At 39.1% G+C, this 144,179-nt stretch overlaps 2 protein-coding genes, 1 long non-coding RNA gene and 1 pseudogene across 4 annotated transcripts; 2 read left to right on the top strand and 2 right to left on the bottom strand.

Moving 5' to 3' along the window:
- The first annotated feature begins 37,221 nt into the window (after nucleotides 1-37,221).
- On the top strand, nucleotides 37,222-39,046 carry LOC149255242 (uncharacterized). Its single transcript, XR_016266345.1, has 2 exons — nucleotides 37,222-38,234; nucleotides 38,411-39,046. It is a non-coding gene; the product is annotated as an uncharacterized LOC149255242 (long non-coding RNA).
- A 1,757-nt stretch (nucleotides 39,047-40,803) lies between these two features.
- On the bottom strand, nucleotides 40,804-42,969 carry LOC149255241 (dehydrogenase/reductase SDR family member FEY-like). The gene is made up of 7 exons (XM_089454991.1): nucleotides 42,877-42,969; nucleotides 42,653-42,795; nucleotides 41,986-42,124; nucleotides 41,780-41,881; nucleotides 41,376-41,455; nucleotides 41,204-41,264; nucleotides 40,804-41,112 (listed from the first exon to the last, which is right to left on the bottom strand). Exons 1-7 carry the CDS (start codon nucleotides 42,967-42,969, stop codon nucleotides 40,804-40,806), a joined length of 927 nt encoding a protein of 308 aa, XP_089311117.1.
- A 39,920-nt stretch (nucleotides 42,970-82,889) lies between these two features.
- Nucleotides 82,890-92,026, top strand: LOC149255240 (cell division cycle protein 48 homolog). Its single transcript, XM_089460406.1, has 10 exons — nucleotides 82,890-83,115; nucleotides 87,792-87,865; nucleotides 87,979-88,144; nucleotides 88,276-88,504; nucleotides 89,091-89,857; nucleotides 89,952-90,173; nucleotides 90,326-90,397; nucleotides 90,513-90,794; nucleotides 91,023-91,382; nucleotides 91,563-92,026. Exons 2-10 carry the CDS (start codon nucleotides 87,837-87,839, stop codon nucleotides 91,857-91,859), a joined length of 2,424 nt encoding a protein of 807 aa, XP_089316532.1. The 5' UTR covers nucleotides 82,890-83,115; nucleotides 87,792-87,836; the 3' UTR covers nucleotides 91,860-92,026.
- Nucleotides 92,027-113,222: 21,196 nt separating this feature from the next.
- Nucleotides 113,223-126,812, bottom strand: LOC149255239 (protein CDC73 homolog pseudogene; annotated as a pseudogene). The gene is made up of 3 exons (XR_016265500.1): nucleotides 126,712-126,812; nucleotides 113,489-114,000; nucleotides 113,223-113,301 (listed from the first exon to the last, which is right to left on the bottom strand). The product of XR_016265500.1 is annotated as a protein CDC73 homolog pseudogene (transcript).
- Between the last annotated feature and the right edge of the window lie 17,367 nt (nucleotides 126,813-144,179).

The following is a 144,179-nucleotide window of genomic DNA, read 5'->3' as shown; positions in this document are numbered from 1 at the left end:
ATAAAAAATGTCTTCATCGGAGCTTACTATTCCCCTGAAGAAATTCAAATTTATACCGATCTCTTCAAAGAGTTTCGTGATGTGTTTGCTTGGTCTTATGAGGAAATGCCTAGAATAGATCCATCTATTATCCAACATGAGATCAAGACATACGAAAATGATAAACCTATTCATCAAAAACTTCGATTGGTTAACCCTAGAAAAGCAGAAACTATCAAAGCTGAAGTCGAAAAACTGCTAAAGGCGGGTTTCATATACCCCGTTCCTCTAACTGAGTGGGTCTCTAATCTAGTCCCCATAGACAAAGAGTAAGGAACGATTCGAGTATGTATTGACTTTAGGGACCTAAATAAGGCTTGTTAGAAAGACAATTACCCCACGCCTTTTATTAATCAAATTATTGATGAATGTGTGGGTAATGAATTTTTTTCGTTCATGGATGGATTCTCTGGTTACAGTCAAATTACTATCCGTCTAGAAGATCAGCACAATACAAACTTTATTTTTCCTTGGGGTATGTTTGCGTACAAAAAGATGCCTTTTGGCCTCAAAAATGCTAGAGCCACTTTTTAGCGAGCCATTTCGTATGCTTTTCATGACATAAACCACATTATTGAAGCATATATGGATGATCTAGCTGCTCGTTCTTGAAAGAGAATTGATCATCCTAAGCACCTTCGGTTGATATTTGAGCAGTGTCATTTTTATAAAATTCAGTTCAATCCGAATAAGTGCATTTTCACAGTCACATCTAGTCGGTTGTTAGGATTCATCGTGTCAGCAGAGGGGATTCGTGTTGATCCCTTCAATGTTAAGGCAATACTTCAATTGCCTCCTTCATCTTCCACACGTCAACTTCAAAGCCTCCAAGGAAAAGCAAATTTCTTGAGGATATTTATAACCAATTACACCGAGATCACAAAAGGATTTATGTGTTTGCTTAAGAAAGGGGTCCCGTTTTTATGGGATGATTTCGTGCAACGATCTTTTCATGCTTTGAAAAAAGCATTAACCTTTGCTCCATTGTTGAGTCCACCTGATTATAGCAGAGATTTCCTCTCGTATCTCGCTGCAGCAGAATCAACCATTGGTATGGTAGGAAGATAATACCTTATGTGAGCATGTAATCTACTATCTAAGTCGAGTCTTGGTAGGTCTTGAATTGCGCTATTATCCCATCGAGAAATTAGCTTTAGTAGTTTTTCATGTTGTCCAGCAGCTTCGACATTACATTCTGCTTCGAAAAACGTTCATCTTAGCAACCGTCAATCCATTTCAGTTTGTTCTCAATAGGTGAGTGATTGGGGGCAAATATAATAGATGGATTGTCATTTTGCAAGAATTCAATCTCAAATTCATGTCGGCTAAATCTAAGAAATATTTAGTATTTGCAGAGTTGATATCAAAGCTGCCTTGTGAGGAAGAAATTATTCACAAGGAAAGTTTTCCTGATGAACACTTATTTCTTATTTCTTCACAAGATCCTTGGTATGGGGATATCATTATATATCTCCAGACTTCGAAGTTCCCGCCCACTTTTTCCAAAGATAAGCGTAGAAAGTTGCATCACCTCGCTAAGAATTATGTTATTATAGGTGATACATTGTATCGTCACGGGATTGATTCAATCCTTAGACATTGTTTAACCTTGGAAGAAGTCGAGTCAGTTCTTAATGATTTCCATAGTGGAGCTTGTGGAAATCATCTATTTAGGCTTGCAACGACCCAAAAAAATTTGCGAGCAGGCTACTTTTGGCCTTCGATCTTCAAGGATTGTATTGAAGCGATCAAAAGATGCCATCCTTGTCAATTCTATACTCAGAAAATGTGCGCACATCTAGCTCCACTTTTCCCTGTTATCACCGTCGGTCCTTTCATGAAGTGGGGCATTGATTTTACTACTTGTAATCCGCCTTGGAAGGAAATCACAAGTATATCATAGTGGCCATAGACTACTTTACGAAGTGGGTTGAGGCCATGCCTACTTTTAAGAATGACAGTGAAACAACGGCCTTGTTTCTCTTCAATCAAGTTATTTCCCAGTTTGGTATCCCTAAAGAGATTGTCACTGATCATGGCAGTCATTTCCAAAATCAACTGATGTATGAATTGGCTCTCAAGTTGGGTTTCCGACAGCAATATTCATCTCTGTATTATCCTCACACCAATGGGCAGGTTGAAGTCCTGAACAAATCCCTTAAAATCATCTTGCAAAGGATGATTAACAAAGCTAGATCAAATTGGCACATCATGTTGTATCCGACACTTTGGGCATATTGAACGTCAGTTAAGACTACCACTGGCTTTACTCCTTTTCAACTGGTTTACGGGTTGGAATCTATATTTCCTATTGAATGTGAAATTACTTCCCTTAAACTAGTTGTTGAACTTCTTCCAAAGACTTCTAGTCTCGAGGAACGCTTCGTTCATTTGGAGCATCTTGATGAGTAGCGTCAAGATGCCGCCACAATAAACAAAGCCCATGAAAAGAGGGTAAAAACTCAATATGATAAAGTTGTCCATCCTAGAAATTTTTATGAAGGTGACCTTGTCCTGGTCTGCGATCAAGACAAAGATGCCTTGGGGGCAAGCAATTTTAAGTCTATGTGGTACGATCCCTTTATAGTCAAGCGAGTTTTGAAAAAGGGAGCTTATGAATTAATTGAATTTGAAGGAAACAAGTTGGTGGAGCCTAGAAATGGGCTCTACCTTAAGAAGTAATTTGCTTAGGCTTCGGCCGAGCACTTATTTGTTTGTATATATTGTATGTTTGTACATATATATCTATCGGTTTTAGTGATGTCGATATTTTTGAGCTGCTTTGGCAGGTATTGATGGATGATTCAATATATTTAGGATTCGTCGATGGTGCGAGTAGGCATACTCGAAACCTTGCTTCCACGGCTTGAGTGATTTATTATCCATCTGGCCAGTTGATGATTTCGAGAGGAGTATGTATCGGTCCTGCGTCGAATAATATTGCCGAATATATTGCCATTATTAATTTGCTATCCGAAGCGATATCTCTTGATATTGATTCATTAGTGGTTTATTTAGACTCACAACTAGTGGTATCTTAGTTGAATAACATTTATCGGGTACGAGATCCTTATTTGTATCGCCAATTTCTGAGAGTACAATTGTTGCAACAATAATTTATTTATATCACATATGTTCACATTCCATGATGAGAAAATTCCTTAGCTGATTCTATTGCTAATCAAGCATTGGACTAGCATATAAATCATTCATCAAATTGAAAAACAAAAAAAATGATCGAAGTATCATCTATATATATGATCATCATAAAATTGCATGTATATAGATAGAGTGTTTGTGTCCGAAATAATATACAAAAATTGGGACAAATTGCCCTAAAAAATTTGGGTTTATGCCCATCATTAGGTCTAATCATAAAAAGATCTGATCATCTATCTGGCTGGCTCAGGATGAGCAGCTAGAAAATAAACAATGACATTGGCCACACATCGGAAGAGTCGCACCTAGTCCTGTGGTACTCCTACCATGCGACGCTGCATCTCCTTGGGTAAGTCCTCTATGGCTATCATGGGTACTTGGTGAGTCAGTCTCACCAAGTTCCTTTGAACTACATGGAGAACTCTCTCCGTCTCAGCTGCAACCCCTTCGACATCTCTTCCACGATGCCTATGTCGAGGAAATCCGTCAGGTCTCACTGGCCCCACATCTGAAACATGATCATATATTTTGTAAGTATCTTGTCTCATAAAAAAAAATATTTTTAAGTTCATTTAGATTAAAAATCCAAAAATCTTAAGAAATTCAAAAAATTGTTACTTATGGCGCCCCATGCTGCATCTGGTGGTAATACTAAATCTAGATCTCCTTATAAATCCATTCAATCATAGGGGTAGTCATCAACTGCGATGACCTGTTGATCCCATCTTGCGAAAAACTCGTCGTCAAAAGTCATCCTGGGTACACCACCACCCCGTAGGCATTTCATCAGGTCATCCCATCTGCCCATCCGCGGATCCCTTGAGCTGCTGATGGTCGATAGCACCTTAGGTCGAAGCCCAGGTACTTTCTCAAAGAATAACGAGCATAAGATTGTGTCGTACCCAAAATTATTTTTCAGACACTTCTGAATGGAAGTCAGTTGGTTCTTCATGTTGGTCAGTGGAGGTGTGCACCAATCAAACACAATAGTGAGGCATTCCACTACTAGGCTCATAGATACTCGTGAGGCCTAATGTAAAGCAGCGGGACCGTTTACCCTAGTGATGGTAAACAGTAGGATCTTCAAGGATAAGCTCTCTACGTGCTTGATTGGAATCTGACTTCCAATATTTTTAGGATGACCATGACAATATATGTGGACGTAGGCTTTAACACTGAGACTACCTCTTGTCCTGCCGGTAGAATGCACTATCTCTCCCCTTCGAGAAAGACTGGTAATGAAGTAAATATCTTTGATCTCGATCCTTAGGGGCATCTGATCGATCATGAATGCATCATCCTCTGCACTCCAGTAATGTATCAACAACTCAAGCAATTGTGTGTTTGCTTTCATATTTGGAATTTTAAAGAATTTTAGCAAGCCACAGCCTCTCAAAGCATCCAAAGCATTTTGATCCTCCATTACATGGTTATCAATGGCACTATGCTCCCTTTCTCTCCAGGTGATTGTCATCCTGCCCAAAAAGGATGTTTCAAATCATTAGATTTATGTTTCAATTTTTTTACTCATCCACACGCTAGTTGCCTTTTACACAGTCACGTGTAGCACCCTCGTATATGCGGGTTATCTGTATTCAACCCGCGTGTATGCAGAGTTGAAATTTTTAACATATTTTCCTACAGTCAAAATTTGAAAAAAACATCTAAAAAGTATCACAAATGATTAAAAGCATGATAAAAGGGTTACCTAGAAGTTTTGGAGCGATTTGAACGGTTGAATTGGATGAAGGAAAGTTGTTTGAGTTTGTCTCCACAACTCCTTGCTCAAAACACAAATGATAAAAATGTAAGTCCAAAAGTCCTTATATAGGTTGCAAAATGAAATTTTTTTTTTTCAAAAGTTGATTTTTATCTTATGGACTTTTTGACCTTTTGGCTTGGAGTGTCAGGAATAGGTTGTCTTTACAGGAAATTTTGGAGACTTCTTTGAGAAAGCGTTTTGGTCCCATGACCACAGACCCGTCATGACAGGTATCGTTTTCTTACTGGCATATAGGTTAGGGAATACCACTTTCCGCTGCATTTTGCATACTAGCCTCCATACTGCAATATTTTTGCCATAGGGTCGACCCCATCATGTCTTGATTCCCAAACCATTTTCACCCAGCGACTTTAAAATCATGACACAATGGTAGAGCCAACCTTTACATGGGTATCTTAGTTAGGTCATCGTTGACATTTGTTGCCCATGCTGCTATATTGAGTAGGCTCGAGAGTCCTCTTTAGTCCTACCATGACTTATGCATTGAAGACTCATTCTTGTCCTTTTACGCTATTTCTGGCCTTATACCCTAGAGGCTCCTTTGTGTTGAGTTGTACTGTTACATTGCATATTGACTATTTGCACCTTTTGGCCTTGAGCCGACTTCACTTGGACACGTGTTTAAGCCACTTTTCGACCATGTCTTCTGCAAAATCAACCTTACAATCACTTAGCCTCTATGACTTGACGCACCCTTTTACTTGTGGAAAGAGCATTCCTTTGAGTGTCCTTGACCAGTTTTGCCACCTTGCATTAAGCATAGGAATGTTCCCCTTCCAGGAACTAGAGCATGTGTTTTTCGACACTTGTTCTTTTCACTATACTATAACATTCTTTTATTCTTTTTCAAGCTTCCTATAAAATAAAAAGACAAAAAAAATTATATATTCCAAAAAGAGCAAGAACGAGACATTATTTCCATATTTGATGGAAACTAGAGTCAGTTGTGTCGCCCTTGAATAAAGCACTCAAAAGTAAGTCTTTCCTCCATTGGGATGGGCTTTAGTTTGACTTAGGAGAGCCTTAACCTTGTTATTGAGTCAGTAATCCTCTGATTGGTTACCTCTTCCAATCATATGGAGAGTTTTCTTATGCCTCCTGCATGATGAACTTATACAAAGTTATCATATGCTGCCATGTAGTCACAGTTGAGTCATGATTTTTTTTAAGGGAAGTAAACCTAAGTCGGCCTCTCTGCAGTGTCCCTTGACCTATTTTTCAGTCGGCCATCCCTAGTTGTCAGCGTCATGTTCATTATCACATCAACTATTTTGGTCCTTCCCTCGTGTTGGTTTGAGAAGGTCTCCATTAACTTCTTGCTGGTAGGTCTTGCTCTTATCGACTACGAAAAATTGCTCTGAGGGCAGATCTAGAGCCGAACCCGGGCCCTATTTTCATTATTGATAGGTCACCTTGTGCTCAACATCGATCAGTATCATGGGTCTTTAATTGAGTGGTTTCCCTTGTGTTCAACATCAACTTTCATTATCACAAATTGGGATTCGTGCAGTGCCTTGCTTTCCATTTGACCCTATTGGTGGATTCCTCGCCTCTGTGTTAGCTTTCATTATTGGTTGGTTCAGAGGGTTTCTATCATGCACTAGCCACATCTTGTGTATGCTGAAAACATGCTTTGGTTGGGTTACTACATCTTTGTTCGCCTAATTTCTTCCACATTATAGACCTATGGGTTACAATCGACTAGATTGATGAAGGATGCCTTAATGCCTTCCTTCTAGCAGATCTTTTCCCATCAACTTTAGCTCATTGCTATGGGAAAGACATCTAGAGTCCATTTGGCAATACCTTAGGTTTTGCAGTCATCAGTGGTAGATTCCTTCGCTATCGACAATGGGAAAAAATCATTGTATCATGATTGATAAATTCTTCCAAGTGTTTGACTACAACTCATTTATTCGCACTTGTTAAATTGTACTCGGTACCTTGACTCTCATCATCATTATCAGTGAGTAGCCTCACGTTTGTTAACGATATACATTAATGACCGGTAATCAAATGATTTCTCACATGGTAAAATTTAGATCATTTATTCCTATTATGTAGAAATGTACCACAGTGGTTGATGAAGACCTCGAGTTTGCATCAGCGTGTCTTGGTCCACTTGTCAGTTGCTTCTGTTTCTGCTAGTTGATACCATCCACCTTATATGTTGTAGTTCTTTACAACAACATCTTATATGTTAGCACTCGAGTTGTAGTGTAGTACCATTTATTCTATCATGTTCACTTGGTACTATTTGGATCAGTTTCTTGACTTTAGTGATCAGCTTCATACTTCAGCATCATTGATCAACTCTTTATGTGTGATATTTAGACATGTACTTTCTTGATTATGATTAGATGATCCATTATGTATTTTCAGTTCCTTTATACTTGTATGCATATTGGATCCAATTTTGTACTTGATATGCGGACATGCTTTACTATTTCTGAGCATGGGTATGCCCGCCTCAGACAACAGTTTCTTTCTGATCTCTTTCACTGGCTTGGCAGGCTGAATTCTGCTGAACTCCTCCCCGATCTCGACATGATTCCTTCTATACACTTAATACATTTAGGCCATCATGTACCCCTTCTGACCTCATATATTTCAGCCCAGGTCACTGCCCATAACTCAATGATAGGTTCAAAAATGAAATTTCACAGCGAAACAAAAATACATTTGCAAAAACATCAAGAAGGACTAGACTAGACCCCTACTAGCCATGACAAGGATTTCATCAAACATGTCACAAATATGTAATCTACATGTGTAAACAATATATATGAGCATAGGGGTCTCATACTTATCTAAGAATCACTAAGAATCATTGTTCCCTCATATCATTAGTTGCATTATCATTTATTAGGTCATAGATACATTTTTCATTCATTTACAAATTAAATCATGAGGAGATCCATACAGAATCATTGTCATAATACATGCTTATAACCAACATAATAACAACAGAAATATCAAGGACACATCATCCATAGAATCCACATATAAACCAATACATTTACACATAAGATGCCAAGGAAAGAACCTCTTATTAATAAATGCAAAAGCCAACTCGATATGGGACTACAACATTCCACCCAACCATAGATTGGATGAGCCAAATATTCATCCAATCAAACCCATGCCATATTCCAAGCATGAATGTGGGACTCAAACCAAAATAACCAACCAGGGCATCTCAAGGCTAAACCACCTCACCCTCATTAATAGAAACCAAGCTTTACCGCAATCCACATCCGATCACTAGGCCAAAATAATAAACATGTAATAATATGCTTTACCATGATCTCCACCAGATCACTAGGTCAAAAGAAGCATGTATGCCACCAGATTTCTCCACCTACCTTGTGAGGAATTTACCTATCTCCTAGTCTCTAGCCTTTACTGCAATCCACACCAGATCACTAGGCCATAACCGAGACACCAGACTCTATGCTTTAACTCAATCCACACCGGATCACTAGGCCCTAACTGAGACTCCACTCTCCAAGGTTTACTGTATATCCCATCCTGGGAGTATAAGGCCGGATGGAGAGCACCCACCTCTAGGATTTACCATATATCCCGCCATTAATTGGTCAAGGATTCCTAGGCCCACCGAGGCACACAATACCTAGATTTATCGCAACCCACCGTCTAGTTGAGGTGTCACTAGGCCAGTGTATTTACCACAATCCACATTATGGTTCAGGGATCACTAGGCCATGCGTTCTTTCTTTAATAGATCCACCTCACTCAACTTCCAATCCATCTGGCAATCCAGTTCAACCAAAACATGAGAACCCCATCACACCATGGCTATCTGGAAATGGCAAGGCTAGGCTAAAAACATTGTCAGACCTGGAAAAACCCATGCCATGACAATAAAGAACCACATGCAATACCATGCATGACAAATCCAGCAAGTAAATCACACACAAATGGATTCCTACAAAGAATCCTGTTGTGGTTGCTTGTTCCTTCTCTTCCTTGCCCTATCTTTGCTTCCTCTTTACCTCCTTTGCCTTTCTTGATCCAATGCAAGTCTGAGAAAAAAATTCTTACCAACTGATCCTCATAAGCCTTTTTATCAATGAGGCCTTTATTTTCTTCAATTTCCATTATTTTCTTTCATTTTCCTCCTCACATGCAACATGTGACTTTTCACCTTCCTTTTCTCCTAAATTCCGTTATTTTCATAAATAAAATGCTAATTAATGCCTCTTTGCCTTTCCAAATACTTTGCCATTTCCTTCGTCAAATTCCTTTAGCCATAATAACTTAAATGAACACCCACGAGGATTTTTTTACCAACATTTATCTTGGAATACATGTCCCATGACCATGGTCTTATATATTTTTACATGAATTTTTAACTAGGGATGTTACAGAATCCCCCCCCCCTTGGGGGAACACCGTCTTCAGTGTTTAATGACACCTACAACCAATAAGACCAATGAAAAGCAAAACATACTGCCTATCAAGCTTTATAACACAACTCGTTGCAATATTTACAATGACCACTGCTGAAATAGGAAAAAAATATCATTTACTAGAGCTTTATAACATAGCTCATTACAATATTTACAATAACAACCACATATACACACATACAGATTTGCTTCACCCAAAAAATAAAAGGATACGGTGCCCATATCAATCAAAAAGGGAATCCAAAGGCTCACATCTCCACCCTCAAAAGTAGTAGCAGGATTCACCTCCTTCCTAGGAAGTCCAGAATCCACTATCAAAATGAAAGCTACATCCAATGTCCAACACTACAATCCTATGCCACTTGTCCTCTCAGTGAATAGTTACCGACTCATTATTCTAGGATGCACTCCCAATGTGCATCTAATTCCATCTTGTTAAAATTGGCAACTAGGGCCAAACTCCATGTGGGTCATCTTATTCATGGTTGATAATATTTTTATTAGATTCCTCTCATCGAGAGGTGTGGGATTGATCTAAAGATCATCCGATTACGATAAGTATTTATGGAGATATAAATTTATTTTGATTATGGAATAATTATCAAGCCGACCAACAACTCATGTAGGCTCAGAAGCCCAACAATCACATCTATTCAATCATCAACAGTTGTGTATAAATACAGGAGGGCTTTTCCTCATTTGGACTCACTCATCTAATCACATCTCTCTCTCTCCTGCACAAAAAAGAGGCTCTTCTCCTACTGCGTAGAAATAGACTCTTCTCTCACACATGCGGAAGGAAGGACACAGATTTATAGTTGCAACTGCAGAACCAAAGTTTAACCAATGCTGACCATCAGTCTCCCTCTCTGAACTGCGTTGTAGGTGAATCTGGATCTCCTCTGAAGGCCGCATTTTTTGGTGAAGGAATCAAGCCGATCCAATGGTTGGTTTGCAAGATATCGTCTGCCCTAATTTGGCACTTATCTAGGGTTTGCTGCTGCTGATGTAAATAAGATTTATGTACTATTTCTCTCTGCTGAATTATTGAAGATAAAGGAAGATTTGATCAAAGGGTTTCCCCACATTGGGGTTTGTCCCTGGCTAGCCACCACATCTTGTGTCTCTTGTCTTGGCTTGTTTTCTGTTGATCGTTTAATGTTCTATCTGCACTTTTCTTTATGTACATTTGATTACTAATCCGTGGATATAAATAAGAAAGATAAGTAAACTGCTCTGAGCATAGAACATACCATAAATTAACATGGTATCAGAGCTGAGGTGAAGACAAAGCCCGAGCAAGAGCAAGAGCAATCATCGAAGAGAATATTATCAAGGCTATCCTAAAAGAACTATGGGGTCCTCAACACTCTTCCCTACTGAAGACAAGCTCCGTGAGAAAGTTGACTATCACTAATGGAAGATGTCTCTCAATCTAACCTTAGAAGATCAAGGAGTGTTGGACCATGTGAGAGGCAATATTGTTGAGCCTCCATCAAATGCACCTGCTGCTGCCAGGAACAAATGGAAAACCGGCGAAATCATCGGGACTCTATTGACAAGCACTTGGTGGCCTACATCTCCAACCTGAACACCTCCATGGAAATCTACGATAGACTGGTGAGTTTATTTAAAGTTAATGATGCAAATCAAGTCCTATTTCTTAGAAATAAGCTAAAGGAATTTAAGAAGGGCAAAGATGAGACTATGCAAGCATACTTCTTAAGAATCACCGAGATCAGGAACGATCTCCTATCTATTGGGGAGATTACTACTGATAGGGAAATGGCACTCACAACTCTTGGAGGATTACCATCCAAATGGTACGTGTTCAGGACTACTCTTCTGAACAATAATGTAATTCCTAGTTTCGAGGAATTAATGGCTAGATGCATTCAAGAAGAATCAAGGGTAGAAGAGAAATAAATTCCCATGCCTAAAGGTCCTCCTGCTGCTTTTTCTTCTCATGCTAAGAAAAGAAATAATTTTGGGACTAAATAAAAAGGAAAAAATGGACCTAAGGGTGGAAGAAAAGGACGATGTTACATTTGCGATAAAGCAGGTCACTATGCAAGGGAGTGCCCTGATAGAAGGGACTCACATCGAGACGATGATCAAAATCCCTCCCATGGCAATCAAAGGAATGGCAAATCTAATAGCAGAGGTAAAAGGAGTGTTGGAAATCAAGGAAGAGGACAACCATTCAAGAAGGCTAGAAATTCCAGGTATGAAGCTAACACTGTTGACAATAAGCAGGATGAATATTATCTACCAGCTGCTCTATCTATCTCTGCTCCTTCGAACTCAATGGGAATTTGGCTCATTGATAGTGGTGCCTCAAGGCACTTCACTGGTTACAAATAAGTTCTCCATAATCTGATAGAGAAAGAAAATAACCTGGAAATTGTCCTCAGAGATAATACGAAATATCCCGTGAAAGGTGTAGGCAATGTCTCTTTTGAATTGAATCAAGGTAATATGATCCACTTACAGGATGTATTCTATGCACCTGACCTCAAAAAGAACCTGGTGTCCATTTCGGCAATGGAAGACAAAGGCTACAAGGTGGCTTTCATCAATGGCAAGGTACATGCATGGAAAAACAATACTAAATATGCCTTCACTCTTGGGTTTCGAGTTGATTCATTATATTAGGTTGAACGAAGTCCGCTAGGTGTCATGTCTCGTGACACATCTCAAGCCTTGATCAAGAAAACTGAAAAGAAGATCAAGATCCTAAGGATTGATAATGGGACTGAATATGAATCTAACGAGTTTCATGACTTTTGTAAAGAGGCTGACATTAAGAGGGAGACTACGACACCATATACTCCTGAACAGAATGGTGTGGCGGAAAGGAAGAACCGTACGATTGTGGAAGCTGTCCATGCCATGCTCCATGATCAAAGACTTCCGAAGTTTCTATGGGCTGAAGCTGCAAACACCACCATATATGTGCAAAACCGAAGCCCTCATCAAGCATTAGGTTCCAAGACTCCTGAAGAAATGTTCACCAGTAAGAAACCTGACATATCTCATTTTAGAATTTTTGGAATCCCTGTATATTTTCATGTGCCAAAAGAGAAAAGGAATAAATTGGGTGCATCTGGAAAGAAAGGAATCTTCATGGGCTATGGTGAAAATACTAAGGGCTATAGAATCTATGTAGTCGGTCAAAGGGAAGTCGTGATTAGTCATGGTGTCACCTTTGACGAAGATATGGCTCTCAGCAACGTGGACAATCTTCCAACTTTGAGGAGCTCTCAAGAAGCTGACACCAGGGAACCGAAAGAAAAAGATGATGAAACAATGCCTGATGTGGAAGAACCCATGGATCCTATTGATCCACCTAAGCCTTCCTCTTCTAGGAAGAGGCCCTCTTGGATTAGGGGGTTGCTCGATGATGCTGAAGGACACACTGCACCCCGAGGAACCTTCCATGAAAGTAAGAAACCTAACAGGTATCAGGGATACCTAACCATCATGAGCACAATCATACAAAATGAACCTTCATCGTTCTTAGATGTCGTCAAGCATCAAGTATGGAAGGATGCTATGACCGAAGAATATGAGTCTATTATGAAGAATGATGTCTGGGAAGTAGTTTCCAGACCCCAGGACAAGACAGTTGTCACTTCTAAATGGCTTTACAAGATAAAGCATGCAGTAGATGGAAGTACGGAAAAGTATAAGGCTCGTTTTGTCGCTCGTGGCTTCTCCTAGAAGGAAGGTATAGACTATGATGGGATATTTGCACTTGTTGTCAAAGCCCTTGGAGCTTCACAAGGATGGAACCTACATCAGATGGATGTCAAGACCACGTTCTTGCATGGTTCAATCAAAGAAGAGGTCTACGTGGAGCAACCCGAAGGATTTGAGATTTATGATAAAAAAATCTCATGTATGCAGGTTGAATAAGGCTCTCTATGGGCTAAAGCAAGCACCCCAAGCATGGTATGAGAGGATCGATAGCTACTTGATGAAGCTGGGATTCACTAGGATTGAAGTCAATCCTAACCTTTACTTTAAGGTTGAAGATGACAAAACTCTCATACTGGTGCTGTATGTGGATGACCTCTTTCTAACAGTTGCAAACCCTCTCATTCACAAATGTAAGAGGGAGTTGGCTTCCAAATTTGAAATGAAGGACATAGGATTGATGCACTATTTCCTAGGACTTGAAGTGTGGCAGAAGCCAGGGGAAATTTTCCTATCTCAAGGAAAATATGTGGTGAAGATATTGGAAAGATTCGTTATGGTGGACTACAAGCTTGTTACTACCTCGATGGAGCTTAAGAAGTTAAGCGGTAGCGCTGCTGGACCTGTTTTATGAAATGCCACCAAGTATCGTCAACTCATCGGAGCATTAATGTTCTTAGTGAACTCCCGTCTAGATATATGCTTCGCAGTCAACACATTGAGTCAACATATGGATGAACCTCACCACATACATTGGATTGGTACCAAGAATCTATTGAGATATCTTCGTTGCACAATTACATATGGGCTAAGATACACTGCCGGAGATGTGAGACTACTTGGATACACTGATGCTGATTGGGCAGGCAGTGTCCTAGATTGTAAGAGCACTTTCGGGTGCTATTTCTCCTTAGGATCTACTTCAATATCCTGGATGAGCAGGAAGTAGAAGTCGGTGGCTTTGAGCACCGATGAGGAAGAGTATATTTGATCTGATATTCACCCTATGAGTGACACAGTTAAAGATTTATTAAACTAAGGTATTACAGACTCATGTGTTGGTGTGTGTTATGTGTTATTGAAGCAACAGATCAATCAGATTGCCCATACATAGACAATAAAATGGAAAGATAGCAGAGAAATACAGTAAGCAACACAAAGACACTAGCAATTTTTAATAAGGAGTTCACCCTATTCTCCAGGGCTACATCTCCGGTCCAGCTTTCAGTGGTGGCCTTGTTTTATTGTGCCTTTACGCAGAGAAATTACAATACAGGGACTCAATGTGAGTTCTCCTGAAGTAGGTTTTGCTTGGCAGGGTGGTTCTTTGATTCCCCAAGCCACTTGAGTACACAGACTTCTTCTTCCTACCAGCTCTGTGACCTTTTGGTCTATAGGGGAGAGCCCAATGTGGTGCTCAACCCGGACAGATCCTCTCTGGGACGGCTCAGATCTCTCAAGCCTCTGGTGCTCGATGCTGCCTCTGGTCAGCTTGGCCCTCTATCCTCTTCTACTTTGCTTTACTGTTCTCTGTGTTCAGTCCTCCTCTCTGGGTTCACTGTTCCACTTCTTCGTCTCTCGACTCTTGTTGTCTTACTTCCTTGATTCGACTGTCTCTGTTCATGGCTTTAGCCATTCGAACTTTATACCTGTTCGGTTCCTCTTCCACCTCTATCGATTCACCTTCTGCAGCTGCGCTTAGAGTTCCTTGTTTGGCGTCATCATGAACGCTCAGGGAGTGGCCACTTGTATTCCTCTAAACGGCGCCAGCATGCTTCGTCGGTTCATTTCTTCAGTTACGTCGTGGATGCGTTCATCCTCCACTGTGGCGGTCAAAACGGATTCCAAATCCCTTCTAAAACGTGGCGTATTCCCTTGCCGATTCTGCTTCCTTCGTCGGGCGCGATCTCAGCCGTCCGATCTAAGCCCTCCAGATCCAACACCATACGCACGTTTCGCGCAATTGACTTGCTCGACCGATAGCGCACGATCAATGGCGGTTTTCTCTCACCTCCGCTTGCCACACGTCGATCGATGTATGGAATCGCTCCGCTCTCGTCCAAAACCTCTTACCGTCCATGGGCACCCCGATCAATACCGCCAGTTTTCCAGAGCGCGGGTCTTGCCTTGTACGTTTAGCGTTTTTTTTCCTTTTCCGCCCGCGGTCCTCCGGTTCCCAATGCGACCGAGTGCTTGGGCTTCCTCCATTTCCGCCCTGTTCGCCCAGCGATGCGCGAGCGCTAACCACGCATCAAAATCCACCTCTGTTTCCCGATCTGGGGCTCCTAGTGGCTACTTTGACCTCCTGCGTAGTCTCCATGGGCCTCGGTCAGCGCGCTTTGACCGAGGTCCTCGTCGTTCCATGTTGGCTGCCATTGCCACTGGTTCAGGGTGTTTTTGATCGCTGTTTTGGATTTCTTTAGAGATTTGTTCGACCTGATACAGTCATGGTTCTTTGATAGTCTTCTATGGATCCGATTCGGATCACGACCTTCCCATTGAAAAAGCTTTTGGACCACCAAAAGTTGGTTTTCAAGCATCGACTAAGTGCAGATACTGTTTCTTCACTTGTCCAATCTCAATCCATTTTTCACTGCTTGGCTTTGAACCTTTGAGCCCAATCCTGAGGTACTCAAAATTTCCCTTGCGTGTCATCCTTACCTTCCTGTCCAGCACTGTGTCTTCCTGTAACTCATTGAGATATTCAGGTAGCAGGTCATTGATAGAAGGTAATTGACTCTAATCTTCAGGGTCCTCAATCATTGAAGGTTCAAACAATCTCAAGCAATATGCATTTACGACTGAGTAGATGTGCATGTAAGCTGGTAAATCAAGTCGAAAAACATTGTCCCTAATCTTCTCAAGTATCATAAAAGGTCCATACCTGATAGGCTTTAGCTTTTTACCTTCACCTTGCGTCATGTCCTTGCTGATATACAGCCAGACTTGGTCTCCAACTTGAAAACTATGCTCCATCTGATGCTTTTCATGCCTAGCCTTATACTTGGCCTGGCTCTTTTCCAGCTGTTCCTGTACTGCCTGATGGATCTCCTGGATCTGTTCAATGAACCTAGTTGCCTTGTCCACATCACTGTGTCCATCAACCATGGTATCTTTACCAAAGAAAAAATCCAAAGGAGACCTTGGTGTGAAACCAAAATAGGTCTCAAAATGAGATCTTTGTGTAGAAGAGTGCTTGGCTCTGTTGTAAGCATGTTGCACATAACACAAGTGTTCATCCCAAAGCTTAGGATGTTTGCTGCAATAACCTCTCAATAACTAGATAATTGTATTGTTTACTACTTATGTCTAGCCATTTGTTTGTGGATGAAATGTTGTGCCTTTCTTCAACTTGGTGTCCATCAATTCCCATAGACTCGACCAAAACTTCCCCACAAATCGGGTGTCTCGATCAGATACAATGGAAGTGGGTAATCCAAAATGAACCCATACATGTTCAAAGAACAATTCTGCAGTTTGTTCAGCTGTGATCTGTTTACTACAAGGTATCAAAATACACATTTTGTTGAACCTATCCACAACAACATATAGATAGTTAGACCTTTCCTAGCTTTAGGCAGTCTTCCAACAAAATCCATGGAAACACTTTCCCAAGGGTGCGAAGGAATTGGAAATGGAGTGTACAAGCCTAGTTTTCTATTGTTGGGCTTGCTTTTAGCAAACATGGCACACCCTCTTACATATCTAGAAACGGTCTCATTCATTTTCGGCCAATCGCAGAATCTTTGCAGCTGTGCAATTGTTTTACTTGCCCCAAAGTGACCTAATATCAGAGAAGTGCGTGCTTCCCTAATTATCTTTATCCTCTCAGTTTGTGGAATGCAGAGTTTCCCACAATGATGTAAGAGTCGGTCCTTCACATGATAGTCCAATTCTTCTACTCTTTTGCCTTGACTCAAAGTTGCATATACATCTTTAAAGTCCATATCCTGAGCATATTGTTCTATGTAGCTTTCATGTAGCACAGAATTATGTATGCCCTTTTTATATCTGATGACTAAATGAAACTGTTGGAGAAACCCCATCCATCTGTAATGTCTTGATTGCTGCAACTTAGTTTGGGAGTGTAGATATTGAAGTGGTTGATAATCAGTATGTATTACTGTCTCTTTTCCCATTAGATAATGTTTCCACTTTTTCACACTCTGAACTAATGCATACAATTCTTTATCATATGTAGGATAATTAACTATTGCAGGATTAAAAGTATCAAAATGATAACATATGGGTTTACCGTGCTGTGTCAACACTGCTCCCATGGCATAGTCACTGACATCAGTTTGGATCTCAAATGGTCTTTGTAAATCTGGCAATTCTAGTATAGGTGTTGTACTAATTTTCTCTTTCAAGGTGTCGAAGGCTTTCTGATGTTTGCCTCCCCACTGAAACACCTTATTCAATCCTGTTAACGCATGTAAGGGAGCTGCAATCGAGGAGAAGTTAGAAATGAACTTCCTCCAATATTGTGCTTCTCCTAAGAAGCTTCTCACTTTTGTAGCAGACCTGGGTTTAGGCCAGTTCACAATGACTACCACTTTAGAGGGATCTATTTTTAATTCACCTCCCCCTACTATATGACCCAAGTAGTTTAGAGATGTTTTTCCAAATTCACATTTTGAGAGTTTAAGATAAAGTTTTTCTCTTTTCAAAACATCTAATGTCTGCTTAACATGCTTTAAATGTTCTTCCCATGTTTTACTAAAAATCAAAATGTCATCCAGATACACAATAACAAAATCATCAAGAAAAGGTCTGGGTACATCATTCATTAATCTCATGAAAGTAGCAGGAGCATTAGTTAAGCCAAAAGGCATAACCAGCCATTCATACAATCCCTGCTTTGTCTTGAAAGCAGTCTTCCATGCATCTTGCTCTGCAACTCTGACCCGATGGTATCCACTGTGCAAATCTAGCTTGGTGAAATAAACAGCTTCCTTTAATTGATCTAGAAGATCATTTATGCGAGGAAGGGGATAACGATTTTTTATTGTTATCTTATTCAGTGCTCGGTAATCAATGCACATTCTCCATAGCCATCTTTCTTTCTCACCAAAACGATTAGTGACCCACATGGTGATGTGTTAGGCCTGATGAACCCTTTCTCGAGCAACTCCTACACCTGCTTCTTGATTTCAGCATTCTCTAAAGTAGACAACTTGTACATTCCAATGTTAGGCAATGGAACATCTTGCTGCAAAATAATATCATGTACTATTCCCTTTTTGGGTGGCAAACCTTTAGGTTCTTGAAACAAGACATCATACTCTGAAACAACCTTTTCTATATCAACTTGCTGTTCAACATTACATCCCTCAAATACATTGGTTTTATCAGGTTTCTTTTCCTTTACAACCATTAGTAAGAACTGTTTGCATGAATTTATCATTCTTTTCATCTGTCCTGGATTTATGAGAGTATAATTATTCTTGAGCTTATGAGCTCTTATAAAGTATTCGATTCCATCTTTAACAAGTATATACTTGTTCTCAGCTCTATAGAAAATAGCCTTTCTATCATACAAGTAAGGGCTTCCTAAAACAATTCCACATATATCCAAAGGAATTATGTCTAACTCAACCTCATCTACAAATGCTGACCCAAAAGAAAACTTGAGTTTGCACTATCTAGTCACTTGTAGTTGTGCTTTATCATTCAACCATCCTAATGGGTATGGTTTCTTGTGAGGTGTAGTTGCTAATCCCAATTTCTTTACAATTGCTTCGGAAATCAAATTTACTTGTGAGCCATTATCAAACAAAGTATCAATCTTTTGATTTTTTGAAATAACTCGAATATGGAAAAGCTCATGTCTTTTTCTCTCATTTTCTTCATCAATAATAGATTGAGCAGAATTACTAGTAGATGCTTCAGAATTCTTACCTTTTATACCTGTTGCTGCTATAGTTATTTCATCTCCCGAGTCTGACCCCAAATCTTTTTGAATAGCTACAGCTGTCTTCTTCTTCTTGCCCTCGGACTTCTTAGTTCTCAGCTCTAGATGCAGAATCCAACAAAGCTCATCGTCATGCCCCTCCTTTTTACAGTAAGTGCATGAAGCTTTGGCTTTCTATGTAGTGTTAGCCTTCCTTGCTTTCCACTTTTGTTTTCCTTGCTCTTGCTTATAGTGGGTTGGGATGGTCCCCCAACTTTTGGATTTCCATTCTTTCCTCTAGCTTATAGATTAGTAGCTTGTACAGATACCTCATCTATACTAGTGGGATTAAACATGAGGATGGTATGCCTCATGTAGCTATGTAGACCACCAATGTACTTCAAAAGAGTCTCTGGTGAGTCTAATGAGATACCCAACATCAATGCTCTCTTTCTGAATTCTTGAGTATACCCTTGCACACTTTGCCCCTTCAACTATTGAAGAGTTTTCCAACTCATCATGGCTTGTTGCATGTAGGCCAATGGATAGAACTACTTTTTGATTGCAGAAACAAAGTCACTCCAGACAGAGATGGTCTTACCATGTCTTTTCATATCAGCTTGGGTTCTGCCTTCCCACCAAACCAAGGCAATGCCTCCTAGGCGTAGGCTTGCCAGCTAAATCTTACTCTTGTCCGAGTTTATGTTATGTACCCTGCAATACACATCAATTTGTCTAATCCAATTGTCCAACTTTTCAGCATTTAGCTCTCCATCATATATAGGCAAATCAAATTTAACATCTAGCTTAATCAAAGATGCTTTCTTATTATGCACAGGGCTATTAGGAGGTGTGAGAAAGCTTTCCTCTTTCCCCTTTCCTTTGGAGTGGTCATGGAAATGAGACTCATCTTCTTCTTTATCTTGTTTAGAACCTGATGAATCTTCAACCTTTTGCTTTCTAAAGTCTCTGTACATTTCTTCTACCATAGACTTTATAGCTAGGAAACTCTCTATGAATTGAGGGTCTAGCCCAATAGAACCTTCTTCTGACATTGTCTTCCGAGAATAGACTCTCCCAATTTCAGGATTAGTTTCCACCAACTCTCCTTCTCCTAATTTGAGCTTTGATCTTGTGAGCATTCACAGCTAAACCAACACAAGCTTGTCTAACCTTACAGCTTAGAGCTTTGATACCACTTGATCTGATATTCACCCTATGAGTGACATCAGTTAAAGATTTATTAAACTAAGGTATTACAAACTCATGTGCTGGTGTGTGTTCTGTGTTATTGAAGCAACGGATCGATCAAATTTCCAATAGATAGACAATAAAATGGAAAGACAACAAAGAAATATAGTAAGCAACACAAAGACACAAGCAATTTTTAATAAGGAGTTCACCCTATTTTCGAGGGCTACATCTCCGGTCCAGCTTTCAATGGTGGCCTTGTTTTATTGTGCCTTTACGCAGATAAATTACAATACATGGACTCAATGTGAGTTCCCCTAAAGCAGGTTTTTCTTGGCAGGGTGGTTCTTGGATTCCCCAAGCCACTTGAGTACATAGACTTCTTCTTCCTACCATGTCTATGACCTTCTGGTCTACCGAGGAGAGCCCAATGTGGTGCTCAGCCCGGACAGATCCTCTCTGGGACGGCTCGGATCTCTTAAGCCTCTGGTGCTTGATGCTGCCTCTGGTCAGCTCAGCCCTCTGTCCTCTTCTGATTTGCTTTTCTGTTGTCTGTGTTCAGTCCTCCTCTCTGGGTTCATTGTTCCACTTCTTCGTCTCTTCACTCTTGCTGGCTTACTTCCTTGATTCGACTGTCTCTATTCATGGTTTTAGCCATTCGAACTCTATGCCTGTTCGATTCCTCTTCCGCCTCTATCGATTCACCTTCTACAGTTGCGCTTGGAGTTCCCTGTTCGGTGTCATCATGAATGCTCAGAAAGTGGCCACTTTTCTTCCTCTAAATGGCGCCAACATGCTTCGTCGGTTCATTTCTTCAGTTACGTCGTGGATGTGTTCTTCCTCCACCGTGGTGGTCAAAACGGATTCCAAATCCATTCTAAAATGCAGCGTATTCCCTTGCCGATTCCGCTTCCTCCGTCGGGCGCGATCTCAGCCGTCTAATCTGAGCCCTCCAAATCCAACGCCATACACACGTTTCGTGTGGTTGACTTGCTCGACCGATAGCACGCGATCAACGGTGGTTTTCTCTCACCTCCGCTTGCCATGTGTTGATTGATGTATGGAATCGCTCCGCTCTCGTCCAAAACCTCTTACCGTTCATGGGTGCCCCAATCAATACCGCCGGTTTTCTAGAGCGCGGGTCCCGCCTTGTACGTTTAGCATTTTTTTCCTTTTCCTCCCGCGGTCCTCCAGTTCCCAACGCAACCAAGTGCTCGGGATTCCTCTATTTTGGCCCTGTTCGCCCAGCGATGCGCTAATCGCGCATCAAAATCCACCTCCATTTCCCGATTCGGGACTCCCAGGGGCTACTTTGACCTCCCGCGTAGTCTCCATGGGCCTCGGTCAACGCGCTTTGACCGAGGTCCTCGTCGTTCCACGCTAGCTGCCATTGCCATTGGTTCAGGGTGTTTTTGATTGCTGTTTTGGATTTCTTTAGAGATTTGTTCGACCTGATACAGTCATGGTTCTTTGACGGTCTTCTATGGATCCAATTCGGATCAATATTGCTGCTAGCATGGCCTCGAGTGAGGAAGTTTGGTTGTGAAAGCTCTTTAGTGAGCTGTTTGGATTTACATTGGATACCACCATGATCGCATGTGACAACCAGAGTGGGATTCATTTGTCAGAGAATCCCGTATTTCATGATCACTCCAAGCATATCAATATCAGGTACCACTATATTCGAGATATGGTGCAGTGGGGAGCTATAAGGCTCCAACATATCGGTAGAGATGAATAGGTCACCAACATTTTGACAAAGCCCCTAGGAAAGGTCAAATTTTTAACTTTCTGAGAACGACTTGGTGTCGTTCAGAAACCCTCTGATGAGGGTCCTGTATGATGTGTTGAGCTCTAGGAGCTCTGGGGGGGTGCGAGGTACTTCTTGGAGCAACATATGACGAACAAGGTAAAAGAATCAAAACTTTCCCTGTGATACCCTATGGCGACTATGTAGTAGGATGATTTATTCTCGTGTGAGGTCTGGATGATGTGTTCTCCATGACGATTATGTAGCAGGATGATCAGTTCTCGTGTGAGGTCTGGATGATGTGTTCTCCATGACGATTATGTAGCAGGATGGTTAGTTCTCCTGTGAGGTTTGGATGATGTGTTCTCCATGACAATTGTGTAGCAGGATGATTAGTTCTTTGTGAGGTCTGGATGATGTTTTCTCCATGACGATTGTGTAGCAGGATGATTAGTTCTCCTGTGAGGCCTAGATGATGTGTTCTCCATGGCAATTGTGGACAGAATGATTCGCTCTCCTGTGGACAAGATGATTCGCTCTCTTGTGGGACAAGATGATTCGCTCTCTTGTGGGATAGGATGATTCACTCTCATGTGAGCAAGATTGATTAGTTCTCTTGTCGAGGCATCCTACCCATGCAGTCTGGGACTCATGGGAAGTACCTGTCATCTTATCAATGAGCAGGGAAATGAGGATAGGGACCATATTAGTACCGATGGATGCATCGTTGTATCTACCGTACTCCCTATGCTAGGATGACCTTCATTGATCTGGGACCAATGATACTGGTCTGGGACCAGTGGTAGGAGTTGTACCCATTATGACACTGACTTCAGGTCGGTTGAGGATTGGTTTGGGACCAGTGGTACATACTCTGAGACTGACTTTGAGTCAGTATGATACATCCTCAGTCATTTCTTCCTCTTCATAATTCGGACAAAGCAGATCAGAATAGGGCAGAACAGAACAAAGCAGAGCAGGAAGAATATAGAGCAGAGCAGAGCAGGGGTCAAGTTGTACAGGGCAGTGCATTTGATGGATGAATAGTAGCGACCGACAGACAAATTGCAGATGGAGTTCTCCCTAGTTGAGAGGGAGTGTTAAAATTGGTAACTAGGGACAAACTCCATGTGGGTCATCTTATTCATGGCTAATAATATTTTTATTAGATTCCTCTCGTCGAGAGGTGTAGGATTGATCTAAAGATCATCCGATTCCAATAAGCATTTATGGAGATATGAATTTATTTTGATTATGGAATAATTATCAAGCCGACCAGCAACTCATGTAGGCTCAGAAGCCAAACAGTCGCATCTATTCAATCATCAACAGTTGTGTATAAATATAGGAGGTATTTTCCTCATTTGGACTCACTCATCTAATCACATCTCTCTCTCTCCTGCGTAGAAAAGAGGCTCTTCTCCTACTGCGCAGAAAGAGACTCTTCTCTCACACATGTGGAAGGAAGGACACAAATTTAGAGCTACAACTACATAACCAAAGTTTGACCAACGTTGACCATCAGTCTCCCTCTCTGAACTGCGCTATAGGTGAATCTGGATCTCCTCTGAAGGCCGCATTTTTTGGTGAAGGAATCAAGCCGATCTAGCAGTCGGTTTGCAAGATATCTCTGCCCTAGTTTGGCACTGATCTAGGGTTTGCTGCTACTGATGTAAATCAGATTTATGTACTATTTCTCTCTGCCGAATTATTGAAGATAAAGGAAGATTTGATCAAAGGGTTTCCCCACATTGGGGTTTTTCCTTGGCTAGCCGCCACATATTGTGTCTCTTGTCTTGGCTTGTTTTCTATTGATCGTTTAATGTTCTATCTGCACTTTACTTTATGTACATGTGATTGCTAATCTATGGATAATAATAAGAAAGATAAGTAAAATTCTCTAAGCATAGAACATACCATAAATTAATGCATCTGGTAATGCTAATGACCAAAACAAATCCACCCCACCTTCCATTCTCTGCTATACAGTCCCTCAGGCAATCTGGTCACCCCGTTTCATGCAGTGACTCACCTTCTAAGTTCCCCGACATCCCCTATCTTGGGTGATCCATTTCTTGGCAAGGCTTCCTCGCATCAGAAGGTCAACAACCAAGGAATAAACCTGCATAAACCATCATACTGGTCATAGCATGCTCATGGAAATACAGACACTATTGGGTACCAGTGTCCCATAATGGCCCTACTCCTAAATGCTTTACCAACATACTGCTACCTATTCCAATTTCTTTCACTGCTGATGCTAATTCTTGCAGTTGATTTCAACCACCCAACCTGGGCATTTCCCATGCTTTCCTATACCAAGCACATAACTACCATTAGATTTAAAATAAATTGAAATAATTTCACATCATACCTCATTGGTAGCTCATCAATAAGGTACACTTGCAATCTTGTTTACTTCCCGTCACAACATGCCAAACTAGCATCTTTGATCAAATCATAATGTATAAACATATCACCTCCCGTTAGCTAAAAAAAACCATCATAGATCAAAATCATAAATCACATGTAACCATCATAAACCATGCATAATAAAACTGAAATAGAATAACGATACTTGTCCTTTAATCAATCCTTAGCTTCTACCTTTGTCCTTATTTTGTACACACTCCGGATTGGTTGCCACACTCGACAAACACCTAGTTCCTTCTCCTCAACCATGTACACATATACATAGTGTAAATCACACACCTATAACCGCACATGACATACAACACCATGCAATACATGCACCTACACCTGGCATACAACACATACACCTACACCCAGTGTACAACACAACACAATACATACTCCTACATCTGGTGTACACCAAAACACAATACATACACCTACACCCAATGTACAACACAATACATATAGATACGCATAGTACAACACAACAAAAACACATGTCATGATACTGCGACTACACAATGCACATACCACATACCCACAACGCAACATGTATGACATGAACACAATACTACATGTACACCAGTACCATATGTACAACATGTACATAGTACCACATGTACATTGCACCACTTCCACAATATGTGCACAACATCATATGTACATGACATCACCTGCACAACGTGTACACAATTCCATATGTACACCCCACCACCTATATAATGTGTACACAATACTACATGTACATAACACCATATGCACAACATGTACACGAAACCACATGTATACAACGCCACATGCACGACATGCACACAACACCACCTGCACACAAAACCACATGTACAACGTTTACACAACACCACATGTACAGATACCAGTAATGCACACAACACTCTATGTACAACATGCACACAAAACCATATGTACATAGCACTGCATATACAACATGTACATAGCAACATATGTACACAAAACTACATATCGAACATGTGCACAACACCATATGCACACAAGACCGCATATCCAACATGCGCACAATACCATATGTACATAGCATCGCATATCCAACATGTACATAGCACCGCATATCCAACATGTACATAGCACCATCTATACCCATGCATATGTAATATACACACAACACCATATATACAACATGCATACAACATCATCTGTACACAATACTACATATACAACATTACACATCACCATAGGTACAATCACTGAATATAAAATATGCATACCATATAGACAACAATAACACTGCACATCCAAAACCATACTGCCTCTATCAAGCAACCTTGCTTCCATTATCTCTCCACCATCCATGCTTATTCTAGCATGCCACAAATATTGCTGCTTTCATTTAACTGATGTATCCCTTAGAGTTACCTATCTTAACATAAACGTAGACATAATACAAGCATACAATATCATTTCATATCCACATGATACTGACCTCGTAAATTTTTCGAGGCTACTCTTCCCACTTGATTCCCTATATGACCAGGAACCTCTTTCATGCCATTCACCTGCATAAGCAATCATTCCTCCACAAGAATGATCCCGAGTGCCCCTGTTAAACAATGACATACATACATACATGTATACATATAAACATCAACATAAAACAATCATGATCCCTGATGACTCTGTTAGATAACAACATACATAAATACATATATACATATATACATATAAACATTAGCATAAAGCAATCATGATCATAACATAATCACTAGATATCATAAAACCAAGGTTAAGAGAAATTCCTTTATTCATGCACACCATGCACAATATTGAGAACAACAGTTCCTAACATAGCCAAGGCATTTGAAACCTCAAATCCATTTACTTTACCTTTTCTATTACCTTTCTCATGATTGTCATATCACCATCCATTTAACTCAATGGACCCAACCAATCCAATTAGCTGTCATATGCTTGCCTTCGACTACCCTTATACATGCACTGAGCTTCATCCCTACCTTACATCACCTATTGGGTACCACACGCTCTCCCCAAAATTCCTTAACTTTCCTCTTTCCCAAACCGATTCCCAAGACTCAAAACATAAAAGGCAAGACAAGAAACAAACAAGAAGAAAAACATGAAAATCAATAACAATACGACACTACAAACAAAGTGGCAAGGCATTGCACTAGACAAACAAAACCACAAATCAAGCTCAACAAATCACAAAAGACAAAAAAACACAAGACTGGCAACAAGAACCATGACTCCGTCCCCATGGTTCCCAGTGCCTCCAAGTGAAAGCTCAACCCCAACCTTCTTTAAGATTTCATGGCAATCTCTTTTGCCATGCAATCCCCTGCATCATACTACCACAAACACATAATTGTCAGTGCATAAGTAAACATAAAAACATACTAGTTACCGTACCTTGTTATGCCAAGCACATTACCCTACAACTGCTCACACATGTCAACCACATGTTCCAAATATGAAGACAATCATTTCTATCAATTTGAAATCAACCTTTACCAAGGCTAACAATCATGTCATAATCCATAGTCAACTCATAGTCATTAGACATAATGCTACAACTGTCACCTATTACACTCAAGTACATGTCAACTATCTTAACACGTGTGAGTAAAACCATCTTAAACAAGATCATTTCTTGATGCAATCTTATAGACACGCACTCATATCATGCGATTAATCAAACATTCAACAACATATAGACGACATAATAGACACCAACACTCAAACACCAAATAGACGACATAAGCAATCTCATACCTTAATGTATCTCAGGGGAGGCTATCTTGTATGCACAATCAATCTAGTTAGCACGATATAACTTCACAACACATCATCTCAAACACAAATAAGATCATGATATCCATAACATTAACTAACTAACATGTTCACGTCATAAGCTCATAAACATTTGTCGTTTATGCATAACAACCACACATGCATGATCAATCTAGATTATTACAATACAATGTCACAAATAAGTTGACTCATACCTGAATGTCATAACTCTAACCATCTGCGTAGGCCAATCCAATTTAGAATGATATATATAACATCAAGATATTAATGTTATAACCCTAATCATCGAGTTAAATAACATATAACAATAATAAGTTAACATATAACATGCTTATCAACAACATATAACATAATAATCAATCTAACTACAAGTTAACATATAACATATTCATCAATGAAATTTAACATAATCATCAAGTTAACTAACATAAAGCAACAATAACAATGCATACAACCACAAGATACTATCATTCATGACTATTTGACACATGTGCATATGACTACACTGATCACCTAACATTTATCATATATGTAACCATAATAATAAAATGAAAAGCATATAAGTAACCCTAATGCTTACAAAAATCACAAATCACATACCTGTATGATGATCTACTCTTACCCCAAAGTCTAGTGATGCAACCTTGCTCTAATAGTCTGCATTTTCGGCTTTACCTCATTCAACACATTACAATCATAACATACCAATAGCATCATGATGACCCTATCTGCATATAATGGACTCACAATGCATGTCTAACATACCATACATGCATAACCATAACCCTGACAATGCATGCATAACAACATATAGACACTGACATGCATAACAAATGCATATACAACTGATATGCATCCATGACAAACACATCCCAACAACAACAACATCAACTTCCACATGGAAACACAACTGTAACAATGACCATCCCCATGCATACACAACAAACACATAGACCATAAACATGAAGAACACATATGCAACCAACATGTATGCATGAAAAACTGTCATTCTACCCATCTAGTCCAAGTGTTGAACAATGGTCTGATACCACTCTGTGGTATCAGATAATACCCAAAGAAAATAGAAACCAAACATTGCCCAAAGAGAATGCAACCCTCTGTGATACCACTTTGTGGTATGAAATATGACCCAAAGAGAGCACAACCTGCTCTGATACCACTCTGTAGCACTCTCCTCCCACATCTACCCAAGTAACCGACCTACTGGGGTAAACATGTGACGAGAAGTTACTATGATATGATTTGAATCCCTATGTGTTAGTTAAGGAAGTAGAGTTGGTGGAACACATCACACATGCCTTCCACATTAGCAACAAAACTCTCGGGAGCCATCCCAACCACTAAGGTAACCAACCCTTGAGACCAATTGAATTTTTAGTACATCAAACCCCTGGACGCTCCCTCGATATGGACCAACGTGCATCCAAGAGGCTCCAAACGCTTCCACAACAAGGGCAAGCGAGCGTCTGGGGACTTTTCTCCTCAGTCATGTGCCCGCGACTCCAAGATTTGTGCCACTTTTCAATCCCAGAGCCTAGGTCACTGCCCAAAACTCAATGTCAAGTTCAAAAATGAAATTTCACAGTGAAACAAAAATACATTTGCAAAAACATCAAGAAGGACTAGATTGGACCCCTACTAGCCATGACATGGATTTTGTCAAACATGTTACAAATATGTAATCTAAAGGTTTAAACAATATATCTTAGCATAGGGGTCTCATACTTATCTAAGAATCCCTAAGAAGCATTGTTCCCTTATATCATTAGCTGCATTATCATTTATTAGGTCATAGATACAATGTTCATTCATTTACAAATAAAAACGTGAGGAGATCCATACATCATTATTGTCATAATACATGCTTATAAACAACATAATAACAACAGAAATATCAAGCACACATCATCCATACAATCCACATATAAACCAGTACATTTACACATAAGATACCAAGGAAATAACCTCTTATTAATGAATGCAAAATCCAACCCAATATGAGACTACCACGTTCCACCTGACCATAGATTGAATGAGCCAAATATCTCTTCAACCAATCACCCCCATGCCATATTCCAAGCATGAATGTGGGACTCAAACCAAAAGAACCAACTAGGGCATCCCAAGGCTAAACCACCTCACCCTCACCAATAGAAACCAGAGTTTACAGTAATCCACACCGGATAACTAGGGTAAAACAATAAACATGTAATAACATGCTTTACCATGATCTCCACCAGATCACTAGGCCAAAACAAGCATGGATGCCACCGATTTATCCACCTACACCATGAGGAATTTTCTTGTCTCCTAGTCTCTAGGATTTATCGCAATCCACACTGGATCACTTGACCATAACCGAGAGACCGGCCTTTGGGCTTTACCGCAATCCACACTATATCACTAGGCCCTAACTGAGACTCCACTCTCCAGGATTTACCATATATCCCATCCCGAGAGTACTAGGCCTGATGGAGAGTACCCACCTCTAGGCCTTATTGTATATCCAAACATTAACTAGTTGAGGATTCCTAGGCGCACAATACTTGGCTTTACTGCAACCCACAGTTCGGTTCAGGGGTCACTAGCCAAGTGGTTTTACCACAATCAACGGTTTGGTTCAGGGATCACTAGGTCATGTGTTCTTTCTTTATGAGATCCACTTCACTCAACTTCAAATCCATCCAGCAATCCAACTCAACCAAAACATGAGAACCCCATTACATTGTGGTTATCCAGAAATGGAAAGGCTGGGCTGAAAACATTGTCATACCTAGAAAAACCCATGCCATGACAACAAGGAACCACATGCAATACCATGCATGCCAAATCTAGCAAGGGATTCACACATGCAAATTGATACCTACAAAGAATCTTGTTGAAGGTGCTTAATCCTATTCTTACTTGCTTGATCTCTGCTTCCTCTTTACCTCCTTTGCCTTTCTTGATCCAATGCAGACCTGAGCAAAAAAAGCTTGCCAACTAATCCTCAGAAGCCTTTTTTTTATCAATGAGGCCTCTATTTTTTTCAATTTCAATTATTTTCCTTCATTTTCCTCCTCACATGCAACCAGTGACGTTTCATCTTCCTTTTCTCCTAATTTACATTATTTTCATAAATAAAATGCCAATTAATGCCTCTTTGCCTTTCCAAAGCCTTTTCCATTTCCTTTAGCCATAATAACCAAAATGAACACCCACTAGGATGTTTTTCCCAACATTTAGCTCAAAATACATATCCCATGACCGTGGTCTTATATATTTTTAAATGAATTTTTAACCACGATCGTTACACATTTGTCATAACATAACTCATGGTGATCAATGTATATCATAGGGTTGAAGTGTCACCATGATGGCCTTGTCCCTTGGATTTTTAGCTTTAGAACCATCATCTATCCTTCTTGATAGATCATTGTATCACCTATACCACAACCATACAATTTCTTTGAGATTAATCATAATAATTTAAATAAACTATTCTTCCTTTTTCTTTTATTTTCCAAATTTTCTTCATATAGGAATCAAATTTCATAAATATGAGATTCTTGTCATGATGTTTGGTAGTACTCAAACTTGATTATCATTACTAAGGCCAATCATTATCATTTCAACTACAATCTATACTTTCAATCAACCAAATGGTGGTAAGTGTTCATACATAAAATATTTTCATTGCAAGATTTATAGCATCTCCTGAAGTGATTTTAGAGTTATTATACACATAACAATTTTAACATTTTCAGTTGATTTTAGTTTCATGACCAAATCATGGCATAGTAACTCATGGATGCATCACAACGATTTTAACAATCTTCAAGCATTGAGGGATTCTTTCCTTTGTCATAACCCACTAGGTATTAATGACAAACTTGCTTTCATATATCAACAATTCCATACAATTTTCACATTAACTAGGAAAAACCAATCCTTCAAATACATATTCCTTACCAACAAACTCAACATTATATGATAGAATGACTTGTCTCAAGCTTAGAAACTATTGGGCCAATACGCATGGACTCGTGATGAAATGTCCTCTTTCCCACTGCCACCTCATTCTTGCCTCTCGTGAGGCCCAATCTCATGTCAGTTACTCCTGGTAACCAATGTTCTTGAAATTCTCCCTTTCGAGGAAATTCCCATATGGTGAAATGCATATTCTAAATGCATGCTAAAATGAAATACACATGCATACACAGACACTAGCATGATCCATAAATTGACAATTCATTTACATTTCATTAACATGTATAAACATTGCAGTGGAAATAAATATAGAAGAAAAATTCTTATCTTTTAATTTGTACCCAACTGGCTACAGACCTTCAACATTCCATCTAGCCATAGACCATGTTGTTCATCTTCTTCCAATTGCGGATCACCCCTAACCTGGGGCTTATACTCCATGGGCATTGCTCACTAGGCTCACATCCCCCATCAACCCCTATCTTGGCTAGCCAGGGATGTTCCAAAGTACTACAACTTCCAATAGTTATATTACTCTCATGGGTCTTCCAAGTACCCTTCTGCTCATTCATACAACCAAGGTACCAACTCTAGTGACTTCCAACCAACAAGCTCACATTCCCCATCAGATTGCACCCAAGTGGTACACACCCTTCTCTGCATCTATAGTCCCTTGGGCTATGCCACCACCTTCCAAGGTGCCTTACTTTCTAGATAGGAATGTTCCAGAGTCTCATGGCTTCTTAGAATTCCAATGCTCTCATGGGTCTTCTAGGACCCTTACAGGGTCTCATTCCATATTGTCTCCATGTTTCTCCGTGGTTGTTTTCCAGAATGGATGATTATGAATAATCCTCCCTTCATAGTGCCAACATGCCTCTTTTCGTATGCATGCCTTTCTTATGCCACTTGGCACTTCCCCAAGCCACCTAACAGACCTTGGTTATATGCATGTTCACTTTTATGATTATTAAATCATATGTTCCTCTTTTTACTCATCCATGGATTCTTGGCCCCCCATACTCTTTACGTCTTTTTGATTAGTAGCCATTATATTTTCATTAACATGTATGTGTTAACATAATTACGTTTCCAAGCCTTCTAGCCTCAAAACACATATAAATATAAAACATGTGCACATTGGCATACCAACCACAAAACACAAACAAACATGTACACAAGCACAATGGCCCCGATAACACATATGCACCCATGCACACTTGCACACCATCCCTCAAAAGATGTCCCCAACTCACCAACTTGTTTGGTATGTTTTGGCTCACTAGCCTAGTTTTGCGTATTCATGCTATTCACATCACAGAGGTTGAGCATGGGTGTTACATTCCCCTTCCCCTTATTTAGGAATTGTCCTTAATGCAATATATATACACATATATACAACCAATTTATCAAAAGAAGTAAGGTTATTCTTCCCTCATTTCATCTTCATGCTCCCATGTATCATCTTTAGGACTGAAATGGGTCCACTACACCTTTACCATGGTGACAACTCAATTTTGAAGCACCTTGAATTTCTTGTCCAAAATCCACACTAGTTGGACTTGAAAGTCTCCATTGGGTTCCACCTAAATCATGTTCCAATCAATCACATGGTTAGCATTAGGAACATACTTTTAATCAATGAATCACGAAAAACATTATGAATGTGCATGGATGCTAGCAATGTAATCCTAAATACCACCGAGCCAATCCTCTCAAGGATTTCAAATTGTTTACAATATCTAGCTGCCAACTTCTCACAACTTCTCAACCTCAAGGAAATTTTCCTTGCCTTTACTTTCAAGAAGACATGATCACCAACTTTAAATTCCTTGTTTACCCTACTCTTGCCTGCATAATTTTTTCTATCTATCCCGGGCAACTTTAAATTTTTGTTTAATTTTTGTTACTTACTCTTCCATTTCCCTGAGCAAATATAGACCAACAATGACTCTATCAATTGGGTTGTCCCAACTCGTTGGCGTTTTGCATTTCCTACCATATAATGCTTCAAATGAGCTCATTCTTAAAGATACTTGGTACCCATTATTATAAGCAAACTCCACTAGGTGCAAATATTCTTCCCATTTCAATGGTTTTTCCGTCCTACACATTCTCATAATGTCTTTAATAACCTAATTGATTCTTTCTATTTGACCATTTGACTTTGGATGGTGTGTTGTGCTAAAATTTAAATAATTTCCAAATCCCTTAAATAAGCCTATCTAAAATCTGGACGTAAACTTGGGATCTTTGTCTAAAATGATTGCCTTGGGTACACCATGGAACCTAACAATTTCCCTCATATGAATCTCACAATTATTGATTGTTTTCTGTGTTGAATTCATTGGGATAAAGTGGGAAGCCTTGGTGAGTTTATCCACCATAACCATGATGGAATCATGTTGCCTTATTATTCTAGGAAAATTTGTAAAGAAATCAGTGGAAATTTTTCCTATTTCCACTCAAGAATGGGTATTGGTTGTAGAAACCCTGTTGGATGCCTATGCTTGGTTTTAACCTACTGGAATTCCAAGCACCTGGCTATATAATGAGTTTCTTCTTTCTTCATACTTGGCCAAAAATATTGTTTTTCATTGTCGAGATTGTCTTTTGGCACCCTGGGTTCCCAACATAAGGTACCCTATGCATCTCACTTAGCACTAATTTTTTCAGCCCCTAAGAGTTTGGAACATAAATACTACCTTTATGAAATAAAAATCCATCTTCTTCTATTTAATAATTCTTGTACTTTGGCTTCACTTTACTTAGCTATAGGCTACATTTTATTTCCATGTATTTCTGATATGGATTTCTAGCCTCTAAAATTCTGATTTTTAAATCATATTTACATTTGCTTATGGCTGTAGCATGTGTTTTTTGCTAGAGACAATTCCTGGCTGTGAGGGACGCAGTGCCCGAGACATCTCAAGATTTATAAAAACAGTTAAAATCAGTGGTTGAAGGGACATGCCATGATTATTTGCAATGAATTATCTAATTCAAAAACCCATCCTTCAAAACCAGAATGTCCAGAAATAATGAGGGTTGCAGAGGTCTTAAATTAATGATGTTGTGTAGAAGAAAACAAAGGAGACAAGGTTTACGCTTAGAACCTGGGCCTCAACCCCGTAGAAAGAATTGCGAATAAAAGGAAACAGTAAATGGGTTTTTGGAATGTAGAGAGCTCATTAAGGGTTTCCAATTCAAAGCACATGAGTACAAGAAAGTAAGTTCATGAGTCTAAATTGAAACAACCTACTGCATTATACACCATTCCAAAGAGGCAAAAACAAAAATGAAATAACACACATAGAAGGGAAAACAATGTTTGTAACTATACCTACACACATAAAAGGGAAAACAATGTTTGCAACTATACCCACTACTGGAATCAAACTGATTTCTATTACAAAGTTCATGAGAGATTTCTTCATTACATTATCTTCATGACTTCAAAACTCTAAAACTCTAAACCCTTTCAAAATGTCATTTTCATACTTTTATTCCCCTCTTAGACTACCTAGCTAACTGTCTAATTAGTTGTAAACACTGATTTTTCAAACAGCGACAATTGATTTTTCAAATGGTTATAAAACTATTTCTCCTTTTTCTGTTGTTTTTTATAAAATTACAATAATAATTATTTAATATTATATACATTATAAAAATACTGTCATCAAGGAAGAATACTTCCCAAGAAATCAGGCAAGAAAGAAACAACTCTCAAGACAAGTAGGGGGAAAGCCCTGCCCAACAGCAAAAAAGTGAACTCGAAAACCACTCAAGCATCAACAGTTATGAGGATTAGAATATCGCACAAAATAAATATTCATTTAACAACAAAGCAAATCTCCCAGACCAAACTTCTTCTCCGACTATCTTCAAAAGGACGAACACAACAGATCGTGAAGTTAAGTCACCAATGTCCCAAGAACTAGAAGAGATGAAGGAGATGCAAGATAAAGGAAGTTGGAAGACCGTAGAGAAAAAAAGGAAAGCTACAACACCAATCTCGCCAAAAAAGACAAGAAGTTACCCGGATGCGGGTGTTACTGCTGTGCATTTATGAGGATTTATTCCTCGCAGGCAGTTGTCCCTGCACCTGGCTCGCAGACGAGGATCGCACATTTCCATGGCATGCGATATCAATTGGACAGTACAGAATTATGGTCGCACAGTTCGTCTTCAATGCGCGCTTGGTTCGAGAGACTATGCTCGATGTTTTATCCATGGCCTGGTGTCTGGTTTATGCCATTGCCCTCGGCTCTTTCCACCTCCGCCTGATTTTCTTCCCGCACCCCTGTTTCGTTCAGGCAGTTTGGAAGCTCGCTTGGATTCTAAGTCTTGCCTGGTTTGTCTGCGCTCAGTCCTTCCCCCTTCGGCTCTGCCATTTTCCCTTACCTGGTTTCTCTGATAATTCGAAGATGCCTCGCCGTCGTGGAGTCTCTCGCCGTGGAGGCAATACTGGTAATCGAGGCAGGGCCTCCCATTCTGCTCCTCATAACATTGTCCCTATTGCTTCTGCCTCCCCATCCTCTCCACCCTCTGGCCATGCTAGACCTCTCTCGCACAACTCCTTTCAAACAACTCGCTTCACCTTCCATAGCAGGCTCAATAGGCCAGTGTTGACAGTCAGCATCACTGTAATTCTTGCTGAGGAGGAGGATAAGCCCAACAGCTCGGCCCACACCACCACCTCTCAGTCTCAAGATGACAGTGTCCTTCAGGGGGAGATGGCTGGGGTCGTGTTCAATGAAGACACCATGCAGGAAGACGACATTGTTCCTGAGGCTCCTCAGCCTCCGGCAGAATCCAGTCAGCGCGAGGTGCTTGCTTGTGAGTCGGTTCATCATCCAGGTAGCATCTTGAATCTGGTAATTCCTCTAGATGGCGGTATAGAGGGGAATGCAGATAATGAATTCGTCACTTGGATTGCCTCTTCCAGCCAGGTGGACAAGGATGCGCCTGACTCTCCGCAACATGTCTAATGATTCTGGTTCAATGCCTACGGGTGGCACTCTTGCCTCTACTCTGTTTTATTTTATGTTATGCGTCTATGTTTTGGGTCTCTGGTTACTGTTCTTGTCTCATTTCTTGTTTTGTATCGGTGCGAGCCAATGTAATTTGATGGGCAACAACAAATCATGGCTGAACAAGCCTTGTTTTTGCTTTAATTTTGTTTATGGTGGGTATGACAGAATGATTATCAGCAAAGCCATAGTAGGCGATAGTACTGTTGTGCTAGACACAGAACTGGATTATTTTCTTGTATGTCAGGGTCTTACAAATCATGTTTCAAAGTCTCTCAATCTTGAAAGGGCGGATAGAAGGATCTGTATGTCTCAGAATCTCTGGTTGAGGGCTGGCTTCTGCCCCCTCTGAGGTCTCAACCTCCTTGTACAAATTTTTTCTCTTTTTTTTAATAGAAATAGTCTTTACGCAAAAAAAAAAAAAAAGTCAGACAATTAAGAACTAAGAAAATTATAGGTTCGATAGACCAATTTGGTCTCAGTGGATGTTAACGAAGATCCGGGTAAAAAATTTCAAAAAATCTTGTAGAGGTAGTGTTTGAATCATGTTTTTAATGGAAATTTTGAAGTTTAACAACTATAACTTAGATTTACAAAAATCTTTGCCAGATTTTCTCTAAATATGACCGGAATTTCCATAACTTTCCGGACAACCTCTTGGTTAAACTAAGGGGATGTTAACCACCACGATTATCATCAAAAATAACATATATAATATTTTAAAATCCCACTTATTTTTCAATGTTTGTACAATATGTGGCTACGGTCCTCTAATTACGCCGAAGGCGTTTTTGAAGGGAGTAGTTCACTGTAATGCTTCGCCGTCTGTCCATAGCCACTTACAGGCTGCCAAGTGTCCTCTGTCTAAAACCACTTACTGCCGCTGGTTGATGAAGCGACATCATAAAACCACAAAAAATTAAGCCGTTTCAATCTGACCTGTCTGTCCATCTGCGTGCATAAGGCGGTGCATTGAAGGAGGTACTTTATTAGGATTGCCACCTATCCATGCCACAAGTGACGAATCTCTGAGCAAGCTCGTTGGATAATGATTCGACGCTATAATGGAAATCTCCTTCCTCGGCACACTCATTTTACTCCAACGCAGACATGATTGTTTGTCCTCGTTTCCAAGACCCGACCCCTCTTATCAGATGGCTATCTCATCCCCTGGTTGAAAAATCTTCGTGGCGGTGGCGGCGTTGGAACTGGGGGTTCTGGTCGTGGGCTTCTGCCTATTGGAACCTTCAATGGTGCACCAATTGCGCCTCCACTCAGCTCCCCCGCTGCAAGGGGACCTCACGCCATGCTTGACTGGGATGCTCTCGTCAAAATCCCCGCTGCTGCCACAAATGAGAACAGTAATCACTGCAATGGAACGGGTGGAGCTCCAGCGATGGCAGATGACCCGGCGGCGGCGTTTTGCGATGCCGTGAGTGGTTGGTCATCTTGGCACTACCACCACCCTGTCCATGTGCTTTTGCCTATCTGTCCTTGCATAGCGAGTGGTTGGTCATCTTGGCACCACCAACACTCTGTCCATGTGCTTTTGCCTATCTGTCCTTGCTATCTAGGTTTTAAACGTCTCAAACCAAGAACCTGTTTTATCTCCTACCCACCTATGGCCTCCATGTTGAGAGCTATATTGTTTATGCTAGGAATCGAACTCCTTATTTCCTTTTCGCAACTTCTGCCTACTAAATGTTATGACGCTTAAGATACTAGGTACAGGGATGGGTTCAACCCACTAACCCTAGGTCAAACCCAAATTCTTCTCGAATCACTTGTATCACAAAAAAAACACCCACGTTATGGTCGAGTGCAACGTGTTATACATCCTGAATGAGTTAATCTGAGAAATGTCGTGGCTGTATGGAACACGGCTTACTTGCAATGCCATTTCTTTTTCTTTCTAGCTAATCGATTCTGACCTGGTGAATTTCAGTGCTCAAATTGAACTCCATGTTTATTAGGCACCCACATTGAGATCATGGTTTTCCCTTCTATGAAAGGATCTGACAAAGCCACTCAAAGGGGCTAAGAGGTAATATTCTATTAGTCTGACTTGTGTGTTGGAAGGTAAATCCACTATGGAAGTACACTGATTCCTTTCTGTTTGTGACTGGAAAATAATGGGTTCCATCTTTTTAAGTGAAATAAAAAGGGCATTTTTGTCATCAACTTCATCCATGGGATTGACTTACATCAACACTCTTATAGGTAACCATTTTCACCAATAAGCATGGAGTTGATAGAGGAGAAGAAGAGGCAAGTGATATGTATCCAAGCATAGACAACATGTCTAACATAATTCGACGAAAATTGCAGAAAATCAAGGAGAAGGATGGAGGACGAGGCTGTCCAGCCAAAGATCGGCATATTTCTTGACCTGGGTAGGTGTTGACCACTGAGATAGTAGGCTTGGATCTTATTCTACAAAAATAACAGGATGATTTGCCCGAGGTAAGGTAGATTTTACATTTCTATTCCCACTGTAAGCCCTTGTAGTGAAAGCATCTATGGTGACAACGGAGTGCATCTCACAATTCTCAACTTTTTTTCAGTCTTTCTCATTTTCATATTTCTTCCTTAGTGGTAACTAAAAGTTTGGGATGCATTGGGTTAACCTCTTGTATCTCGATTCTTAACTCTCTTGGTTTTGTAAGGGCTCTGAATTGAAATAGTTAATCATCACAAAGTGGAAAACAAGACAAGGCAGTGCTTATTTGACCTTGGTTTCAAGCTTTACAACCCCGGAAGATTTGTCCAAATGAATATTATAAAAGTCAAGTACTTTGAGATGCCTACTCTGACACTTGATCAAGCATTGAAAATGTTAAGCAATGTGGGTCATGACTTCTATGTTTTCCGTGACATCAAGAGTGGTATGCTGAATTGAAACTCCAAGCTTCCTTGTTTGGCTTACGTAAGCTTATATGTTGGTACCTTCTCAGAGATCTATAGACTGCTGCTTCTTTCTAATAGTTAAGAAAAGCTTGTAGGTTAAATCAACCTAGTGTACAAAAGGCGGAGTGATGGCTATGGGTTGTTAGTTCTCCACAATTCTTCCACTGGGGATAATGAAGGAATTGGACTAACTAAGCGAAACCCCATTGTGTTATCTCTGAAGTACAAAGAGCTGTGGGATTTGAACTACTTTTCAAATGTGTATATTTGGAGGAGCTTTTAGGATAGGGAAATTGTTGTATTTACGTTGATTCTTGTGAATCGTCTAGTTCACTGGTCGATGCCTTTTTTCTCAAAATAGTCGAAAACACCAGACAAAGGCCCAGATCGTCCTCTAATTCCGACAACTTCCCTTTCAACAGATGCCCAGTGGAAGATTTTAGTATCTCAATCAAATTTGGAAGGCACCTGTCGCATCATTTTTCTTTGAAATTCTACTGTTTAATTGCAATTGAAGGAAGCAAAACCTGATTAAATTAGCGGAAAGCATCTATTGTTCATGGCAGATCAGATGCACATTGCAAATGCATTAAAAAAATCATTTATTTTCTAAATTTGATGTTGGAAAACTTCACATTCAGTACCTAAACGTCTGTTTTACATGCCAAAAATCTGATATTTGAGGGACCTTGTTCCATTTTGCTGTCGTTCATACATAGGTCGAAATGTTTTCATTGCCATGGGATTGAGTGATCAAATTGTCCATCTCACATTATAAAGGAAAAATCCGAACATGTTTGGGCCAAGAGGCTCTCGTTGTGTATGATATCAGGGATTCCTTCTCTGATTGTCCTTGAATGTGTTTAGACTTATTAGCAATTTAATAAGAGCTCCTGTCAGATTTTGTTTGAGGCCAATACATTACCAAATAGCACATGCAAAAGCCTCACAATTTCATATAAATTGACCCTTGCAATTTGTAACATGAACATGACTTCCCGAACCATGCAAGGTAAGTAGGTAAGAGATCTCATCTTCTAATGTAATAGAACAGTATTGTTGATAGGTAAGTAGGTAAGAGATCTCATCTCCTAATGTAATAGAACAGTATAGTTGATGATTGTACATGTTGCATAATGTTGAATTGTAAGTAGTACAGGTGACAACACGAAGGAACTGTGTTCAGCGATTGTCTAGAAGAAAATTGCTTGAACTTCAGTAATTCTGACATATACAATGATCTTCATGTTTTTTATAAACATTTGTCACCACCATAGATCTGTTTGAGCCTTGTATCTATTTAAGTACCTGGGAATTAGAATTTGTTGCGTTATGAAATCCCCATTTGTAAAATCTAATTAAAAATAGATTTCTACCTACAGAATTTGTACATTCTTCTCAACTCACCGTGTCATGAAATTCCCCATTTGTAAATTCCAAGTAAAAATACATTTCTACCTGCAAATTTTGTACATTCATCTCTTCCAACATGTTGTTTCCATTATCTCATACGATGGAGAGCTTAATTTCCATTCAACTGATTGAATTTTCTTATAGTCTTGCCACCATGTTATGAAATTGCTCCCTTCTCACAAAACACCTGAAGAAATGGTGCACTCATTAATCATCTTTGTCACATATTTTTCAAACTTTTCCAGACTTTCTTTCTTTTGGTGTAGGCCTTGCTTGATATCTTTCAAAGCCTCTTATCTACACATAGACTGCTCTCTTGAAAAATCTGTATCCAGTAAAGTAGTGGACTGATTGCAGAGATTTGCAATGTCAATACTGGCAAGGGAAACGCCCAAAAGCCCCAGCGTTTTATCCCACACTTGGAGAGCAACGGGTCCAGTCGTTTGCTTGCCTGCAAACTTTTGTTGATTTGTAATCATATCTGTAATATGCAGAGTTAGTACGGGTATCCTGATTGTCCTCTCCACCAATTCTATGAATCTGATTAGTATCATTTTTGGGAACATTTGCAGTTGTTGCACAGAACAAAACACTTCGTACTCCTGTTAAATGGAAAACAATCCCATGAGATCACAAATTCTCAGGCTGGTGAAACTTGGGAATTATTAGACTATATATATATGGGAGAAGCACCTTCTGCAGCATCAAATCTCCAGAAGGATTTGTTGCTGTAATGACTTGCTTTAACTCCGAGCTGTGAGATTCACAAAACAATCATTCAATATCTGAAACAAGACTTGACATAGAAAGAAAACATAGAAATAAGTTTCATATTGTAGTGTTGTGGAACAAACCAGATTTGTACTCAACTCCTGGATGAACAAATATCACATCGATTTCAGCATTGGGTGGAAGCTTGTTGAATAGTACTGAAAGGAACATGAACTGGTACATGAACATGCAAATAAATAAGTAAACATTACAGTTAAGAAAGCGTATGTTTATGACCAAGGGTTATAACCAACTCATAGCAGGTCATCAACTGGTACATGAACAGGCAAATTACTAAGTAAACATTACATTCAAGAAAGCGTATGTTTATTACCAAGGGTTATAACCAACTCATAGCAGGTTAAGTCTATCAGTACTTTAAACCTTCAAAGAACCCAAAACTTTTACCCTGAGATTTGCATTAGTAACATACCTACATTGGAATGTAAAAACTAGTATAACACAAGTGGTGCAGTACAAAGTCGTAGTTTTACATACGTGAGCAAGTTTGCTTGCACCGTAAGCAGCAGTGCAGTTGAAACTGTTTTTCTTCAACTTGAGATTGAGATCCTGAGGGTCTACTACTCCGCAATGGTGGGTCTGGACAGATTAATAATGAAGACACGATGGGCATTAAACCTTAGGAAGCATCAAAATTTCATGAAAATTACAGAGCAGGGCACCAAGGTTGATTAATATCATACCACAGAATTTACATTAACAATTCTTGAAGCACCTCCAGCTTTGAGAAGTAAAGATAGGAGGAGGATTGTTAGGAATGTAGGTCCCAGATGATTTACTTGCATGTACTGCTCGTTGCCATCCTTAGAGAACTGTGTGGCTCTGCAAGCATGTCGTTTTAAAATATCAAAACACTCTGTTGTATTGAAAATTTTAGAGGTTATGTGAAATCATTTGGTTAATTTTTTGGGAAGTTAGAATCAGAAACAGAAAAGTGTTTTATTTACAGTATTAAGAATTTTATGAATCCTTGTAAATTATTCAGACTGTTATTCTTCAATCTCATGAATGCTCAAGAATGTTAGGGTGGTCTGTAAATTATTCGGACTGTTATTCTTCAATCTCATGAATGCTCAAGAATGTTAGGGTGGTTTGCTTAAACTTGACTCGGTCAAGTGGAGCTTGAATGATGAATCCATGTTTTGCCTATGGTATTTTATGTGTAATATAGCATATTTAAAAATAGAAAAATTCTAGGTTTATTGGTCCCATGACAAATGGAATCCAAATAATGGAGTCTTTTAAAACAACCCCTTCTCTCCGTGTTTAGTGATCAACCACTTTTCTCCGTGTTTAGTGATCCTAACAAAAAAAAGCTATGTCATCAACTAATGATTCACATATACATACCTCCCATTCTGTACAGTTCGGCATTGTTCATTCTGTAAAGTTTGGCATTGTTCATGAAAATGTGAGGGGGGTGCTTGACAGGACACCAGATTGGCAGCAAAGGATCTTACTGATGGCAATGACATGAGCTCCAGTGCCGTGATCTGCTGAGCATGGACTTATAATAGACGAAGACAAGTGATATACTGGAGCAAATCAAGATTATAATTATAGTGAGCCCATACTTCTATTGCGAGGGGATCTCTATTGGCTTGCTTTTGTGGTCGCTGCCATTCCTGTACAAGCTCTGAAGCAATTTTTGTGTTGCGACAAGCCATTATAACATGGGCACCAACCATTGCAAGCCCTCTGAACTTTAAAAAAATTAATGGAACTATTTGGCGTTCCTTATCCCCCTTTCGGGATATGCTACTTAAAATCATAATACATTGAACAAATTAATAAAGGTGGGATTAAATCTTCAACACACGACTATTGAGAATGATGATGGACGTGGATGGTGCGTGGGTCCCGCTGTCATATTCATTCATATGTCAGCAGTTTGCAAGTAGTTAAACCCTTTCCTGCCTTCGGGGGCATGTTTGGTGGTTTTAGAAAATTGGGGAGGGTGCCCCCAGACCAATCTTGACCATTGATTGCTAGATAAGCTGTTTGGCCCAACCGCTTAACGTAAGTTACGTGCTGTTTGTGCCACTGAGACTCTGTTGATCTGAACAAAAACAATGTTAGTCATCTATTATATTTTCACCTTGCAATGAGATTTGTTATTGCCATGGATGAATTTTTATCCAATTCAGTTGACATTCCAATCGAAATGCGTTGCGCCAATATTTTCATTGACGATTTTTGGAATTTGTCAAACGTCCCAAACCTGGAATCACCAATGAATGAGAACAATACTGCAAAGGTATCAGGAGAAAGACATGATCCTTCATCATTTCTGTTGACACTTTAGTTGGTGCCTTGGACGATTGCTGAGCTAAAAAGGAATCAATAATATGGCATATCTTTTGATCTATGTTACGAGAAACGGGAAACGGGAAACGAGAACGGTACGAGAAACGAAGTTTGGAGGTTTCGCATATAAGAAACGAGGAGAGAGAAAAACACCATATTAAAGGTGAACAATATAAACAAAGCATTAATCAGCATCATTAATAATGATGTGTTGTGTTGTAACTTGTCACTTTATCTGGCGGTGATTTAAATATAAACCCCTACTAGACCCGAACTCGTTGTTAATGATGCATGCTTTACGTGCTCATTAGAATGTAATTTTCAGGAAAACACTGTAACTTGAGCAATATAATACCAAGGTTTCATCATGTTAATTTCAATGTCAATTCTTCGAAAACCAAAATTCCACATTGCTAGATCAAATGACTGTTGGGTAATTTATATAGCTTCTTAGTCCTAAAAATACAAACCACATTTCCTGATGCTAATATTCGGTGGTTATCTTGAACTGAACTTGAGATTTTGAAAACATCATTGAAAGATATAGGTTCATTTCAGTAATTTCTACCCAATTTCGACACTTTACTTGATGAACCTGTAGACTTCATCTTTTCCATGTGACCGGCCCAAAAATAAATGATTGAGGGTTTTAAATTGTTCACCTTGTAATCCTTATTTTACTTATGCTGTAATCCTTATTTTACTTATGCTGAGACTTGCGAGGATACGACATAGAGTTCTCGATCTTATGAGTTCAAAACTAAGACAGGGCATAATACTCCTCTAATTTGTGTGAATGAGATTGTAGCTCGAAATCTTGTAAACCATATGGATGTTATATAAACCTCGGGGAAATTTATTTTACTTATGCTGAGACTTGCGAGGATACGACATAGAGTTCTCGATCTTATGCTCTTACTTCAAAACTAAGACAGGGCATAATACTCCTCTAATTTGTGTGAATGAGCTTGCAGCTCGAAATCTTGTAAACCATATGGATGTTATATAAACCTCGGGGAAATTTATTTTACTTATGCTGAGACTTACGAGGATACGACATAGAGTTCTCGATCTTATGCTTTTACTTCAAAACTAAGACAGGGCATAATACTCCTCTAATTTGTGTGAATGAGCTTGCAGCTCGAAATCTTGTAAACCATATGGATGTTATATAAACCTCGGGGAAATAAATGTAGAACATTGTAACGGTTCCTGTGATGCAAAGGCATACTCCAGAGAGGAGAAAAGTCGTGACAATTTGTACCCAAAAAGGTCCACGCTAATTGGTTCTTACTGTTTTCGGATCAAAGGCACGAGTCTCTTTGTTTGTGGAATTTGATACATCTTCGGATCTTCCTCTAAATCAACGGCCTCATATAAAATATCTGGGCTTCCAATAGATTCTGATATCGGGTAGTGATCGTTAAAACTGTGGGCTGGGATTTCTCCATTAAAACACATTGAAGATGCATCAGAAATTCCAACCCGAGGTGAAGGTCTAATGGAAGACCTAGGAAGAGAAGGAGATACTTGTTTTTGACCGCTTGGCAATGCAAGTTTCAGGTTCAAGCACCCCTCTTGATCCATATGGAACTGAACAGAGAACTGCTCATCCTCTGCAGATCGATTTATAGTCATAGTACTTACAACAGGAGAATGACAAGACCGTATAGCAGAGAGTTCAAAATCCGCATACATGATACAACTTGGCAAGCATACAAGGATATTACGGGACTGAACACAGGGATAGCGCATTATGATATGAACAGTTGATCCCAGCGAACCTTACCTACCCAAATCTTGAGAGAATTATGTGGTCTAGACTCTAGAACGAGCATTCATAAAAGAAAACCAGAGATTGAAGTGTGTAGGTAGTACCTTTTGACAATGCTGTTGAAGATGCGGGCGTGAAGCTGCTTGGCTCTGATCTGTGCCTGGCTTGCATGTGAGTAGTGATGGGTTTGCTCTCTTCTTCTGCTTAAATCCTTGAAAAAACATGAGCAACTGGAGTCTAGAACTAAAATTTAATGGCAACTGGTGTTTTTCTTTGGCAACGCTCTCACAATACCCTGCGTTCTCAGCTCGTTCTTTCTTCAGCTGCTCGCTCACAAATACCCTGGACTCTGGAGTTCTTATGTTTAATTTCCAGAAACTAACAGTCCAGCTCAGAAACTAACAGTCCAGCGCAGCAGACTAACAGTGAACTGCCAATTAAACTCTCTGTATGTGTAATCAATTGCTAATTAAACTTGATTTAACCCACGTTTGAATAACAGTGAACTGCCAATTAAACTCTCTGTATGTGTAATCAATTGCTAATTAAACTTGATTTAACCCACGTTTGAAAAAATTAAATTTAATCTGAGTCTGAAAAAATAAATTTAACTGCAAGTCTATCCGGAAACGGCCAGAAGAAACTGCAAGTCTATCCGGAAACGGCCAGAAGAAACTGTTTCGTTTCGCCGGAAACCGTTTCTTGCCAGTGAAAACGAAAACGGCCGTTGCAGACGGCGTTTCTAGTATGGTCGCGGTTTCTGCGAAGGTTTCTGCCAGAAACGGGGGACATCGTCCCGTTTCTGGTAACTAGGCTTTTGATAACTTCTACAAGACAACGATATCGAATTGCCTCATAGGCATTGAAATCAAACCATTTCCACTCACGTGTCTCCCAACTGTCTAATGGGCATAGTCCTTGAATTTTGCAACAATTTTTTTGGAATGTTCCCTTTCGGGCTAGATATAAGAAGCTGGAGTCGGTTTGCCAAAACAACTCCTCTGATCTCTTCAACAACACATTAATACTAACAACCTGCATTATTAAGTTTTGGAACATGAAGAGCGGAAATGTCAATATTCTCTAAACCAACTGAATTCATCATGCCTTGATATACTAGAGTTTTAACCGAAAATCATTTTCCCTGTATCAGTATGGATAATTGGGTATGGGTACTGACTGCACTATGGGGTGCACAACAAGTTATTTCATGGTTGGACATTGACAACTTTCTGATAGTGGGTGACTCGCTTACAGTGATCAATTGGATTCAAAGGAAATACTCACTGGAGGTCCCTCGCTTTGCAGCGAACCCTGGATCTTCTGGCATCCTTTTCCGCTCTCTCTTTTCAGCATGTTTAGAGGGAACAAAACTTTATGGCCGATGCTCTTTTTAAACAAGGTCTTCCTCTTCCCCGGCTACATGGTCTATGATCTAGAGGTTGATCGCTGGGGGGGTCACAGGAATATTTTATGATCTAATTTTTGGGTTTTTTGGTTTTTTGCTGGGGTCACAGGAATATTTTATGATCTAATTTTTGGGTTTTTTGGTTTTTTGTTGGGGTCACAGGAATATTTTATGATCTAATTTTTGGGTTTTTTGGTTTTTTTTTCCTCTCTCTGATTGCTTACTGGCTTGCTTTTTTGTCTCACAGATGACTATATATTCTGTGGATTGTTCCCTTTGCTGGGACCAGGGTTTCCCACTATCTGGCTTCTTGGACCATATTATCTTTCACTGGTCTAGTTTTGTGTTTTCTGGAAGTGAAAGAAATTTTGTATTCTCTGTACTACATAATTTGATATTTGCATATTAAATTGTTATAGGGGCTTAAAGTACCATGACATTGTAAAACTTTTAAATTATAATGAATGAAGGTTCCATTTTTTTCTTTTGAAAAAAAACTGGGTATGGGTACAAAGCTATGCAGATCATGATTTTTCTTTTGGGTTTGGTTTCTTTAGATAAGTTCCAAATGAAAATCACAGCGTTGCAATATTTTGTAAAACCACATAGGAGGGAAATCGATTTAGTTGTTGCATAAACTGTTCCATAAAATGCAATTTGTTTGGTCAAAATTTTGTGACCAAAGTCCACAGTTGGTGAGAACACAGATGGGACTACTTGTAAATAGATTCTAAACACCAAAACTTTAGAGGCCAGAGTTAGTGATGAGACTTATTTTCATATTGCTTGTATCCTCCTGCACCATGTGCGTAGAAGTGATGCTCCACAGATTTAAACTAGCGTGAGACTATGTGAGACTATCACCAACTCAAGGCATCACTAATTACAATTTTTCTGAAATACAAGTTTGACGTCCTTGTGAGTCGTATAGCTAGCCATGGATTTACGCCTCTATGTACACAGGTGCTCGGTCTAAAATCGATACATCGACTACGAGGCATACTCCACAGACACTAACATCCATTTAAAAAGCCAAGGCTACCGAGAAGTCTTTTACCGTTCTCTTGCAGGAGTTTAATATATACCACGCAGTCGAGGATCCACCGTGCTATTCCAGACCCTAATACGCGGAATCATACCTCGCTACCGCCGAATAAAAGAGGCATGCGATATCTATTAATGAGAACTCTTTGGGAAGCAATTTGTTGATCATGATAATTCTTTAGGTCTCATGAATGGCGTTGTGGCTCCTATTTTGCAGTTTAACAAAAAAAAAGTTGCTTCCAAAGGCTTGTAATATAATTATAACCCCTAAGCATATTAGTATTTCGCATTGCCTCTTTTGTGATCCTCTCGTAATTCCAGTTGTTCAATGATCTGCCATTGTATCACAAATGCCTCGATAAAATGCACCAACAATAATACAATAAAGTGCCAAATTTTGGGTATGTTTCCATGAATTTATTAGGTGTTTGAATTTTATAAAGCGAGGTTATGATTTTTGTCCCTCCTAATTGTCTTTCAGATTGGACCCTCCATCATTTTGATAAATATCAGAGAACGCAAAACATAACTTAGAATTTATATGGTTAGAGAATGATTTTATACATCGTGATAAAGCTTTTCGATTATGGATTGTCGATGACAGTGGCTTCTTTGGGAAGTTATCTGAACTCTCTAGAAGGGGTGAGACTTCCTCCTCAATTGTAAGGACCTATGGCTCGTGCGACGGGCAGGGCAACTCCACCGTGCGAAGGAGACATGAACGAATGCGTGCGAAGTGTCTTGGAGACGAGTTTATATGATGTTGGGCGAGTTGAGAGGGCGGTCCCACGAGTTGGGCGGGCTGACCCTCCACTCGGGCGAAGGCAACATGTTGAAAGAAGTCGGCTTTGGGCGTTGGGCGTGGGTCGGCCGGGTGACATAACCCGCCACCCGCCCGTATATATTGGAGGGCGTTTGGAGGAAAATGACTATCATTCGATTATCACGAGTTCGATCAAAGGAGTTCTGCAGTTCGTGGATGAGTTTGCACGACGGACAGAACTCGGGTGAAAAATTCGTGCAGAAAAGTCGGGTGAGAAACTCGGGCGAAAAACTCGTGCAGAAAACTTGGGTGAAAAACTCGTGCAGAAAACTCGGGCGAGGTCGTTGGGCAGAACTCGGGCGAGGTCGTTCAGGCAGGACTCGGGCGAGGTCGTTCAGGCAGGACTCGGGCGAGGTCGTTCAGGCAGGACTCGGGCGAGGTCGTCGGGCAGGAAACTCGGGTGAGGTTGTTCGGGCGAACCGGGTGAGGTCGTTCGGGCGAGTCGGGTAAGGTCGTTCGGGCGAGCCGGGAGAGGTCGTTGGGCAAGCCGGGTGAAGTCGTGTGGCGACCCGGGTGAGGTCGTTCGGGCGAACCAGGTGAAGTCGTGTGGCGACTCGGATGAAGTCGTGTGGCAACTCAGGTGAAGTTGTTCGAGTGAACGAGTTTGGGTGAATGGGTGGACGTGCGGCCGGGTGAGGGCGCGCCTTGCACGACGAAACGAAGAATCGTGCGGATAGGCGACTTGGGTAGGGCACGCCGTGCACGACAAAACAGTGGAAACGGTGAAGTGTTGGAGTTGTGAACGAAGGTGTGACTCATGCGGAGGCGCCTGTGTGTGGCGACTTGGTTACGACGAGGCGCATCCATGTTGGGCAAACAACACAATCGTGCAACGAGGTGAACGAAGGGTTGGTGAGTCGTGCGGTGACTGTGTGGAGGCGCCGACGAGCTAGGCAACCGAGTTTGCGAAGTTGGAAATTTGGCTAAGTGTAAATTTGGGGTTTCCCAAGATTTAACTTGTACTTATAAAAGAAGATTATATATATTGATTCGGGCAGACTCATACTGCAGGGAGTTGCCTCTCCCTTTATACTGTTGTGCATTTCTATTGTATAATGCTTTTTATGTGAATGTTATGGGCTTTCACTGTATAAAGGACAAATATAATACTTGGTAATGAAAAATAAACTAAGTATGGAATGTTAGGCGTAGTCTACAATCGTAAGTATTGGTGAAAAGAAAACGGTTGGTAGTGCCGCACCTCGCTATAGTGCGGTTGGAAGAGTACCGCTAGTGTAGGGGCGTGACAGGTGGTATCAGAGCTGATTCAGGTGGAGTGCAGGTGAAGGAAGCTGATTCTACAAAGGCTAAAGACTTGAAAGGGAGTTCAAGTTTTGCAGGTGACAGGTGGAATCAAGCGCTAGTTCAGTCTTGCAGGGGGAACTTGGTGAATGGTGAAGAGTCAAGAAGGATGTCTATCTTGCAGGAAATGGGTTTTGCAGCCTTCGAGGAATTTGAAGGAAGTCTACTTGAAAAATCAAGTAAGGTTGAACAAAGATTTGCAAAATGGGGCAAAGGCTTGTTCAAAGCAAAGGATGCTCTTTGTACTTTTTTCAAGGAAGGGATTTTTGACGGGAATAGGGACGAAGTCTATCGACTTGCAAAGGAAGTGGACTTGTTTGATGTAGAACTCAAGGAATTGGAAATAAGGCAGAACTTGATTCGAGAGAAGTGGAAATGGCTAACTCTTGAAAAGAAGCATTCCATAGCTTTGACTCATAAGGAGAAAGCTACAGAATGCGATGGTAAGGAAGAAGAAGCCATGATGATTGAGGATGTTGCAGATGTGACAACGATGGAGGATGAACTTGAGATTGATCAAGTTGGATCAGGATCGTGCAGTTTGTAGACATGGATGGATGAGGATACTCACATGGAGGAACATCATGATGATGATGTAAGTACTATTGATACTTGTGTTTCACTTGAGCATTTGGTAGATGAACCATATGCAGGGAAGGGCAAAATCAATTTGCCAAGGCTAGGGAGGATCTTACCATGGATGTCTACAATGAGACCTTGTATGGAGAAGCAAGGATTGTTGACTGTTGCAGGACTTGTTGGGGTTGTTTGTGACCTTATGGTAGAAGGTACAAAGGCCCGTGACAAGGGAGGAACATGATGATCATTGTGGAAGAATGGGTCATGCTTTAGTTATATGGAGAATTGGCTAAGTGCCCGGCATGACTCATGGACATATTGGAGAAGGGCACACACTTGAGTTGCTTGGGTGGACTTCTCATGGCCGAGACCAAGAGATAGTCTTGGTGGAACCTTTAGTGGGGGAGCTATGATGGAAGGGACTCATGATGATGATATGGTTGGGTGACCGAGTTCACTAGACCGAAGATTGAGAACTTGGATGAGGATGACCGATTGTTGTGATGGGTCTACTTGGTTGGACTACATGGGCAACTTAGTCATGGACATCAGGCTGGAGACATGGAGCATGGCAATCTTATGCAGGGACATGATGCAGGAGCACTTGTAGAGGTGTCACTTATGGGCATCCAATGAGGAGTGCCAAGGCAGGGATGTTGTGCAGGTGGATTTGCTGGTGTGACATGGAGATGACTTATTTATGAGCCGATGGAGAGGTTGTGCATTTATGTACAACGAGGCCATGGACTTTGATGGAGTTGTGAGCAGACTATGGAGCATTCCTACTACATGTTGAGCTGAGGCATTTTGTAGAGACCTTTGGGCCGAGACTTGTATGCTTGCTAGAGTGCTAGTTGGAGATGACTCATGGAGCTCATGATGACATGAGATTGTTGTGACTTTGGAGTGATGGAGTTACAACGAGGATGATGCCTTGGTGGCAACACTTGGGCATGGGTTGAGCTGAGACTTAACCACCTTTGACACATGGGCGTTGATTGATCTATGATCATGGGCAGCACATGGATAAATGAAACAAGCGTATACTTGTTTCTATGGCAGACTTGAGGGATGGCACATACAGATGTGATGGAGGTTGCTTCATGGACTTGGATGTGGCACATCGAGAGTCGAAGTTTGATGAGACGATCTCTTCACTTTGAGGAGATGGATGTTTTACAGATGGATGATGACGTTGGGGTAGATGTGGCTGATTTCATGCAACACATTGGTACCAAACATCATGGACAGCATGTTGCAGACGAGATGAGGACTACTTCATGGACCTGAGCATGGCTTACACTTATATGGAGATGGATTTTTGATCGAGTTGAGGATGTGATAGGATGCTATGAGAAACAATTGATGGTGGCATGAGGATGTTCACTCTCATGGTTTGAGCGTGATAGTTGGATTGATCACCCAACTAGTTCAAACATGGGGACCGGTAGTGCACAGAGATGTGTTAGCATTTGTTGGAGTATCATGGCAGCAGTTCACATGAGGACGACACATGATGAGGTCGACACGATATGTTGCAGGAAGCATGTAACTTGTGATGGAGGGGCCAACCTTCCACGATGGGGAGCAGCATGTGGAGATTGTGATAGGGTGATTGACGATCATGGATTGAGATGATCTTTTGATATATGACATACTAATGGAGTATATGCCTTGGTATGGATATCTTGGTGACAGGTGGTTGCCGGGATGAGATATTGTCGAGGACGACAATGATTTCAGGTGGGGGAGGATGTAAGGACCTGCGGTTCGTGCGACGGGCAGGGCGACTCCACCGTGCGAAGGAGACATGAACGAATGCGTGCGAAGTGTCTTGGAGACGAGTTTATACGATGTTGGGCGAGTTGAGAGGGCAGTCCCACGAGTTGGGCGGGCCGACCCTCCACTCGGGCGAAGGCAACATGTTGAACGAGTCGGCTTTGGGCGTTGGGCGTGGGTTGGCCGGGTGACATAGCCCGCCACCCGCCTGTATATATTGGAGGGCGTTTGGAGGCAAACGACTATCATTCGATCATCACGAGTTCAATCAAAGGAGTTCTGCAGTGCGTGGATGAGCCCACACGACGGGCAGAACTCGAGTGAAAAACTCGTGCAGAAAAGTCGAGTGAAAAACGCGTGCAGAAAACTTGGGCGAAAAACTCGTGCAGGAAACTTGTATAGAAAACTCGGGCGAGGTCGTCGGGCAGAACTTGAGCAAGGTCGTTCAGGCAGAACTCGGGCGAGGTCGTCGGGTAGGAAACTCGGGTGAGGTCGTTCGGGCAAACCGGGTGAGGCCATTCGGGCGAGCCAGGTAAGGTCGTCAGGCGACCTGGGTGAAGTCGTTCGGGCGAGCCGGGTGAGCCCTGGGTGAAGTCGTTCGGGCGAGCTGGGTGAAGTCGTGTGGCGACCCGGGTGAGGTCGTTCGGATGACCTGGGTGAAGTCGTGTGGCGACTCGGGTGAAGTCGTGTGGCAACCTGGGTGAAGTCGTGTGGCGACTCAGGTGGACGGGCGGTCGAGTGAGGGCGCGCCGTGCACGATGAAACGAAGAATCGTGCGGACGGGCGACTTGGGTAGGGTGCGTTGTGCACGACGAAACGGTGGAAACGGTGAAGTGTTGGAGTTGTGAACGAAGGTGTGACTTGTGCGGAGGCGCCCGTGTGTGGCGACTTGGTTATGACGAGGCACACCCAAGTTGGGAAAACAACATGATCGTGCGACAAGGTGAACGAAGGGTTGGTGAGTCGTGCAACGATAGTGTGGAGGCGCCGACAAGCTGGGCAACCGAGTTTGCCGAAGTTGGAAATTTGGCTAAGTGTAAATTTGGGGTTTCCCAAGATTTAACTTGTACTTATAAAAGAAGATTATATATATTGATTCGGGCATACTCATATTGCAGGGAGTTGCCCCTCCCTTTATACTGTTGTGCATTTCTATTGTATAATGTTGTTTATGTGAATGTTATGAGCTTTCACTGTATAAAGGACAAATATAATACTTGGTAATGAAAAATAAATTAAGTATGGAATGTTAGGCGTAGTCTACAATCGTAAGTATTGGTGAAAAAAAAAACGGTTGGTAGTGCTTTCATTGTATAAAGGACAAATATAATACTTGGTAATGAAAAATAAACTAAGTATGGAATGTTAAGCGTAGTCTACAATCATAAGTATTGGTGAAAAGAAAACGGTTGGTAGTGCCGCACCTCGCTATAGTGCGGTTGGAAGAGTACTGCCAGTGTAAGGGCGTGACATCAACCCTCTAGAAGACTTCCTACCTAACACAGTTAATGCGGACGACGGTTGGAATTAATGTTTTCCAATGCTCCCCCTTAATTCCAACCATAAGATAAACACACAACATGCACTATAGCACAATACATAAGACACATACATATTCTTAATTGGCATGCCCACGGGTCTAAGTCTCAACTAGGCTTACAACATAATTTGGATTTTCTACAACACATGACTTGATAACACATCTTTCATTTTTCCCTTCTTGCTAAAGGGTCCATGCTTGTCCATTTGTTGATGTAGTTTCATCTTCACATTTCTTGCTTTCCTTATGAGCTCCTTCAACTGCTCTTTGCTTACGTATTTAACCTCTTCTAGATTGGGATGCAAGGCAACATCCCAAACAATGAAAACAAGGTAATTTGATTCATGTTTTCCCCACTTTCCATCACAAGGAGCCTTGTAAAGTATGTGACCAAGTTCTTCTTCATCCGCCAAAATGCGCTCATCTTTGAACATGTGCGGCCTCTGAACAACATACATGGTCGTATCCTCCACTTTCGAAACCATCTTAGAAGCAAATCCAATCAAATTTTTAACAATTGGGTTATGAAAGAAGTTTTGCTCTCAGTGATTACATGATCATGTGGAATACTTTGCATCTCTTGATATTCATGGTCATCAATAAAATCATTTTGTTGATTTAATAACTCTTATGACTCAAAAATACTACCTGAATAAAAAATATTACTAAGGCCAACAATACTTCCAAATGGACTCTCTAAAAAGACATCATAAAAAAATCACTATCAAACATACATTATTCCATGCATTGAACTCATTGTACTCCCACACATTGAACTCATTGTACTCCAATAAGATCGGTGACCTTTTACGCGACTCTCCACACACGGTGGCCGCCACATTTAGCTCCACACATAGAGTCAGCTTCACACATGTCTCTTCCAACAACAATCGATCACACAAATCAGAGGTAAACCCTCAGCTTAATATCTAACATAGGTCTCCTCTCACTGTTGAGCGATCCACTGCTCAACAGTCGCGGTCGTCCTCCACACAACAGAGGATCGTTCTACCTCCTTGCAAGTGCTTTCCTTGAAGCTTTCAGAACACACCTCTTCCAAGCATACACCTCTTCTGTTGTCTCTTTGCAACACACCTCAACACTGAGACAGGCCGCACCAAACCTTCCGCTGCGCTCCCAACTGTAGTTTCAATCTACATACACCGCTCTTCAACAACGCTACAAGACATCCACAGGTACTTGTCCACTAGCGTAGCTCACAAAAACAATGCCTCAACTATCCAACAACAATGCAACAACGCAGGGATTCGCTCTTCCTTGCCAGTGATTTCTGCCACCTTTAATGATCCCCTTTCCTCACTATTCCTGCTTAACTCCACAACAATGACACCAAGCACAATTATCAGTTTGACTCCACAACAATCGCAACAGATGCAACAATAGTATGCTCATCTCCAGAACAAACACAATAGACAACACAACTCCACCACATTTTCTCAGGTTTCATACCTCTCACATGAACATGATTTCAATATGCACAAAGAGATTGAGGAACTGTCACAACTCCTCCAAATGGTTGGCAGGACTTCACACAAATCCACATGGCTAAGACTGGTCGCACAGGTGCTCATGATCCAGGCTGCCACTACTCCATGCTCGCTACACTTTCAGACAACACTATGCATCCTCTTCGTTGATCTCTTGTGCAGAACCTCCTTCTTGGCACCCCCCTCAATACTCAATCATTGAAAGGCGAACACTCAAACACTTAGCACCATAGATAACAACTCAAACAAACACTTGGCACCATAACCTAGCCTCACGACCCTCAGCTCCACACACGGTTCTCAATGACGCTTCCACACAACGGCGGGCAACTTTAAAGGGCCACACAACTTTTACTCCACATAGCGGCGAGCAGCTTCATGCTTCAAAGGACCACACATTCACGACTATTCAAGAGCCCAGTAAATTCCCAAGCTTACGTCCTCCTCAACCATGTAGTCGTTCTATTTTTGACAACATAATACAATTCTCTCACCATGAGAGTGCCATGACTCGGTCACCAGCGACCAACGCTCACACAACATGCAATTGTCATTTTTGTGGGTGACAAGAAAAAATTGCAACTGGCAAAGCCAACGAGATAGTTTCACCAACAACAATACTTGCTCATTGCATCTACAACCCTCAGCGCTCCTCGACGCCCTTCCTCGGCTCTCCTCGACTCTCCAAGCTCCTCCACGCTCTAACGTTATCACACTTCAAACAACTCTCAGAGCTCCACACAGCTCAGTGTTCGCACTCTCTCACAACTCAACAACACTCTCTCTCTCTGTTGACTGTGCGACTCTCCAACACAGTGGCACACCATAAGAGCTTTTCACTATGCTGCTTTCCCACAACAGCAATACTCATGCTCTCTGCACACTCAACACACAACTCTTCTTTTAACATAGCTCCAGGTAGCTCAATACTCACTGCAATCAAACACTCAGCACCACAATTGGTCTCACGCAACGATTTACCACTTAGCTTCCCCTCGCAGCTCACCTGAGCTCTAATACCATATTAGAGAATGCAGATAGCACAGTAGAACTTAGGATTTACATTGCCAGAGAATTATTTTATACATTGTGATGAAGCTTCTCTTTGGATTGTCGGTGACAGTGGTTTCTAGAAGGCGCGTGACTTCCTTTTGAACTCTCGAGAAGACTTCCTATCCAGCACAATTAATGTGGACAACGGTTGGAATTAATGTTTTCTAACAATAAAACCATCTTGTTTATCAGAATTTGATGCGTCATTGTAAGTGGCTGCTAGAAGGTCCAGTGCCAATTGCACTTTAACTGAAGGAATAGGAATTGAAGATGCGTTAGACACAGATCTATGTTGGGTATACGAACAAAGTCCCACATTGATTAGAAGTGGTAGAAGTGGGAAGGATCATGGGTATATAAGGATGAACAAATATCTCCATTGGTATGAGGCCTTTTGGGGTAAAGCCCAAAAACAAATCCATGAGGGCTTAGGCCCAAAGTGGATAGTATCATACCATTGTGGAGATATGTGGTGTCCAGAGTCTTTACAAGTGGTATCAGAGCCAAGTTCGAAGTTACCCAAGTGGATGAATCCTCGGAATGCCGAACAAAGATGGTGAGCCCCCGTAAGCCTGTGGATGAGCTCGGTTAAACAGGCGGTGTGCTCCGGATTCTTCATGGACGTGTCTTGTTCCCCAACACGGTGAAGAGGAGTTGACCTGGGATGGAGCAAGCTCTTGAGACAGGTGGTGCTACCATGTAAGGCGTGTGCTTCCAATGCATTGGAGCGGAGAATCCTGGTTGGTAGAGAGGGGAGAATCCTGTGGATGGTTTGAGGGGAGGCTTGATGGTCCTTTGTTCGAGGGGAGGATTGTTGGGTATACGAACAAAGTCCCACATTGATTAGAAGTGGTAGAAGTGGGAAGGATCATGGGTATATAAGGATGAACAAATATCTCCATTGGTATGAGGCCTTTTGGGGTAAAGCCCAAAAACAAATCCATGAGGGCTTAGGCCCAAAGTGGACAATATCATAACATTGTGGAGATATGTGGTGTCCAGAGTCTTTACAATCTATTGATGAATTTTGATGAACACTAAACCATTACCTTCAACCATGAGTTCCAATAGTGCCTTGCATTTCTCTAGCGGTTTTTTACTGCGGATTTTCAAAGCCGGTGCATATTGAACTTTAGCTAAATTGAAAAAAATGTGAGATTGAATATGGGCCTTTGAATTGCTGAAACATTATCCATTTATGTAACTTTTGTTTATTGATCTGCAGGAAATTCAAATCTACTATACTGGATTTTCGTTTTGCTAAAGTCTCCTTTACCATGTTTGGTTGAGAGTTCTAAGTTTCACTTTGGTTGGTAGTAAATATAATTCCAAAAATGGCAGCATCTTATCTTGCAGAGCCAACAACAGATACTCCATAATATTCATCAATAAATTTATAATCGGAAGGTAAGAGATTTCTTACAACTTCCTCAGAAGCAGTATTATTGATATACATGGGAAGCCCAAAACTCCACGACAAACACATGTCAGCGTGCTATGATTGGATCAGTGACCCAATTCTCATTTGTCTCCAGGAAATTTGGTGTTTTTACCCACCATTACACTGCCATTTGTTGAAGAGTTAGATGGAAATGCTTCTATGTAACTTGCTCCAAATGCAAAACCACATTTTACATGAGTAATAGTGGAAAAACATTGAGAATTACTTAAGATACAAGCAAAATCCCAGAGAACTACATAGCAAGTGGATTATCTAAAATCATTGAGCTGCATTAAATTTCTAGATAGTCATCGAAGGATCCCACCATATGGGCATATTTCAGTGGCCTCCTCATTTAGTGCCTTATATGGGTGCTTGCTTAGCGAATTTGAGACTTTACAAAATATTGGGAATTAATCCCAATGCTTGTAATAAAATAACCTCCCTATAAAAGGGGCCGAGAGAAGACGAGTGTTTATAAAATGCCAAATTTTCCCCCAAAATACTATCCTTCACCTAAGTTCCCGTGATTTTTTTTTAAATTTTGACTATGCATGTTGTAGCTACAATAACATGGATTGCATGCACCCTTCCATTAAGTGCATCAATCACTTTGTTTTCTGCACCCTTCCATTAAGTGCATCAATCACTTTGTTTTCTGCACCCTTTAGGTGCTTAATTTCAAAATCATAATCAACCAAAACTTCTAGCCATCTAATTGTTTTAGAATTTAAATGTTGTTTACTAAATACATGTCTTAAACTACTATGGTCAATTCTTAATTCAAATCTCTTTCCTATGAGGTAATGTATCTACATCTTCAAGGCATGTATAATGGTTACTATCTATAAATTATGAGTGGCATAATTCTTTTCATGCTCCTTGAGCTTCCTAGATTCATAAAATATCACATGTCTATTTTGCATGAGAACTCCTCCAAGTCCTTGTTTACATGCATCTGTTCACACAAGAAAGTCTTTGTATGGATTAATTATTTTCAATATAGGTGCACTTGTTGACAACCTCTTTAACTATTGAAAGGCCTCTTCATATTTACGAGACCAACCAAATTTTGCACCTTTTCTTTGCAAGGAAGTAATAGCATGGGCCACTCTTGAGATTCCATTGATAAATCTTCTGTAGTAGCCTAGTAAACCCATGCAATACCTCATCTTTGTCGCATTCTTGTGTGCTAGCCACTCTTTGATTGCTTTAATTTTTTTTTGAGTTTATTTCTATCCATTCCTCTAAAATAATATGACCCAAATAATGTTTTTTTCTCTAATAAAATGAGCACTTACTTAGCTAGGCATATAGTCGATGATCTCTAAGTACCTAAAACACCATCCTTAAATGTTGTTCATGATCTTCCTCAAATTTGGAATATACTAGGATATCATCCAGAAATATAATATTAAACTTATCTAAATATTCCTAGAAAATACCATTCGCGAGGCACATGAAATTACTTGGTGCATTAGATAGCCTAAATGGTACCACTATGAAAACCATAATGCCCATATTGAGTTCTTAACATTGTCTTACTAATGTCTTGTTCCTTAATCCTTACCTAGTGATACCCTGACCTTGAATTGATTTTAGGAAATACCTTAGACCCCTTATGTTGGTTGAAGAAACCATCTATTCTGGGTAAGGGGTATTTATTCTTCGTTGTGACCTTGTTTAGCTTCCAAATATTGATGCACAACCTCAATGTACCATCCTTATTTTTAATAAATAGAATTGGGGAACCCCGTGGTGATATACTTGGGCACATGTATCCTTTCCTTAAAAGATATTCTAGTTGCATTCATAATTCTGTCATTTTTGGTGTGCTCATCTTGTATGGTGTTTTGGATGCTGATGTAGCTCTAGGTACCAAGTTTATAGGGAATTCAATGTCTCTTTTAGGCGACAACCCTGGAATTTTGGAAAACACATCTTTAAATTCCGTAAGTATTGGGTGGTCCTCTAGACATGGTGCTTGATCCTCAACCATCTCCTCCATGTGGGTTGCATAAATTTGGCATCCTTTTATGAAATTCCTTTTTAGTTGCATAATTGATATTTTCCTAATAGAAATTAGCCTTTGTATTCCTTGCACCTGCCGTTGCCACCCTTCTTCATCTAGGAAAGTAATTTTTTTGTTGCAATAATCTAGTATTGCATGATGATTTTCTAGCCAATCCATTTCAATTAGGGAATCATACGATCCTAGTGGTATTATGTTCAAATATGAATTTGTATCTAACCCATTCATATTGATGGAACATTCCTTCACTAGTTCGATTATTCTTCTTTTAGCTCATGTAGCTAGCTGAACTAGTTGCATAGTTGATATTTTCCTAATAGAAATTAGCCTTTGTATTCCTTGCACCTGCCGTTGCCACCCTTCTTCATCTAGGAAAGTAATTTTTTTGTTGCAATAATCTAGTATTGCATGATGATTTTCTAGCCAATCCATTTCAATTAGGGAATCATACGATCCTAGTGGTATTTTGTTCAAATATGAATTTGTATCTAACCCATTCATATTGATGGAACATTCCTTCACTAGTTCGATTATTCTTCTTTTAGCTCATGTAGCTAGCTGAACTAACCAAGCCCTTCCACTTCAACCATGTGTTCCTGATGATTCGCCTACTTATTGTCCTATTGTCACTATGACAACGACCCTCCAATTTTTTTGCCTATGTCAATATTGGATCCTACAGCAACTATCATTTTAAGCCCCCTTATGTCATCATGTTGTTTGATTTGTTATATATGTGTTTTCTCCTAATGTTGCATCCCTCTAACTCATTACTTCTTAAGCGTTTTCACTTAACCATTAGAAGCGCTTGAGTTAATTAGTCCATGGTTAGGTGAACTCATGGTATTTATAGACTTAGAAACATAGCTTATCGCCATGCACACACTTGAAAAACACTTAAAAGAATGAAAAAAAAGGCAAAAAAAATCTCTAACAAAAAGAAAAAGCGCACTTTGAGTTGACGAAGACATGCACTTGAGTTGAGCGCACTCCTTCGGGCTGAAGGAGTGCACCCTACTTGAGCGCACCCCTTAATTCTGAGCAAGTGCGCCCTACCTGGGCGCACTCTTTCGTGTCAAAGACATGCACCCTGTCCAGTTGCATGCATGAGCCAACTTGTTGCATGAAGGTGCACTCCTAGAAAATAGGAGCCCAGGGCGCACTCTTTCGTGTCGAAGACATGCACCCTGTCCAGTTGCATGCATGAGCCAACTTGTTGCATGAAGGTGCACTCCTAGAAAATAGGAGCCCACTTAACTCCTATTAACTAACCCTTTCATGCAATGAAAAGTGGCACTCATGCATGAATCAATTTTGCATGTTAATTTTGTTTAAATAAACTCATTTTATCATTCTTTGCGTAATCATTTCATCTGTGTTGAGCGCACAATTGGGGAATCAAAAAGTTCTTCATCAAATAGTGTTGCAAGTAAGTTTTGCATGTCAAATCCTTCTATTGATTTTCATGATTTCACTGCCAAATCTTGCTTTTCTTGCTATCGATCACTTGTTTTTTAGTTTTCATTTCTGGCTTTTATGCTCAATATTCACATTGAAAGTGTTAATCCATTGTTGTATGCAAAAAAAATTCATATTCTTGAAACCCTTCATCTTCCACCATGCATGCGACAACAACTCTAAATCTTTGCAGATCCTTCTCTTCCTCATCTTATCATCGAATCCTATCGATTGAACTTATTTTTGAGCTTCCAACAGGAAGAGCACACTCCTTGAGCTTGAAACCCCATCAGCCTTGAAAGCTACGTCGTGATCAAGTTTTCTTCCTGAATGCATGAGTGCATCATGAAGGCACGAAGCATTTTCCTTCGACTCTTCAGAGTGCTTAAGTGCACCCTCTTTGCTTTAGAGTGCATCATGAAGGCACTAAGCCTCACCATTCAACCTTTCGTCATGCGAGAGTGTGCTCTCCTTTGCCTTAAGCGTGTGGGTGCATTGTGAAGGCCTGAAGCCTTGTTAACCTCATCCTTCATCCCTTCAGAGTGCGACAATGCACCCACCTTATCTCCTTAAGTGCATGGGCACATAGGGAAGAAATAAAGGCAAATTTCCCATCCCTTCGACCCTTCAAGGTGTGACAATGCACCCTACTTGATTTTCTCCCCTTGCTTGAGCGCATGAGCAGACTACGAAGCATTGAATGACCTTTCATGTCCCCTTCGTGCTTCGAGAGTGTGCCCTCCTAGTTTGTATGCCTATTTTCTCTTGCATGCAAGTTACTTTAGACTGTCGTTCATATTTTTTCATGATCTATCATCTATAATGGCTCTTTGAACGTGATTTACAAGTATTACTACATAGTTAGGCTGTTTTAAGCTAATACCATCACTATGAGTGTGTTTCCCCAAACAAGTTCTTGTGCTACAAGTGTTACTGTTGGTCAAGGTTGTCATTGATGTCAATATGGAATTGTTGGAGATGGAAAATACTCTTGTGATACATGCCTTAAGCCCTTTCATGATGTTGCCCTAACTACATGACAAAACCCTAAGTACATTTATGCCCGTGATATATGATCTAAATGCCCATAATACTCTAGAAGATTCCTTAGCCCTAACACATTGATGCAAGTCATAATACTTATGATGCCCCTGAGATACATGAATGGAAGCCTATGTTTATGAAGCCCTAATCCTAATGAAGAATCCCTTGCCCTAATGTCCATGAAAAGCCTTAGATCAATGGTGATGAAGCCTTAAATGAAGATTCCCATGAATACATATTGAAAAGGAACCCTAATCTTGTTGATGCCCATCATACCTTTAAAGAAGGCCTAATCCTAATAAGCTTGATGACCTAATTCTATAAAGGAGCCCTAAGCATTGGATGCCTAAAACTAAAATCCTAATGGCTACCATAAATAAAATAATAATGAAAGTATCACAAAAATAATTTTGTTGTTGGTAAAATGACCCTATTTAAGGATGGGATTGGCATAGGAGTGTAGAGGATTTTTTCCTCTTTCTAACGAGCTATTACACACCCCCAAATTCCTTACTGTTGAAAAGAAATCAATTTTGAAATCAACATATGTAAAAATTGTCAAACTGTCCAAGCCGACTTGAGTAGGCTCATAACCCTTGGCAAAGAGATGTGTCCCTTCAGAATATGGAAAAACCACTATAAATACAAACCTAAATTCATCCATTCAAGCTCATATTTTTCAGTGGAGACAAGACAAGAGGTAGAGAAGCAACCGTAGCCTAGAAAAGCAAGGAAGTCAAGTTTGTGGAATTATTCTTGGGTTAAATAGTCTCCCATAGGTTCGAGCTAGGAGTAGAAAAGTTGTCATAGTTTCCATGGTCGAAGTTGCCATAGTTTCCATGGTCGAAGTTGTCGTACTTGCCGTGGTCGAAGCTGTCGTAGTTGTCGTGGTCGCAATTTTCATAGTTGAAGATGTCGTAGTTGTCGTGGTTGAAGCTACCGTGGTCAAAGTTGCCATAGTTTCTATGGTCGAAGTTGTCGCAAATGCCTTAATTGAAGCTGTTGTAGTTGAAGTTGCTGTAGTTGAAGCTACTGTGGTCGAAGCTACAGTAGTTGCTGTGGTCGAAGTTGTTGCAACTGTCATAGTTGAAGTTGCCATAGTTTCCATGGTTGAAGCTACCATGATCAAAGCTGCCGTAGTTTCCGTGGTTGAAGTTTTCATAGTTGTCATGGTCAATGTGTTGATTTATTGGGATTGGACAAGTAGAGTTTGCTGAAGTCTTCTCTTGAGAACAAAATAGGGAAAAGTTGGAGAACTTTGTGAAGCAGTGTATTGAAGATTTGTGGAGATAATTGAAGACCATGATGCATGAAGCCATCATGAGGTAACCTTGGAGATTTTGTTTGGGTGACATGAAGAGCGGTGGCGATACATTCTAAGAAGACAATGTTGTCATTGATGACGTGACATGGAGACTAAGGGAAGGCATAACTGAAGATTGACACGGCTTGTTGAAGAAGACATTGGGAGCCATGAAGTATAACCAAATACATCTTGAAGAAGTAAAGTAAGGGTTGGAGCCTCGAAAAGACAAGGTTGGTGCCTTGGAGGATAGGGTTGGAGCCCTAGATGATCGGAGTCTTCAAGAAATTAGGTTGGAGCCTGAACCAAATATAGGGTTGGAGCCCTTGAGGTTGGTGCTTGGAAAATACAGGTTGGAGCCTGGGAGATTGAAGATCGGTGTCTTAATCTAGAGTTGGATCCCTACATATATTGTAATTGATTTATTGTAAAGAAGAAATTAATAAAAACATTTATTCTTATTGTTCATTTTATGTTCTAAATATAAGTGATCTAACTGGTAAAAGTAACAGTTGAAAAGAAACACTGATTCACCTCCCCTCTCAGTGTTTCCAACAATTGGTATCAGAGGCAATACCTTCTCTCAAAGCCTAACAAATTAAAGGTTGATCCTTAGAACATAAATGGCGAAGCCAAGGAAGAAAGCCTCCAATCTTTCTAAAGATGTGTCTTCCTCAATTGTGAAAACTGAAGATAATCAAATTGGGAAAGTTCCATTGTTCGATGGAAATTTTGATGTATGGAATATAAGAATGAGAAATTTCTTAATCGCTCAAGGTGTTGAAATATGGGAATCAATGATTACTAATAGCATGATGAAAAAAGAATCCAAGGAGTACAATGCAAGAGCGATGAAGGCAATTTTGAATGGGCTACTAGATTCTATAAAGGATAATTTGGAGAAATGTTTGTCAACAAAAGATATATGGAACAAAATTTATGACCTTCACTTAAAAGGAGCGTTAACCATTGCATCTGTTAGTGTCAGTCAGTTTTTCCTGTCACCAGTGATCAAATATGATTTTACCAATTTTTGTTAGGGGTCTCAAAGTCAAATTTTATCATGTCACTAGGTTTTCAGAATAAAATTTGGTCACTGGCTAGTGTGTCTAAGTCTACTACTACTCCTTCAATATTTTCATGTTCCAATCACTACCATCACTCATTTGGATGTGCCCTCTCTGAAAAGTGTCATGGTCATCTCAGTTTCAGTATCATGGTCATGTCAATTTTCAAGTGTTACAAGTCATGGATCAGTCAAATTATCATATAGGTCTTGGTTTAGGTCATCACTTGTAATTGTCATCATCGTGTCAGTTTCAAGCTTATAGCCATGTTTATGATATTGAGTCCACATATAAAGGGAGTTGGCATCTTAAGAAGCAAATGAAATAAAGGTAAAGTTATCATTTCAATTCTTAAAGATATTGCTGCAACCACATCACATCTGGTCTTAAGATGAAGTATAAGGTCATGCCACAACTTATGCCAAAAGTGAATTTGACTCTCATAAAGGACCATACAAGTATTTATTTTACTCATTCCATTGGCATTGATCACTAACTCACCAACAAAAACCATTTCAACAAATTCAACATCAAAAGACACTCTCAAAAGGTGATTGGCACCCTCTCCCGGCCCCTACACTGCGTTTTTGGTGGGTGAGCTTCATTTTCCAAATTGTAAGTAAAAATACCTATCCCATACACACTCTACCCTTCCTCACATCCAAATACACTTCCCACAACCCTTATAGCCCCTGTCCCATCATTTCCATAATTCCTACATCAAACCCTATCTCCTACGCTGCGTTTTGGGCAAAGTTAGGGCTAAAACTGTGTTTTAATTCTCTATACTAAACACCACATTATTTTTGTCATTTTCCACCTCTCTAATATTTTTAATACATCTATATACCTCCTAAAATTTTCCTACTCACACATTTTCTCCCTAACCCCTTCATCCCTCACCTAAACATACTAATCCCTATCCACTGCTCCCTCATAACACTCTATTTTTCCCCTTTCTTTCACTAGAGTTTTTCTCTACAATTGTAAACAATGAAGGGATAAAAGAAGCCATACAACAAATTAGGTCAAAACAAGGAGACAAAGAGTAAGAGAGTGAGCCATCTCCTCCACTAGGTCAAAGGGACATTCACAAATCATTTGCTGCACATAGGGATAGTTTTGCTTCAAAATATGTTTATGACCAAATGAAGATGAATGTTACAAAAGTGAAAGGGGTTTTTGTTAACCATAGACCAAAGAACAAAAACCTCCTTCATTTTATTCACAGGTGTTATGATTTGGGAGAAATTATGAAAATATAGTTGCTATGGGAGAGTTGCTCAGTGTCTTAGTGACCAACTACAAACTTGGATTCTGAACAAATGGGAAAGCAATTTTGAAAACTTAGATTCCTAAGATGCCAATATACAAAAAATTCTCTCACTTTTCACACAGGTATAAAGGATTGGGAGATAATCTTTCCTCATTTTCGCATATTTATCTGACTGTGCAATGTTATGTTTTAGTCACCTTTTTGCAGAGCATATTATGTCCAATCAGAGATGAATATTGGAAAGGGAGGAGGTTATTGTTCACAACATGCCAAAGAACCAAAAAAATCTCATATTTTCAAAATTATTTATGGTTAGAGAGATATCGCTCCACTGTCCAACCTTATTTTCCCAGAAATTTGGCAATTTTTGGCACAGTCACCCTGCTAAAAGTGTAGTGTGGACCACACAACGCTTTTTTTGGAGAACTCAAAATGGAAAAATAATCTACATGGTTGGATATTTTTTGACCCCTACATCATCTTTGGACACCTAATAGCCCAAGTCATCAACGTTTAGAGGGTGAAAATGGCCAAAGACCACCTAAAAAGACACCTTTCTGCCCTATTTTTGGAGGCCATGCTATGCTTTTTTATCAGTATTGGGAGAAGTAACTTTTGAGGAGCTATACTTCATCATTTTTAGTTCTTGAGGGCTCTATGGATAACTAGATAGAAAGATATTTCCAATGAGCTATCATGAGCTCAATTTGGAGTTTAGGAAGGCCTCCAAAAGTGGCTTGAAATCTCACATTGTGCTTTTCCTCAGCCACGCTGCACTTTTTCCAGATTTGTTGTACTTTTTCGAGGAGGCTGATTTTCTTCACCAGTTTGACATTGTTTGACATTTTACCTACGTAAATGATGTAATTGATTAATGATAATGTAAATATGATGTTATAGTGGGCAATTAGTCTTGTTAAGATGTTTTTATGTAAACTTAGGCCCCATTAAAGAAGAAAAACTCAAGTCAAAGTATAAATGAAGAGTTTGTATTCAACCTTCTCAGTCTCAGTTGTTGGTTGAGATATTCATGGGAACTATTCCACCACTCATGGATTCGACCCCTGAAGGTGGGGAAACTATTTATTTTCGTTTGTATATATCATTTTCTAAGTCAGAGAGAGGGGTTGGACATTTGAGGAGAGAACTCTTGTAGCTTGTGCTTGAGCATTTTCAGGAAATTAAAGGAGCAATTGCAACTATTAATGGGTATGAATGAGTATTTTTAGCACTTTTGTTGATTTTACTTGATTTATGCTAAATTGTTTATTTTGTGGAGCTATCTTTGCAGGAATCTCATTGGTTTAAACAAGATTATGGAGAATTCATGGAGATCTATTTGTAACAATAAATAACTATTTATTAATTGTTTACAAATCTATCTTGATTTAACTTATCTTTAGTTTGAAGAACTATTTCCCTCACTCGATATAAATCACATAATGAATTCATGCTAAGTTAAGAATTTGGATATATGCATGAAAATATTTTATACAACTATTTGTTAACATCTTTTCATTGTGTATTTGTCTTCATCATTTGTAAGATATTTAACTAATCTAGTATCTTGCAAATATTTTAAATCCAAATTCACATACATTCTCTTCACTTTCGCTTTAATAGTTTTTCTCTTGGTTAAGAATAAGACTATTCTTACCTTGGCCAAGATAGATTATGTTTGCATTATAGGGTAGAATAATTGCACGCTAGTTAAATCTTGCACATGTTATCCATAGAAATCCTCTTTTTGAGGCAATGCTTTAGATTGGTTTGGTTGTTCCACAAAAACAACTTAAGGGTCATTCTTCTTGCATGATCATCTAGAATAATTGATCTGATGTCCCTAGCTATTAGCAATTAAAGGCATATTTAAAGCTGATAGCGATTGGGAAAAGGTAAGTGGACCTAATTTAACCAGTCAGAGCCACTACCCCAAATGGAAAAGGAGTTGCTTTAAGGTCTGAACTAGGTGGTTTTCCCCATGTTGGTGCAACAAATTTCAAGGCCTCAACAGCTGGTTAGCTTGGTTAAATTTGGGAGGTCGGTGTTACACCTTCCACCCATTGAGGAGAATCTAGACATTGAAGGGGAATATTTTCAAATTTCTAACGACGAGCACTCTTATTACAACATAGATCTTCTCAGTGAAGGAGATGATTCTTCATATTCTAAGGAAGAGGAGGAGGACAAAGACACATAAATGGCTGATGTAGACTTGGATTAGATGGCCCAATGACCACTTTCTCTTCCAAACGATCTTCATAAGATCCCTAAACATTTCAAAAAGTTTTTGTCAAAGTTCATTCTAGACATTAAGACCAAGGTTGAAGACCATATAGATGAGTTCTACACGCATTTACGAATGTTTGAGGTACGTTTCGATGATGTTTCTTACAGACTCTTTCCCTACACTTTAGAAGGTAGAGAATTTCTATGGCATCACAGTCTTCCAGCCAATTCAATCCATATCTAGAGGGAGTTTAGGAAGTTATTCCTTGAAAAATTGTTGATAATAAGACTCCCTTCTTGTTGTTGAAGGAACTTGGGAATTTGAAATTAGGGGAAAAAGAAAGAATCAAGGATTTTTATCATAGATTTATTCATTTTTTGAACAAGTTCCCCACCGATGTGCAACCTCGCTATGATATCACTAAGGATTATTACACATCTGCTTTTCCAACTAAAATTTTCATATTTGTTAAAAGTGTTGCAAAGGCAACTTTGGCCTTAAATTTCGCAGAAGCTCTTGCTCTTGAAAAATATTTGCAATCTATTAGAGTCATTAAAGACACTAATTATCCAAAAGACTCTAAGGAAGTTGGCAAGAAAAACCAAGCCTCTTCTTGTAAAGCTAAAGACATGGACTCTTTCGATATGGAAAGTTTGACTAAGTCTTTGAAGTTGCTCATGAAAGAAGTATCAAAGTTGAAGAGACGGCCAAGTGAGGCATCCACTACCAGCAGCAAGTATTTTAGGCCATCGTTCTTTAAAAAGAACACTAATTCACAACCATCCAAGTCTGCTCAAATTTCTAATGTGGTGTTCAATATCGAAAGCCTTGGCATGGTTAATTTTTTCACCTTTCATCAAGAAAAACATTAAGAAAAGACATGCCCACAATGGAACCATAATATGAACACCATGATGGCTAACCTCATGGATATTCTATTAATAGAAGAACAACCTGGGAAGAGTCAAGAAACAAATGAGACTATCGCAATAGAAGAAAGTTTGGGTTGTGCATATTCATTTAATATGTTTAGTGTCATATACAACGTTGATAAATAGAGTGTTGATCAACCGTTAGTGAGTGAAGCACCTCCCAAGAAGTCAACTAACCATTATAATTTGAAGATAAAGGGACATATTTTTTAGTAGGAACTTAAGAAGCAGTTACTGTGAATGATTCTGACACTTTTTGATCCAGCACATAATTCACAGAACAAGTTTGGATGTGCTCCTTCTTCCAAGAACACTTCTAGAAGTAACAAGAACAAGTACACCACTCCTATTGTAGCAGATATAGTCACACAACTAACTCATCAACACAACCAATTAATATAGAAAGCATTGATTATAACATTATGGAAGATAGGAAAAGAGCTTGTGCTAACATTTCACTTTTCGAGCTTTCAAATATAATGGGCCAATGGGAACTGATTCTCTAGGCACTCTTAGTGCACATTTCGACAGGTAAAGAGGTTTTTGATTCTTAGGTAATGTCTGGTAAATCTCGCAATATCATCAAATCTGTTGTTAATGCTGTAAAGTTAAGTTCTAACACTCTTTGCCCTCCATTTTTGTTAACTTTCAAAATTTTTAATTATAATGTTCACAATAGTTTGGTTGATTCCGGTGCATCTACAAATGTTATGCCATTGTCGGTTGCCAAGAAAATAAATGAAAAATGGGATAAAACTAATGTATGGATCATACATCTAGAGAAATCACATGTCCAGGCCATTGGTGAACTTAGTAATGTTATTATCCATTTGTCATCTGATCATAGATTTCACTAGTGCATAAACATTGTAGTTGTGGACATTCCCGAATCCTATGGTTTACTTCTAAGCATATATTGGTCCAAAAAACTCTAAGGATACTTTGCAATAGTCTGGTCTCATTTATGGAATCCATACAAGAGTAGAAATAACTATATTCGAGTTGAAAGGAAACCTTACATGAAGCCTATCATGACACAACTTGAGGAAAAAAATGAACCAATGGGATCTGCAGAGGTGATCTTCATAAATTATTTTTTGGAAGTAAATCACGGATGTTATCTGGCACAACCTTCACCCATCCCACTGGATACACATTTGGAACTCCTTCCTATAAATCCAACTAGTGGTAATGACTTTTGTACAATATATGTAGTTAGTACTAGTATAGGACATAGATCTAGTGTTTCTAAAATGTGGATTTTATATTTTGACTATTCGAAAACATAGGAGGGCTCTAGATTTGGTTGCATTTTAATAGACCCACAATAGAGAAAACATCTAATTTCTTTCTGCTTGGATTTTGAGTGCACCAACAACGTTGTTGAATATCAACCACTCATTCTAGGTTTAAAGAAATCCATTGAACTCAAAGTTGAGGTACTCAAAGCAATAGGTGACTCTTAAATAATCATATGCTAGGTACAAAATACTATACATTGTGTGTCACCTAATCTCAAAAGTTATCAACAAGAGGTATGGAATTTGATTTCACAATTCCAATCTTTTAATATTATGCATGTTCCTAAAATCCATAACGTTGTTGTCGATACATTACCAAATATTGCTACTAGGTCGTCACCACTAAGGGATGGATTTTTTAATGAAATTATTTATAGGCCATCCATTCAAAATAATATCACTAATTTTAATATTTTCAATGATGACCAACATATACTGGATTTTATGGCGAACGTTGATGTGTTCAGAGATGCAGCGATCTATGAAAACAAGTGCGTTAAAAAATTGCAAGGTTTAGCTCAAGAAAGAAAAGGAAACCCCATGCCCAAGGGCATGGTGTCATTGGAAAAGCTATATGACTTGCAAAATCGATTTAAGGGACAAGTCAATGTAAATACTCATAGTTCGATTGTGTCACACGAACAGATAAATCTTGGTACATAAGAAGATCTGAAGTTTGTTAATCTTGGTACTTTCTACATACCTCAAGAACAAAAATATTTCATTCGCATTTTTAAGCAGTAACCAAATGTTTTCATGTGGAAATATGATGATCTCAAGACTTATGAAACACGAATAATCCAACATGTGATTCCAATTAAGGAAGGGGCCAAGCCTTTTTAGCAGAAACTGCAGAAAGTGAATCTGACGCTTGAGCCCCTGATTCAAAAATAATTGAGAAAGTTGTTGGATTCTCAGATCATTTTCAAAGTGTGACATTCAACATGGGTTTCAAATTTGGTTTTGGTAAGGAAGAAGTCTGGGGAAATACGCCTGTGCATGGATTTCGTAATATGAATCACACCTCCGATAAAGATAATTATCTAGTGTTGTCAATGGAACATATTTAATAGAAAGTATTGGGATCTGAAATGTTTTCCTTACTGCACATATTTTCATGTTACAACTAGGTTTTGGTGTCAAAACTCGACAGGTGCAAGACAACATTTTGAACCAAGTGGGGTACATTTTCTTTCAAAATAATACCTTTTGGTATTATTAATGCAGGTGTAACTTTTCAATGCACTATGGACATCATATTTCATGGTTTGATTAGACAGAGTGTGGTGGTATATTTGGATGACATGACAGTGTTTTTGAAAAGAAGATCTAACCACTTATGCCATCAAATTTTCAAGAGATTTCACAAATACGAGATATTGCTTAATCTCAAGAAGAGTATTTTCACAGTGTCCGAGGGAAATATCTTTGGACATATCATCACAAAGAGTGAGATTAATGTGGACCCTGAATGGGTCATAACTATTACTCATATTCCCTTCTTGGTGAACAAGAAAGCCATGCAATCCTTCTTAGAGAAAATAATTTTCCTCCGTAAATTCATCTCTGACTATGCACAGATAATGAAACCACTACAAGAGATGATAAAGAAGGATGTGATCTATAAATGGGATAAAAGGGAAAATGATGCATTTTCATGTATAAATCAAACAATCACAGAAGCATCAGTGCTATATAGTCCAAATTTCAGGAAATATTTCTTGTTTTACACCTTCGCTTCTGATACTTCTCTTGTTCTCGCTCTTACACAGAAGGATGATCAATGTAATGAATGACCTATACCATTCATGAGTTCCAACTTTCAAGGACTTGAAATTAATTATCCCACCATCTATAAACATGGTTACGTAGTCTACAAGGAAGTAAAACACTTTAGGCCTTATCTTCTAAAGAATCATGTTATTATATTTGTGCCACACCTAGCTGTCATACCATTGTTTGTTCAACAAGAGCTGGGTGAAAGAAGAGTGAACTGGATGACCAACTTACAGGAGTATGATCTTGAGTTTAAACCAGTTCATATAATCAAGGGCCATGTTCTATGCCAGCTAGCAGCAGAAGTGGCAAGTACACCAGAAGATGACTCTCTTGGATGGGAGCAGGAAATTGAAATGTATAATATCAAACAAGATACCCCCACTCATGCCCCCATTGGCACCTCCAACTCTTGGTATGCATATGTGTGACAGTATCTTAAGCATGATACCTTTCCCTCTCATTTATCAGCAAGACAAAAGGGGGCTACCAAATTGAAATCTCTCTTATCAGTTGGACACATAGTGCTTTTTAGGAAGCACCATAATGGGGTCCTACTCTGATCCTTGGAAGGACTAGATTCAGAAAGGGTACTACGTGACCTCCATGATCGACCAACAAGAGGAAATTTCATAGGTGACACTATAACACACAAAGTTATGTGGGCTATTTTTTATTGGCCAACAATGGGGCTTAGATATTATCAGTGAGATCTTTCCACACTCATCGAACCAACATCGCTATATTCTCACTTGTATATATTGCTCCACGTGGTAGTAAAAAGAGATACCTCTCAAGAAAGTGAATGATCAGGATGTCATTAGATTCCTCAGGAAGAATATTATCACCAGGTTCAACATTATGATGTCACTTGTCTTTTATAATGCAATGTATTTCTCATTTCTCAAACTTTATGATTTTGCATTAGAAAATGGCATTGTATTAAAACATTCGACTAACTACTCCCCACAGGAAATCTTGATTAGTTAACCAATAAAAACCTTATCTGCATCATCAAAAAGACCATCTTCTCTAAACAAAGGAACTGGCACACTGTTTTGGTGAACGCTCTATGGGTTGACTGTGTCACACCTAAACCTTCTCTGAATATTTCTCCTTACTTCCTCGTGTATGGAAAAAAATCCAGCCTACCTCCAAACATTTATCCGCCTTCCCTTTTAACTCTCACAAGAATCTTAGGGTAAGCCTTGTCTCTTGGTTCATTGTAGAATAGAGACTCTCCTTAAGTTACAAGAGGAAAGAAAGAAAGCAAAAGAAAAAATTTATCTTCACTGGAACCATATCAAGAGATGGTTTGATAACAAGTTTGTAGGGAAAAGGGAATTTAGTGTGGGTGACCTAGTATTGAAGTGGGGAAAATCCCACAAAGAGAAGGGAAAACAAACTAAGTTCCAACCCCTATGGATCAGACCATTTATTGTTCGTGAGAAGCTTGGCCATCACACTTATCGTCTCCAATATTTGGACGGGAACACTGAATCTCTTCCTATAAATGGCCAAGATTTGAAACAATATTTTCAATGAAATTCTAGGGTTGTTCCCTAACCTATGTACATAGTCCGTTGTTTTATTTCTTTGTTTTTCATGTTTAGTCTTTTCAGTTTGTCTTTTTGTTCATGTGAATAAGTGACAAGTGCAAGTGTGTTTTGGGTTCCAATGTATGTGGCATAATTTAAAATGGCTTTGTGACACTGCAACATTTGGCTAACCTTCATTCCTTCTTCTTCATCTTGGTTACACATTTTGGTAGATGATGTTTTGACGAAAAATATTATCCTTGTGTAAGGAAATCTTTGTGTCAAACCATGATATCTGTGTCTGTTCTAGAAACCTCATGCCTACACTCGATTCTTATGTTTCAGTGTTTTCCATGTTGATCCAATCAAGTAGAGAAGGATAAGGAGAAAATCTTAACGAGCATACTAATATCAGAGGTTTTACATATGCTTATTTTAAGGAAAAACCTCTTCTACTCTCAATAAGTTGGGATCCCTCTTCCACCCCATGAAATAAATAAGTTCCAAAGCATAGTTCTATTAAAATAAATAAATAAAGGGTGAAATAAGAGAGAAGCTTCCTGCATAGGGAGGTAAAGAAAGTAACTTCATCGGGGTACTATCCAAGCTCGTTGGAAGTGAAGCAATGCTTGTGTTCTTGAAGTGACTTTGTCGTGATACTGTCCAGGCCTGCTAGTAGTGGAGCAACACTAGAGATGAAAACTCGTACTCTAAATATCTTAAGCTCGTGAATTAAATTACCCTACTCCTGAATCAAAACATTGTGATATGGCCGACCTTATGATTGTGTGCTCGACCAAGAAAGTATGAAGGGGAATATGTTCATACATGGGGTAAGTGGGGAAGCCAAATTAATCTTCATGATGAATCAATACTTAATGAAGAACTAGACCTTGCATGAATGATTTGACCAAGGTAGAGCAGCTGGAATTCAACTAGTGTGTCACCAAATGTTGTTTTTGCTACAGCACCCTCTAAAATTTTGGCCTACATCCAAATTATATAGTATAATTTGACTTTTATTGATGTCATTTCTAGTATTAAGAATCATCACATGTGTTTTCTCTTAGTGTCCCAGTCCTATTTGGAAGAAAATCAAAGTGTCATATTTTAGCATGGCAAGCATCGCATATCGAACAAATGTAGTTTTTTTCTTCAAGGGGTAATCTTGGTACTAATGAGTCATACTTATCATGAAGACATGTATTACACTCATTCTCGAAGTTTCAAGCATTGTCACACAAGTGTCGTCACTGTCATCGCAAAGTGTACCTTTAGTGTCATAGTTGGAGGACACTATCACATTATCGTCACATTGGGGGAATTATTTTGCTCATGTGTTCTGAGTGATTAGTGTTGTTTTTTCAACTATTCTAAGTTTGTTATCATGATTAGGTTTTTTCGTTGTTCACTTTGGCCTTATCGATCCCACACTTAGCCAAATTTGGAAAAGTGCCTTCCCAAGAAACTTGACCTCACTCAACCTTGTTAAACTATGCACTGGATAGTCTCAACCCTCAAGATTAGACCTTGCCTCTTGGATCTACCCAATGCATAGTTTCTACCTTCTAGAATTGAAAACTACATAGTCTTACTGTTCAACCCTGGCCCTTGAGCTCAAGAATTGCGCAACCTTGCTTTCAAGCCACCTTCTTCTATGTACTACATAGTCTTAAGCAACAAGCCTCTAGCTTAACCTTTTGAACTGCACAACTATGCAAGCCTTAGGCCTTTGTCCCCCTAGAATTGTGCAGTGGGAAACCTCAAGCCTCAAGCCTCAAGCCTACCTCCTTGAGCCCCTCAACTATGTAGTTATCTTTCCCTAGTATGCCTAAACTACACACTATGTAGTCTCAAGGCTTAGTCCTAGCACTTGACCTCCTGAGTTGCAGAACTGCGCAATCCTTGAGCCAATCTCTCATCCTGGCACTCGGTTCCATCTCAATGAATTGTTGTCATGAAGAATGTTAGAGTAGGGGTTTATCAGATTGATGTCATCTTGTCATTAGTGGATTTTAGTTTCAAGTATTAAAGCATGTTATGATAGGACGATGATGAGGGAAATGAAGAAGGAGACCCTGCTAGAAGACACCTTTGTAGTTGCAAAAGAAATTGATTAACTAAGAAAAGATAAAGGGACACCAAATTGTGAGAGCAGTTGGAGATCAATACCATATTAAAGAATCCTTACCTTCAAGCCTTATAGAGGAGGAAGAAGAAGAACATGTACCATGGTTCAAGATGACACAAATATAGTAGCAACAAGAATTAATTGACATTTCCATATCATCATGCAATCCATGTCATCAATGTCATGTCATGTCTTATCAAGGTTTCATGTCAAGATGTATATGAGTCATCATTTTCCACATCATTTGTGGACTTTAATTTCAATATATGAGAAATGTAATGTAAATTGGAAGTCCAAGTGTCATTTATAGAATGTGAAAATTCATGAAGGAGTCAAAAGGCTATAGATAAGTCAAACAACCATGAGGGTAGTCCAAGAGTCACAAGGGAGGTGAATGGTCATCCCATTTGTTATATATACAACCTTATAGATCATACAAAGGAAATTTCACCTTGGCTCCTCCTATCAGGTATTAGAGAGGAAGATATTTCTTTTGGAAGAATAAGTGGTTTCTCTAACACTCCACTTTTGGAGCTAGTGGTGTTCACTTTACTGATGTATCTTGGAACTTTTGCTTAATTTTAAATCTCGTTGATTCAACACACTTTCATGCATATGTTGTAAATATTGTGAGACTATTCTTATAATGTTTGTGATGTATGTTGGTAATTTGTACTAAGGAAATTGAACTATTTAGATGCCTTTGGTACTTATCTTGTTGAAGGTTTTTTGTATGCATTTTAACAATTATTGCTACTATGTGAACTATTACATTAGTTAATCGTGTTTCATCATATGTATATGCTCATGTGCCTTTACTAGATTAGAACTATTACTTTTCTTTTAAAAGATCACTTTTATCTCCCCTTTCGGTAGAAGAATCTTGATATATTCTGCAGTTGGACATTCCACAACGCATACTCATTTTTTCATAAAAAATTACATGTACATTAATCTCTTGTGCTTACCAGTATAACCAAGGAAAATCCCTAAGAACATATGGCTATTGGGCTTATTTCTGGTAGGGATCTAACACCAAACGGTGTGAAGTATAATTGAGACTTTTCATCAGGGAGACCCCCCATGCATGTTGGCGATATCCAACACCATCAACTTAACATTGTCCTCGGTGTTCTATAAACATAGCACAAAAATACAATGGTGGGATTTATATATACAACTCTCTACATCAACAACATCTTCCGTTTCTTGAGTTTCCACTTGATTAATGTGTGTTGGAATTATGGATAATGTGTTGTCATTGATGGCAACCTACTTGATAAATATGTCAACATTGTGATAAAAGGATGTTTATACTGAGTGATATAGATGTCACAGCTAGTATGAATAGAAAAAGGATAGTTCAATGATAGATGGATGGTAAAGACAAAGTTTGAGAAAGTATACGTGGGTCCTGTGAAGAAAGGTCATGTACATACGTAGGTATTGAGAAGAAAAATCGCATACATAATCTCCACTATGGTAATTTGAATACTAGGGGTATTTACCATGGTATTGGACCATAGTAATGGGTGTGTCAACGATTATTTAATCCTGTCAAAGAATACTTATGACATAACCAAGGTATTTAACTAAGGTATTAGCTAAGGAAAATATTGTATAAAGAGATGGAGATCAAGGTGTTGGGTGTGCAATTATTGGGTTGTCCATGAACGATTTAATCTGAAACAGGTGTGCACCATCGAGCAGGGAGAAGACTCGGATCTGAAAGATCTGAAATATGTTGACATGTATGCTTTATTGATTTACTTGTTGCAAATGTCTAAGTTGCTAATATTGATGAAACTATGATACTTTGATCTAAATTATTTATTCATAAGACTGTAGTATTGATAATAAAGGTTACAAAAAGTGAAATTGTGCTTGCAGCGAAAGTTTTACAGATCTCTATGCAAGTGTATTTTGGAATAGTCACATACATATGTGGATCCGTCTCTGTAGGGTAATGTATATCTTCTGCAGATATATATGTGGTTGTTGTGAATTATAAGTGCATACATACACAAATCAGCTGCAAGGAAGTCATGTATACATTCCAAGGTTTTGCAATTTGACTTGTTCATGATATTTGATCATTTATACTTTGTTTGCTACAGTCTGTTGATGATGTCTCTATCATGATAATATATGTTTGACAATATTGGTTGGGTTGAGTTGGCTATGAATGTTGATTAGTGATGATACTACAAAATGGTGATCTATGTTTGATTCAGTAATCTATGATTGGTTCAAGTAATCTGTGACTGATAATTTTTCTATATGTGAATCAATGATTTATGATTCAGTATTCATTATTCTGAGATTTATACGCAGGTCTTATATAGGGGAAACGTGTATATATGTGAGTCTTATTCAATATAGTCGCGTACAAAAATTGGATTTTTTTATTTTTTATTTTTGGTTAGGTTCTGCATTCAGTAATTTGATACTTCAGAATTTCAATTGATTTACAGTGTGGCAGTATCTTAGAGTCAGTGCTTTAGTTTGTTTGGCTCTATGAGTGGTATGGATCCAATTTGAAAATTTTATGAAAGGTGGCTTGGAGGTTGTGTGATGATTGTTTGATAGGTGGATCTAGTCTGAAATATTTTGAAAAGACTTCCACAAGAAGCTGAGGGTTGCAGCCTTAAAAAAGGGGATAGTAGCCCCCTTCTAGTAGGAGCTAGTAAACGAGATTAGGGGGTTGGAGCTCCTTTCCAGTAGGTGCTGGAGAACGAGAGAATATTATATCTTTTTACGGGTAGGTGTCTATGTACTGACAAGGGACTACATCAGTATAAATGTAATATTTTATTTATATCATAAGAAAGAAGATAGAGACAACAACAATGGTGGTTTTCTCCCACATTGGGTTTCCACCTAAGAATCCTGGTGTTCTATGTGTGTTTGTTGTGATTTCTTTATGTTTTTTATTACATACTAAAAAGTAATTAATATACTAATGTACTGATTAAGAATAATCATATGATAACTGATAGAGTTGGAATTTCGGAGAAGGCGTAGGAACCGAAAGATGAACCCTAATCGTGTTGCCGCCTCCATGATTTTGGCCGCCGTCTGGCATCGAGACGGCTCTGCAGACGAAGGGAAGGAGTGTTCCTCCCACGAGCTCCTGGTCAACCTCACTTCTGTCACTCCAGCCTTCGGAGAGGCGCGTTCCATACACGATTTTTTGGTATTTTCCATCTCCAATATGCTTGCTTTCCCTCATTTACTGAAAGCGCCCCTCAGCTGTTCAGCCCTCGACCCTGCAGCCAACAAATCGTGGACCTGTGCAGCTGGTTTCCGAGAAAACCATCCCCATCAGAGCGAAAGTGAAACGGCTAAGGAGGATCGCGCAAAGTATTCACTTGTCCATCCTCAGGCAGCGGCCCCCAGGAAGAATTTCTATGCTCTGGAAAGAAGCCCATTCATGGCAGTGCTTTTTCTGCGCCCCCAGAACAGCCATAACCCTCTTCTAGATCTGCAAAATTTTTCAAGCTTTCTGGATCTGCCTGGATGGATCACCCGGAAGCCCTCCTGGGCGGAGCGCATTGACAGACTCTTTAATCTTTGGACCCTCCCCTCCTCACCGCTCATTTCCCTGCGGCAAGTTCAGGAGGAGAAGGCCCATCAAAGCTCCAGCTCTCTCTCATCGGAGATTGGTAAGTGCAGGGGTCGGGTAGGAGGAGCCAGATCTGAACCAGACCTGCATGAAGATTCACAGGTTCTCCAGATCCAAGTCAACCTCCTGGGCAAGACAAACATGCATTGGGCACGCCCAACGGATCTTGTGCAGGACCTTCTGCAAAATCTGGAAGGTCGGCTAGGGATCCCCTCAGCTTGCCTCAGGCTGATATACAAGGGTAAGCAACTCATGAATACCCTTCCTCTCTCTTATTACAGCATTCAGAGGGATGCCTCTATTGTAGCCACTTTTCGTTTGAGGGGGGGTTCCTTCAGGCAGACCTCCTCTGCCCCTTCTTTCTCTTTTAAAGATGCTGTCCGCAAAGATTCTGCCCATTCTCAGCCCTCTTCATCAGCAGGCCATCCATTTGAGGCTCCAAAGCCTTTTTTGGTAGACAAATCAGAGGACATTCCTTCCATCAATCTTTCCCATCCTGGGATTGATGAGCGCCATCAACTTTTTGCAGAATCCGCACTTGTTTGCAGATTCAATGGGCTATGGCCTCGCACATCAGATTTATACCAATGGATTCATACCTATTGGACTAAAAAAAGCCAGATATATTTATGTTCAAAAGGATTCTTCATTGTGGTTTTTGACCGAAATGAAGATTACCAGAAAGCCTTAACGGGAGGCCCTTGGTTTTGGGGCTCGGCTGGGCTCTTTCTTACTCCTTGGTTTCCAGACTTCGACCCTTCTACAGCTGTTATCACCAAGATTCCCATATGGGTCAGGCTTCCGAACCTTCCGGCGCATCTATGGCATGTCTCGGTCTTCATAGCAATTGCAGAATCTTTAGGAAGCTACCTGGCTGTAGATTCTTCTCGAAGGGAAAATGGGCTCTATACATATGGAAGAATGTGTGCAGAAATAGATATAAGTAGAGGACTGCCGGATCAGATTAATCTCAAGCATGGAGATTTCCATTGGACTCAAACATTGGATTACGAGAATATAGCATTCCGTTGCCGCCATTGTCATCAGACAGGACACCTCCAGAGTTCCTGTCCCCAGCACCTCGACAAAAAGAAGACTCCAAAGTGCAAGCCCAAGTCCAAAAGTTGGAACCCCTGTGCGCCCCCTCCCCCTATGGACGATTCAGATTCCTCCAGTTCGGATGAGGAGGAAATTGTTGCAGATGGGCAGAATATTGAGATTCCGCTGGATGCTCCCTTGGACGATCCGTCAAACCCCTCGGTCTCTCAGCTATCCCAGAAACGTTCTCATTTTACTTCATCCTCAGACTCTGAGAAGGATATTTCGCCACCAGAGCAGAACAGTCTTCAACTTGTTTCGGTTCAGCCAAACTCCACTGACTGGGTCAAAGTAAGCAAGAAAAAAGGAAAAAAAAGTCGTGTGACTGTAACAACCCCAACAGGGTAGTTCTCTCTACTTCGTTACAGTTCTTTGTTATTCCATGCTCTCTATAGCCCTCTCCTGATTTTTCGCCAAGGAGCAAGGTGGAGCCTATCTCCCTGGGCTCCCTTGATTTTCTGCTTCGCTTGCTTGCAAGCTTGATTGTACTATACTCTTCTTTTTCTTAATAGAATTAGTCTTTACTCAGAAAAAAAAAAAGAATAATCATATGATGAAATACATAAAAATATCATTAAACCGAATATATGCAGGTTTTATTCTCTAAATTAGTGTACATACGCAGGTTTCCTTAATAACAGTAGCGTATATTTCTCATAATATAAAAATTGGAAGTCTCCGTTTAAAATACCAATTCACCCCCCAGTATTTTTCCCAACAATTGGAATCAAAGTAGATCCCTCAGAAGAAGCTTGATCACTTAAAGGGATATCCATCAAGATGAGAAATCAAGAGGGAGGATCGTCTATTCGGCCACCTGTGTTTAATGGAACTAACTTGGTTTTCTAGAAAGTTAGAATGAGAGAATATTTGCAGTTTCTTAGATCTGATGTTTGGTCAATCATTGAAGGAGGCCATCAATATCCATCCCCCATCCCCGCAAATGATGTAGGGAAGAAACAATATGAGACCAATGCAAAGGAAGTCAATGCTCTCTTAGAAAGCTTGGAAGAATCAAAATATGTAAAGGTTATGCAGTTGAATACTGCAAAAGCTATATGGGACAAGATTATCCATAGCTATGAAGGTGACACTAAGGTAAAGAGCGCTAAACTTCAAACATTTAGAATTCAATACAAGACTCATAGAATGCATAATGATGAAAGTATTGCAAGTTTTTTTTCCTTCGAGTAAATGAGATCATTAACTTAATGCGAAATCTTGGCGATGAAATAAAATATTCAATGGTTGTTGAGAAAATTCTAAGATCTCTAACCCCAAAGACCGATTCAAAATTCTCTACCATTGAGGAAATGCGGGATTTGAAGAACCTCACTATTGAACAACTCCATGGGATCTTAACAACTTATGAAATGAGAAAAGGGGGTCAACTAGATATCAGAGAAGAAACATTCAAATATACATATAAATGAAAATAAAAGGATGATCTTAAGGAAATAGGTTACAAATCAGACAAAGAAGAAGTGAATTTTGTAAAGAAACTCCAAGTAGGAATTGGCAATTTTAGAGGTGAGCTTCCTTTCAAATGTTTTTGCTATGGAAGAGTTGGTCACTACGTTGCTAAATGTCCTTATAAATAAAATCATGAGAAAGGGAAGAATTATTCAAAATGGAATGTTAGAGGAAGGTTTGATAACAAGTAAAAAAATTATACACTCAAAGATAATGAATGTTCTTCCAATAATGAGGATATTGAATCTATAGTTGAATTGAGGCTTCTGTGATCCATAATAGTTGAAAGAATAACTTCGGCGTAAATCACATGTAGACAAACATTTGTCGACGGGTTTCGAACCAACTAGTGTGGTTCATCGTCCGAACAAGTTGAAGAAACAGATCCAGCTTAGCATGATAAATAGTCTAAGGAGAGTCTCCAACGGCTAAATTGACTAACAGCTAATTTTGACCTTAGGACCCAGGTCTAATTATTTTAATATTATTATTATTTTTATTATTATTTATCTTAATATTTTATTTTTTTAAAGATTCATATCCAAAAAAGCCCTAATAATAATGACGGACTTTCACTCCATTACAATCATTTTATTTTTATTTTTTATAAATTCGCTGAAATGTAGTTACGTGCTCCTCAAACACAGGGGAGGTCCACACCGCCCTTTGGGTTTCTCGATTGCTCTATAACGAAGTTTGAAATTATCAATCGAACAAGAAATGACCATAGCTCCTCATGATTAACCTAGTGTAGAATCAGATTTACACACCTCGATAAGGGACCCTGTAGAGACCCGCGAAATCTCAGAGGTTCTGTTGTGTAGTTCTCTATCAGTCCAGACGGGTACGAATGCCGAAAAAAGAACGCCCCCAGAAGCAAAAAAAAACTCTACATCGGTTCTTCAAGCAACAATCCAGGGACTTTCTAGCACCAACGCGATCGCCAAAAATAATTTAAAGATTTATATGAGGTATGGAAATCAGTATTTATATTCTTGAGTCGGCTATGTATTGCATTACAGCCTTGTATTGTTCGGATTCAAGTTTTTCTTGCATGATAGTGACATCAATTTTAATCTTAACATGAAAAAGGGGGCAAATTTAGTTTTTCTCTTCAAGTGAAGGGGAGGTTTCGATTCCAGAAGGGTTTTTGGCGTTATATTTGATTTATGTATGGATTCCGCAGTTTGTATTGAGATTTGCTATGATGTATGAATTGCGTCTTCCTGTCTCTGCTGCTGGTTAGAGGTGATTGCATGATAATCATTGGGCGCCTCTTTGGATTGAAATGGGTTTAAGAATTTTCTTTAAAGTGTTTTGACAAAGACGCGCTTGGAGCCTGCTTGCACCTGCATTGCAAATAGTGTACTTATTTTGACTTTGGCGCCAGATCGGAGGGGTTTCTTTTTCCTTTAAAATAGCTTGGAAGCTACACACGGTCTTGTCCCCTTGAAACTCATGATATGCAGTGGGACATACCACAGTGAGAATAGAAACCCCTGGACGGCTTAACAGTCTGTTGACCCACCAATAAGCCAACACTCCATTGGCTTTAACTGGATTTTTGATCTGGTGTTCATTGGACCAACTGGTTGGAACAGTTGAAAAATAAAACCGTTTTCTGAGATAATAAGATAGATTTTGATAGCTTATTTTTTGTAAAGGTTATGGGTTTTTAGGGCATTGTTTATGAAACATTTTTCAGTGATAAACATGGAAAAGTAAAAAGTAATTCCATATTTCAGTTTTGGGTTTATTGGCATCACTTGGGTTTGTTTTCAGTTAAGGAATACCATATTTCAAGGTTTGGGTTTATTGGCATAGCTTGTGTTTGTTTTGAGTTCTAAGCGGATTTTGGAAGATTAGCATTGCTTATGTTTTGTTTTTATTTATTTAGGATTATATCATTTTATGGGGATTAGATATTTGTTTTCCGGATTCTGGAAAATTTGTACTTTGATTTTTGTTTTGTTTTGTTTTGTTTACATTGGGAGATTAGATGTTTCTCTAACATTATTTTATTAAAAAAGTGATTTCTTTGTAGCAAATGTTTTGGAGTGAAAATATCTTTTTGGTTATTATAAAATTAAAAAGTGATTTTTTGATATAAGATGTTTTGGAGTGTGATTTTTTTTGGGTTAAATTTTGATTTTTGTTATTTAAATTGAGTTTTTGATTGTATATATGGATTCAAAATTTTGAAAAATTCAAGTACTGAAGTTATAAAAAATTCACACTCAAACTTGTAATTCCAATAATGAAGTTATAAAAAGTTCACACTCAAACTTGTAATTCCAATAAATTTCTATTTGATTCGAAATAAATTAAACTGAACCAAAAATTAAATCGATTCTGAAACTTCCAAAAACATTTAACAAATAAACTAACGCTTTTAATTCTTTTATAAATTGTTTGGTTTTTCCTTTTAAAGTTATGATGAAATGAAATATCTTTAATTGCAGCTTTCACACTCCATCGACCTCACCTGTGAACCATTTAAATTCCCACTTGAAGTTTTTCATTCTAAGTGGGTGGTTACAACAGTTCTAGTATTCTAAATCCTCTTGCTTAGATACTAAAACAAATTTCAATTGCTTGGTTTTCTTATATCTTGCATTCCAGTCAGTCTGGTTTATTCGTATAGATTGCTTGCTTTCATTCATACGAGGTTGGCAGAAAGTTGGGATTGCCCATGTGGCATTCGACAAAATTGTAGGGAGGAATAGAGGTTATCCAGCATTTTATTTTTACAGAATTGGTCAGCATTCCTTTGAAACTTATGCCAGAATGAAACCCCAGGTTGACATATTAACATTCCATTGAATTCACCTCCGAAATAACATAATGTTCCTTTTAAGTAGGTTTATTTTATTTTATTTTTAAACTGGGTGGGTCGGTGTGAGACTTATTGGACCCAATCTTTTCTTTTAAAAATAGAAATTACACACTTTCTCTATATATACACTAAATATTATATGTTTACTCATACATATTGCTCTAACATGTAACATATCTGAAGCAAAATAGATCAACTCTCAACTGATCAGCTGAAGGCCTCGAAACAAATAGAAACGTGTTCTGAAATCATATAACTACCAGTTGGATTTTTGTCGGTTGGAGGAGGGTTTTTGTATTTTTTACTTTATTTTCCAATTTTCACGCTGACGGTTGCTGTGGGACAGCACTGGTTCTCTACGGGATGCGGTCGAATCAGATGGCGTTGTTTTTAGTGAGACTTTTTGGAAGTTTTTCTGGTAGGTTTTCTGGTCAAATTTCTCTAAAATCCGGCCGCAATTTATTGAAATCGCAAGTTTGATAGCTAATTTCTGCTAAACCATTTTAAATAATACAAATCAAGATTTAACCCCAATTTTTTTCACCGAATTCCGTCACTGGAATCTCCAAAAAGTCACACTAAAGACAACTCCGAACCAGATGATTTGACTGGTTCTATACCGAACGGGTTGTTTTGCTACTGAAGCTATCGATCTGTCTCAAGGGCCAATTCTGCGCTTTGGAGGGTTGAAGCAGCCGGTTACTGGTTCGCTTTAAGGGCTGGTTCTGCGCTTGGGAGGGTTGAACTGGCTGAAGCAGCCGGTTCTGGTTTCCGGTTCAGCTGGTTTTTGATTCAGTTGAGCTACACCAGTTCTAGTGTATGAAAAACCATTTGCTTAGATAATAAAACAGATCTCGATTGCTTCATTTTCGTATATGTCGTTTTGAAGTTTGATTTATTGGCATAAGTTGTTTGCTTTCACTAAGTGGTGGGCAGAAAATCGGCATTACCCATGTTCTGGATTATTTTCTCCTTAGTATCGTTGTTAGTATCGTTGTTCAGTCATATATGGCACTGGAATGTTACATATTTTTTTTTGCTAAGTAAGTCTAATCTATTATTCACAGTAAAAGCGTAAAATTACAGCACACTGAGTATGGTGAACCAACTAGCCTGAGAGTAAGGTCGTTTGAGCCAGAGATTGTCCAAAACTGAGAAATTGGATGAAATTTCCCACGCAGGGGACCCAGAATAACACAAACAACATACAAACACAACAGAAACTGGAAATTGATCTCGACACAGTAACAGAGACATAATTTGACACATTGAGCCAAAAAACCTTTATAACTGGGCCGCAAAAATCGGTTGAGCAGCTACAACGCTGGATTACTCGTCAGGTGACTCCTCCACGATCCTGCACCAACCCCTTGCATTCAGGTCCTGAGCTTGGGCCGCTGCATTATCATGCATATATGGAGGAGCAGGAGCCATAGGATTAACATTGACAGCGCTAGCCGACGGAACCATCCCGAGCTGCATATCAACAGTTGGCTTTGGAGTATTAGGGTCACCCACATCCTGTTCATCCTCTGTGAGTGGCATTGGGGCACTGGTATCGCCCTCATCTTGGGCTTCCTCTAGAAAGAGGACAGAGACATGAGCCGTGATCCGAGGGCGATTAAGGGAGCAATTGAAAGTAAAAATATCAGAGCCAAAGGAGGGCGAATTCGAAGAGCTTGGAGAGCTTGGGTCGGGGAATTGACTGGGCCTTAGAATGCCCTCATTTCCACATCGAGGTCGAGGATCCTGACTGATGGCGACAGACCCCGAGGATGGGCGAGAAGGGTTGCCCCGTCCTGAGCCTTTGCGGCTGAGCATTCTCTGGCGGGGCCTCGACATTGTAGAGGGAATACCACGAACAGCAGAGGGAATGCCACGAACAGCAGAGGGAATACCACTAACAGTAGAGGGAGTGCCACGAACAACGGAGGGAATACCACTAACAACAGAGGGAATGCCACGAACAGCAGAGGGAATACCACGCTCATATAGTGCACTGGTTTGTGTTTGCGAGCCACCACCTCAGTTGCGGGCCGCTGAAAAGAACCAGAGCTTGACCCCCACGAAACCCAAGCACCTGCAGAACCCTAACCATCCAAAACAGCATGAGACACAACAGCATATAGCCATGGCTGAGGCTAATAAACAATTCCCACCTCCTCGATACTCCCCTGCCATAACTATGGCATTCATGGGAGCCGAAGACTGATATCCAACTTCGCATGCGAATCGGGACGCCGTATTAATGCTTGTTTCAGACATTCCTTTGCCCTTAATGACACCCACCTGCAAGCGCTTCTCCTCCCACATGGCCTTATGTCCGATGATCCTGGCTGGCAGGTGGCTTCGCTGCTTCGCCCACCCCAGTTCCATCACACTAATTGCAGTTCGAATCACCCGCATCCGGGGCTGGAATGTTACATATTAACTGTTTAAACTTTAAACATTTTGTTAGAGATGTTGAAGCATTGGTGAAAGATGAAGACACAGATAGGAACCTATTACTTTTTTCAGACTACGATTTTCTCTGATGGCTTCACTTGAAATAAATAGTCACTGCCAGTACTTAGTTTTCTTACAGCTTCAAAATGCCGTACGTACTAAGAACTACATCGTAGAAACTGACTTCTTTTGCCCTTCGGTTTTAATAGAATTGCATGTTACATAATGAAATTGCACATTTGATTTTCATTTTTACACTAGTTACTAGTTCGTCGCCTTCTTGGATTTCTGTTAGTTGACAACACCAGAACTTATTATACTGACGACTACTGCTTTAAACTCATTGATGAATTTGGCTGGGTGCAGATTTGCGGATCAGACATCCATCGAATCAATTACACCTGTGCAACAATGGCGCACAAGGGAGAATCTTCAGAATCGTAAGTATCCTTGCTTTTCATTTTCAGAGGGTTTGGTTTATCAGGTCTATTTTGAAGTGGTAGTTCTTGTGTTGTATGCTGTTGAGCTAAATTTTGGAGCGTTTTGATTACAGGAAAGGAGTCAAAAAGGATTTCAGCACTGCTATTTTGGAGCGGAAGAAGGCTCCCAATCGCCTTGTTGTCGATGAGGCTATCAACGACGATAACTCTGTGGTCTGTCTGCATCCGGACACCATGGAAAAATTACAGCTCTTCCGCGGAGATACAATTCTTATCAAGGTATGCTTTGATATTGATAATGGTAAAATTGCCCTCGTTTCTTAGCTCTGTGGGATTCGATCTTTGATCTATTCGTGATATTTTGATCTAATTTGCCCGGGGCACCTGGGGTTTCGAATTTTGTGTTTTAGGGCAAGAAGAGAAAGGATACGATTTGTATCGCTCTCGCTGATGAGACGTGCGAAGAGCCCAGGATTAGAATGAACAAGGTTGTGCGTTCGAATCTGAGGGTTCGACTCGGCGATGTTGTTTCGGTTCATCAGTGCCCCGATGTAAAGTACGGCAAGCGTGTGCATATCCTGCCTATCGATGATACCATCGAGGGCGTTACTGGCAATCTGTTCGATGCATATTTAAAGCGTGAGTCTCATTTTTTTTCCCGACTCATTCTGTTTTCATATTTCTCTTCTTAAAGTGATGGATATCCTGGTTTTTTTTTATTTTTTCTTCTGAATTCTGCCTTTCCAATGTTTTCATTTCTTAATGTCTTTCTCACCTTTAGAAAATGTAGGTCAGTGCATTAAGTTTGCACCAATGCATGAATTTACCATCTTGTTATGAGGCTGTTCATACATGCCAGTATCTTAGGGTAAATTGTCTTATATGTACAACAAATAGATCTCGTAAAGGCAATTTGATTTTCATAAGCTTAAAGAAACTCAGGTTAGAAGGATTTGCTTTGTGCGTTTAATATGCTTGCATTGTTTGTTTGGGGAAGTTTATGCTACCGACCTCATGTTAGTTGAAATATGAGCATACAGTGCCATTTTAAGTTTTGAATAGCTCCCTGTAATTTGCGTTATGAGTTATCTTTCTAACATTGTGCGTTAAAAGTTTAGGATGTTATGTTTTGTGCAATTTATTTGCTTTCTTCTTCTCTTTCTACAATGTGGGTTAATAAGATCAGGTAAATATGGTTTCTAAAGTTCTGATATTTTCTTTGCAGCCTATTTCATGGAGGCCTATCGCCCAGTAAGGAAAGGAGACCTTTTCCTTGTTAGAGGTGGAATGCGCAGTGTAGAGTTCAAAGTAATAGAGACGGACCCTGGGGAATATTGTGTTGTTTCTCCTGATACTGAGATCTTTTGTGAGGGAGAGCCTGTGAAGCGGGAGGATGAAGATAGATTGGATGAAATTGGTTATGACGATGTTGGCGGTGTAAGGAGGCAAATGGCCCAGATTCGTGAATTGGTTGAGCTTCCACTGAGGCACCCACAGCTCTTTAAATCAATTGGTGTTAAACCACCAAAGGGAATTTTGCTCTTTGGACCACCTGGTTCAGGGAAAACCTTAATTGCTAGGGCAGTGGCCAATGAAACTGGTGCTTTCTTTTTCTTAATTAATGGGCCCGAAATTATGTCGAAGTTGGCTGGAGAAAGTGAAAGCAATCTGAGGAAAGCCTTTGAGGAGGCAGAGAAGAATGCCCCATCCATTATTTTTATTGATGAAATTGATTCAATAGCACCCAAAAGAGAAAAGACACATGGTGAGGTTGAGAGGCGAATTGTTTCTCAACTTCTGACACTGATGGATGGGCTAAAAGCTCGAGCCCATGTTATTGTGATGGGAGCAACTAACCGGCCAAATAGTATTGACCCAGCTCTTAGAAGGTTTGGAAGGTTTGACAGGGAAATTGATATTGGGGTTCCTGATGAAGTGGGGCGGCTGGAAGTCCTTCGTATACATACAAAGAATATGAAGCTTTCGGACGATGTATGAACTTAACCGCGTTGGAATTTTCTATTTTCACATATTTCAACGCTATTTTTTATACTCTCATATATTATGTTTTTGATTTTTGGTGCAGGTTGATCTTGAACGAATTGCGAAGGACACACATGGATATGTTGGAGCTGATCTTGCAGCTCTTTGCACCGAGGCTGCGCTACAGTGCATCAGGGAAAAAATGGATGTTATAGACTTGGAAGATGAGACCATCGATGCTGAAATCCTCAATTCTATGGCTGTTACAAATGAGCACTTCCAGACTGCGTTGGGCACCAGTAACCCATCTGCCTTGCGTGAAACTGTGAGTTGTGTCAAATTTCTTCTATCAATATCCTTTTCTATAAGTATCAGTCAAGAGGGGTTATATAAACACTCAGGTGCGAAGAATGTATCTCTTCTATTTGTTTATTTATAAGCAATAGTGTATTAATAATATTTGTATTTGTACGATAGGTTGTTGAAGTGCCTAATGTTTCTTGGGATGATATTGGTGGTTTGGAAAATGTCAAGAGGGAGCTTCAAGAGGTAAGCAGTGGACCTCAGGATTACTACATTTCTATTTTTGATTCCTTCAAGGATGTCAACTATGTGCGAATCCTGAAAACCACTAACTAAGATGTACTTTAATGTTGGTCTGTAGACTGTTCAATATCCAGTGGAGCACCCTGAGAAATTTGAAAAGTTTGGCATGTCTCCTTCGAAAGGAGTGCTCTTTTACGGCCCACCAGGTTGTGGTAAGACGCTGCTTGCAAAAGCTATTGCGAATGAGTGCCAGGCCAATTTTATCAGTGTAAAAGGCCCAGAATTATTAACTATGTGGTTTGGAGAAAGTGAGGCTAATGTTCGAGAGATTTTTGACAAAGCTCGACAGTCAGCGCCTTGCGTCTTGTTTTTTGATGAGCTTGATTCTATTGCTACACAGGTATGTTGACTTTCGATACCCAAAATTATTCTCATCTTTGAGTGGAGTGATTCATGAACGAAGTTTGTCATTTATCTAAAGGGATGTTAATTAATGTTGAAATAAATTGCACTTCACATGGTCAAGAGTAGTCCGCTCTTTATTGGAGTGATTTGTGTCCAGATTTTTTGTCGTACCTTGTCTAATGAGACATTAATTAAACGTTGAAATGTAATTCCAATATTGCAGCGAGGGAGCAGTGTTGGCGATGCAGGTGGTGCTGCGGACAGAGTCCTAAATCAGTTGTTAACAGAGATGGATGGGATGACAGCCAAGAAAACTGTTTTCATTATTGGGGCCACAAATAGGCCAGATATCATTGATCCTGCATTGCTAAGGCCTGGTAGGCTTGACCAGTTAATTTACATACCATTACCCGATGAGAGTTCACGCCTGCAAATTTTTAAAGCATGCTTGAGAAAGTCACCGGTTGCCAAGGATGTTGATTTGACTGCTTTAGCTCGTTATACCCAAGGATTGAGTGGAGCTGATATTACAGAAATTTGTCAGCGGGCTTGCAAATATGCCATTCGAGAAAACATCGAGCAGGTAAGCAATAGTATCCATGCTTATATACAGAGATTTGTTTTTGCTTGTTATATTTTTTCTTTGCTTTTACTTACTAGAATGTTACATTCTATGTGGCCTGGAGTAACAAAAGACTACGTACCTTTAGGTTCTGTGATATTTCTAGTAGACACTCATTAGCTTATTTTGAATATGATGTAGGATATTGAACGTGAAAGGAAGAGAAAAGAAAATCCTGAAGCTATGGATGAGGATGATAGTGAGGAGGTATCTGAAATAAAAGCAGCTCATTTTGAGGAGTCCATGAAATATGCTCGAAGGAGTGTCAGCGATGCTGATATCCGAAAATATCAAGCATTTGCACAGACGCTGCAGCAGTCTCGAGGTTTTGGTACGGAATTCCGATTTGCAGAGAGGCCAGGTGGTACAGCGGCAGCTGGTTCTTCAGAACCATTTACTGGAGCAGAAAATAAAGAAGACGATGACTTGTATAGTTGATAGGTCCCGTAGCATTAACACTGCCTGATTATTAAAGTGGCATGTTTATCTTCTTTTGGGCAACTTAGCGTATTTCCTGATACATTGAAAAGAATTTATGGAGGTTGTTCTAGAGAAGACCTTGTTCACAAGGTAGTCGATGCTATGAAAATCTGCTTTTTCTTTAACGCGTAGATAACTATTGTCTTCATATCAATCAATGTGTGAGTCTTCGTAGACTTTTTTCTTGTCCAATTATCTTATCTGGTAACATTTAAAACATTGCATGTGTATGCATTCTTTGTTTGTGAGTATTTTGGAGGTTTTTGTAATGTTCTGATATTCATGAGATCAACTACATATACTTGCCAAAAGGGTCAAAATATATCTTTGGCTGACGGTAATCCGGGCAACAAAATAAATGGGGGCATAAGTTGATATTGACAGTAGTGTCTTAGGGTGTATTAGTAAGGAAGGTGTTTTCGGGCTAAGGATGTCTCCTCAAAGCGGGTAGGTTAAGGGGCTCTAGGTCGGGATCAACCCCGCTAGGCGAAGAGCTGTATGTGTATCGTAGGGAGCCGGCTCAGTAAAGAAGACTAAGACTAAGCATCCGGTCTGTAAGGCCTTAAGTCAACTAAAATGTGTTATACTGTCGATTTGGCCTCATGAGTGCCTTTTTGGTAAGGAGATACCCAGCGCTGAGTAAGCAACGTTTAAATCATCTACCCTTCATTCAGCTACTCGCCAGAAGCACCCCTAGTGTTCTGTTCCGTCCAACTCTGCACATACGAAATAAACTTAAGTGCCACCTTTGTCACTTACAATAAGGAGATAGATCAGTGAAATATCTGTATCAAACAACTAAAATTCAATCATCAAAAGTGTGGTTCAACCAGGGTTACTTGGGAGTGGGAGCGAAAGCGACCATTTTCAAAAGTTCTCGGTTTGGGAGCGAATCTGGGAGCGATTTTATATATATATATATTTTATATTTTTCAATTTTTGATACATATATGTCAACAAAAACATGTAGAATGTGAATTAGATTTAAAAAACATAAAAAACATAGATTGATCATTGAACCATATCACATCAATCATCTAGATTTTAGAAATTATAATTTTCATCAACCATGTCCACAAGTTAGTAAAATACATATTACAACTGCAACATAATGAGTCTCGTGAATCATGATTCATCAAATTCAATCTTAAAGTTTCAACTTCAAGCTTTCAAAATTGAAAATTCAATATATAACATTTATCATCATTGATCACCAAAGTTGTACTTGTAAGTTAAGTTTAACGGTTAACCATTACAAGAAGTAATATCTTAGATATTTTTAAGTCCTAACTTCTAACTGTTAACATGAAATGAAATGTTATAAAATGAAATATGAATAATGAAATGAAATGAAACAACTTTAGTCTTTCACAAAGCATCATATTCATAACTCACAATCATTACCAATGAGTTATAACTTCCAACTTCAAATTTTCATTGTCACAGTCATATATTGTTTACAAAAAATATCATTATGATATGAAAGAGTCAAGAGTCAAGGACTCAAAACTCAACAGCTATGAAAACTAAAGTCTAATAGAAACTAGAAAAGACAAGTAAACTGTAAATCTACATGTGGCCTTTGCCATGAGAATCTCCAGGGGTATAAGCAGGTCGTGGTGGTCTTCTAGGAGTCTCCCGCACAGACCGACGACCAGAACTAGAACCTCCACGTGAGGGTGTAGATGGAGGTGGCGATAGCAAAGGAACAAGACTCGGACCTCGAGCACTGCGACTGGATGGTGGAGGTGGAGGTGGCATGGCTGCTGCAGCTGCTTCATCTTCATCCCTTATAAGTTCCTCTTTCAGTTCTTCAAGATGCACTATACCATCCTCCAAATTGTCATCCTCTGGGTGATTGTCCCAAATTCTATATGTGGGATCTTCATAAGCCCGATCACAGTAATGACTCAACAACCTCAAGTTGTAGTGCACATAAACCAAGCTTTCTGCTCGGTTTTCATTGAGTCTGTTTCTTTTCACATTGTGTATGACACTGTAGGTGCTCCAACACCTCTCTGCAGAAGAAGTATTCACAACTTGTGATAGACCTTTTTTTGCCAATTTTGGCAAAAGTCCATGGCCGCCATATGTTTCCCACCATGTGAGATCCTCAAATCTGTCTCTGTCTTCCATTGCATGGAAGGTACCAAACAAACCAGTGCCACTGAAGTATCTGCCTATTTCAAGGCGCACAACTGCACATTCCTCCCTGTTAGGTATCAACTTTTCCAATGCTTGCAAATATCCACTAGTTACCTCTGCATCTAAATGGGGTTTGGTCCTAATCCCACCCCCTGGTGCAGGTTGGCCCAACGAAGATGTAGAGTAGTATTTTGGCATAAGGATATACGCCAAGCAATGTAGTGGAAGATTAAGTTTATTCCACCGTACACACACAAAATCGTGAATCATTTTGTACAAGTCGGGATCTCTGTTATGAACAATATCTTTTATTTGCCCCAACATGGTATCCATCTGCTCATACACCTCACCAATCATTGGTTTGTCTGTATCTGCAAACCGAATCATGTGATAAGTGGGCTTGGTGAAATCCCACACTTGCCTCACACTTGTCCAAAGCTGACCATCAAGAGCGGCCTCCTCCACCAGTTCAAAACCTTCCCTGTCAGCTGCATTTGTAACCCTTTCCTTTAATACTTGCCAATGTAAACTTGATACCATGCTAGCCAATGACGCTCTTACCTTCAAAAGGCGCCTGAAGGTATTGGTAGCTATTACCTACCAAATCTGGTCTTTCCAATCTTCAACAACTTACTGCGGAAACGGCCATGTGTATTGGCATCAACTGATAAGTCAATAGAGAATTGGCCACAGTGACTTAAACAAGATATTCGTGCGTCATCTTTATTAATGGAGCACTGAAATATATCCTATTGGCATCCTGATATCGCATAGGAAATGAGTTGGTAACCAAGAATGAATTTGGCTAATATATCTAAATCGACTATTTTTTGGTCGATTTATAGACATTGGTGGGTTTTCTGTTCTTTTTTCGTAAAAATTGCCAAGAATTTGACAGAGATTTGCTAGAATCACTGATTTTTTTACAATCCCAGGTTCTCCAGTAGTTTGCTGAATTCATATATATACTGTATACTGAATTCATGGTTTGCTGAATTCACATATATAACGTATACTGAATTCATGGGTACCGTCAAAATCCTGTTTAAACAAACCAGAATGAAAATTAGATAACGCCATTCAATATGCATTTTCTATAATAATTTTATAACTGTTTTTGAAAAATGTTTTTTCGATTTTATATTGATGTTTTTATAAAATTTGCTAACACAGGGATGTGGGATTGTATTGTATATTCAAAATATGTATCTGATTTGCCACAACTATGGCAAATATTAGCAATATTAGCACAGTTATTTTGGAAAAACGCCTCTCAGTCAACGTCTTATTCCTAGTAGGACAATTTTATAGTTCTTTTCATACCTGCTTTCACTCAGATTTGAATAATAAAATTGAGAAGAAAAATAAAATATAAGTTGACTTTGGATGGTCATTCAGGGTTATCATTGAGAAGAGGAATACAGTATAAGATGACTTTGGATGGTTAACAAGGGCTATAACGGATACTGATTTGTTTTAATGATGTTTATTGTGAGTAATGATTTGTTTTAATGATGATTATTGTGAATATCTTGATGCTGTGTTGAATGGGATTCTATGCTACTAAGTGTGGGGTTAACCGCCAACATAATATGTTTTACTATTATTAAAATTTTAATAATATAGAAATATATAGTGAAAGATTGTAATTAGAGATAGTATACTATACCTGTTTACATTTTGTGTTTGTTTTTTTTTAATTTTTGAAGAGTGTATTCTGATCTCAAGATGGATTTATGCTCTAGATACATGTGAGTTTAGGTTATAATGAGCGCACATTTTCTTTGAAATGATTTTATTGTTGTTTGCTACAGTACTTTTTGTTGGGTGACACCATTTTTCTTGGTGCCTTTAATGCTCACATTGGGACCGAACAAACACTAGTGCATGACCTCACCAAGGAAGATCTGTCTATGTGTTCCATACCTTTTCTGGTTTCCAATTGGTGTGCGTGCTTTACACATAGTTGTTGTTGTGGTGCTATTGTGGTTGATTATGTGCTCTTTTTGATTAATTATATTCAAAATAACATTGTTGTTATTGTGGTTGATTATGTGCTCATTTTGATTAACTATATTCATAAATTTTCTCTCATTGACTCCCTCTTCGCAACTATGCCTATTTGGATTTTATGTATTCTAATTGTATTTTATGATGCGTGAAATGCCTCCGGAAGCCATTTGCCTCCTTGAGAACTTTTGTGGAACCACCTTTAAAAGAATTCCAACCCACTAGATATTTCTTGTTTTTCTTGGGTCTCTGCATGTTTTTGTTTGAACAATGAGACTGGCATTTCATTACCTCATTAGTGTTATCATGTGGCTCCATGATTTTGTTGTAGGCTAGTTTTGGACAACATAAGGTTTCTGCAACTTTAACACGCACTATTCGTGTTGAGAAATGGGTGCTTCTCTTGGACTTCGGGATCTACTTGAGTGAGTTTTTGTGAGAACATGTAATGATGGTTGCTTGTCTAACATGTCTTCATTGTAGTGCTTATTTTTGTAAATGATAGTCTTTTTTTAAGAGTTAAAATATGGTTGATATTTTTTAATGACACTCTTTAGGTTCCACCTTTTTTTCGAAAAGGGAGCAAAATTACTACAACCCACATTGCGAGATTTTGTTTTATGTCCTAGGCTCAGTTAAAGTTGGCTTTACAATCTTGTCTTTGTAATAGGTATGCCCCTCTTTCCATGTTTGAGCACCATTGTATTTGGATAAAATTCCAAGACATCAAATCAAGAGGCATCTTTTTGACATGATTGTAAAATTTACTATGTAGCTTGGATACATACATTAAGCACATTTTTATCCCTAGTAATATTAGGCTTGTAGCTAGATGTACATTTTAGGATTTTGATATCTTCTGTTATGAACCCTGTATTTTCAACAACACAGTGTTTTCTAGCTGTTCTGTCATTGGCTCTTCATTGATAATAGGAATAATTCTTGGTTTCACAGACATTCATGAAAGGATGGAGGGATTCTGAAGCCAAATCCATGCCCTTCTTCAGTCTTGGTGATTTTTGGGAGTCGTTCAACGAGTGGAGTGCATATGGTGCTGGAGTACCGATAGTGTTGAATGGAAGCGACACTGTTAAGCAGTGTTATGTACCGTCTCTTTTTGCCATTCAACTTTACACTCACCCTTCTGGACCTAATATTGGCACCAGGTAGATTATCCAATTCACCAATTATTTTCATAGCAAGTCATGTCAAAGGGAGGTTCCTTAATATTTTGTAAATCTGACCACAACTAAATGCTTTTGTATAATAATAATATGGTAAATAAGGCATAATATACACCATAGCTCCTGTTGTTTAACAATTTTTTTGGAGAAATCTATCTTTGCAAACAATTCTGCTCTAATGCTGCTCCAGACCATGAAAACACTGCATGCTTCGGCGACTCTCTATATCAGTTGTGTCATATATGAGACAAGATTTTCCCTGTCACAATTCAGTGTTAATGCACATGTCTTTCATTGGAGCAATATCATTTAAAACTTGATAACATTTGGACACATGATTCACGCTGGTTCAGTTGAGTCCTGAACATGCTCTGTTTTTTTTTGCAGGCGCCCTGGTGAGGAGAGTGATGCAAGTGATGATTATAGAGATACAGGGAGTGAAGGTAGTAGTAGTAGTGATGAAGCAGAGCGAGACTCAAAATATGGCGGGGCAATAGAAGTCACTCTAACGCTGCAGAAGAAGGCTTTTCTAGTGATGATGGTGAAGGAAGTAGTTGCCCTTCATTTCAATATTTTGAGCGAGCAACTCCATATAGTCGTGAACCTCTGGCTGACAAGGTAAGATTCAGTTATGCATTTATTTTGAGGAATGTTTTATTTCATGGTGTAGTTTCAATTGCGAGGTTAAAATTAATATCTGTTAACTGGATGTTGCAGATTGGAGATCTTGCCAAGGACTTTCCACAACTGAAAACCTTAAGCATTGATTTGTTGCCAACCAGTTGGCTATCGACGCTATTTCATTATAACTCGTTCATAATAGAAATACCCATAAAGCATGCATAATCATACCTTTTCCGCTTTTAACACGTCTTTGCACAGTTATCGAGGCTCCCTTTATCACTAATCGCAATCGGGTCTCCGTGGGTCTCATTAACATGCGTTCCTCCATCTCCTCCGATATGTGATTAAACTATCCTTCCAGACTTCAAATATAACAAACACGCCCATATAACCCTATTGGGTCCGCTCTTATTGCCTATCGCATTACTCCTCTGTCGATAAAGCTCTATTGAGTGTTTGCGATGCAATCACTTCGCTGATCGCATTGACATCATCGCAATCGCATAGATTCACGGCTGATGCTTACTCTTTGACTTATTCCGATTCTCCACCATTGATCCTATTCTCGATCCAACGACCGATGTCCTTTTCTGCTCAATCAAACTTGCATGACACCTTGTGACCGTTGATTTGGATCCACTTGATCTGATGATCCAAAATGATTTCGGGTGAGACACAAGCATGGAAAATAACCGCCCGATAAAGCGTTTTTCTCTCTCCTCTCTTGTGCTACATGTCAATTGCTTAATGGAATTAGGTGACTACCCTTTAATACCACTTACCATTTTTCTTTTGCCCGATAATCCGCCTTTGTTTATAAATCCACCTTCCTCTGTTAACTAATGCCTGAGCATGTTAGCGCCCGATAACCATAGATCCATGAGATCCAACGGACCCTGTGCATTGACACCACACTTCTTCGTTTGTCCCTTTTCTTGACTTCGCTATTTCTTCAATGTTTTCCCGTCGTTTTGGTTTTCTTCAATGGTTTCATTCTTCTGCTCTTCCACTGCTCAACTCTCTCTGAGCTTAACTCCGCATGCTCCTTTGATCATTGTCCTCTTGGACTTTACTTGATCCTTCGAATGGATTCAAAGATCCATTACGAACCTCTGTCTCGTTCTTTACCTCTGCATATTCTACAAAATTCTGTCTGTACACATATATTATACAGAATTCTGATTCACTCATAAAACATCATTCAATACTTGAAACACACACATTATACAATTTCAGAATAAACCTCTGTATTATATAAATATAAACAACGATTACAGAATGAGATTCTCTGTCTCTCTCTGGCCTGATTCTTCTGATTTGTGGCCTCTTTTCACACTCTGCCCGTAGGCTTACAACCACATTTTAGCTATCTATCTAGCCTATCTAAAACATATAACCGTCTAATCCGTGTCTTTGCCTTTTAGGCTTACATTTATACAAAGGGATTCTAAAACCAATTCCTGGTTTAGATCCATAGATTGCTCAACAAAATCCTAAAATCTCTTCCTCATCCCTAAGGATCCTCTCTAACCCATAAAATCATTAACTAACTCCTAATCTGAGTTTTATAATTAATTTTCAAATCCTCTCATCTGTCAATTATCCTAAATCCCTCATGTTCTCCTACATTCGAGAACATTTACAAATATGCCTCACTATATTCAATTAAATCCTATTCTCATTAAAATCACTCAAAAGCCTAAATAATTACATTAATTCGCACTTAGGAGACCAATTCCCTTGAAAACACAATACCCCTATGTCTACTAAAATACAATGACATTATTGCGTTGAATGCTCCTGCATCATGATTCCAACACAAAAGTAGAGATCAATGTAGCTTGGAATTTTATATATATTGTTGCATATATGGAGATTTTTGGGGATTCTAGGTGTGTTGTAGATTGGTTGAACGAGTACTTCTCCTTCAATGTTGGTTGGATAGAATCCGAGTGTTAAGGGAGCACGGGCACTTTCAACTATTATCTATTCTGCATATACATAGGGAATTGAATTGTACAATAGACACACTCTCTAAGAAATACTTGCAGGATAAGGAAAGATACATTTTCCTTGAAAAATATCAAAATGGCTCATTAGTGGGAAGGGGGAGAATTCAACTCCCTACTGGTCAACGACCTCAATCTCTTCTCTTCAGTTTTGACACAATCAAACATTGTGGATGCCTATCCGCAAATGTATATGTATACCTATTTAAACATTATATATATGTCGATAAATATTTTGTATTGTTGTATTCTAGTAAACTACTACACAACTTTTTGTGAATGTTTTAAGTAATGCCTATGTGTAAGCAGTAACAAATGTATGCACTCCTTTTATATTAATGAAAATATGATTTTTCTTCTTATAAAAAATTATATCCAAAAATTTGAACCGAGGTTAAAAGAATTCACCAAACCATTAAATTATTTAACATTTTTATCTAATTATTTTAAAATATATATAATAATAATTATAATAAAAACCAATTAATATATTGCTATTAAAAACAATTCCCTTATCTAAAAAGGACACTATATGAAATTAAGGACACTATATGAAATTATGGTTGGTACACTTTTAATCTGTCACGAACCTAAGTGGACTTATAAGTACTTTTATATAATTATTTTAAAAAATATATAATAATTACTATAATAAAGACCAATTAATATATGACTATAAGAACAATTCCCTGGTCTAAAAAGGACACTATATGAAATTGAGGTGGGTACACTTTTAATCTGTCACGAATCTAAGTGGACTTATAAGCAAATATTACAGGAAGCACTATTTAATTGATTTCATCCTAATCACGAATTAAATGTGAACAATTTGAATTGGCTCAAATATAAGTAAAAGTAAAATATTTATGAGTTATAATTTGAATATTTTAAATATAAATAAAAGAGAAATAATTATAAATAATTATTATAATTTATAATTTGAATTAAAATTATTTTAATGTAAGTTTAGAGATTTTTTTTTAATTGATGTTGAGTATGTGTTACATTGTTTGGTTTATTTAAGATTTGTAAATAAGTTAAAAAAAGATTTAGAAGTATTTTGCAAATGTGAAAGTATGCTTTTACAAATTATTAGTGAGTAATTCCAAATGGTATGTTTTTTCTTGAATAATGGAATAATTCTAAATATAGTGGTTTTCCTTTAATAATGATGATTAGTAAACCTATATTATAGCCATTAATGATGACTACCTGATCCAAGTGGCTCCAAAAATACTCAGAATTCAGCAGTGGCTATGGAAAATCTCAAAAATTAAAGTCCCTGGATTGAAGTCAAACTAGAACCAGATCGTACTCCTTATAGCCCTGATTTCAACAGTGTGAATGACACTCAAATCTGAGTTTGTATTGTCAAGTTATAGCTGGTCAAAATTCTGGTCAAACTTGGCCAAGTGGCAACCACTAAAGAGGCAAAAATTTGGCAGCATCCCAATGCACGCAATTCGTCCATCGGAATGGGCGAATTTGTCAAATCGTTAATTTGTCTAATAACCCTTATTTTCCCATGGGAAAATTTGAACTTCTATGTTACAAAAAACCAAAAGAATATAATTTTTGGGGTGGCGGGCCACCAACCCCGCTACCCCACCCAACGGTCTGACATAATTAAACAATAAAAAAAATATGTTTTAGGTGGCCTTGGGTGGGCAGGCCACCCCTAGCAGACCCGCCCAACCCCGTTCACTAAACCCCGATGGAACCTGCATGTTAAAACATTGTCGAAGAAATGTGTATTAACCACGCCAACCATTAAATGACATTACCATATGTTGTCGGCGCGTCGGGGGAACAACATCAAACCAAAAATATTACAAACCATCTCGTTATGTGAACATTGTCGGTTGCAACGATATGTATAACCGCCATCTAATTTACACAATATGCCAAACATTTGTTACACCGTTTTGTGAGTTATCAAAACAATCCATGCTCAGTTTGGAGCGGGCGAGTTTTGAACCTGACCCACCTCTACAACATTTGCCAATGACAACAATAGGCCAATGTCCCCATTCGAAAGATGACCCACTCGATTATATATAAACTCAACATATTTTCCTAGTGGACCAGGAGGGCAGTGGAGGAGTGGCAGAACCTTGAGCGACCTTTTGGTGTGGAACCATCAGTGGGGGAATATGCCAAGATGCTGAAAATATTCCCTTAAAGGGCCAGAGGTGCCAATGTCAGAATTTGACAAGTTGATAGTCATTTTTGCACATTTTCTCACCAGGAGTCCAATTGTGTAATATGTTTCCCCATTTGAGTAGCATAATTTTAGGCAGCCGACAACAAAGAATCTTTGCAGAATCTTGTGGAATCTAAAAGATTCCCTCAAAGGCTGATTTTTTATAGAGGAAAAATGATGCCAACTTTATAGTCATTTTTCATAGAATTTCGCAGGGAGCGTAGTGGTGTGCTCAAAATATTCATCCGAGCAGTGGATTTGTTAGCCATCTTCAGGAAGGAATCTTCGAGATTCCAAAGGGTCCAAAATTTGATGGTGTCAGAAAGGGGAAAAGTTCATAGTCGTTTGACATGATTTCATGCCATGAATTCAGTAGTGCAGTCCATTTCGTCAGCTGACATTCACATTTTTCTTCCATCCCCAATAGTGGAGGTAAATGACGCAATTATGTCATGATTTTTTTTAGATTGCTAAGATGATGTTTTAGTTGTTGCGATCCATGATTACCATTATGTTGAGGGATGCTTGTATGCATAATCATGTGAGAATTTATTAGCTTTTCATGTTGAAGGAGGACCCATTTGAGTGAGAGTTCCTATATGTAGAACGTCTCGTGGAGAGACATGCCACTCTTGTTGAGGGAATTTGCCCATATGAGTGAGAGTTCCTGAGAACGTCTGATGGAAAGACATGCAACTTTGGTTGAGGGTATTCATTCTCGTAATGACAAATAATATACGATATACATCATCATCATTTGCAACATTTAATGAAATGACCTCCCCACTTTTAACACCAGAGCTTGGAGACATAACCCACATTGGGTGAACTTTGTTATCAATGTGTTTGAGTGCTTTGTTTTGATGGATGTCATTATGTTTCATCTTCTTTACAGTATGCACATGTGTCTTTTCATGCTCTTTCATATGAAATTCTGCTAACATCACAGAAGTAAAGGATCTTAGTTAATTTTTGTAGCTAAAGAGACTCAGATCAAGTTTGGTATCAGAGAGGTCTTCTTGCTGATGTGAATTGCGAGTGTGAATGATTGAATGTGCAATAAGAAGGGAAATAAAGAACAAAAAATATGTCTATGGGGACTTCCTCAAGATGGAACACATAGTGGACATAGTGTATGTAGATTATGAGAAGAATCTGGGAAGAAAGGAACAAGAGAAATAAAGAGTAGAGGATAATGCTCCATCTACCCCCTCAAGTGTACATTCATCTTGTTCGTCATCTTCTCATCATTCGAATGAGGAGATCAATCAAAGCCTTCAAGAAGAGAATTCTAAATTGAGGAGACTTTTACGAGAGGAGAAAGAGGAGAAGTAGAGATTGCAGCTTCAACTATGAGCCATAGAAGAGGCCTTGGAAAAATTGAAGTGCAACAAAGGCTTGGAGAATCCATCATCACATATTTTAGAATCGACAACTGAGGTAAACAATGTTGATCGTTCTTCATTTTCATTTTCACATGACACTATTTTTGTTGGAAACATGGAGGTACCCATTTCAGTCACTGACATGAGAATCCTTACAAAGATGGGGTATAAATGAGGAAGATTTGGTGTTAATGGCCAATGAATGAATCAACCATTGGAGGTTGTACAAATACCTCGATTTGTAGGTTTGGGGTACACTAAAGGAGAGTATTAGAAGGCAACAAAAGCTTCCAAGACATTATCGAAACCATCGAAGAAAGAGGATGATTGCAACACATCAAAATCCTCCCATGACAGTGCATATTGTAGAGGAAGAGCGAAGGCAATCTCTCATCGCAAGAATTGCACCAGAGACAGTCAAGAGAGGCATAAACAATTCCAATATTCTAGAGTTCATTTTGATTACAAGCATATTTTTAATGATGAACATAAATCATGGCATAGAAAACCATGTAGTTTTTGTGATTTACATAACCATGTGGTTGGTGAGTGCTAGAAGAGAATGGCAACAAGAAAGAGGATGAAGCTTGAAAGGCCTTCTCCACATCAGGGAAGGAAGCAGGTTAAGCAAATTTGGAGGAAGAATACCTTTTGCAGTCATTGCAATAGAGGTGGTCATCAAAGCACTACGTGTTAGAGGCTCCATCTAGAGCAATTTTCTAAGGACAAAGCATTTGTGAAGGAACCAACCGATGATGATGTTCAGAAAGCATTTGTGACCTTTGTGGCCATAGTTTTTTAAATTAATCGGAGTGAGTTTATTTATTCAACCTTGGTTAGTCTATCCACGAGCATAAATCCATCTAACTCCGGACCTTTGGTTAGTCTTGTTGAGATTGCAACAAGATGATGGAGCTTAGTGAAAAGAGTCGCCTTCACTAAGTGGGCCCGCAGGCTATTTTTGGCGCAAGTCTATTTTTAGACATATGGATCATGTCTATGGATTGCAGGTTGCTGTTTATGGATGATTGATCAAGTTGGGAAAAAATAGATGGACTTCTATTTTTGATGAAAGTGTGAGTGATCAAAGTCAAAAATAGAAAAGTCAAATATTATTATCTCACATTAATATTTGGACTATAAACTTAATCTTATTCTCTTGAAGCACTTCAGTTTGAGCTACAGAAGTGGCACATGCAGCTGTAAGAAGGAAATATACTTTTCTTATGAGTCAGTTGAGTTGTTGCATGCATGACTTCAGTAAGAACTCAATCAGTTGAGTTTGGTGGAGTTGATTGTGGAGTTGATGGAGTTGTGTTCAGTTTAGCTTTGTTAAACTAGTTGTATTTAGTCTAACTGGCAAATAGACTAGAGATGAGTTGGGTGAATTAGTTATTAATTAATTCACAAGTTATTAACTCATAATACAACTAATGAATACATCAGTTAACTCAGTTGCATGTCAGTGCATGTTCAGTTCAACAGGGACAGGTGGTAGAGAATCAGATTGCTATCAGTTGTGACTATAGTTGTGCACCAGATCTTGCACAATCAAGGGATTGAGTATGCCAATGAGTTTGCCCACGTATTTTCCCACATTATAGCTTGTGCTCACATCCAACAAAGTGTGAGTGACTATTTTTCAGGTGAAAAACGAGTTTGGTAAGCCATTCTCATCAGTTCTTGAGCAGGTATTGAGCAGAGGAGGCAGGCAAGCAGTGGAAGAGATTTGGAGATCAGATCTGAGCTGTATTGTGTGTAACAAAGGTGGAGATAATTGTGAGAAGTATTATGCTGTGTAATGTTACATGACTCAATCATTAATATATAGATAGTTGGGGTTTTTAGCGAGATGTTTTCCCCGGGATACATACTGTGTTAATATGTGAATGCTCTTGATGTTTTATTGTTATTGATGCTGCTATATTGTTGATCAACGTAGAGGAGCTTATGTATTGTGTATGGTTTCCGCAATAGTACATGATCAGGATAATCTCCATTGAATATGTGTTAAATTATTCAAAATTTCTACATGGTATCAGAGCGAGCTAGATAATTGTAGAAAAAGTTTCTACATGGTATTGGAGTTGTTGATCATCAGATCTACTATTCAGGAAGTGTTTACATTCTATTTCTTCAAGCAGAGTCTGTAATCAGGCCAGGTAGCCTCTGGATTCATCATTCTTTTGGAAGGTGAGATATCCGGTGAATGCCCATACAGTCAATCTCTGTACGAGAAATATTGTGTTTTCACGAATTCTAGATCGGAGGCGGTTGAGTTTGGAGCTGGTGGAAATCAAATTTGCAGCAGTGTTGTTGAAATGTCTTTCAACGGATTGCAAATGTTATTCCAAAGCAAGAGCGACCTGGCGCTCAAGGATAAACTCAGTAACAATAAAGGTGAGAATGGATCTTCATCAAAGGTATCTGATGAAGAGAATTGTGCTTTGGCTGCCAAAGCAAAGAAGGGGAAGAACGAGAAAGCTTCTCAGTCTGGTGCGAAAGGCAAGAAGCAGGATATGTCCAAGGTGAAGTGTTTTCACTGTCACTAGCATGGACACTATGCCACTAATTGTCCGTAGAAGAAGAAGAACAAGCAGGCTGCTGGATCTTCAATAGGAGAGGCTCTAGCCTCACAGTTTGAGCTTGATTTTTCATTGATCGCATGCTTGGTTTCAAGTGTGATGGGATCAGTGTGGTTCTTGGACAGTGGTGCGTCTTTTCACATGACGGGAGATAGAGATTTGTTCTCTGATCTGGAGGACAAAGATCTTGGAGTGCACATCGAGATGGGCGATGATGGTAGATACAGTGCGACCGGTATCGGTACCATTTCCTTTGAGAGGGAGTCTGGTAAACCCTTTGTATTGAAGGAAGTCATGCATGTTCCAGGATTGAAGAAGAATCTCATCTCAGTGGCGATGTTAGAAGACAAGGGGTATGATGTTGTTTTCAGCGAGGGAAAGGCCTTCCTGCACAGCAAGACAACTGGCGAGACCCGGAAGATAGGGGTTCGAGTGAGGAACCTTTATCAGTTGCATGTAGATGGATGCACAACAATGGCGGGCAAGGCAGAAGGATTGGTGAGCCGGGATGATGCCGAGTTGTGGCACAGGAGATTGGGTCACCTTCACCATGGAGCCTTGAAGATACTGCAGCAGATCACTACAGGGCTTCCTAAAGGCACACTTGCACAGTCAGATCAGTGCAAGGGGTGTACTCTGGGGAAATTTGTGAAAGCCACCTTTCACGAGAAGGATAGTCGCGCCACGACGATCCTTGAGAGAATTCACACAGACGTGTGTGGACCTTTCTCAGTTGCTTCAACAGCAAAACACAGGTATTATGTGGTTTTTGTTGATGATTTCTCTCGTAAGTGCTGGATCTTCTTCATGCAGAAGAAGAGCGAGACATATTCAAAGTTCTGTGAATTCAAAGCACTGGTCGAGAAGGAGTCGGGGAAGAAGGTGAAGGCTCTTAGGAGCGATAATGGTGGTGAATACGTCTCGGACGAGTTCAAGGATTTCTGCAAGACAGAAGGGATTCGTAGAGAGCTCATAGCTCCCCATAACCCACAGGAGAACGGGGTAGCTGAGTGGAAGAACAGAACGATTGTGGGTGCTGCACGGGCAATGTTGCATGATCAGGGCCTACCCCTTCACTTGTGGGCGGAAGCATGCAATACAACAGTTTATGTGCAGAACCGTTGTCCTCATAGGATACTTGGCATGAGTACACCTGAGGAGACTTATTCTGGTAAGAAGCCTGATCTTTCTCATTTGAGTATTTTTGGTGCTAACGTTTACATGCATGTGACGAAAGATGCCAGGAAGAAGTTGGAGCCGACCGCAGAGGTTGGGATATTTGTGGGGTACACTGATACGCCCCACAACTATCGTGTGTATTTTCCAGACAGTGGTAAAACTGTTGTGCGACGGGATATAAAATTTCAGGAGGAGAAAGCCATGAAGTGTTCGCTTGAGAGGGAGCTACACTTGCATGCAGATGAGGAGCTATTAGTTCCTAAGGATGAGCTTCAGGACGTGGATCAGCCACAGGACGAGGTTCATGGAGTGGAAGAGACCACTCATGCAGCGCCAACCATTAGAGGGCGAAAGCGCTTGATAGAAGCTGAGCGACTGGCTCAAGATGCAGAGAAAGTTGTAGGACCACCTACAGCCCAACGCAGGCAGAGACAGTCACCTGATAGGTACACTGGATACATGGCTCTTATGAGCAAGTGTGTTGAGACTGAGCCATCCTATTTCGAGGAAGCTGTGGAGGATCCCGGATGGGTAGACGCCATGGTGGAAGAGTATGATTCTATTGTCAGAAACAGTGCATGGGAGATTTTTCCTAGACCAGAAGGGAAATCAGTGGTGGGTTCGAGATGGATCTACAAAGTTAAGCAGGCAGCTGACGGGAGTGTGGAGAAGTACATGGCAAGATTTGTTGCCCGAGGCTTTTCACAGATTGAGGGGATCGATTATGAGGAGACCTTTGCACCTGTCGCAAGGTATTCTTCCATACGGACGATTCTTTCTCTCTCAGCGCAGATGGGATGGCACATTCATCAGATGGATGTGAAGACTGCGTTCCTCAACGGAGTCATTGAGGAGGAGGTGTACATTGAGCAACCCGAAGGCTTTGAAGTCTTCAGCAGCGAGTCGCATGTGTGCAGGCTCAAGAGAGCGCTGTATGGGTTGAAGCAAGCACCACGTGCTTGGTACACACGGATAGATAGCTATTTCACAGGACTTGGATTCTCCAAGAGCGAGGCAGATCCGAACCTATACCAGATTGTGGTGGAGGGTAAGTTGCTTATCATTATACTGTATGTTGATGATTTGATTCTAACGGGTGATGAGCTGTTGATACTGTCATGCAAGAAGGATCTTGCTACAGAGTTTGAGATGAAGGACTTGGGCCTCCTTCACTATTTCCTAGGATTGGAAATATGGCAGCGCAGTGGTGGACTGTTTGTTTCTCAGGGCAAGTATGCTCGGGAGATACTGGAGAAGTTCAACATGCATGGATGCAAGCCTGTTGATACTCCTCTTCCTGGAGGTTGGAGGAAGGAGGATGCCACTTCGGGAGAAGAAGTGGATGCCACTGTTTATCGACAGTTGGTGGGGTCGCTGATGTATTTGGTCAATACACGACCTGATATATGCTATGCATTTAACCAGCTTTCACAAGCTATGGTTAAGCCTACCAAGCTCTTCTGGAAGGCGGGCAAGCATGTATTGCGCTACTTGAGAGGCACATCGGGATATGGTTTGTGGTACAGACAGGAGGATGAGGTGAAGCTATGTGGCTTCACGGATGCAGATTGGGCAGGGAGCCCAACAGACAGAAAGAGCACATCAGGAGGGGTCTTCAGTATTGGATCGACAACAGTTTCTTGGTACAGCAGGAAACAGAGATCCGTGGCACTCAGTTCAGCGGAGGCCGAGTATATGGCAGCAAGTTTGGTTGCATGCGAGGCTATATGGATGAGGAAGATCCTAGTTGGTTTGTTCGATTCTCATTTGGATCCTACTGTGATTTACTGTGATAACCAGAGTTGCATTAAACTCTCGGCTAATCCTGTATTTCATGATAGATCTAAACATATTGACATCAGGTACCATCATATCAGAGATTTTGTGTAGCGGAGGATCATGTTACTTTCGTACATTCCAACGGAGGATCAGGATGCTGATATTCTGACGAAGGCTCTCACCAGGAGCAAATTCGAGTACCACCGAGGCAGGATAGGGGTTGCTGATAATCCATATCTTGTCGAGAGGGAGTGTTGAGATTGCAACAAGATGATGGAGCTTAGTGAAAAGAGTCGCCTTCACTAAGTGGGCCCGCAGGCTATTTTTTGCGCAAGTCTATTTTTAGACTATGTCTATTTTTAAACATATGGATCATGTCTATGGATTGCAGGTTGCTGTTTATGGATGATTGATCAAGTTGGGAAAAAATAGATGGACTTCTATTTTTGATGAAAGTGTGAGTGATCATAGTGTGAGTGATCAAAGTGTGAGTGATCAAAGTCAAAAATAGAAAAGTCAAATATTATTATCTCACATTAATATTTGGACTATAAACTTAATCTTATTCTCTTGAAGCACTTTAGTTTGAGCTACAGAAGTGGCACATGCAGCTGTCAGAAGGAAATATACTTTTCTTATGAGTCAGTTGAGTTGTTGCATGCATGACTTCAGTTAGAACTCAATCAGTTGAGTTTGGTGGAGTTGATTGTGGAGTTGATGGAGTTGTGTTCAGTTTAGCTTTGTTAAACTAGTTGTATTTAGTCTAACTGGCAAATAGACTAGAGATAAGTTGGGTGAATTAGTTATTAATTAATTCACAAGTTATTAACTCATAATACAACTAATGAATACATCAGTTAACTCAGTTGCATGTCAGTGCATGTTCAGTTCAACAGGGACAGGTGGTAGAGAATCAGATTGCTATCGGTTGTGACTATAGTTGTGCACCAGATCTTGCACAATCAAGGGATTGAGTATGCCAATGAGTTTGCCCACGTATTTTCCCACATTATAGCTTGTTCTCACGTCCAACAAAGTGTGAGTGACTATTTTGCAGGTGAAAAACGAGTTTGGTAAGCCATTCTCATCAGTTCTTGAGCAGAGGAGGCAGGCAAGCAGTGGAAGAGATTTGGAGATTAGATCTGAGCTGTATTGTGTGTAACAGAGGTGGAGATACTTGTGAGAAGTATTATGCTGTGTAATGTTACATGACTCAATCATTAATATACAGATAGTTGGGGTTTTTAGCGAGATGCTTTCCCCGGGATACATACTGTGTTAATATGTGAATGCTCTTGATGTTTTATTGTTATTGATGCTGCTATATTGTTGATCAACGTAGAGGAGCTTATGTATTGTGTATGGTTTCCGCAATAGTACATGATCAGGATAATCTCCATTGAATATGTGTTAAATTATTCAAAATTTCTACAAGTCTATCCCATCGTATTCAAAACTGGCCCAACGAATCGGTTACCGGTCTAACTGGCGGGTTAGCAGGCCCACCGGTTGGAACCAGTAAAAAACCCCAGTCAGACACCCTGTTTGGCAAAAAATTGGAGCTAACTGGTCCTAACCGGCCAGTTTAGGATGGAACCAGCAGGTTTATGGTCAAACCGGCCGATTTTGTCCTAATCTAGCTGGTTTATTGCTAGGGCAAGTATAACCCCCACAAATTGCATTTTTGTGAGTTTTGACGCTGTTTTGAGGGAAATTTAGGGTTATTTTCCTTCAAAAATAGTCCCTTCAAGAAAAACATGCCTATCCTCTCATTTTCCTGACACATTTCTACCCTAACAATGTTGGCAATTAATGGTAATGTTAAATTCTTAAAGTAAATTTCCTTTAAATTTCATTTAAATCCTTTTACTTAAATTTTTAACATTACCATGAAATGACTCAGGATGTTTGAGAGTGGTTTCACCCTCATTGGATTTCATATGGAGAAAGTAGAATTTTAGATCTCACTCAAAATCCAGCAGACTTAATGGTTTTCAGGATTTCATGGTTTGGGGGTAAATAATAAATGCAATTGAAGCTCCAAATGATGAGCAAAACTCATGATCTAGATCCCATTGTGTTGGACGATATTGATCCAACATCAGAATGGGTGGAGGAGACTGAAGAAACTGTGTTTGAGGCTGATTTTGATATCGACATGGCTTTAGTGGGGGATGAAACAGATTATGTGGCGACATCAGAACCAGGATCAGTAGCGGCATCAAGGAAAGGCAAGGAACCAATGGAAGGCACTAGTCATGCAGGTTGACAAATTCGTGCTTCCATTAGGTGCACTTCTATTGTTATTGGTGGCATTGATATTGAGGTTGCAGATCAGGCTAAAGCATCCTCAGACTCTGAACCAGATGATGTCTATGTAGCTCCTAATGATGATCTTGTGGCTAGTAGTGGTGATGAAATTGATGATTGATCATGTGTACATTATAGACTTGTAATAGGCCACTGGCCTCATAGCTTGCAACATTTTTTTTGGACTTTATAGGCCATTTAGAGCCTCATTGCTTATGTATTTTGCTATTTTGTTGATGATATGTATTGCACTCGGTGCCATTTTGATATACTCACCTTTACATGGTATATAAATGAGAAAACTTTGCATATTTTGTCTCTATTGGCTTGGAATCATGGTTTTAAATCTTGAAAATAGTTTTGTTTCATTAAAAATTAATCATTTAATGTATTTTTCTAAAACCGGTTCGTTTAGACCAAACCAGTCCTGGTTATACCGGTTCCGGTCAGTAAACCGGTTCATTAGGTGGACCAGTCCGATCACCGGTTCTGGTTTTAAAAACTATAGTCTATCTACTAGCCTAAATCCATCTAACTCTAGATCTATCATGAGCTCAGAGTGATCAAATCAATATTTTCAAATATTACAACTTTCACTTGGAAATAATATTGTCTTTAAATATTTTAATACATCCATAGAATATGTTTTTTCACTTTAAAGATTGGTTTTACAAATATTTAATTAAAATCAATATTAAAAGATTTTGGAGGAGGATTTTAAATTTTTGTGTTGAATTAACAATTTTCCTTTGATTTAAGAAATGATATTGGCTTTAATAAATTGTAAAGATATTTAAGATTTTACTTACTTTTGAATTTTAATGTGGTAAACAATTTTGTTGAATATAAATTTATGATCCATTCAAATTCAACTTTACTTGTTTATTTATATGGCTATTTAGATTTTTGTTTCAGTGGACATTAACCAAAATTAATTTTTTTATTATTTTTATTTTTTATTTATGTAAAGTTTTCAGCCAACAGAACCATCTTACCAAAAACTTTCTCACAATTTATAGCAAGATAGAGACTTAACCATCTTACCAAAAACTCTCAATTTATAGCGATGAAGCCTCTAACTTTCCTATGACAATTGTTTCATGACTTCAGTGCATAGAAATTGAAATTTTACATCATTCTAAACAACATTATGAGGTAAGTAAGCCCTTAAAAACCTTTACCTGACATTTACATGCGCCAAATGTAGGACCCACCTAACAAGGGTCTTTTAGTGGATACAATTCAACAAGCAGGATGTACAGAGAAAATTCCAAACAGTGTCTGATACTATACCGCATTTTGCTGCCGGGAAAAAAGGTATATTCTACCTTTACGTAGTGGTGTAAATAGCCTTCAGTTGCATATGACCATTCCAATATGCTTTGAGCTGAGCAGCTCAAGAGTATCTGTGAATTGGAATTTGCAACATTATAGTAATGGGATAGAAAACTACCTAATCCATGTGCTTCAACAGTGAGAATCTCTGGCTGCAACAAATATTGTGGCAGCTCAAGGATCTCCCATTAAAGGCATTTTAATATATATGGCAAATACATTCATAAAGGCAGCCTCTAGACAATACTATGAACACTGGTATTTAGAATGTTGAGTTGGACCTCCTAGCCCACATGTATGCATCCAACTTCTCCCAAATCTCTATTGCTGCAGCTTTATCTTGATGCCGCTTATGTTTGCTAATCTGCAGGTAAATTACACGAGCTAAACAATAAGCATACAAAATTAATGGCAAAATAAATGAGCGTACATGATACAATAAGCTCTAATAGACTGAAATTTATCCCATCATCTGGAACAAGACAAATCCATAAGCAGCATGTTATAGAAGCAGAGCTCGGAAACTTGAAAATACTCGAAACAGTAACAAAAAGGTCTAAATCTCATACCGAAACTATCTTCACATTCCACTACCTCGCAAATTTAGCAGACTCCACACTGTCATCTTCAAAGCGAATGTAAAACCCCAGGACTGTAAACATCAACACCATCTATTAGATATTGACATACCATCCGCATGACATTACAATTGAAAAGAAAATCCAATAAATCTTGATCACCTTACCTCCTGCAACAAAGCATTGAGTTTGAGAATTCAACCCATGGTGTTTGTGGGGTCGGATGGACGCAGGAAAATTAAATAGGAAAGGAAAACTTACTTTTATTGAATATCTCTACATGGTCCTTGAAAGGCCAATCCTTGAACTGCCATTCCTTCCCAAGCACGAACACCGCAACGACACGACTCCAGTCACTGGGCGACAATGCGGATGGTTTATCCCTCACCTCAAACGTAAACCCTGTCCTGTCACGGCCACTCTTCCTCTGGATAGTAATACACTCTGGCTTCTTGAGCATCTCCTTCACCTTGGCATCAGGGGTATGGTAAACCCCATCCTCCAAAAATTCCTTCACATTGTACATATTCAAGAGGGTCTGGAAGGCACTGGGAACAAGAATTATAGGCACACCCTCACCAACACTACTGCTGTTACATTTAATGCCAACATTAAATGCTGAGGATAGCCTGGGATTTCCCTTCAACCCATCGTTCTGCTTACTGTATTTTCCCCCAATATCAATCCCAAGATCCTTCTCAAACCCTTTTTCTTCAAAGGGTCTCTTGATGCCCTTATTGGGTGTCTGTAAATTTTCCTTTTTTGGCACTTTTCTGAACTCAGGAATAACTTAGCAAGGATAGAAAAATGGGACTTGGGGAAGGTGAGTAAGATAATGTATATTATGCGGTTTGGGGGTTGTCCCCCCCCACAAATAGTTCCACTTTCCAATGAGAGTATTAGAGTTTTTGAAGTCTAGGCTTAGCTTCTTAGGTAAGTTTTTTCTTGATTGGCTTTGCACTTCCTATTCCTTATGTCATCCTCATTTGGATAATAATTTTACTCTTTCGACTCTATTCATTTTCAAGATAAAAATAAGCCCACTCACTCTTCCAACCTTTGCAAGTGAGATAAAGATACTCAAGCTTAAGTTGATGAACCCATTCTCTAGCTAGTGATCTCTTAACACATCTTTCTTTCCAAACAAACCTTTTAGAGTAATCTAGATCTCGTTGGGTGAACTTGTTGAATCAATGTGAAAATGAAGATCGAGACATATAGGTAGACACAAAAGGTCGCGATAATTATCATAATAATAATCCATGAAATATCTCTAGCAAGGGGGGTAGGGACCTACTATAGCATTGTCAATGTCTTTCTCCATCTAGGACTTGTCCCCTTTATCTGGATGGAGGATTACTCACTTGTAGGAGTAGCGTGTTTGTTTCAACAAGATAAATATGGGAATTTATTGAGGATGGGACTTTGAGGCTACGTATAGATTTAAGATAGTTGAATAAAGTCACCCTAAAAAAGTAATATCTGCCAAGAATTGATGAGCTCTTTGACCAACTCAAAGATGCCATATATGATAAGTGTAGATCCTATTTAAGGGCCATCACTCTACCTCGAATCCATTACAGTTGATTCATAGTCAATTCTAGATACAGAGCCCCATCAATTAGGGTTATACCAAAATGAATTTTTTTTGGAAAAAACTCTCTTTCATTCGTTAGAGGAGGCATCTATGGGCTTCAAGGATGAAGCAAGAGATGGATGACTTCAATTGAGGTTTGTAAGGATCATAATAAGAGGAGGAATTCTAACTACTACAATAATTGTAATTCATCAACCAATATTAGGAGGAGCTGATCCAGGTGGATGTTGGTCGCCACCCACCTATCCCACTTAGACCCCCACAACTGTCTCTTTCAGCTTTTTAGTTTCCTTATTTGTAGCACAATTTACTATTTTTAGCCATTTTTTGGGTCCTGAACTTCTGAAGCCATTCTGAGGCACTAAACGACATTTTTTAGGAAATTTGGGAGCAACATGGGTCCATGGATCGATGTTTATCTTCCCAAAGTTATAGTTCTCAGATAGTTCTTTCTAACGAACTATTGTACGCATCAAACAGAGATCGGGTGCTAAAGTTATGACCCCAGGAAGTTGATGTACCAATTTACCCAAAACAGGGCCCACAGTTTGGCGTTTCATCTCCTAGGGTTAGGTTTTTGGATGTTAAGGGTTTTCCATTGTTTCTCAACAATAAATAGGCCTTCAAGCCTCATTGTAACACAGTTCAGGGGCATGTAGCTACCACATATCTTCTTAGAAATAAGCTACCATCGCCCTAGCTGGTTTATTTCCATTTCTGTTTGTAAGCATATTTCAGTATTTTACATTAATGAAATGAAGTATTATTTCTGTTGCATATCTATATTTATGGTTATTTCTATAATTTGTTGCATTCTTGTTTAAATCTGGATCAGTGGTATCAGAGCAGTCTGCTTTTTTCTATTTTTCTTTGCATGTCCCCGACGAGGTCGGGATATAAGGAGTTAGGGCTTGAACTGGTCGAACCTTTGCAAGACCAGCCTTGAAAATTCCGACGGCCTCCCATGGCGGATGAGAAGAAAGACGAGGGGGCAAGAGATCCTATCAAAATCTTGCTCGAAGAAGCCCTCTAGCGGAAAAAGAACGCGATGATGGACAACTTTTCCCATATCCTTCAGTGGCTACCTAGAGGCGACGCATCGGCTTCCAACAGATAATCTGGAAACACCACACCGTTTAAGGTACAAGTTAATTTTGAAATCCCCATATTCTAGGGTCAAATAGACGTAGATGCCATCGATAAATGGTTAAATATGCTAGAGGGTTATTTTTTTGTTGATTTTTCTAGTCGAGAAAAGATTATTTTTGCTCTTCTCAAAGCAGCCCCCCACGTCAAGGACTGGTGGGAAACCTACTGCGAGTAGAAGGATGAAAGTACAGGCTCACTTTTTTCAGCCGCACCCACTTGGAATTCATTCCAAGATGTCGTCAAGGAGTAGTACTACCGTGTCAAAAGCTATGAGGACAAATACATAAAGTGGACCACGCTGTGGCAGGGAAGGGACCAAGATGTGCCGGAGTTCACAAAAATTTTTCATACCCTTCACACACAGTTGGGTATCAAGGACTCTGAGCTACATTTGCTACTCAAATTCACGACTGCCTACACAGGCACATCCAGGAAGAGATGGAGTTCCTGAACATCTCCTCGCTCGGCAGGGCGTACCGATACGCTGTCAAAATCGAGCAAAAGTTTAAACAGAAGAAGCAAGACTTTGGATTTGTGAATCCGAAGCAAGGGAAAGGCTTCCCCAAATTGCAGAAACAAGGACAAAGCCAAGATGGGGCAACCTAGACAACCGTCGATGCCACAAGAAAAGAACAACACCACGAAGTCAAAGAAGGACACAGGAAAGTGGTGAGAGTTCCACAAGAGCTCCACTAACAACACAAGTGAATGTCGGACCAAGCAGTTACTGGTGGCCGAGTTAAAGGCTTCCGAATCAGATGCATGTTCTGACCTTGAGTTAGAACCCCACAAGGGGAATGGCAAAGGGAAGTAGATCATTGAAATGAAGCCTAGCGCCACTGTTGCCACTTCCAAGATCCAGAAGAATGAGCCCGAAGATCCAGAGGAGGGGGAGCGTATCTTCCACTCACATATGTGGGTGAAGGGTTCGCCACTACAATTCATTATCGACAGTGGCAGCCAAAGGAACCTCATTTCAGCAGAGGTCGTGAAGCGGTTGGTCCTACCGACTACACCACACCCGCAACCGTACAGTATCAGGTGGCTTCACCAAGGACGAGATCGTCGAGTCCGCCAGCAGTGCTGCCTTCCCTACAGCATCAAGTCCTTTACAGATGAGGTATTGTGTGATGTTGCACCTCTTGATGTTTGTGATGTACTATTAGGCCAACCATACTTATGGAGGCAACATTATGTGTATGAGTCAAGGCCTCACGCTGTTATTATTACTTTGGGTAATTCATTATACAGGATACGGAGGTAGCCCCACCTACCGCCACCTCTTTGATCGCTGCCAAGAAAGGAAGCAAGCTCATCTCATAGAATATGTACTCTTGTGATCTCTTGTATTCGAGTAAAACCAATGGGAGAATGTTGGGTATGTGTTATATTCTTTTCGCAACTAGGTCCACATGCAATTCATCTGCACCAGGTGCAATGAGGTGCAGGGGGGGGGGGTCATAATGAGGATAGAGCCCTTGAAATTTGTTGGGTGCCTTTTTGCGCTTGCTTTTTGGCAATGTTTCGATGCATGATGGTTCAGCCAATGGTTTTTTAATTCTGGCTAAGAAATTAAGGTTGTAGTATAATCCAGGTTAATGGATAATCAATGAATTTGCTTGATGACAAAAGTTAGGTGTGACTCTAAATGGTTTTTTGGTTTTCTTGATTTGGTTTTCTAGGGAAAATATTAGTGTAGTATGTGATTGTCATTGTTTTAATTTTCTATTTCATATATGTATGCATTACATTGTTGTATAAGGTTTAAAACTTACACCCAAAGACTTGCAAAGCTCTCAAGCCATAGTTAGAGGCTCTTTTTAATAGAATTTTCTATGCCATTAGTTCAAATGGATTGTTTGTATCCTCTCCACAACTTGCCTTTAGAGTAAAATAATGAAAATCTAAAATATATGAACACCCCCTAGTCCACAAAGTTATTTAGGTCCCTAATACACCCTATCAATGAATTCAAACTATAACTTTTATTGACCAACAAGTCCTTGACTTGTCTAAACATCTTTGAAGAAGGAACCTCCTTAAAAGAATATAAAGAACGATAACTTGTGAGAACGATTGAAAAGTTTGAATTTCTTGATAAACAAATAATCTATTACTATAAGACAATGAAATGCCCCACATAAAAAGAAAATGCAAGTTCCAAAAGGCTTTAGTTTTGTCTTATTGGACCAATTTTGAAGACAAACTTTAGTTTTGTCTTATTGGACAAATTTTGAAGACAAACTTTAGTTTTGTCTTATTGGACAAATTTTGAAGAAAAAATGTAAGATCTTCCTTGTTCCCCGGGTCCCTTTGGTTCAACCATTTGTGTAGAAATTTTGAATAATTTAACACATATTCAACAGAGATTATCCTGATCATGTACTATTGTGGAATACATACACAATACATAAGCTCCTCTACGTTGATCATCAATATAGCAGCATCAATAACAATAAAACATCAAGAGCATTCACACATTAACACAGTATGTAACTCGGGGAAAGCATCTCGCTAAAAACCCCACACTATCTGCATATTAATGATTAAGACCATGTAACATTACAAAGTACAATGCTTATCACAAGCAATCCAGTACCAACTCCACCTGTTACACACAATACAGCTAAGATCTGATCTCCAAATCTATTCCACTGCTTGCCTGCCTCCACTGCTCAATACCTGCTCAAGAATGAATGAGAATGGTCTACCAAACTCGTATTTCACCTCCAAAGAATCACTCAAAATGTGTAAGACGTGAGCAGAAGCTACAAACTAGGCAAATACATGAGCAAACTCATTGGCATACTCAATCCTTTGATTGTGCAAGATCTGATGCACAACTATAGTCACAACTGATAGCAATCTGATTCTCTAACACCTGTCCCTGCTGAACTGAACATGCACTGACATGCAACTGAGTTAACTGATGTATTCTATAGTTGTATTATGAGTTAATAATTAGTTTAACAACTCATTATTAGTCTATTTGCAGTTAGACTAACTACAACTAGTTTAACCAAGTCAAAATGAACACAACTCCATCAACTCCACAATCAACTCCACCAAACTCAACTGATTGAGTTCTAACTGAAGTCATGCATGCAACAACTCAACTGACTCATAAGAAAAGCGTACTTCCTTCTGACAGCTGCATGGGCCACATCTGTAGCTCAAACTGAAGTGCTCCAAGAGAATAAGATCAAGTTTATAGTCCAAATATTATTATGAGACAATAATATTTGACTTTTCTATTTTTGACAGCCAGTCTAAAAATAGACTTTGATCATCCACACTGTGGTCACCCACACTTTGGTCACCCACATTGTGATCACTCACACTGTGATCACCCACACTGTGGTCACCCACACTGTGATCATCCACACTGTGATCAAAAATAGAACTTGCGCCATAATTTTCCTGCGGGCCCACTTAGTGAAGGCGACTCTTTTCACTAAGCTCCATCATCTTGTTGCAATCTCAACACTCCCTCTCGACAAGATATGGATTATCAGCAACCCCTATCCTGCCTCGGTGGTACTCGAATTTGCTCCTGGTGAGAGCCTTCGTCAGAATATCAGCATCCTGATCCTCCGTTGGAATGTATGAAAGCAACATGATCCTCTACTGCACACAATCTCTGATATGATGGTATCTGATGTCAATATGCTTAGATCTATCATGAAATACAGGATTAGCCGAGAGTTTAATGCAACTCTGGTTATCACAGTAAATCACAGTAGGATCCAAATGAGAACCGAACAAACCAACCAGGATCTTCCTCATCCATATAGCCTCGCATGTAGCCAAACTTGCTGCTATATACTCGGCCTCCGCTGAACTGAGTGCCACGGATCTCTGCTTCCTGCTGTACCAAGAAACTGCTGTCGATCCAATACTGAAGGCCCCTCCTGATGTGCTCTTTCTGTCCATTGGGCTCCCTGCCCAATCTGCATTCGTGAAGCCACACCTCATCCTCATGTCTGTACCACAAACCATATCCCGATGTGCCTCTCAAGTAGCGCAATACATGCTTGCCCGCCTTCCAGAAGAGCTTGGTAGGCTTAACCATAGCTTGTGAAAGCTGGTTAACTGCATAGCATATATCAAGTCGTGTATTGACCAAATACATCAGCGACCCCACCAACTGTCGATAAACAGTGGCATCCACTTCTTCTCCCAAAGTGGCATCCTCCTTCCTCCAACCTCCAGGAAGAGGAGTATCAACAGGCTTGCAACCATGCATGTTGAACTTCTCCAATATCTCCCGAGCATACTTTCCCTGAAAAACAAACAGTCCACCACAGCGCTGCCATATTTCCAATCCTAGGAAATAGTGAAGGAGGCCCAAGTCCTTCATCTCAAACTCTGTAGCAAGATCCTTCTTGCATGACAACATCAATAGCTCATCACCCGTTAGAATCAAATCATCAACATACAGTACAATGATAAGCAACTTACCCTCCACCACAATCTGGTATAGGTTAGGATCCGCCTCGCTCTTGGAGAATCCAAGTCCTGTGAAATAGCTGTCTATCCGTGTGTACCAAGCATGTGGTGCTTGCTTCAACCCATACAATGCTCTCTTGAGCCTGCACACATGCGACTCGCTGCTGAAGACCTCAAAGCCTTCGAGCTGCTCAATGTACACCTCCTCCTTAATGACTCCATTGAGGAACGTAGTCTTCACATCCATCTGATGAATGTGCCATCCCATCTGCGTTGAGAGAGCAAGAATCGTCCATATGGAAGAATACCTTGCGACAGGTGCAAAGGTCTCCTCATAATCGATTCCCTCTATCTGTGAAAAGCCTCGGGCAACAAATCTTGCCTTGTACTTATCCACACTCCTGTCAGCTGCCTGCTTGACCTTGTAGATCCATCTCGAACCCACCACTGATTTCCCTTCCGGTCTAGGAACAATCTCCCATGCACTGTTTCTGACAATAGAATCATACTCTTCCACCATGGCGTCTACCCATGCGGGATCCTCCACAGCTTCCTTGAAAGAGGATGGCTCAGTCACAACACACTTGCTCATTAGAGCCATGTATCCAGTGTACCGATCAGGTGACTGTCTCTGCCTGCGTTGGGCTGTAGGTGGTCCTACAACTTTCTCTGCATCTTGAGCCAGTCGCTCAGCTTCTGTCAAGCGCTTTCGCCCTCTGATGGTTGGCGCTGCATGAGTGGTCTCTTCCACTCCATGAACCTCGTCCTGTGGCTAATCCACGTCCTGAAGCTCATCCTTAGGAACTAATAGCTCCTCATCTGCATGCAAGTGTAGCTCCCTCTTAAGCGAACACTTCATGGATTTCTCCTCCTGAAATTTTATATCCCGTCGCACAACAGTTTTACCACTGTCTGGCAAATACACACGATAGTTGTGGGGCGTATCAGTGTACCCCACAAATATCCCAACCTCTGCGGTCGGCTCCAACTTCTTCCTGGCATCCTTTGTCACATGCATGTAAACGTTAGCACCAAAAATCCTCAAATGAGAAAGATCAGGCTTCTTACCAGAATAAGTCTCCTCAGATGTACTCATGCCAAGTATCCTATGAGGACAACGGTTCTGCACATAAACTGCTGTATTGCATGCTTCCGCCCACAAGTGAAGGGGTAGGCCCTGATCATGCAACATTGCCCGTGCAGCACCCACAATCGTTCTGTTCTTCCGCTCAGCTACCCCGTTCTGCTGTGGGTTATGGGGAGCTATGAGCTCTCTACGAATCCCTTCTGCCTTGCAGAAATCCTTGAACTCGTCCGAGATGTATTCACCACCATTATCGCTCCTAAGAGCCTTCACCTTCTTCCCCGACTCCTTCTCGACCAGTGCTTTGAATTCACAAAACTTTGAATATGTCTCGCTCTTCTTCTTCATGAAGAAGATCTAGCACTTACGAGAGAAATCATCAACAAAAATCACATAATACCTGTGTTTTGCTGTCGAAGCAACTGAGAAAGGTCCACACACGTCTGTGTGAATTCTCTCAAGGATCGTCGTGGCGCGACTATCCTTCTCGTGAAAGGTGGCTTTCACAAACTTCCCCAAAGTACACCCCTTGCACTGATCTGACTGCGCAAGTGTGCCTTTAGGAAGCCCTGTAGTGATCTGCTGCAGTATCTTCAAGGCTCCATGGTGAAGGTGACCCAATCTCCTGTGCCACAACTCGCCATCATCCCGACTCACCAATCCTTCTGCCTTGCCCGCCATTGCTGCGCATCCATCTACATGCAACTGATAGAGGTTCCTCACTCGAACCCCTATCTTCCGGGTCTCACCAGTTGTCTTGCTGCGCAGGAAAGCCTTTCCCTCGCTGAAAACAACATCATACCCCTTGTCTTCTAACATCGCCACTGAGATGAGATTCTTCGTCAATCCTGGAACATGCATGACTTCCTTCAATACGAAGGGTTTACCAGACTCCCTCTCAAAGGAAATGGTACCGATACCGGTCGCACTGTATCTACCATCATCGCCCATCTCGATGTGCACTCCAAGATCTTTTTCCTCCAGATCAGAGAACAAATCTCTATCTCCCGTCATGTGAAAAGACGCACCACTGTCCAAGAACCACACTGATCCCATCACACTTGAAACCAAGCATGCGATCAATGAAAAATCAAGCTCAAACTGTGAGGCTAGAGCCTCTCCTGCTGAAGATCCAACAACCTGCTTGTTCTTCTTCTTCTGCGGACAATTAGTGGCATAGTGTCCGTGCTGGTGACAGTGAAAACACTTCACCTTGGACATATCCTGCTTCTTGCCTTTCGCACCAGACTGAGAAGCTTTCTTGCTCTTCCCTTTCTTTGCTTTGGCAGCCAAAGCGCAATTCTCTTCATCAGATACCTTTGATGAAGATCCATTCTCACCTTTATTGTTTCTGAGTTTATCCTTGAGCGCCAGGTCGCTCTTGCTTTGGAATAACATTTGCAATCCGTTGAAAGACATTTCAACAACACTGCTGCAAATTCGATTTTCCACCAGCTCCAAACTCAACTACTTCCGATCTAGAATTCGTGAGAACACAATATTTCTCGTACAGAGATTGACTGTATGGGCATTCACCGGATATCTCACCTTCCAAAGGAAGGATGAATCCAGAGGCTACCTGGCCCGATTACAGACTCTGCCTGAAGAAATAGAATGTAAACACTTCCTGAATAGTAGATCTGATGATCAATCCTCGCTTGATATCCTGTAAAAATCTCTTCTACAAATCAAGCAGCTCTGATACCATGTAGAAACATTTTCTACAAATCATCTAGCTCCGATACCATGTAGAAACTTTTTCTACAATTATCTCGCTTTGATACCATGTAACATTACAAAGTACAATGCTTATCACAAGCAATCCAGTACCAGCTCCACCTATTACACACAATACAGCTAAGATCTGATCTCCAAATCTATTCCACTCCTTGCCTGCCTCCACTACTCAATACCTGCTCAAGAATGAATGAGAATGGTCTACCAAACTCGTATTTCACCTCCAAAGAATCACTCACAATGTGTAAGACGTGAGCAGAAGCTACAAACTGGGGAAATACATGAGCAAACTCATTGGCATACTCAATCCTTTGATTGTGCAAGATCTGATGCACAACTATAGTCACAACTGATAGCAATCTGATACTCTAACACCTGTGCCTGCTGAACTGGACATGCAACTGAGTTAACTGATGTATTCTATAGTTGTATTATGAGTTAATAATTAGTTTAACAACTCATCATTAGTCTATTTGTAGTTAGACTAACTACAACTAGTTTAACCAAGTCAAACTGAACACAACTCCATCAACTCCCATCAACTCCACCAAACTCAACTGATTGAGTTCTAACTGAAGTCATGCATGCAACAACTCAACTGACTCATAAGAAAAGAGTACTTCCTTCTGACAGCTGCATGGGCCACATCTGTAGCTCAAACTGAAGTGCTCCAAGAGAATAAGATCAAGTTTATAGTCCAAATATTATTATGAGACAATAATATTTGACTTTTCTATTTTTGACAGCCAGTCTAAAAATAGACTTTGATCACCCACACTGTGGTCACCCACACTTTGGTCACCCACATTGTGATCACTCACACTGTGGTCACCCACACTGTGATCACCCACACTGTGATCAAAAATAGAACTTGCGCCATAATTTGCCTGCGGGCCCACTTAGTGAAGGCGACTCTTTTCACTAAGCTCCATCATCTTGTTGCAATCTCAACAATTTGTTGGTGTCACACTAAACTTGTTGGATAAAAGGTCACTAAAGAAATAAATGATGAGTCGATTTCTCGACCTTCCTGTAGAGCGCACAAAAACTCGTTCAATGTATATTTCTTTTCTACCATGCCTCCCAAGTTTGTACTTTGTTCTATAGTGCAAGCCACATAAAGATCTTATTCTTCTTTGGCACCTTAACCTTCCAAATTCTCTTCCACCAAGAGACCAAGAGTAATAATTTCCCATTAGTAAATGTATTAAAAACTCTTTCTATGTCTTGCTATTTCATAATAATAAATATTAATAATCTAATTTTAAGGTCACAATCAATTGAGACACCAAATTGGTGTATGAGACCCTCTTGTTTGTGGGACAAGGGACCCTCCTCTAAACATGGATTAGACTACTAAAGTTTACAGAGGTGTGCATATGTCATACTCTACCTTAATTTGTTTTAGCTTTATATTTATTAAGTACTAAAAATAAACCAAATCTTTCTCAATGTAATTTTTTTAACTATATAAAAATTTGAAAATAAGATTTTCAGCTTAATATTTAGTAAATATAGAATTAAAATGAATTTAGATTAATTTTATTATTTTATTGATTAAGTTAATTTACAATTTTTTAAAACTAAAAGTATGTATATATAAATAGATGTTACAATCTTTCTTACATTGAGTTGTGTAATATGTCAATATAATTATTGTAGAGAGATATATTTTTATAGTGTAAAATGAGGGAGTTGTTTTCACCTAATTTTAAATTATAAAATAACAAAAAAATTAATTATATTAAAAAATACATGTAGACATAGAAATAATTGTTATTTTTTTTTTTAATTTACTATTAATAATAAAGATTTACTTTTGAAAAAAGAATAAAAAAGAGATGTGAAGCCATAAACAATAAATAAATAATTATGTACATATAAATATGGAAAAAAATTAAACAAAAAATAAATAAATACATATATGTACATGACAATGTTTAAAAAAACCAATATAAATCATCTTAAACCCAAATTTATCATGTGCAAAGAGATCATATTTTTTAAAATGTAATTTTATTAAAATCATTTAAAAAGAAATAATTAATACATTACATTACATTAAATTGTTTCCTTTTAACCTTTGAATTCTCTTATTAACCATTTCTTACACCTTTTTAAACATATATGTACTCTATTAGTTTTTAAATTTATATGTACATTTTTAAACTATCGGGAACATGTTACGAACAATTTATTAGCTTGTAAGTTTCCATACAAGATTCCGGAACAACTTTGTCATCTATGTAAAATCAATTTTTTCCTAATATAAATATTACCACCTAATTTACCAAAAAAAAAAAAATCTTATATGCACTCTTTTCAAATCATTGTATTTCATTTGGTGAATATTTGATTTGAATTAAACTATTTCATAATTAAAATGTCATTAAAGGCTTTTATTGATTTGACATGTTATCATTAAACACATCTTAATATCAATATTTATGATCAAATTTCAATCAAATCTCACGAGTGGTGAATATTTGATTTGAATTAAACTATTTTATAATTAAAATGTCATTAAAAACTTTTATTGATTTGACATGTTATCATTAAACTATTTTATAGTTAAAACGAATTAGTTTTTTTTGTCAAAATGTATTTTTTACAAGTTAATATGAAAGAAATGTGTAACTCTTATGTTCACGTTAATAATTAAAAAATATTTCAATATTTCTAAACGTAAATTATTTTAATATCTATCTTAAATAAACTATTCTAAGATCAATTTTATCTAAATAATATAAAGAATGTAATTGAAAACAACAATTTTTTTATTTAAATTTTATTTAAAAATGTTTTTATATCTTAATACTATCGAGATATATCATTTTTTAAATGTTTAATATAGGATTGGAATAAATAATATAAAAAAAGTAATTGAAAACAACTAGTTTTATTTAAATTTATTTAAAATTGTTTTAAAATTGTTTGTATATCTTAATACTATGGAGGTATATCATTTTTTAAATGTTTAATATAGAATTGGAACGTGACGTTTAAAAAATTGTTTAAATGTCAATCATTCATATATATATATATATTAAAAAAATGATAGCTTGTATTTAAAGGGAAATAAAGCCTCTAAAAATAGCACAATTCCTCAAGGAGAAAGTGTAAAACTATCACAACTAGTCCAAGAAGTTAATGACACAAACGAGAATAATTTTTTCATGAATTAAAATAATATTGTAGTCTATTTTATCTCCCCAAAAACCTCGACAATCAAGAAAAATAACACATAATCCACACTGAGAATAATTTTTCCATGAATTAGAATAATATTGTAGTCTATTTTATCTCCCCAAAAACCTCGACAATAAAAAAAAAACACATAATCCACACTGATAGTAATAGTTCACCACGCGCATCTTTTACAAACAAAACATTATTTATAACAATAAATATATCATTGGTCAATCACAAACACGTTTTCTCAAAACGAAAATGTATGGAAATGTTTACCTATTGTAAATGCACGAAAATGCTATGGAAATGCTTAATTCTTGTAAATGCATTTCCGCAAACGAAAATGCTATGGAAATGCTTAATTCTTGTAAATGCATTTCGCAATGTGATGGTAGAGTTGGAAGTGTGATGGCCTCCCGCCGTTTTTATCTCCGCTCGACTGTACCCGCGTCCTGGGTGAACTTTATGGTTGACTTTAATGAACTGTACGCTTCCTTGGTATTCGGTTTAGGGTTTCGCCAGGCTTCACCAGTTACCCACCTACACTTGCCGGTTCCCTTGCATATACCTTACCTTTTGCCAACTCTAATCATTCCATTCGTCACTTTCGCTCCTCCTGCGCCGAAAACGTTGGCTCTGCAACTGTATGGGAACTCCTGTTCTTCGTGGTTCTGGTTTCGAATGCCTGTTCATATGGATGTCTCTGGTTCTTGACTGTTATGGAGGTAAGGTTCCGCGGCCTGTGAGAGCGCCCTCTACTCCGCACGATAATGGTCTTGTTTCTCTGCGTTTTTAACTGATTTTTCTGTATGCAAATGCGATTTTTATTGTTGGGTTAATGGATTTATCTTGTGACAGGCCCTCCTCCACGTTTCCGTGCTTCACTTCGTGTTTCAGGTAAACAATGGTTCCCTGTTGTATTATTTGTAGACCTTCTCCCTCCGGCTCTGACGTGCTTGTTACGGGTCTTTCAGGTTGTAGTCGTTATGGTGGTCTTCTATATGTTTCCCTTAGCTCAGGTAAGGGTTTTACTCCAACCCTGTTCAGATTTCGATTTCCAAATGGTTATTTACGTTTTCACAGCTTCTAACTTATTCTTGTTTTGTGGCAGGCGGTTCCAGGTAGCTGGGTCTGTGGCTCAATGTGCTCCTCGCGTCTTAGCAAACGCTCGAGCTCCTTCTTCACGGGTAGTGTCTCCCCATTGTAGTCGACTGTAATTTATTTGTAGTTTTTAGGTATGGTGCTGTTGGTGGTCCGTTTCCTGAACGGCAAAAGGAATGTCTCCGTTGTCTGTGCAACCCTCTTCGTTATATTTTGGTCTCGGCCTGAACTCTGTAATTTGTCACTTCGCTTTTCTTTAAACCCTTTATGGGTATGCCATGGCTTCAAGCCTTGCACTGTTTGGTACTTGTCTGGTCTATTCCTTTAATGAAACTTTTATTTGCAAGAAATGTGCGTCTCTTGGACTGTATTTAATTATTTACAGTAGGTTAAAGAAATATTTCAAATGCTTATTTGCTACAACCGTGGTTTGCTCTGTTCTCAAATAAGATGTGAGGGTTTGATTTTCTTGGTTACCTGAAAATGTATTTGAATGCCGAACTCTCGCTCGATTCTTCCTGGAAACGATGTTTGTATAACTGTACTCTACGCTGTTGGTTATTTGCTCCGTATGGGTTCTATCTGCACTCGCAGTCCTTCGTTCTTCTATGCCTGTAGGTGATAATTTGTGGCTCTCGCTACTCTTGTTTACTCGCTGTTCTGTTACTCTGATACCAACTTGTCACACAGGAATTAGGTTATGATGCATGAAAAATTAATTATACAGTGGTGCAATAATTGTGAAATTGAATAATGAAAAATGTGAATTTGGAAATGACTGTATTTCTCTTTCTTTGTCTTGCTGGGGAATCCCCTACAATGTTTATCGTTTCTCTTTTTAAAACCCCTGAAACACTACAGTTCTGTTAAGGTAGAACTACCCCAACAGAATGGATAACTGCCAGCAACTTGTAACTGTTTTTAACTAATACATTTCATAAAGACACTAACTAATTAACACCCTACTTTCTGATGCTAATTCCTAATTAAAAATAACAGTTCACAGTTTCTAATTTACCGGGTCCTATCGACCTTCTGGAAAATAAAACAAGTAAACAAAATAAAACAACCGACAAGTTTTGACACCTGTCCAACTATGCATATGTGACTGTGTGTTCTGGTCTCTCCATGAGACTGTCAACCACCTTCTGTCTCCTCAGAGCTGGATGCTCCTGCATCAGGCTCCCGGGGTGGCAAAAAGTCATGGCTCCGTTCCATGAGGTCGTCGACAGAGTAGCCTGCCTTCTGTATTTGTGTCGCGTTAAGCCACGAACTGTCCTCTATTGGACGGTTCTTCCATTTCACCAAATACCGCAAATACTCCTTCCTGCGTGTGCGCTTAGCTACCTGTGTGTCCAGAATTCCTTCGATCTCAATGGGTGGTGCCATCGGCATCTGTCTCGTCCACGAATCTCCTTCACATTTGGTGTCCCGCGGTGGCTCTGCTGCTGCATTATTTGCCGAACCTGTGACATAAGGAAACAGATCTGCCACGTTAAAAATAGGGGAAATACCGATCCCTGGTGGCAACTGTAGTTCATAGGCGTTCGCAGAAAATTTGCAAATGATTTTGCAGGGCCCGATTTTCTTGAACTTCAGCTTGCTGTACTCTCGCTTTGGAAACCGTTCCTTACGTAAGTACGCAAGGACTTCGTCCCCTACGTTGAACTGAACTTCCCGACGCTTTGTATCAGCTCGCTGCTTATACCTCTGACTGCTGTCCTGTAATTTCAGTTTAACCTGTTCATGCAAATTGCTCATAGCTTGGGCGAAATCTTCCCCATCAGCGCTCCGTTTCTCAAGCTTCCCCAAATCTCGTAACTCATGCACTCCTCGCGGATGCATGCCGTACAGAATCTGGAACGGACTGTATCCTGTGCTGCGGTTAGGGGAATCATTGTATGCGAATTCCGCCTGAGCAAGTACACGGTCCCAAGTCCGGGAATTTTCACCTGTTAGACTTCTAAGCAAATTTCCCAGACTTCGGTTTACTACTTCCGTCTGTCCATCCGTCTGCGGATGATAAGCGGAGCTGAACTGCAACTGGGTATTCAACTTTTTCCACAGAGTTCTCCAAAAATGACCAGTGAACTTTACATCTCTGTCAGAGATAATGGATCTTGGAAGTCCATGCAACCGCACAATCTCTGTAAAGAAAAGATGTGCTATGTAAGTAGCATCGCTGGTTTTCCTGCATGGTACAAAGTGCGCCATCTTTGAAAATCGGTCTACCACAACCATTACTGAATCAAAGCCTCGTTGTGTCTTCGGCAAACCAAGTACAAAATCCATACTAACTGAATCCCAAGGTCGACTAGGGATGGGCAATGGCATATAAAGTCCAGTGTTCTGACTGTGACCTTTTGCCAATTGACAAATTTTACACCTAGTCACATACCTCTGCACATCCCGCCGCAACTTTGGCCAAAAATAAAAATGCTGTACCTGAGCAATCGTTTTGTCAATTCCAAAATGTCCCGCCAGGCCTCCACTGTGTTTTTCCTGTATAATGTTCTCCCGCATAGAACAGTTGGGGATACACAACTGCCCTCCTTTAAACAGCAATCCTTCCTGTAGATTATAGTCTAGCCACTTGCTGTCATTTCGTAACAGCGGGTTTTGGCAAGCCTCATAGGCCTCCATAAACTCGGTGTCGGTCGGATACAGCTCTTTCAAATGTTCAAATCCCAAAATCTGCATCGTGCTTTCCTGTAGAAGCAACGTTCTCCTGCTAAGTGCATCTGCTACCTTATTTGATTGCCCACTAATGTGTTTTAGTACAAATGTGAAACTTTGCAAGTACTCAACCCAAGCTGCATGCTTATGGTTCAATTTATGCTGCTGCATAATGTACTGTAACGCAGAATTATCAGAAAATAAAACAAATTCGTTACCTAACAGATAATGTCGCCAATGTTTTAAAGCTTGCACAATGGCGTAGAACTCCTTGTCGTAGGTTGAGTATTTCTGTCTGCTCTCATTTAGCTTTTCGCTGAAATAAGCAACCGGCCTGTCCTCCTGGCTAAGGACTGCCCCAATGGCTGTACCACTGGCATCGCAACGAACCTGAAAAAGTTTGTTGAAATCCGGCAGTCTTAACACTGGTCTTTCAGTAATCTTCTTTTTCAAGATCTGAAAACTATGTTCTGCTGCTTCAGTCCAGTGAAATGGCTGATTTATTTTCTTGATCGTATCCAACATTGGTGCGCAAATCTCGCTGAAATTTCTGATAAACTTCCTGTAAAAACTGGCTAGTCCATGGAAACTTCGAACTTCAAATAAACTTTTCGGAGAAGGCCAGCTAACTATAGCTGTCACCTTTTCTGGGTCCATTTTTAGTTCATTTTCTGCAATGACAAAGCCCAGATACACTAGTTCTCGCTGAAAAAAGGTACACTTCTTCAAATTAATTAACAGCTTGTTCTGCTGTAACTTCCTCAACACACTCTGCAAATGTCTGAAATGTTCCTCCTTAGTCTTACTAAAAATCAGAATATCATCCAAGTAAACTATTACAAACTTACCATTAAATTCCTTCAGCACTTCATTCATCAGACGCATGAACGTGCTGGGAGCGTTGCTCAAACCGAAAGGCATCACCAGCCACTCATATAAGCCTTCGTTCGTCTTGAAAGCGGTCTTCCATTCTCCTTCCCGAATCCGGATCTGGTGATATCCACTCTTCAAGTCAATCTTTGAAAAATAAGTCGCTCCACTCAAACAATCCATCATATCGTCCATCCTAGGTAAAGGAAACCTGTACCTAACAGTAATTTTGTTAATAGCCCTGGAATCCGTACACATTCTCCACTCTCCTCCTTTCTTTGGGGCCAAAACAGTTGGTACTGCGCATGGGCTCATGCTCTCTCGAATCAAACCTTTGTCCAACAACTCCTGGACCTGTTTCCTAATTTCTTCATGATCTTTAGGACTCATGCGGTAAGCTGCTTTGTTTGGCAGGCTTGCTCCTGGTATAAAATCAATGCAGTGACTAATACCTCTCCTTGGTGGCAATTCATCTGGAAGATCATCTACCACAATGTCTCCAAAATCCTGCAGCAACTTCTGAACTTCTTCAGGCAAATCTGAAACCTGTGTATGAAGTACCACTACCTTTGGTCTCCTTATGACAACAAAGTTTATCTCACTGTCCTCAATCTGTTTTATAAATTCTTTTCCGCCTAACAGCAGTGCTTTCACTCCACTAGCTTCTGCTGTATTTTCCTCCTTGATGGGTACAAGCGTATGCTTGATCCCATCTTTCACAAACTTATAGCAGTTGGTTTTTCCATCATGAACTGCACTTCTGTCAAACTGCCAAGGTCGTCCCAACAGTAAGTGACAGACATCCATTGGCATAACATCGCAAAGGATCTTGTCCTTATACTTACCGATCTGAAACTCCACCTCACACTGTTCGTCAACCAACAGTTGATGCCCTTTCTGCAGCCACGATACTTTGTAGGGAGTAGGATGTTTTAACTTCTTTAATCCCAGCTTTTCTACCATCTCCACAGCTACTAAATTATCGGTACTCCCACTGTCAATAATCAACTTACAGCACTTACCCCGCGACTTGCAAACAGTGCGAAACAAAGCCTTTCGCTGATCTGGTTCTGCAACTTCTTTTGCTGGTTTTAACAACACTTTATTTAACACCAAGGCTTCGCCTGTTTCTGGTGTATTCTCTGCTTCTTGAGGTGTCTCCTCAACATCCTCTGGCTGAGCAACATAAGCTCCTCTCCCACCTGCTGGTTCACCTTCAGGACATTCATACGACTTGTGTCCCCATTTGTGACAGCGATAGCACTGGACAGCTCCCCTGCCCCGACCATATCCTCGCCCCCGCTGAGGTGGTCGTCCTCCTCTAGTGCTATTGTCTTTTTCTGCTGCTCCAGCAGATTTAGAGCTGCTGCTTTCTTCACCTGAACCTGCACCTCGGCCTCTTCCAAACATCTTACCTTTCCCCCTGCCAGTTCCACCTCCTCTTCTGGCATTTTGCTTCCGGTTAATTTTTTCTTCTGCCTTCAGCGCAAACTGATAGGCTTCATCCAATGTCCGGGGTGAAAGGATACCAATTTCATCCAAGATTTCCCCCCTTAAGCCATTCACAAATCTGGCTGTTTTCTCCGGGGTGTCTTCCACATATCCTGCTCGTAAATTCAACTTATAAAATTCCTCTGTAAATTCTTTAACAGTCATTCCCCTCTGCTTCAAGTTCTGTACCTGTCTGTACAACATGATCTGGTAATCTTTTGGCAGGAACTTCTCCTTCAGTTTTGCTTCCATTCTGGCCCACTTCTTTATAGGCTGTTTGTGTAGCCTTTTCCTTTCCGCCTGAACGCTGTCCCACCACAAGGACGCATGTCCCTTCAGTTTGGTGGCGGCGAACTTCACCTGTTTGTCCTCACTGGTTTCCTCAAACTCAAAAAATTTATTGACTTCACTCAGTCAATCTAATAACACATCTGCAGACAAACTTCCATCATAAGTAGGTAACTCATGCCTTGGCTTATGACTGGACAGCAAAACTGACTTCAACAATCTAAGTTCCGGTGTCACTCCTTCAAACTCGTCCTCTGATTCAACTACTTCTTCATCACTGTCATCTGCTGGGTCTCTCCTTCCCCCAGCCTCCACCACTGCCAATCTTTCACGCAAAACTCGAATCTCCTCTCGAAGTCCATCATCTACTACCCTACGGACTACTCGTCCTCTTCCTCTTCCTCTTCCTCTTCCTTCACCTTCACCTTCTACCTGTTCCATTGGTTCTAACTCAAGAAACTTGGCTCTGATACCACTTATGATGGCCTCCCGCCGTTTATGAGATATCTCCGCTCGACTGTACCCGCGTCCTGGGTGAACTTTATGGTTGACTTTAATGAACTGTACGCTTCCTTGGTATTCGGTTTAGGGTTTCACCAGGCTTCACCAGTTACCCACCTACACTTGCCGGTTCCCTTGCATATACCTTACCCTTTTGTCAACTCTAATCATTCCATTCGTCACTTTCGCTCCTCCTGCGCCGAAAACGTTAGCTCTGCAACTGTATGGGAACTCCTGTTCTTCGTGGTTCTGGTTTCGAATTCCTGTTCATATGGATGTCTCTGGTTCTTGACTGTTATGGAGGTAAGGTTCCGCGGCCTATGAGAGCGCCCTCTACTCCGCACAATAATGGTCTTGTTTCTCTGCGTTTTTAACTGATTTTTCTGTATGCAAATGCGATTTTTATTGTTGGGTTAATGGATTTATCTTGTGACAGGCCCTCCTCCACGTTTCCGCGCTTCACTTCGTGTTTCAGGTAAACAATGGTTCCCTGTTGTATTATTTGTAGACCTTCTCCCTCCGGCTCTGACGTGCTTGTTACGGGTCTTTCAGGTTGTAGTCGTTATGGTGGTCTTCTATATGTTTCCCTTAGCTCAGGTAAGGGTTTTACTCCAACCCTGTTCAGATTTCGATTTCCAAATGGTTATTTACGTTTTCACAGCTTCTAACTTATTCTTGTTTTTGTGGTAGGCGGTTCCAGGTAGCTGGGTCTGTGACTCAATGTGCTCCTCGCGTCTTAGCAAACGTTCGAGCTCCTTCTTCACGGGTAGTGTCTCCCCATTGTAGTCGACTGTAATTTATTTGTAGTTTTTAGGTATGGTGCTGTTGGTGGTCCGTTTCCTGAACGGCAAAAGGAATGTCTCCGTTGTCTGTGCAACCCTCTTCGTTATATTTTGGTCTCGGCCTAAACTCTGTAATTTGTCACTTCGCTTTTCTTTAAACTCTTTATGGGTATGCCATGGCTTCAAGCCTTGCACTGTTTGGTACTTGTCTGGTCTATTCCTTTAATGAAACTTTTATTTGCAAGAAATGTGTGTCTCTTGGACTGTATTTAATTATTTACAGTAGGTTAAAGAAATATTTCAAATGCTTATTTGCTACAGCCGTGGTTTTCTCTGTTCTCAAATAAGATGTGAGGGTTTGATTTTCTTGGTTACCTGAAAATGTATTTGAATGCCGAACTCTCGCTCGATTCTTCCTGGAAACGATGTTTGTATAACTGTACTCTACGTTGTTGGTTATTTGCTCCGTATGGGTTCTATCTGCACTCGCAGTCCTTCGTTCTTCTATGCCTGTAGGTGATAATTTGTGGCTCTCGCTACTCTTGTTTACTCGCTGTTCTGTTACTCCGATACCAACTTGTCACACAGGAATTAGGTTATGATGCATGAAAAATTAATTATACAGTGGTGCAATAATTGTGAAATTGAATAATGAAAAATGTGAATTTGGAAATGACTGTATTTCTCTTTCTTTGTCTTGCTGGGGAATCCCCTACAATGTTTATCGTTTCTCTTTTTAAAACCCCTGAAACACTACAGTTCTGTTAAGGTAGAACTACCCCAACAGAATGGATAACTGCCAGCAACTTGTAACTGTTTTTAACTAATACATTTCATAAAGACACTAACTAATTAACACCCTACTTTCTGATGCTAATTCCTAATTAAAAATAACAGTTCACAGTTTCTAATTTACCGGGTCCTATCGACCTTCTGGAAAATAAAACAAGTAAACAAAATAAAACAACCGACAAGTTTTGACACCTGTCCAACTATGCATATGTGACTGTGTGTTCTGGTCTCTCCATGAGACTGTCAACCACCTTCTGTCTCCTCAGAGCTGGATGCTCCTGCATCAAAGTGTCTTTTCCAATTCTTGAAATATAATTCGACTAGTGTTGATATGCATCTTTTAAGACCATTCCGTAAAGAGCACCCCAGTGTCAAAGAAATGCATTCACACTAAGTAACATTAAACAGGGTAAAATGTTAGCATGTAAAAATATGAAAATATTAATTATTATTTTGAAATTGTATGTTTAAAATTATACAGGGTGTAAGATTTAGAGATTTTTTTGTGTCAAAGAAATGCATTCACACTAAGTAAAATTAAACAAGGTAAAATGTTAGCATGCAAAAATATGAAAATATTAATTATTATTTTGAAATTGTATGTTTAAAATTATACAGGGTGTAAGATTTAGAGATTTTTTTATTACAAATTTTGTGTGCATGTAAAATTTTAGTACAAAAGAATATTTGTTTCGCGTAGTTATATTGAATGTAATTAAGTTTATTCAGTTATTTGTATTTTATAAATAAAAATTTATGATTATTTGTGCTATTAAAAGTGTTTTTTGAAATTATGTAGTTCATTTCAAATTGTAAAATTTAATTATGAGCTTATTTTATATTATTACTAGATTTGTTTATTTAGACTACGCTTTTCTGAAGAGAAAAAAATAAAATATGATTTCCATTCATTTTTTGTTTTTGTTTCTATTATTATTATTATTTAAATTTTTATGAATTTTTTTTGCAACAATATTGAGTTTTTAAGCCGCAATTTTAAAAAAGTTGTAATTTTCATTTTGGGGTTGATTTAAAGATTTTTGTTGTAAAGATAGCAATTATCAAAGCCATGGCTTCATGCAAGTTGTAATTTTGGCCATGAAAATGGGAGAGAAACATTACTTATCAACTTGGAAGTTGATTTTAAGGTTTTGGTTACAAATGAGTTGTAATTTTAACCTAAAATAGAGTATTGTTTTTTTAGTGCCAATTTTTTTGTTGGAAACATAATTGTTTTGGCGCTATGTAAATTTGGCCGATTTGCTTGAGAGGAAGTTGAAAAGCCTCAAGTGAATGCCAATAGTCATAGAAGTCTAAGAGACCTCTTGGAATACAAAACTAAGGGCCACACAAATTGTATTGATGTGTATCATAGGAGTGAGAAAAATATCTCACAGACCTCTTGGAATACGAAACTAAGGGCTACACAAATTGTAATGATGTGTATCATAGGAGTGAGAAAAATATCTTAATCAAACTTTTTATTAAGAGAATAAAAAGTTACATATGTAGATGCATTAAGCATTACTGTATCTATGTATCCATAAAAGAAAAACACAATGTCATTGAGTAGTCTATGACATATACCATAAGTAAATATAGCAACTTAGAAATATGCAAAGATCCAAAAATTGGGCCTCTTTGTATACTGCAGAAAACAACCCAAACATAGTACTATTCAAATGTTTAACTATAGCATATAGGATCCAAAATATAAAAAACTAGCTATAACAGTAGAAGCATTACAATTGTAAAGATAAAAACTGATAAAGCTTCATAAAAAAAACTGAACTAAAAAGTGACATTGTTTGCATGGTGTAGTAAAGCATGAGAAGGAAAAAACCATCAATTGATGAACGAATACTGATATGATCCCCAGATTCTCCCTTCTTCTATCTCTTATATGCCATCTTCCCAAATCCTATTGTAGACCCTCCTTAGAAATGATGTTTACAAATAGAAATATAATCAAAGCCTTGTTTTATATGTAAAATTTCTTCAATGAGTGGAACCAAAGTGTGATTTCAACATCTTTGTGCTTCATTAAACCAATTTATGACATTTAAGGAATCATAAAAAAATTGAATTGTGTCAATTCCAATTTCCCGAATCCAACATAATGATAATTGAATTGTTCCAGTTCCAAGGCCAACTGAAGCTTTTAAGTTCCGTTGTTTATTGATGTGTATAATCAAACTTGCCCCGCATCTGTTTTGTGCATCAGATGCTCCATCAAAATAAGCCCATGGGATTTGTGGGTTTATTTGTTCCTCTCTAATAATTTGAGGAGACGGGGTTGTACATTAGTTTGGAAGTAAAGAGAAAATTGCATCACACTCAATAGCTATAAGAGAGGGAGATGAAGGAATGTCACAAAAAATTTTGTTGTTTGTTTCCAACCATATACCCCATGTGATTATTGGTGGGACGTTTCTCAAATTTTCATCTTGCACTGATTTCCACCAATTTTTCCAAGCCTCAACAATGTTTGCATCTATCCAGTTCAGACTAAGTCCCAGAAGTCTTAGGGTGGCCTCCCAACTTTTTAAGGTGAATGGGAAACATAAGAACATATGGTTTACTGATTCTTCAAAGTTTTTGATAGAATGCACCAACTTGTACCATGTTTATTTCTTTTTTGTAGGTTATCCCATGTTGGCACCTTATTTCAGAGGAGGCACCAAAAAAATAGTCTTGTCTTTGCAAGGCATTTCAGTTTCCATATGGTTTCCAACACCATGCTTGCATCCCCTGTACTCTCTTGTCCATTTGATAAATGTATCCATATTTAGGAGAGTAATGTCCTGAACCTACATAGACCCATCTCATTTCATCTAATCAATCCCTTGTCCTGACATGAGTTCGTTGCAATTCTCTGGTGTAGTTCTCCCACTCAGATCCCCAGTGAGGGTCTAAGTGAAGATGTACGACTGATTTCCAACCCTGGTGCTAAATCAAGGAATCTTCGGCATATACCACCTAATTCAAGAAATAATTCCTTGATTGTTGAGAGGCGTTGTTAAATCCCTTGGAATCTCATATCCTTTTTTTGCATCCCACCCATGGATCCATACATATTTTGACCTTCTCCCATTCCCTATGTGCCACGCAAGTCCATCTTCTATAACCTTGAAGGATTCCAATGTGGCTTTCCAAATGACAGATGCATTTTGATATTTTTTATCTAGACTGTGCACCCATTCCTCAATGGAAATGAGATCAATATATTTTCTTTTTACTACAATAGTCTAGAGGTTATCCATCGATAAAATACACTAACCTGATTTTGCTGCAAAAGTTGTTGCAAAAAAGGGGAGGTCCTTTATTCCCCAACCTCCCCAAGCTTTTGGGAGAGATATATTATCCCATGCCACCCATGGGATAACTTCTTCCTCCTTTGCTCCAGCCCATAAAAAATGACAACACAATTTACTAATCTAGAAATATCTCACGTTTATTCTAAATCGGTCTTTTCATCTTTGTGAGTTCAACAATGGTATTCACTACAACAAAACAAGCAATTTGCGCCAGTTTTAGCACTAGATTTTAGTGCATTTTTTTCTCAATTGGGATGAGCAGCCTGGCGCTAAATATGGCTCTATTGTACAATTTTTAAAGCGTCATTTTTTGCACCAAATTTTGCATCTTTTTTACACCAAATTTTCCATCATTTTTTGCATCATATTTTGCACCAAGATTTTCATTCGGTTTTACAATAGGTTTTGCTTCTAGTTTTGTGCCATTTTTTGCATCTATTTTTGCATCATTTTTTGCTTCCTCTTTTGTGGCATTCTTTGCTTCTAGTATTGTGTCATAATTTGCATCGATTTTTACACCATCTTTGGCATCTGATTTAGTGCCTTTTTTTACATCTAGTTTGTGCCAATTTTTGCATCTGGTCTTATGCCATTTTTTGCTTCTAATTTTGCACTTATTTTTACATCTATTTTTGTGCCAGTTTTTCTCCCATTTTTTACACCATTTTTTCCATCCAATTTTGCACCATATGTTGAATTTGATTTAGTGTCAAATTTTGCATGCATTTTTGCACCATTTTTTGCATCCACTTTTATGTTTTATTTATCTCCCTTTTTTGCATGCTATTTTGCACCATATTTTGCATTTAATTTTGCATCATTTGTTTCATCCAATTTAGCATCATTTTTAACACCATTTCTTGCATCCAATTTTGCATCCTTTTCATCATCTAAATTTGCATCCTATGTTGAACCATATGTTGCATCCACCTTTGCATCCCATTTTGTGTCTATTGTTACGTTCAATTTTGAGCCATTTTTTTCGTCTACTTTTGCATTTGTTTTTACACCAAGTTTTGAATGATTTGTTGCACCTCATTTTACATCCAATGTTGCATCTCAATTTGCATTCAAATTTGAGCCATTTTTATGCCCATTTTTGCACTATTTTTTCTTCTTTTGTGTCCAATTTTGCACCATTTTTTATGTTTAGATTTGCATCCTTTTTGTTATCTAATTTTTCATCCTTTTTGGCTTCCAAATTTGCATCCTTTTTTCTGCCACATTTTCATCTCATTTTGCACCTAGATTTTAGTTTGAATTTTCATCTAGTTATGCATCATTTTTGACATCCTTGGTTTCACCCTTTTTTAGTCCCATTTTGCATCTTGGTTTGTGTCTTTTCTTACATCATTTTTTCATCCTAATTTTACACCATTCTTTGAATCCTCATTTAGGTGTCCATTTTTTCATCCTTGTTTGTGCCCAATTCGGTATCCTTTCATATGCCCTATTTTGTTCCCTTCTTTTTGTCTAGTGTTGCACCATTTTTTGATTTTACTTTAAAACCCTTTTTGTGTCATTGTTTGCATCTTGTTCTGATGGCTAGTTTAACATCCAATTCTACTCCCAATTTTGCATCCATGGTTAAATCCACTTTTGGCTTCTTCTTTAGAGTTTTACTTTTATTTCCATTTATGACCCCCTCTATGGGTTCATTTTACTAAGTTCATTTACATGGTGAAATATATTAAAGTTTGTAAATATATCATTTTGCTGTAGGATTTAATGCATGGTTATATGAAAATAAAACGCTCTCAGTTTATCCCAGAAACCTAGGACAAACCAATTAAGAGAAAGGTTTTTCTAAGGCTTAGGATTCTTAGTAGATCAAGCTGTAGAGTATAGATTAAGAAAAAGAGAACGAATTATTGTGAGTCCTTGCATGCAAGTCTTCTTGGAGTTTTTAGTATAGCTAGGAAGCGCTCCTAGCTAGCTCCAAAGCTTGGTCCTACACATAAGAGAGAGAATAAAGCAACCTTCACAACATAATAGCTTGATAATTGAAACTATCATAAACATATAAATATTAGTGAATAAATAAATACAAACCAAAATTCCATACATCCATTAGTTAAATAGAAGAAGTAAAGAATGATTAGAAACATATGGAAGGAAGAACAACTGATCTATATGAATAAAGGAGTTGAAGGAAAGTTACAACAATCAGATGTAGTTGCAACAACACCTCCCCCAACTCATAGCTCCAAAACTCTCCCTCTCAAGATAGATCTCAACAGCATGACAATACAAGAATTCCCATCATTTTTTCAATAGCCAAGCCTCCAATATATAGGAAAGTGAAGGCTATGAAGATTTCCCAAATTCCTCATTAGTTCAATTTTGGAAAAATCTTTTGGGTGAATAATGTTTCCTCATATAAAAATGGCCTTTTCCACTTTTTAGATGCTTTTGTGCTTAGGAAAAAGCTTCCCAATGCTTTATGGCTCTTTCCTGCTTTTGTATTCTTTTATTTTTTAGGAAAAAGCTAAAGATGAGGATAAAGAGATCACATTCCACCATATGAGTTTCCGAAAGTGAACAAGAGTGTCAAATTCAAATTCTAGTTTGCTTATGTTTTAGTTTTTTTTAATATTTATATTTAGTTTTAGTATTTTTTTTATTTTTAAAAAAAATATATTTAGTTTTAGGTATTTTTTTTTTCTATAAGAAAAATTATATTTTGTTTTTATAAAAATGGATTTTAAACATTTCATTCATGCTAAATTTGTGATTTTATGATAGGAGTTTAAATTATATATAAAAAAGTAACTCAATGCCATGTGTTGTATGTGTTGTGTCGTTGACATGGGTGTTATACATCTCTTCCTTGCTAAGTTATAGAAGTTGCTTGGGTTTTCTTAATGTAATAAAACTAATTATGTTCTTCGTGATATCTTGAAATGTTCATCTTGAACCAGGCTAATAAAACAATAAAGTTAAAATAGGTTTTCCTTTGTCCTATGTAGATATTTGTCCCCATTAATCTTGATCTTAATAGATTAATTGTCTTATGGTGGCCTTGAGTGGTCACTTCCATTAGTTGCATGCTTTATAGTTTTATGTTAGTGACATTTTTTAGGCTTGATAATATGTTATTTAATTTATCAAAATGTTTTATTGTCCATATTATTGTTAAATATGTTGGTTTTTGAGCGTGTTTTAGCAAAACATTCCCAAAATTTTTATAGATTGTATTTTATAATGCAATGATTCATTGCTTGATGAAATTGTTTTGGATATTTTTCTAATGATTCATTGATTGATGAAATTGTTATGGATGTTTTTTTTAGTATATTAAATTGTATGTGATAAAGTCAAAAGTCACCTCTTTTTTAGATTTTCATTGGTCAATTTCCCTTAAGGCCATCAAGTTCACCATTCGGTCCCAGGTTAAGGAAATATAGGAGTCATGAAGTGGAATTGTACAAGCACTTAAATCTTGAGAAATGTTTTTTTTAGTCACATTATACTTCCTTTCTATGTAAATTATTGATGAAAATAGTCTCATGGAACATGAGGGGCCTCAATAGTAAAGGAAAACAAAGACTCCTAAAAGAAAAATGGTATGGAAAGCACCCATCAATAATGTTGATATAAGAAGCAAAAATATTAAGTGAGGCTCTACCTCATATAATTAGAAAATGGGGGAGGAATTTCCAAGTAGTAGTGATTGATGCTTAGAGATACTTGGGTGGAATGGTTATTATTCGAAATGATCAAGACATCAAGGTTACCAATATGTTTACCTCTTTTCGCATTATGAATATAATTTTAGTTAATTGACATCGAGGAATACTACCATGTATCCAATGTCTATGACTCCAATATCGCAAATGGAAAACCTCTGTTTCTCAATTCTATTTCTAGCACAAGTAATTTATACTCCCCATCTCCATGGATTATTAGGAGTGACTTCAATATTATCAAGTGTCTCGAGGAAAAGAAAGGATGAATCACAATTTTTAACAAGATATTTTGTAAGCTATACCATTAAATCCATAAAGTAGTCTCCATTAAAGTTGTCAAGCAATGAGCCTCCAACCCACACATGTGGATCAATGAGATGTAATAAATGTGTGTGTGGTGACTAACTTAATACACCACTCTAATAACTCCACAAACCTATGTATTTCACTCAGTCACATAAATTAACAGTAGTGTGACATAAGTAAACCAAGAGTAGACATGAAAGCCTTAGGCAACAAACTTTCCCTACATCCTCAATTAGATGCCTAAATGATGAAGTGAAAATGCAAGGAGAAAAGATGAATTCATGATTTAACCATCACAAACATGTGATCAAGTGTGACTAGGAGTGTATATATTCATATATTTTCCAAAGAGGGAGTGAATACATGATTTACCATTCATTGGCCCTTATTTTTCTTTCTTTTTCATTTTCTTAAATATAGGACTTAGGGAATAAGGTTTTCATAAGTTTGGCACAACTCGTAGACATAATATTTACATGAATTTTCACTTCAACCTTAGAGTTTAGACTTAGATAAATCAATATAGTGTATCTTCAATGATTTTGGCTTTCACTTTTTGATTTTATTTCATCACAAATGACAAAAGGGGAAATATTTTGCCACAAACCTATGAATGCTTAATCATAAAGGCGTCATGTGATGAAAACAAATTAATGATGTTATTCTCTATGAAAATGATGGGTATTCTTGAGAAAATCTTATGCTTGTGGATGTCTCCTCTCTAATTGAGAGGGAGTGAGGGTAGACACCATATTATCCATGTGTCATGTACTATGGCCAGGACTAATAATCGTAAGCCTAGTAAAGACACTAGTAGGGAGAATGATGGATTGGATAAACATCTGGGACCAATATTCTTTGAGAATTTGGACTTTGACTAGGACTAATCGCCATAAGTCAAGTACATTAATCCAAGATAAGAATAGTCATGAGGATTGACATTTCCTGGTGTCAAATATTATGATAGTGGATTAGGAAATGATCATGTGAGGACATACTTGGTGCACATCCTGGTGGGATAAGTGCCTAGAGAGGCAGTGATGTCCAAATTTATGCGTCCCAACATTGTGCTATGATCTAATGGAGAGATAAACTTGTTAGTCAAGGCCTTACTATTTTGACAATGTTGGCTATGATGATGTAAATCATCATTGATGCTTATCAATCCAGATCCCTTCTTATATGAATATTTCAACTTGAGAGTACTTTTTTGTCTCATTATGAGTACCTCCCTAGTTTAGAGGGAGGATCATCATCTTCATTATCGCCATCATCACCACCATCAATGTCATCATTATTGTCATCATTTCATTATCATCATAATCATCATTCATGTCTTCATCATCGTCGTCATCATCATCATCATGATTATGGATATTGTCATCGATTTCTCATAATTATAGGCATCATAAGAAATATCATCAACCTAAAAAATGTTAAGAGTGCTCGAAAAGGGTTGTTAGGACACATGATATATGCAAGAAAAATAACAACTTTATTTTTTAGAGATGATCGATGATCATCATCATTACTACCATTATCATCATCATTATAATTATCATCATCCCCATCATCATAACTAATATAATTTTTATCATAATTGTTGTCATCTTCATCATGAACATCATAATCATCATTCATGAAATTATTGTTCTTGATGATGACCAAGATGAAAATAATGATAATGATGATCAGATGATGATGACTTGGAAGATGACACCAAAGATAATTATTATGATTTTGACCATGACAACATTTAAAAATTGGGAAGAATGGCCAAGGTCATTAGCATCGTCATCATCATTGTCATTGTAACTCTCATTGTTTTTATCATCATTGTCATTATCATAACAATCACAATTCATGTCATCGTCATCATCTTCATTATCATCATTGTTATAATTATTGACATTGTCATCAGTTGTTCATAA

This window comes from Pinus tabuliformis, chromosome 7 (assembly GCF_031772625.1).
Source record: "Pinus tabuliformis cultivar Carrire ecotype Pingquan chromosome 7, CPIR1, whole genome shotgun sequence".
NCBI classification, from domain to species: Eukaryota; Viridiplantae; Streptophyta; class Pinopsida; order Pinales; family Pinaceae; genus Pinus; species Pinus tabuliformis.
Note: the sequence above shows the minus strand (reverse complement) of the source record. Positions and strands in the feature narration are given on the sequence as shown.

What these genes read in the sequence shown, in the direction of transcription:
- LOC149255240 (XM_089460406.1), top strand. Translation starts at nt 87,837, where the DNA reads ATGGCGCACAAGGGAGAATCTTCAGAATC. An exon ending in AAGGGAGAATCTTCAGAATC is followed by an intron (nt 87,866 to 87,978) that starts GTAAGTATCCTT and finishes TTTTGATTACAG; the next exon opens with GAAAGGAGTCAAAAAGGATT. An exon ending in TTCGAGAAAACATCGAGCAG is followed by an intron (nt 91,383 to 91,562) that starts GTAAGCAATAGT and finishes AATATGATGTAG; the next exon opens with GATATTGAACGTGAAAGGAA.
- LOC149255241 (XM_089454991.1), bottom strand. Translation starts at nt 42,969, where the DNA reads ATGGCTTGTCGCAACACAAAAATTGCTTCAGAGCTTGTACAGGAATGG. An exon ending in CGAACTGTACAGAATGGGAG is followed by an intron (nt 42,125 to 42,652) that starts GTATGTATATGT and finishes ACATGCTTGCAG; the next exon opens with AGCCACACAGTTCTCTAAGG. An exon ending in GTGCAAGCAAACTTGCTCAC is followed by an intron (nt 41,456 to 41,779) that starts GTATGTAAAACT and finishes TTCATGTACCAG; the next exon opens with TTCATGTTCCTTTCAGTACT.